This window comes from Quercus lobata, chromosome 5, assembly GCF_001633185.2.
Source record: "Quercus lobata isolate SW786 chromosome 5, ValleyOak3.0 Primary Assembly, whole genome shotgun sequence".
NCBI classification, from domain to species: Eukaryota; Viridiplantae; Streptophyta; class Magnoliopsida; order Fagales; family Fagaceae; genus Quercus; species Quercus lobata.
In genome coordinates, this window is record NC_044908.1 from 77390700 (window position 1) to 77501886 (window position 111187).

At 36.0% G+C, this 111187-nt stretch overlaps 1 protein-coding gene and 1 pseudogene across 1 annotated transcript; both read left to right on the forward strand.

The window, feature by feature from the left end:
• Positions 1 to 47185: 47185 nt before the first annotated feature.
• LOC115992733 ((3S,6E)-nerolidol synthase 1-like) lies at positions 47186 to 55681 on the forward strand. Its single transcript, XM_031116956.1, has 7 exons — positions 47186 to 47460; positions 48479 to 48749; positions 50594 to 50966; positions 51053 to 51271; positions 51485 to 51623; positions 51871 to 52119; positions 55250 to 55681. The coding sequence occupies exons 1-7, from the start codon at positions 47269 to 47271 to the stop codon at positions 55583 to 55585; spliced, it is 1779 nt and encodes a 592-aa protein (XP_030972816.1). The 5' UTR covers positions 47186 to 47268; the 3' UTR covers positions 55586 to 55681.
• Positions 55682 to 59095: 3414 nt separating this feature from the next.
• Positions 59096 to 95598, forward strand: LOC115991188 (annotated as a pseudogene).
• The last annotated feature ends 15589 nt before the right edge of the window (positions 95599 to 111187 follow it).

Here is a 111187-nt window from a genome sequence, read left to right on the forward strand (position 1 = left end):
AAAAATTAGAAGGAAAAAAAAACATTTTCTCTTTTTTATGTTTGAGGTAGTTCATAATATCTCACTCTATGTTTGGGAATTTAGAAAATATCCTAAATTTGTTACTTTTTTAGTTAAATCCAACAGAATCACAATAATTACAAATATAATCCAAGGAAACAACATTGTAATCCTCATTTTTATTCTCTTTCTTGTGGTGTATGACTAATAAATTCTTCAAAAGATTTCGTTGGATTTTACTGAAAAAATAATAAATTGGGGATATATGTTCATTTTCCAAACATGAAATTGGTTGGTTTTAAAAGGAAGGAATTGTGAACTACCCAAAACATAAAAGGGCGAAAGTTGAAGTGATTTGTAATTCATTTGGGAGAAGGAGGGAAGTTAGGGTTCTAAACCTACATGCTACAACTGGAGGTTACTTTATTTCGTTGCATCTAAAGAAAATGAAGAGAAAGGGAAACCAAAAGAAAAAGAAATTTTTTTTCTATGTGTGTCTACCCTGGATGTAAAAAAGATAAGAAATGAAAGAAAGGGAAAATGCTTTTACCTTCCTACATTTATTTATGTTTAGAGAAATTAAATTCTAGAGAATTTTTTTTTTCATAAATCTAGAAAGTAGAGAATTTCTACTAAAAAAATAATTAATCTCTTTTCTTTGGTGTCAACCAAATGAAGGAAATCCACCAACTAATTCCACTCCTCTTTCCTAATCTGTCCCCTTCTATCTCTTCCTCCCCAACCCCCCCCCCCCCTCCCAGCGCATCTAGATCCTTTCCATTTCAAAGTGGAATGGAGAGTGTCCATTTTATGGACAGGATTAATTTGAAATACATCTAGGGTCTAAGATGTGCCACATCAATTAAAATGTTAAAAACTTAACTCAACAAATTCAAACTTTGATTAAACCAAGGTTAACTCAGCATATTCTTTTCTCTCACCAGCCCATCTGAAATTTCAAACTCTCTTCTCCAAGGATTTTCTCTCTGCATCCCTTGGTCCTCACTGTTGCCGGTGCCACCAGTCATGGTGCCAAGCCACCATTGTTGCGTGGGCTATGTCTCACACCAACCTAGCATCATCAAAAAGTTCCACCCACCTGCAGGCATAGGCACTACCCAATAAGTTTTCTCTCTCTACTAGGTTTCTGAGAAAACGAAGGAAATTAAACTATTGATACTATAATTTTGTTGATTGATTTATTGGTTCTGAATATGGTTCTTTTTTTTGTGCTATATTTTTTCAGTGGTTGGTTTTGAGTTTACAGATTGAAATCAGCAGGTGGTGTTTCAGTTTTGTAAGATTTATGGGTTTCAATCTGAATTTGTTACTAAAATTATTTTAGTATTTGATTTTTTTTTTCTTTGCTTTGCCTAATTCCGAACTCTTGCTCCTCATCATTATGACAAATGTGGTCATTAACTTTTACCATTTTAGCTTATAAGCTGAATTAAACCTTTTACTTTCAAATTAACTTGTCATTGTCAACACTTTTAGGTTCTAATAGGAAGAAGTCAATATGGGGTCAAATGCTCTTTTGAGGTGTAACTCTTCTATGTTATAGAACTGCTTGGTGATATGTTCATTCCATTATCAAATTCTTCTATAAAAAAAATTCCACCCTTCCCATACTTTTATCAATTTTACCTCAAGAATGGTTGTTGCAGTTCTTGGCACTAATTCTAAATTTAAGAACTTGGTTAACAATAATGCTTGATGATTGGTTTAATGCAAAACATGGTTCTTTGAACTTCTTTGTGCATTTACAATACTTTTAAGTACCTTGCTGAAATTTATGTCCCTAACATTACTTGTTATCAGTAGTGCTTTGTAGAATTATCATTTAATTTTTTATCACATCAGTTTTGCATCTTGGCATGCTTGAATTTACTCCTACATTATATCATATGCTTTATGTATCATAGCTATTTATCATGGTTGAGTATGTGAATCACTTATAGTTTGTTATAGTGTATTTGCTATGTGTGTAGAACTTTCATTTGATGGTGTAAAGTTGTAATTTACAACTATGTTTTTGTTGGCTTTAATTCCATACCAAATTTGATTGTAATTATGTTCAATCTTTTGTACCCTGTATTTCATGTGGGTTTTATTTGTAAGGGTTGTGTGTGAGAGAGAGTGTGTGCGAAGACTCAAGGCATTTGAAGACTGAAGCTATTTTCGCGGGTATCTCGCGAGTAAGCTTCCCATGAAGTGAAGTGTGTGCCTTGGACATGACTGGAATGCGAAGAGTCAGGATATGATGGAGATAGCTGGTTTTCGTGAGTGTCTCATGGATAAGGCCTTCCTGCGAGATACCCACGAAACATTCTGTTTTGCTGAACTATTAATTCTGATACACTTTATCCTTACCCACACTATATATACTCCCATTACCCACACATGTTGATGAGTGCTTCTGAGAGAAAATCCTAGCCACAAACCTTGAGAGTTAAAGATTGTTATACCCACAATTCTTTACACAATTTCTTGTGGATTTTCCTCAACTCCTACCTCTCTATTTCTATACCATTGAGAGGTTGATAGCCCAAACACTTACCACACCCTTTCTGAGTGTTTAGTGAGGTTTTGGTGCTGTTGGGAAGCATTGGAAGAAGCCAGATTTTGGCGGATGCAATCAGGCGTATTGCGGGATCCAGAGAGCTAGACAAGACACGGTTCTGAGAAGCCTTGTTGGAGTAGGAGCTTGGAGGGCATAGGTGCATCGGGTATATTAGGCTTGGAGGGTCTCTTGCAAACCCATATATCCCAACTGATTGTTTAGTGGATCAATTACCGCTTGGAGGGCGACGGAGAGGTTTTACGTCGAGTACTTCGGTTTCTTCTTCGATAACACATCGGCGTGTTATCTTGTGTTTGCATTCTTCTTCCTTACTCTTTTAGCTTTTATATTACTGTTGTGTTATATTGAATATGGCTTGGAGAAGTTTATTTGTTTATCCGCTCACATTTACTCTATTTCGCACTTGGTATAAGTTAGAGTAAAATCTATTGAGCTGTAATTTTTTAATTTGGGGGTTTAAACAGCTCGTGTTTTAACACATTTTCGAGCTTTCAGATGGTATGTATTTTTGTCATAATGCATTTGATTTTTATTTTTATAAAAAATGAGTTGAAGCAGCTAGCAGCCATCTATTAAAAAGTCTAAAGAGAAGGGTATCTGTACAAAAGTCTGTAGAGAAGGTTATAGTTGTTGTTCAAGAAGTCAAGTGCAAGATATATGCAAAGCTTCATGTACCAAATTTTACACACTTGTTATCAAGAAAAGGTTTTGAAGTATTCCATGACTGACTGAAGACAACGTATTTTGAAGCTAGCAAGGCTAATTTTCAGTTTTAGTAAATATTTAAATTTGATATATTCTTAGCTTGTAAGACAACTTGTACAAGTGTTTGCATCATTTGTACTTTGTAGTAGCATTTGGATAGTTTTCATAGTTGGCTTATGAAGGTACTCATATATGTTGGTTTATTATATGTAAATGTTTAAGTAGTTTTTAGTCAATCATTGTTCATAAATGTGACAAGTTATTTTCCCTTGAAGCATTGCAACTATGTATGTACTTGTGCATGACAAATTTTCCCATTTATGCGTTGTTTTATAGAAACCATAAACCAATGGAACTTGCACCACATACATGACTACAAAGTCATAGAGTATCATAAAAGATAGAGCAATTGCTTCAAATTGATCAATTTTGATGTTGCATGAAATTTGATCCAACAAAGTAGACAAGAAAGGAATATAATAAAAAATGAACAAATTTTATTAAAATGTACACTTTGGTCACATAACAAGAATTCCATTGAAATATACACTTTAATTACATGCTTATAATAACATGAAACTTCTACAATTGGTGTGCCTATTGCTTGACTACACATTCCACCTCTTGCTTCTTGACTATAGATTCCATCCAAAGTCCATGACTTTCAATCTTAGCTTGATCACTTTGACTTGCCTCATGTTAAACAACTTGCCCATCTCTTGATATGAATGTATGACGTCTCTTTGTTAGGTAAGTTCTTTTGGTATCAAAGCTTTGGGATGTATCATAGCTTTGAAATCCTAGGTTTCACTACATGAAATGTAGTTGCCTAGAGTATTTGGCACTCCAAAAGCCCTTCCAAGCTATTGATGATTAGGACTGATGAAACCTACAAGCAATATTAACAAATCCCAATCCTTCAGAATTCTAGAGAATCCAATAACAGAAATTGTCCAAAAAACAATACAGACTTTCCAAATAGATAACCAAAAAGCTTATATCTCAAAATACAAGAACCAATCTACGCAAAGAGAGGCACAATAAACTGTCAGAAAATTCAATTATTCTTCCTATAAGAGCTTCAAATACCAACCACAAAAGGGTTCTAAATAGTTTAGATTTTTTAAAATAAAAAATTCATCTGCCTCACCCTAAAAGCTAGTGTATTACAACAGCCAGCAGCTAGTAAACAAAAATCTAGACATAGGTTGAATGTTTTCTGTTACAGTTCATCATCAAAATACAATTATGTGCATTCCATTCCTACGAAGGACAATTTACACACACCCAATTCTGCAATCAGTGGCATGATAGGGAAAACAAAGAGACATTCACAATACATTCCCTAAAACCTTTTATAATAGAGTGAACAATTAAAAATAAAATCAAAATCCATGCAAAAGCACAAACATTTACATAACAGTGAGACCAAAAAATATACCCACAAACCAAAAAAATGGAACCAAGCATTCTAATAACCACAACATAAAACACATACAGAGATAATTTATATATATATATATATATATATTAAGAGAGACCCTAATAAAAAATTTCAGCATATAAACTGATCCCAATTCAAAAGTAAATCAAAAACCCCAAGAAAGTACTATGACAAAGCAAAACACAGCAACAAAAGGCATACAAACATAGATAGATTAGTTGATATTTTTCTGGCAGATGAAGTTGGAGAAAATCTTCAGCTTATAGTGTTTTGTAAAAGCTTGGAGCATAAAAGCTTGATCAAATCATAGCCTTGGTGTAGGTGGTAGTGGTTGCACCATGACAGCAGAGCGAGAGAGAAAGTCAAACCTTAGAGAAGAGAGAGAGAGAAAGAGAGTTTGAAACTTTGAAATATTCAGATGAGTTTGGTGAGAGAGAAAATGTTGAGTTAACTGTGGTTTGAATTTGTTTACCAGAGTTTTACATTTTAATTGACATGGCACGTTTTGGATCCTCATCCTCCCCTCCTCGTCCAAAAAAAAATAAAAAATAAAAAATACATGCAAATGGTGTGTACGTAGTTGGGTTAACACTTGACTTAACACTGTCAATTTTATTGTGACTAAAAAAATTTAAAAATCAGTTTATTTATTTTAATATTATTTTTAATTAATAGAAAAGAATAATTTCTATTGAGATAAAAAAAATAAAGAAGGAACATATAATAACTTTGAAAAAATCCCTCGAACCCTATAATCAAACTTCCATCTTATTGGGTGTTGTACATATATACGTGGCTTGATTTTTATCATAAGGCACCAATTTTCCCACATGAAATTGAGATTTATATTACTTATCAGCTGGCTGGAATATAGTTTGATTTTTCACAACTTAATGAAAAAATGATGATGGGAGTGTAACTGTTGGCTGCTTGCAATTGTTCGGTTTTGGGCCTTATGGCTTGTAGACTTGTAGTGCTTGACAGCTTTAGAATGACTTGAAAATATGTTCGTTCAATATCGAATTTTCATCGTAACTGGAACTGCTCATTGCACCTCCATATTTGCATTATTGGACTCGATGATGAATGAAAATTTATGGAATTTCTTGTTAGATTGAAAATTTATAGAGAAAAGATGAAATAAATGATGGTGCGTCTAAATTAAAACCAAATACAAAAAAGTAAAAACAAGCATTTAAAAAAATGTTTTATTGACTCAATATATGACTTGTGTGCATTTTTTTTTTTTTGGGATGATTTATTAACACAAAAACATGCGGTGGCCGTATGGATGCTTTTGATCTGGTTGCGCTACCTCCAAAACAGGAGGCACATAGTCATAGACGGAGCTATGTTTGGACCAAGGGAAAAAGAAAGGTCATAAAATATTCAAACTTGGGCTTGCACATAATCTTGACTAACTTAAAACCAAGAAATAGCAAAAATAACAACACAAAATTAGCTCAGAGCCTTGAAAATTAAACCCCCCCACACCCCCCCAAAAAAAAAAAAAAAAAATTTGTTCTATGCCTGAGTTAAAGAGAGACAGAACATCATTGTTGCTTTAGTGGTGACACCAACAACAATAACAACAAACCATAGAGTCCAATAGTTGAGGAATTTACAAATATAGATCTTCTTGTTATTTACTACTACAATTTATTTGGTCTTCCATCCTCATCTCTTTCTTTGCAAGTTTGGGGTTTTGAAGGTTCTGTCACACACCCATACATCTATTTTTGCTCAATACCTCTATGCTTTTCACAAAAAGTACACTATAATTATTCAAATTTTTATTAAAGTTTGATTCTTTTTGTTGGTTTTTGTTAGGGTTCTAAAAGAGTTATGAATTTTATCTAATTTATTTCAAAGCATTATCATAAGATAATTGCAGCTTAAGTGTTTGATGAAGTTCCCCAAAGAAGCTTGGGATAAAAACACACACACACACACTATGAGGGTTTAGGCTATAATGAATTTTTTAAGCATTGGGGTTTAAGTGTATCCCCCCCTCCCTTACTTGAAGCTCTGGTTTTGTCTCTACACACAGTGAGTTCAAAACCTTTCAAGAGGCACATGCAACTAAATAATGTGATATTGGTTTGGTCTACCCAAACACAAGAATAGCACCAAAGCCAAGAGAAGAGTCTATATATGGACGAAATTGGCCATGGCGTTTTGTGGGAAAAGAATTATCTTCAAATTTAGAAAGAACTTAATCATTGGCCAAAATGACCAAATACCATCTTTGGCTAAAATAATTAGTAATCTACCACTGTTTGGGAAATATTTAGTAATTTACCACTTTTTTAAAAATTGAGTTTGTAAAACTCGAGTTTGACAAGCGCCTACTAACTTGAAATTTTTTAATTAAAAAACTCCACGTAGAAAAAACTCAAGCTAGGTAAATAAAACTCAAGCTTTAAAAGCTCAAGTTATGTAAAAAAATTTATGCATGCAAGTGGTAGATCAAACTCATTGCAGGAGAGTACCAATGCCAGTGTGACTAGTTGTAAAGAGCAGTACGTGTTTCTGACAATTCAGAGGCAGTGGCTGAGAGGTCACAGACTTCTAGTTTTTTGAAAAGCATTAACTAATGCTATACAACTTGGTTTTTTATTTTTTATTTTTTATTTTATGGCTCTCCTTCTCTCTTTCACTGTATGTTAGAGAATTCTTTGTATGTAACAGTTCAGTGCTTTATAGCTATTAGAGCATCCACATAAGTGGATGCAAATTTCTCGTCTATTTTATACGAAAAAAGCTACTTTTCCTATTTTACACATCCACTTTTACAAACCACACACATCAATATATTTATTTTACACATTTATTCAATAAAATATTCATTTTTTTACAATTTTTTATTATTCTCTCCCTCACCGCCCCTCTCTCTCATAGACCCATCACTTCCAACGATCCCTCCACACCCAGCCACCATCATCACCACCCAACTAGCACCATCAAGAAAAACCAACTCACTCAATCCGAAACCCAATTAATCCCAAATCCATTCAATCCCAAACCCATTCATCACCCACCAAACCTGAAACCTAGTCAAGCCATCATCACCCACCCAACCCAAAACCCACTAACGATTTGATGATTTGATCAGCGTGGTTTGATGATCGGAGAGGCCTTCGTTTGATGATTTGATCGGCGTGGTTGGTGATCGGCATGGTTTGATGATCAACGTGGTTCGATGATAGGCGACAATGGATGATCGGCGTGGTTTGATGATCGACGATCGCATGGCTTAATGATTTATCGGCAGCAAGTAAAAGATGATTGGCGGCAATGGAGGATGATTTGATTAGATGAAGAAAGGGAGAGTGAGGTGAGAATCGTGAGATGCGTATGACCCAGAGACAATGAGAGAGAATAAATTATTAAAATAATAAATATAAGAGTACAGTAACCGTGTAAATATACATGGTTACTATAGCAAGTGAATAATTATACACATTTTTACACATTTATAAAATAACTGATGTGGAGCATTTTTGAGATAAAATGTGCAAAAATGGGGTCTTTTTCTATTATACAAGATTATACATCCACTGATGTGGATGCTCTTAAAAGATGTGGCTTAAATGAATAGATGCTCTATAGTTGTTTATTATTTTACTTAGGGAAATGCTAATGAGTGCCCTTAGGGCACTAGTTAAGAATCCGGTTAAAGAAAGTTTTTATGGGAAAAGAAAATAAAACAATTAATGTTTTAACAGTTTTTTTCATTTACCATAAAAGTGATGTCGAAACTTTCCTAAAATGGATTGTTAACAAGAGCCTTAAGGGCACTCTTTAGCATGACCCTTTTACTTATTATAATATATAAAATAGTTTTGTTATCTCTCTCTCTCTCTCTCTCTATATATATATAATTGAAATCTTTGAAACTCTCACAATTTTCCATGTCAGTACAATATTTAAATAAAATTATCATTTGATTTAAATAAAATTTTTTTTTTTTTTAGTCCAAACTTAATAAGGAGTGAAACTCTATCTCTCTAACAAGTCCAACTTAAACTCAAACTCATCATTATCATTTAAAATATATATATATATATATATATATATTTTGTTTAATCCAAACTTAACAAGGAGTGAAATTCTATCTCTCTAACAAGTCCAACTTAAACTCAAACTCAAACAATGATAATTTATCTCAAAATTTTCAAGGTTAATCATAAACACTATAAAAGCAAAGCAAACCCCAATATATTTTTTTAAAGTCAAGTAGAGATATGAGCTCTTCTTATGTTATTTTCTTCTCCTCTACTTTGTTAATATATATATATATATATATATGAATTTTTTAAAAAGTAATTTTCTTACATGAACCAGCAAACTCTCTTTAGCCCTTTTTTACAAGATAAAAAAGTTTGCAATAATTGAAATTATTATTTCGAATGTAACCCATCTTTCTCTTTTATTTCTCTATTGTTTAGTCATATATATTTTGTTTTGTTTCAATAATTTCTAAGAAGTAAATCATCTAATTCTTTAATATTTTTTGGTGTTTAAGATGTTTTAATAGCTGAATTTTTGAATTATTTTTTTGCAGTATCTGAAACTGTCTAACAAATTTTTTATAAGCCATTGCACGTTCAAGCAATGGCTTCATCATCAAATTGTAACATAAATTGAAGTCATACAAGAGCAAATCATGCAATGATGTAGTTTCTAAAATTTTTTATAAAATTATTTTAGTCTACCTCACAAATAGGTAGGTTCCTGTGCATAGCATGGGTTAGCGACTAGTTATATGTAAAAGTGTTGTGTTTAGCCCTTTTAGGAGAAGTGTCTACTTTGATTTGAATTAAGTGTCGTACTTTGATTTGAATTGGGAAGGCTAGAACCTTTGTAGTTGATGAAAATGTTCACTTCTATAATTTATGAAAGCAAGAGAGACTAGTAGAAGAAAGAAGAGTACTTTTTAATTAAAAAATGCTAGATCAGTGGGTGACATGGAGGCATATTTGTAAGGAACTAGATTTTTTGGAACTCGAGTTATGTGCAAAATTTGAGTTTCTTGAACTCAAGTTACAAAACAGTAGTACATTGCTAAATATTTTGCGAACAGTGGTAGATTGTTAATATTTTGACCAAAAGTGATATTTGGCCATTTTGGTCCACAGTCTTTATTCTAAACTCGCATAATAACCACATAATCGGTTTATGAGATTTTCAAGGTATCTTGTGGGCATAGAGTGAAATAATCTAGTTAAAGACTGGAGCACTACTTTTTATATCTCTTGCATAGTAACATGTTCCAGACCTCTGGCATTAACAATGACTTTAGTCCAATTACTAGCACTGTGACATGTTTGAGTTCATGCCATGAACTATGTCCTTATCACAATTACTGAACTTGAATTTTTTTTTTTTTTTGGTGATGATTAACTTAACTCAACTTGAATTTTAAATCTTGCATATGGTCTCCAACAAAGTTGTAAGTTAATTCTAGTGTAATTTTAAGTAATGCTACAATACTTAAATAATTTTTTTATTGAAATAATGTTTTGATATTTCCAGAATTAGATTATATGTTCTCTATTTTTTTGACATGCATGTCATTTTTCGTATCAGTCGGATGTCATTTATTAATCACGAAACTACACTATTAGTCCCTTAAGTGTACCTTATGAGCGTAATTGGTCCCTCAAGTTTCAAATTTTAATGGAATTAGTCCCTCATGTTTTTAAGATGAGCGGTATTAGTCATTCTATTAACTACTATTAATGATATTGCTTACGTGGCTAACTTAATAGTGACAAGGCATTTTTTTTTTTTTTTAATGTTGTAGCATTTTTTAATAAAAAAAATTTACATAAATTAAAATTTACAAAAATTATTATATAAGTTAGAAGCAAATTCATCCAATTCCAAAATCAAATCCTAATCCTACTTGGTTCCAAATCAAAACCCCGCTGGGCCATCCCCATTTGATTCTAAAATGAGAGAGAGAGAGAGAGAGAGAGAGAGAATCCTTCAAATGGCCTAGCAGTAGAAATCGGATCTCCTGGTTCTCGATGTTGACTGACTCAATTTGGGATTGGGGATATGATCTTTGTCTTTAGTCTTTACAATGTAGTAATTCTAATCAATGTTTTAAATTCCGTTTTGTTCTGGCTAGAATATTCTATTTTGGTGCTTAATCCAATGCACTAACCCATTTGTTCCATTTCGGTCTAAATTCCAGTTTGTTCCGGACTATTCCGGTGTTTTGAACGATTTTTCGTTATTCCGGAATCTAAATTCTGGCCTATTCCAGGATATTCTAGATTGTGTTGGATTTTTTAAAACTTTGATGCCCAAAATTCATGATTTGACTCATTTTATTCCCATATCATATTTAAAATTTTTTTGGGTTAATTTGATATAATGAAATATAAAGTTATAAAGATATAAATCACGTAAATGTGTGTATATATATTTAGTGTGTAATCCCGAAACGGTGCACCAAAACACATTGGTACTGGAATATTTTGTTCCAATTACCAATCCGGAATAGTCTCCAAAACAGAATTCAAAACTTTGATTCTAGATAATCCCAATAAATAGAAAAAACAAAGAAAAAGTTTGGCTTGCAATTCAATTACAATGAACGTGAAAGAAAACAACGAATATGCATTATGAATTTCTGTCTTTTAGTCTTTATAGGGCAATTCTCAATGGCATTAGTTAGAGGAGCAAGGAGAAAGTAGTGCACTACCAGATAACGATGGAGCCCACCAAATGACTTCTTCTTCTTCTTGGATTAATTGAGGTGAAAAGAGGGCTTTGCTGTCGGATTAAGATTTGAATTTGATTGAGGTGAAAAGAGGACTTTGTTGTAGGATTAAGATTTGAATTTGATTGAGGTGAAGAGGGATTCCCTCTTCTCTCTCTTGTGTTTCAGAATCAAATGGGGAATGGCCGAGTTGGGCTTTGATTAAGAACCAGGTCAATTGCTTATTCCGTGGAAACTAATTTTCATAAATTTTCTCATTAAAAAAAGGCCACATCCTTTAAAAAAATGCCAAATCGGTATTTCGTTAGCCACGCAAAGAATATTACTAATGGCCATTAATAGAATGACTAATACTAATCACTTTTAAACTTCAGGGACCAGTATCTCAAACTTAAAACTTAAGGGATCAATTGTGTTTATATGATAAACTTTAGGGACCAAAAGTATAGTTTCATATTTACTATTTGATCTAAAAACTTATTTTTTTTACACATAAATTTAAAATAAAAAACTTAAAATTAAATTTTTTTTATAGATAAGATAATTATTGATGAAACAACAATCCCCTCCCTTAAGGTTTATGAATGAGTGAACATTCTCATCCTTATAAATTAATAAATATTTTTAAAAAAAGAAATATTTCATTATTGAAAAACTAAGTTTATGTTTGGTAACCATTTTATTTTCTATTTTCAAAAACTTGTTTTGGGGAATATAAAGAAAAAACAATTTTCTTGTATTTTTGAAATAAAAAATATGATGGGTTAGTTGAAATTAAAAAGATAGGAATTTGAAGAAAAAAATAGAAAATACTAAAATATGTTGTTCCTAGGATTTGAATTCTAATACTAACTCATTAAATGAAACAGAGTCATTAAATTAAATGCATGCTTTCATGGACTTTTAAAAATTAGAAACTGAAAATAGTCTTTTGCATATTTTTTGTTTCCTTCACAAATTGAGTTTTGAGAACAATTTTTGTTTTCTAATCATTTTGGATTGCCAAATAAGTTTTTTAGTCTCAAAAATAAAAAATTATTTTTGGATACAGGAAATAAAGGAAAAAAATAGTTATCAAACATACCCTAAGTTTTGCATTTATACAAAATTGAAGGGAAATGTCATTCATGAAACTCATTTTGTAAAATCTCACGTGAGGTAAATGTAATTTATCTTCTTTTTTGGCAAGTGTAAATAGGGAATATCGGAACCCAAATATTAACTTCTTTATCAAGAGGGCAGCGCATCAATAGATGGGCCATTGGCATGTTTCACGTGTAAAGTATGATATCTATTAGTTTAATTTTCTTAACATTAAATCCATATCTCATGGAAAAAGTCAAAGCTCCAAAAACCAAAAAATAAAATAAAATGTCCTTATCATTTAATATATATATTTTTTGGTGAAAAGGATATTCCATTAAACATTAACTAGCCAAAATGGCCAAAGTAGCAGTGGTAAGTCTGCTATAATACAAACTTAGTATCCGATATTACAATAAAGTTTATATCATGAGATGGAGGGGTTTCAAAAACCACAAAATCCTCATCTTGAGCCAGTCCCCTCCTAGCCAAGGCATCAACACAGAAATTAGCATCTCTAAACACATTACACATGTCGCACCCTGATCTGATGGAAGCTACTTAATAGTGACATGCAATCATTGAGAAGGGGAGGGAAGGGTCTGTTAGATACTGTCTCAGCTTGCAAAAGATCAACAATGATTTTTGCATCAAGTTCAACTTCTCTCTATATATATATATATATATATATATATATAATAAGGACTCCAAAAAGAAAAGCCCAAGCCCACTTAGAATAGTGGTGTCTCGTCCTTCAAATCTTGCCCCAAACAATAAATTTTTATGAGAGTGAGTCTTCAACTCAAGTGTAATATAAAGATAGGTCCAAGGCTAAGACTATTGAATCCAGCTATCAGAGCATCTCGTGACTTAGTTCGCAAGTTGGCCAAGTCATGAGCTACTCACAAAATGCCTCTGACACTTGAGTCATTTGAACTTCCAACATGTGACATTTTACAGGTTGCAGCAGCTGCGAGTCATTCGCAAAATCCTTTTGTAGATGACTAAATTTCTAGTTTGAAATAAATCAAACAAGTAAAATAGTTTCACAAATGCAAATTGTTATTGATGAATATGTGGTACAATTCTCTTTGATTACAAAAGAGTGATCCGCTGACTTGATCTCCTTGCAAGACTTATTGATTGGAATTGTGGCAATGTGATTTTGATTCGAACACAAAATATCCTTCAATTTGACTGAGGAATGGATCGAAGATCTTTGATAAGGAATTACAATGAATCTTTGGCTATGAGCTTGTTAGAAATTCTTTGTTCTTCACATTCTTCGTGTTCTTCAAGTGTTCTTCAGGTTCTTCGTGCGTTCTTCTTCTTTTAAGGTTTGTGGTGGAAGTTCTTTGTTGTTTTAGAGGCTTGAATCAGTAGAGCTTCATTGATTTATGATTTGTTAAGGTTTTTGGAGGCTTTTGAGCTTGATTCTAGCAAACTTTAGGATCTAGGCAGATAGTTTGGATGATTCTACTTCGAATGTTCTTCGATTTTAAGGTTGAAGTTCATGAAGGCTTTGAGGCTTGATTCTTGCAGAGCTTCTATACTTCTGAGTGCTTCTGAATCTTCTCTAATGCTGCTTGTGCTCTAGATGGCTTGGTCTCTTGAAATGCCTTAGGAAGGCTTCTATTTATAGGAGTTTGGGGATAGGTAAGCAACATGTGGCAGAGTCTGATTGGTGACACATGTCACAGCCTGATTGGTTCACTTATGTCATCGCTTACATGCGCTGGATTGCATATGTCATCGCTGATAGCTTGGATTTGTGTTAAAAACACAAGAGCTATTTAGACCCCCAAATTAAAATATTATGGTTTGGTTTATTTTACTCTAACTTAAACTAAGTGTGGAATAGAGTAAATGTGAGCGGATAAATAATAAAACTACTCTAAGCAATATTCATTAAAACACAGTAGTAAAATGAAAGTTAAAAGAGTAAGGAAGAAGAATGCAAATACAAGATAACAAGTCGATGTGTTATTGAAGAGGAAACTAAAAAACTCGGCGAAAAACCTCTCCACCGCCCTCCAAGCAGTAAATCGATTCACTAGAAAATAAGTTGGGATACACGAATAGCAAGAGACCCTCCAAGCCTAATCTACCCAATGCACCTAAGCCTTCCAAGCTCCTACTCCAACAAGGCTTCTCCGAACTGTGTCTTGTCTAGCTTTCCGAATCCTGTAATTCACCCGATTGCATTCGCCAAAGCTTGGCTTCTTCCAATGCTTCCTAACAGCACCAAAACCTCACTTGAAATTCAGAATGGGTGTGGTAAGTGTTTGGGCTATCAACCTCTTAAGGATTTGAAAATGGAGAGGTAGGAGTTGAGAAAAACCATAATGGATTGTATAGAGGATTGAGGGTATAACAATATCTAACTCTCAAAGTTTATGGCTAGGGTTTTCTCTCTAAAAAACACTCCTCAACATATGTGGGTAATGGGGGTATATGTAGTGTAGGTAGAGATAGTGTGTATCAGATGTGAAAAAATAGGAAAACAGAATGTTTCGCGGGTATCTCGCGGGAAGGCCTTACTCGTAAGACACTCGCAAAAACCAGCTGTCACCATCCTCTCATGACTCTTCGTATTCTAGTCATGTGCTAGGCACATGCTTCGCTTCGTGGGAAGACTTCTCGCGAGCTACCCGCAAAAATTTCTTTGATCTTCAATTGCCTTGAGTCTTCACACTCTTTCTCACACACAACCCTTACAATGAAATCCCACATAAAATACAGGGTACAAAAGATTGAAAATAATTACAGTCAAATTTGGCACGAAATTAAAGCCAACACAAAATAGTTGTAAATCACAACTTTACAATCTCCCTCTTTGGCTATTCTGTGAAAAAACCCCTAAAACAGACTCTAGACCTAAACGTGAGTTTGGGAACAGTGGTAAAACTCACTCACACCTAATCTAGAAGTTGTGAAGCACTTGCATGTATATAACTGTAACCTAAAACACTTGCATACAAACAAAACTTTCATTAAGCATATGACGAGTTGAATACATGGTACATATATAAGCAAGTAAAGTGCGATCAAGGTAATAAACATTATGTAAACAGTTAAGCATGTCTTGATCAAACAGGACCAGTCATTAAAGAATGGCTACAATGAACATTTAGCTAGTAAATGATCATCCGGACACGTAATGCAAAAATCAATTGCTTGTCCAACACACAACCAATGTGAAATACAGAAAGTATTTGCATCAAGGATACAAGATACAACAAGGGCACAAGTGTGTGGTACTCAAGATAATGCAACAAAATCTAAAAGTACTTAAAAAATGCTACAAAGCAAGAATATAAAAGACAGTACTGAATATAAACTGAAAGTTTTAAACCAAAGTACTTAGAGCTTTAAAGGAAAGTAATATAAATAACCAAGAGTTATAAAGACTATAAAAGTAAACATGAAATATAAACACTAGACCACCAAAATGAACCAATAATATCTATGATGTGCTACACTATGCTCTCCCTCAAAATGTGCAACTCTCCCTCAAAACATTATCCCCTTTTTTGATGAAATAGCCAAAGGAGCTAGAATTGCTCAGATTTTGAGTCGAATCCTTATGCCATCATCATGTCTTTAATCTGTGATGATAATGCAGTAATTTGTCCTTGGATATACACAAACTGATCCACGGTGTGCTGCACGTGGGATTCGAACATGCCATACATCTACTCTATCCTAGCAACAAGGTGATCAAGGTGATCGAGCCCCCATGCTTGTGCTGGGGAAGTTGGCTGTGTAGAACCCTCCAGGGCTAAGGTGAATCTCCCAATTTCTTCCTCCATGTCTCCACCTTCTTCCTCTTTATTATCCCTTGGGATTTGAGAAATGCCGGTTTTTGATCCAGTGATGTGGGCTTTGCTTCAGGTCACTGTGTTAGCACCAATGGGATAGTCTTTTGGCATGATGGTAAGACCGCTTGGAATCTTTAGTCTTGTCTTTGCAATGAGACCCATGATGAGACTAGGGAATGGCATGATTGTCCTTGAGTTCCTTTTGGTGATGCTTTTGGTCAAGAGGTGGTATATGTGTCCATATATGTCGATCTCTTTATGTTTGTAGAGATCATATAGGAAAATTTTTCTTGGTCTGGACAATGTTGTCAAATTCGTTATCGAGTAAAGGTTGTGAATCATGACATAGGCCAGTGTCCTTATCTCCGCATTGAAAGGGATGGTGTTCATTGACTTCTTCTTGAGAGAGCCACCAAGGAGCTCCGCCATAGGCTTAAGAGAGTCCAATCTGTGATCATAGTGTATAGAAATTGGCTGAGAAGGTAGACGAACTTCTAGGAACTCTTGAATGGAATCCCTTGTGATAATGAATTCCTTTTGACACACCCAACCATTGATGTGGTCTCCTTCCACAGTGGCATTGGCGAAGAACTCCCTTATGAGTTCAGCATACACATTTCCACTTGGACTCAGCAACTTTGTTCAAGTTCTCTTCTTGAATATCTTAGAAATGGCAGTGTTTTCAAGGGTTTCCATTCTTACCACCCTTTCCATGATGATTGTTGCCTTTTTGTAAAAGTCATTGTAGGCCATGTTAGCCTCAATGGTTCTAAAGTTTTCTGAGTCTGTGCATGGACGCTTTGAGGACTTCTTGGAAGCAGAATGCGTAGTGGTAGACATCTGCACAAACAGACACACAACAGAGAAACAAGTGCACAAACACAAAACAACGAACACAAACTTGATTAGATCCAAGTTAGTCCATAAATAAGCATAAAGTCCTAAAAAGAACATAATCAAAGTCACAAAATCATGTAATATCAATGATGTGCAAAATAATTGATAATTGTGCAAGTGTGTGAATCAAGGGTGCATGAGGTGTGCATATGTGATGCATGATCAAGGCATGACAAATCACATTTGGGTCAAAGTGTGTAAAAAATACAACCAAAGATCAAAACATGATAAACATGTATATTCATGGTAGTCCCCAAAATTTGGTACTCATTGGAGTCCAAAACAACACAAAAATGCCATTTGAGCATTTTGTCAAACAGTTGATATGCACCTATAGAGCTAACATGTAGGCAATGCATGAACATGAATGAATCTTGCCTAAATACATGTTAAAATGCCACAAGGCGCCAACACAAACACAAACAAATCAAATGGGACTGAGCCCAATCAAGAAATTGAAAAAAAATTTGCAAAAATTAGAGTTCCCAACCCTTAAAAAAAAAAAAAAAAAAAACCCCAATTCAACTAAAACCTAGTAATTTTCTTCATAATCTAAGGAAATAAAGATAAAAGATGTTAAAAACATACCTTAGAGAAGTTTTTGAGATGATTATACTTGAAAATTGTGAGTGAAAAATAGTTTTGGGTTGGAAAGAGGCTTAAAGGAGGTGAATTGAGGGAAAATAGGACGTGTTTGAAAATTTGTCACATCAACCCTCTAAAACTGAAAACACACATTTTTTTCGGGATACCTTCCCGCCAAGTTACACGCGAAAAATGCATCCGAAGCACAAACTGTTTTGCAAGAAGACTTTACTCGTGAAACAGTCACGAGATAGTTGCAAAAGTCTCTGTCTGAATTTTGTGTTTTCATGTTTTGCCTTAACACATTTTCGCAGGAAGAGCTTAGTCGTGAGCTTCTCGCGAAAATGCCTTTGAAAAAGTTTTTGATGAAAAACATGAGAAAAAGAAATTTAGTTTTAACACAAAAACTCAAAACACGAAAGCATAAAAACACTTTAAAAAACATATAAAATACTCAAAAATATTTTTGGGTTTGATTGACAAGCATTTGAGTATACACATCACATTTGATCATATAAAATCAAACAAACGAAATAAGCATTCATTTAATCAAAAGTCTTGTGTGTTGTGTGTGAGTATCAAATATGGAATAGTCCTTAGTTCAAAGTGAAACTTCAATAATCAATTCAATCAAGTCATACACAACTGGTCTTAGGTCAAGAGGTCTATCTCAATTATAGAAATGAACATATATGATCTCCTACAAAACCGATTACATATCTTTGAAGCTTTTCATTTGGCTTCTTTACAAATCATAACATTTGATCATTTTTTGAATAATACATCTTATTGTGAGATCGGTGCCTGCAATTTTTGATATTTCAATTTTGAGCATAAGCCTTTCGTTTTTTGGGCACCATACATTTCAATACAAGTTACTTTCCCTTTTGCCTAGTTAAATTCTAGAATGTGTGATGACTTTTGCAACTCATTATCTCTTTTTATTTTGAGATTTACATTGGTTGAGCTCTTTAAGCAAAAAGAAAAAAAAAATGTGGGAAGATATATAAGCACAAGTCTATGCATGTAACAAAACCATCAAGACTATTGATCAATCATTCATGACAAGCTTGAAGATCGATCTACAAAAATCACACATAGAATACAAGATTTTTCCCACAAAGATAGATGTGCATGCAAAACAAGCTAAGCTCGTAAAAGTACTATGCCATTAGTACATAGGTACTAGGCCAAACTCACATGTGATATACACAACACAAGCGATCAAACCTTTTAGAGATTTTTCAATTTTTATGGGTTTTTGAATTTTTCAACACACTCAAAAATAGAACATGTAAAGTAAGATCAACAAAAACAACAAGTACCAAACAAACTTGTAAAAGAAACATGCTATAAACTAGAAGCAATGACACAAGAGGATTATGTATGTCATGATGCATGAACCTATGACCCTAAACATCGGAAGTTTTAATGCATGGGCATAGAGAGTGATCATGCATAAGTACCCTTCTTCACCCACACTTTACGAGTGTTTTGGGTGAGAGCCTTAGGTGGAGGGGTATGATCAACATAACTTTCAAATCTTGAAGTGAAGCTAGCAAGGTATAATGATATGTTCTTCAACATTTCCATAACGTCTCCAATGAGATGTCCCTCACTATCTCCATGTGCTCCTTTTGGTCTTCTCTTGGAACTTTCTTAGCCACACATAGAGTCAGCCTGCTTAAGTGCATGAAACTTGAAACAATTCGGCCTTGTGTGCCCTTGTATGCCACAATGATGACACACATGCTTCACTTGAGGCCCCCTTTGATTTTTGGGTAATGACTTCCTTTTTTCCTTTGGTTTTACACCAATGGTTCTTTTTACAATAGTAGGGGTCTCAATCTCAGGCTTCACTTCTTTGAGTTTCTCTTCATTCTTGGCTGATACAAACCTTACTTCTTTCTTGGGTTCGCTGCTAGAGTTTCCTTCTCCGGCATAGCCCAAACTGGTCTTATCATGTGAAGATTTTTGTAAGGACAGCATGTTGTCAAGTTTCTTGGTGGAGATATGCTCAACCTTGACATTAGCTTGGATAATTTCAAGTTCAAGAAACTTGATCTTCAAATAAGCTTCAACCAATTCTCCCTTGAGTCCTTCTACTTCACACTTCACTTCCTTGAGTTACACGAGTATACACCTATGCTTTTCTTCAATCTTTTTCATAGCAAGGTTCACAACCTTGGCATATTTGCCACAATCTTCCAGCAATGAGTCATATGCTTCTTGAAGGTTGTTCTCGCCTTCATTTTGGCATATGTCTTCATCTTCTGAGTCTTCAACTTCCTCACCCTCGGAATGATAACCAAATTCATCAACCAAATTGCTCAAATAATCCTTTGAATCAATGGAGGTTATTGCCATGAAGGCCCTATAATTTCCTTCACTATCACATTCTCCTTTCAGGTTTGAATTTGAGCTTTCAGAATCACTAAGGGTAGTGGCAAACACTTTACCCTTCCCTCTCAAATAGTTGGGACACTCCTTCTTGAGATGTCCATGACCGTTGCATTCGTAGCACACAATTCCTTGAGGGGATTGAGAATCTTTCCCATCTTTCTTCTTGAACTCCTTCCTATCACTTGTGGGGGATGAAAACTTTCATTTGCTGAACGACTTCCCACTATTTTTCATATTCAAAAATTTCCGAAAGTTCTTTGCAAGGAATGCTACTTCCTTCTCCACATCATCTTCTTCGAAGGATTCATCCATTCTCTCGTTGATGGTTTTGAGAGTAAGTGTTTTGCTTGACTTGTGGGAAGGTAGTCCAAGCTTATATGTTTGGAGAGATCCAATGAGTTCTTAGATCTTAATCTCATCCAAATCTTACTCTCTTCTATAGCTATGACCTTTGCACAGAATCTCTCCAGTAAGGACCTCAAAATCTTTCTCACCACCTTAGCATCCTCAATCTTCTCTCCAAGATTGAGCTTGGCAATTTAGATTTCATTGAGCTTCCCATAGAATGAATCAAATGACTTATCGTTACCCATCTTGAGCTTTTCAAATCGGGTGGTAAGCATTTGGAGTTTTGTGTCCTTGACTTTCTTGGTACCTTTATAGGTAGTCTCAAGAATCGTCCAAGCTTCCTTTGCAGTCTCCATATGCGATATCCTATGAAATTCATCAATAGACACATCATAAAAAATAGCGTTAATTACTTTACTATTGGCATTTGCCAAAGCAAGAGCTGCCTTGTCCCATTCGAACTTAGGTGTTGTGGGTCTAACATACACATTCTCAATAGAGTCCCATACTGACTCATCTATAGCACAAAGGAATGCCCTCATACAGACTTTCCAAAATGCATAGTTGCTCACATCAAAGAATGGTGGAGCATTGAGTGATTGAGATCGATCCATCACAAAAGGGGTCTAGGACCACACTTAGGTAATGAAACCTCAACAAGTGTACCCGTTCTGATACTAATTGAAAGCTTGGATTTGGGTTAAAAACACAAGAGCTGTTTAGACCTCCAAATTAAAAGATTCCGGCTTGGTTGATTTTACTTTAACTTAAACTAAGTTGGGAATAGAGTAAATGCGAGCGAATAAACAATAAAACTACTCTAAGCAATATTCATTAAAACACAACAGTAAAATGAAAGCTAAAAGATTGGGGAGGAAGAATGCAAACACAAGATAACACGCCGATGTGTTATCAAAGAGGAAACCGAAGAACTTGGTGAAAAACCTTTCCGCCGCCCTCCAAACGATAAATCGGTCCACTAGATAATAAGTTGGGATACATGAATAGCAAGTAGGGATGACAATTTTTGCCCAACTCGAGGATACCCGACTCGATCTGACCCTAATGGGTCGGGTTTTACCCGGTCAGATAAAGAATAGGGTCAGGTTTGGGTTTTAAAAAAATACCTGAAGCGGGTCCGGGTTGGGTCGGGTCCAGGTTTTGGTAAAAACCCGGCCTAAACCTGGACTCGGCCTGACCCGATTATATCCTAATTACTAAAACACCCTCATATATATATAGATAAACTTATTCAATACCCTAACCCTATCTCATTCTCTCATTCTCATCACACAGTCGCCATCTAGTGAGCCCACTCTCTCTCAAATCTCCAGGCGAGTCCACAACCACGGCCACAGCCTCGCTGCCACCGCCCTCAACTCCTCAAGTCATCACTTTCATCGATCGGCACAGCCACACTCACGGCCTCACTACCTTACCGCTGCCCCCCTTAATCGCTCCCATTCTCCCTCCTCCCTGTGCCTAATATGTTCTTCTCTCTCTCTTTTTTTGCCATTCTTGTTTGGGTTCGTTAGGATTTGGGACCTTTGGGATCGATAGGGTTTGGGTTCCTTTTTTTATTTTATTTTAAGTATCTGGTTTGGGTTCCTGTTAGGGTTTGGGTTCGTTGCCATTCCTATTTCTCAATGATATGTTCTTCACTATTTTTTTTTTGTGATTTCTTTGTTTGTGTTTGTGATTTTGAAAGGGGAAAGTATAAATCTAAAATTTTTGTGTTTGGGTTTGTGTTAGGATTTATGTTTGTGTTTGTGATTTTGAAAGGGAAAATAAAAAATCTGAAATTTTTGTGTTTGTGTTTGGGGTTTTGGTGGCTACTTTGGTCCGATTGAAGAACATGATCTTAGGGTTTTTGTTTTTAGGTTTTTGATCTAGGTTGATGAACATGATTTTGGGGTTTTTGTTTTTGGGTTTTTGATCTAGATTGATGAACATGATCTTGGCATCTTGGGGTTTATTTTTTGGGTTTCTGATCTAGGTCCGTTTGTGGAGGTTTAGGGCTTCAGGAAATTTTTTATTTTTTATTTGATTGGGCCACGGATTGGGCCCTAAAGTGGCATGGGTTAGGCGGGGCTCGTGGGACCCAGCGAGGTGGCTCTAGGCCCTGCAAAAAAAACCCATTTATTAAATAGGCTGGGTTTGAGTTTTGGGAGTAGACCCACGGGTTGGGTTTGGATATGGAAAAACCCGGCTTGAACCCGACTCGTTGCCATTCCTAATAGCAAGAGACCCTCCAAGCCTTATCTACCCAATGCACCTAAGCCTTCCAAGCTCCTATTCCAACAAGTCTTCTTGAAATCGTGTCTTGTCTAGCTTTCTAGATCCTGCAATACTCATGATTGCATCCTCCAAAACTTGGCTTCTTCCAATGCTTCCTAGCAGCACCAAAACCTCAATTGACACTCAGAATAGGTGTGGTAAGTGTTTGAGTTATCAACCTCTTAGGGATTTGGAAATGGAGAGGTAGAAGTTGAGGAAAACCACACTGGATTGTATAGAGGATTATGGGTATAACAATCTTTAACTCTCAAGGGTTGTGGCGAGGGTTTTCTCTTTGAAAAACACTCAACATATGTGGTTAATGGGGGTATATATAGTGTGGGTAGAGATAGGGTGTATTAGATATCACAAAATAGCAAAACAGAATGTTTCACGGGTATCTCACGGGAAGGCCTTACCCTCGAGACACTCGTGAAAACCAACTGTCACCATCCTATCATGACTCTTCGCATTCTAGTCATGTGTTGGGCACATGCTTCACTTCGCGATAAGGCTCCTCATGAGCTACCCGCGAAAACTTCTTTGGTATTCAATTGCCTTGAGTCTTCACACTCTCTTTCACACATAACCCTTACAATGAAATCCCACATAAAATACAGGTTACAAAAGGTTGAACATAACTACAATTAAATTTGGCATGGAATTAAAGCCAACACAAAATAGTTGTAAATCACAACTTTACAATCGCTTACACGTGCTAGACTGCTTATGTCATCACTTACACACGCTAATGTGTGATTGGTTTTTACATGCATTTTATGCCTCTATTTCAATGACACTTGGCAAATTTTTGTTGGTTTCTAAGTAGTGATCCTGGTTAAGTTGTGATTCTAACAAAGTCTTTTCGATCTCAACAAAGTCTTTTGTATGGAGTTAACTTGTGATCCTGGTTTTAGAAACCAGCCAAGTTGCTGTTTGTTTCGAACTGCAGCTTCTGCTGGAAGACCAAGCAATTGGAGAGAGACTATAGGGTCTTCAAAGCAATTAGGAGGCCTCTTGAGCTTAGAAACAGGTGTCTCTATTGGACTTAGACTTCTTGGCCATCCAAGTCTGAGGATGCATGGAACAAAGTACCAACCTTGTTATGAGTAATTTTTTAGACAAATGAGGTCGTTAAGTGGGGAAACAAAATTTTTTTAGATCTTAAAACAATAATGATGTTGTGAGAAAAGTTTCTACTAAACCATGAGAAGGTTGATTTCAAACTGATTATGAAGCAATATTGGTTGCTAGGTGTTGAGAATGAAGAGCCTATGGCAAGAAATGTTTGTGAGAAGGAGGATTTGAGATTTTGAAAGAAGCAAATCTTCATTTCATGATTCGATATGTTTTTATCGATGAGCTTCAATGAATCCAAACCTTCTATTTATAACAGAGAGACAGAGAATGGTAGATGGGTATGTTAGATGAGAATGACGGATGAGAATTTTTGGTGAGAATGGTAGACACCGAACGAGAATGGTAGGTGGGAGACTTTTAGGCACCAAACAGGAATGGTAGGCTGAAGTAGTGACCCAATGTAATTTCAAGTTTAAGACACACTTGTGAGAGTTAATTTGTTCTTTAAAAGGGAAGCCTTGATGAAGTCTAGAGGATAACCCTGAGGGGATCCAAACTAAATGGATGAATCTCAAATTTTGATCTTGGGAGCTTAAGTTTTGGACATCGTTAGTACTTCGGAGATGTGGGTTAGATTGGAGATTTCCAAGTTGCGAAAAACTGAGCAAGACAAGTCTGGCTTGAAAATTTTGAATTTGGGTCGATTTCAACACAAAAGTCAACTATCTTGGAATTAAGCCATTTGTGCAATTTTTGAGTCTCAAATGACAGAACGGACTCCAAAATTGGAATGTACGCAAAAAATTGAACAAGATAGGTCCTTAAAAATTTTGACTTTTGGTCAAGATTTATGAAAAAGTCAACTTTCTAGAAATCGGACATTTGTGTAATTTCCAAGTTTTGAATGAAGAAACAGATCCTAAAATCGGAATTTACTCGAAAAACCGAGTGGAACAAGTCCATTTTGAAAATTGACTTTTTAGTCAAAGTCAAAGGTCCAACTTGGTCAAAGCATTTTCTCTCTCTCTCTCTCTCTTTTTTTTTTTTTTTTTAAATTATAGGTAGTTTGGATCCGAGTCAAATTTCCGAGTTGGTTTGGGTCAAACCACTTAGTGAAGGATGACGTCATAAGGGCATGTGTGAGCACTTAAGGCATTATAGAGATGCGTGGGAGTAATGGCACATGGGAGCACGTGCAACTGGAGCTATGAACGCTTGATCTTTTGGTGGCATGTGATAGCATGTGACTGATCTTTTGGACCTGAAATTTTCAGGTTCTATAGGTCAGGGCCTACTGGATCGAGTGGTAATGCTACTTTCATAAGGTGAGGTCTAGATTGGTACGAATGTGAAGTGTAGAGAAATTATGCATTTTCACTTATTTATTTATTTATTTTTTTTTACATGCTTTATTTGTACTAATCTTTTTTTTTTTTTTTTAGCAGCTGTCATGATGCTCTTTTTCAAGGATTTGAACATTGGTCAAGAACCGGCCTTGTTCATTTGTAAGGAGAAAGATGACAAGGATACAAAGGCTACAACTTTGATTGTTTTTCCGCCTATAATTGGAAGATTTCCAGAGAGATGAGGCCATAACTCTTATCCTCTTAATTTGCTGAAATGGTCATAGGTCATTCACTCTAATGGCGGCTCTAACTTGGAGACAATTATCCTTTTTGCTTTGCAACACAAAAATGTTGCTAAATCAAAGATGTACAATACTCTGGGATGAGAGACAATTGCAAAACGTGCTAATTGGGATTCTTCCTTCAATGTGAAAGGAGGGTTTTCCTACTTTTCCCTTTATTGGGATAGGCTAGAAGATGCGCTTGGTTAGTGTAAACACCTCCTTGATGCGACCCACCTTTACAGTGCTGTCTTTACCTCCTTGTTCACATATGATTATGATGAGAATCTCATGAAAGCATTTTATGAGTGTTGGAGTTTGTCGACCAATACCCTCCATACCTTAGTTGGGGAAATTTCCATCACACCATGGGATCTTTCCATTCTTGATGGACTTCCTTGCACAAGTGCATTTTATGATGAAGTGGTACCCAATGCGCAAGAGCTAGATGGAAACAACGACCAAGGACAGCTGTATCTATTGTATAGCTATCACTTCCTTTTCATGGCGTACCATCTCCTTCAAAACCAGTTGAAGAGACAAGGGAAAGTGAGTGTTCATAACTGGATTAATTTTTGTTATAGAGGAAATGGTAGGTATCCGGCTCCTAGAAAACCAGCAAGACAGACAACCATTACCAAGTGTAGTCAGAATCCCTTTGGCATGATAAATGAGCATGGACCATGGTCTGATAAAAAACTCAGGGTCTTTGTAGATCTTCAAGTTGAGGGTGACCTAAAGGAGGAGACTTACTTATCGACACTTCTTTCTTGTTGGTTATGCATATTTGTCTTTCCTATCAAGGATCTAAATAGCATCCATCTAGGCATTTTCAAGATCACTAGTTCCATGGCCAATGGTTGTTCATTTGGCCTTGCTACACCAGTATTGGCTAGCATTTATTGTGGACTTAAACACCATTTCTTCCTCTCCTACTCTAAGCAAGTCTGGAGCTAGTTTTGCCATTCATTACGTTTATGCCTAGGTATGTCATTTTTTCAGAAGCAATCGCATCACCAATGACAAACTATCTGATCCTTTGATGACTAAATATTCTGGTGTAGGCTATGCCTCTCCATTCAGCGAATTCTCTGCACAAAAGCATATACGAACATCCACTAACTTCCTTTGGCATGAGATTGCTTTCATGAAAAGCTACAACTAGAAATTCATTGACAACGATCATTTATCCATTATGAGCCTTCGCTCGAGGTACTTGTCACTTCAATGTGAAGACCAACACACTATAGAAGCATATAGGCCTCACAGATTCAATCGGCTCTTAGGATTTGATCAAGATATTCCAAGTGATTTGAAGGAAGAAATTCATACAAGCTCTTTAAAAGATCTACACCAATTCTACCAATCTTTCACTCACTGCAACATAGACTCCAAGGTACTCATTTTGGCTTTTGCCACAGACTTTGGAAGTCAGGTCAGACATAGCTAAAAATAATGGTGGGAAGGAGTTTGTGTAAATGATTTTACCAAAGGCACAAATTTTCTAGCTAAAATTTCCTCTTTCCATGTTAAGTCATTAACATCCAACAAATCTCAGAAGGGAAAGAGGGAACTACAAGACTCATACATTCCATAATCCTTGTCAGAGTTTGCACAACATCCTTTTAAAGATGATCATCCTTCAAAAGACTCATCTTGACATATCGGAGTTGCTCGAAGTCAAGGCATCAAAGGTTCGCTTGTTGTACCAGTTAGGGATGCCATTAAAATTTTTGAAGAGGAGGTGTGTAATGACCTGGACTACAATTGGAAACATTTTGAAGAGTCCAATGAAGGGTGTTGATGCAGAGACCTCTATTGATCATGCGCATCTTCTTACAAATAGTGAGTCTTCTATCTCGAAGCCATTTGCAAAGAGTTCGGATCTCAAGAGGAGTAAGTTTGCTGATGTTGGTACGTCATCCAAATTTCCAACCGAGATAGGAAGGACATTTCTCTCATCCCTGAAACCGATTAACCCTTCATAAGTCTCTACGTTTCAAGCCATGGCGCATGTTTCTTCAGTGCGTAGGAAAGGGGCTTCTATGTTTGGAGATGTTCTTTTAAACAAGCTTTCAAATCTTTCTGTGGACAACATCCTCCCACAAGTTGAAATAAATGAAATCTATAGCGAGATTGAAAGTCTTGGAGTGGACCCTCGACACTTGCGTGAACATGTTGACAAATATTGCGAGGGGGTTGCAGACTATTTGAGGATGAAAGAATCTCTAAATAAACTACCAAGTCCTGTCAACTTAATTTGACATAAGGCTGAAATTGAACTCCTCCTTTTTGAAGCATCGCATAAGAAAGCATTTTTGATGACCGAGCTCAATACCATTAGATTGAGGATGGCTGACCTGTGAATCGAGCTTGTCCAATTAGAGCAATCACTATCTCAAATTGAATCTCATCAAGTTGAACAAGATGATGTTGTGCAAGCCTTAGAAGAACAATTTGAAGAAGTCAAATCCACTCCCGTTCTTGAAGACTAGGATATGGAGGCTTTAGAGAAGATACGAGCCCTTCTAGAAGAGAATTGTTATAGCTTGAAAGACTTGAAATGGATTTCATAATCTTTTTATTTAATTCCCTTCATGCGTGTCCTCATGCTTTCCTCCTGTACTATTTTCCTTTTGTCAATCAATAAAGACAACTTTATTTTCTACTCCCTTTTCTTTAGTCACAATTTGATTAAATTTTTTTTTAGCGTGTGATTGAACTTAGTAAAAGATACTAAGTTGCCTTCGTACCCTTAAGAGGGATCAAGTCATCATGTAGTTCAAAAGATTTTTTATTTATTTTTATTTTTTGTAAAAAGGAAGGAGGGCTCACGTGTGTAATCCTCGCCCCACACCCCACGACACTTCATGGGTACTAATTGCGCAATAGTGGGTATCACTATTAATTGAACTTGAGATCTCGGCCTCAAGGGCGACAAAGGCATCCAACCATTACGCTACACTCATAAATGGTGACATAGAGTGGGATTAATTTCTCCTTATCGGCATGGTTTCAAAGGTAATGGGAAGACATCATGTACCCTTGTAGTGCTACAGTATGTAATTTAAATTCTTACCAATGAGCAATCCTCAACTTTCAAGCATAGAAGTGTTTGAGGAACTTCCCATTGATGGGGCTAATCCTTACAACATCATTAGCAATCAACTTGTAAGCTCCATTGGCGTAGAATTCTTGCACAACATAAGGTCCATCCCATTTTGAAGTGAACTTATTGCTTGTATGATGAGTTGTGATGATAGGTCTTCGAATGGCGAGGACTAAGTCACTAACTTGGAATGATCGTGGTTTAACTCTTTTATTGAATGCGCTTGAAAGACGAGCTTGAGAGCACTCAAGACGTTGTTGGGCCATGAGCCTTTTCTCATTAAGTGCCTCTAATTCTTGCAATCTAAGTTTGGCATTTTCTTCTTCAGTCAATCCTTCTTGAATGGCAATTCGTAATGATGAGATTTGGCATTCTAAGGGAAGGACGACTTCCACCCCATAAACAAGAGAATATGGCGTCGCTTAAGTAGGTGTTCGAAATGTTGTTCAATATGCCCTATAATGCTTCTCCGATTCTTTCGTGCCAGTCTCGCTTTGTCTTTGATATCACCTTCTTCAACAAACTACCAAGCGTTTTGTTAAATGCTTCAACTAGACCATTTGCCGGGGCATTGTACATGGAGGAGTTGTATTGTTTAAATCCAAACTTCTTGCATAGCTCTGTCATTAGCCTAGTGTAGAACAGTTTGCCATTATTAGTTATGATATAACGAGGGACACCATACCAATAAATCAAATGAGTTCGAATGAAATTAACCATTGTTTCTTTCTTCATCTCCCTAAAAGGCACATCTTCCACCTATTTCGAGAAATGATCAGTTGCAGCCAAGATGTACAAATGGCCATTGGATGATTTTGGTAATGGCCCTATTACGTCAAGCTGCCATGCATCAAAAGTCCAAGAAGCTATAGTTGGGTGTAGAGGTTCTGGCAGCTGGTGGATGAAGTTTGCATGATATTGACAAGCTTCGCACTTCTTAGCATACACCATGGAATCTTGCACCTTAGTAGGCCAATAGTAACCCATTCGTTTGATCCTATACTGTAGCCTAAGACCGGATTGGTGTGCGCTGCATATTCCAGAATGAGCCTCCTCTAAGGCTTGTTTAGCTTCTCCCTCTCCTAAGCAATGGAGAAATAAACCATCAAATGAATAGCAGAAGAGATTGTCCTTATAATAAATGAATCGAGAAGCCCTTCCCCAAACTTTGGTCTTGTGGCGTATATCATCTGGAAGTCTTCCATGTTGAAGGTACTCAATGATCGCTTGTCGCCAATCTTCTTTTTCAACAAGGCATATAGAAATGATGTTAGCTTGCTCTTCTTTTTCTTCTTCTTCAACCATGAGAGGTACCACCCATCTTTGGGAAATAGCAACTTTGGCTGTTTCTTCCTAGGATAATGCTAAGGTAGTAGCCAAATTAGCTAAAGCATCAGCCTGCCTATTCTCCTTCCTTGGTATATGCTCCAATGTGATGGCCTCCAAATTTGCTAGCAACTTCTTCGCATATTTGCAATAAGGGATAAGGTCTTCTTTCTTGACATCATAATGCTCCAAGATTTGGTTGATAATTAATTTGGAATCCCCAAAGATCTCAAGTTGCAATATGCCCATCTTAATGGCCATTTGTAGACCAATAATCAATGCTTGATATTCAGCTACATTGTCAGAGCAAAGTTCGCTTAATGACGACGAGCATAGGAGTATTTTTCATTATGGAGAAACAAACACTACACCTGCTCTCGCTCCTTCTCGACGTGTAGCCCCATCGAAAAACATCTTCCATGGTGGCATTACTTCAATGTAAAACACGTCTTCATCCGGGAAATCATCGGTGAACTCTCAATCAGATGGAACTGGGTGATCAGCTAAAACGTCTACCAATGCTTGTCCTTTGACAGCTTTTTGTGGAACGTATGCAAGGTCATATTGTTGCAGCAAGACTGCCCATTGAGCCATACTTGCATGTAGTGCTCCAGTTTGTCCATGGCAAAGAAAAGAGCGAGACACATCTTTTTGATAGGAGAATAATGTAATTCAGCGCCATTGAGAGTTTGACTTAGGGTCCATTTGGATACAGCTGAAAACTGAAACTGAAAACTGAAAAACACTGTAGCGAAATAATTTTTAAATGTATAAATAATACCGTGGGATCCATTTGTAATAAAAAAGTTGCTGAAAAGTGAAATTTGTGAGTCCGTGAACAGTACACAATGTGCACTGATTGGTCCAAAAAAGTTTGAAAAGTCAAAGTTTGCGGCTACTGTTCATTGAACAGTACATGAACAGTAGCCGCAATCTGAAAAATGCGTGAAAAAAAAAAAAAAAACAAACAAACAAAACGCAGATGCAAATGCAATTAGCCCAATCCAAACGCAGCTTTAGATAATAAAGGGCTCTTTCCTTCCCCTCTTTATTTTCTTGCGCCTTAAGAGCACCTAAAGACTTTTCTTGTGCCACGATGTACAGCACCAAAGGCTTTCCTAGGATAAGAGTACCTAAAACTGGAGGATTAAGCAAGTATCTTTTGATGCACACAAAAGCATTGCTACAAGCCTCATCCCATTCAAAGTACACATCCTTCTTCATCAATCTATTGAAAGGTTGACATCGACTAGCCAAGTTTGAGATAAATCATCGTATGTAGGCTAGTTTTCCCTGCAAGCCTCTGAGTTCTTGCAAATTCTTGGGCTCTGGCATTTTCTGGATAGCTTCAATTTTGGACTGATCGATTTCAATATCGTAGTGCCTCACAATGAAACCAAGAAATTTCCCAGATGTTACGCTAAAAGCGCATTTGCGGGGGGTTCATTTTAAGCTGATACTTTCTTAGGCAGTTGAACATGGATCACAGATCTGCCAAATGGTCTTCCCTCCTTTTTGTTTTAACCACTAGATCATTGACATAACACTCCATGTATTTATGAAGTACATTATCAAAGATCTTTTGCATGGCTCGTTGATAAGTAGCACCAGCGTTCTTTAGTCTGAAAGGCATTACCTTGTAACAGTAAATGCCTTAAGGAGTATGAAAAGATATAAGCTTTTCATCCTTAGGATTCATTCAAATTTGGTTGTAACCTAAAGAGCCATCCATGAAAGATAAAGCTTCATCACCAGTAGTGGTGTCAACCATGACCTTAGTGATGGGTAATGGAAAATCATCCTTGGGACATGCATTATTCAAATCATAGAAGTTAAAGCACACTCGGATTTGTCCATTCTTCTTTTTGATAGGGATGATATTAGTGATCCATTCTAGGTATTGTACTTCACGAATGAAGCCCGCCTCAATTAGCTTATTAACCTCGATTTCTATTTGAGGGATAAGCACCGACTGAAAGTGTCTTTGGGCTTGTTTAACGGGGCTTACATTTTTCTTTACTGCTAAATGGTGTAGAGCAATACTTGGATTGAGCCCAGGCATTTCTTTGTAGGTCCAAGCAAACACATCTTTATATTCTACCAAGAGCTTGAGGTATCATTCTTCTTCTTTAGGAGTGAGAAGCGCACTGATGAAAATTGGCCGGCGTTCTTTAGTAGTTCCTAAATTGATCCCTTTAAGTTCATCAACTATAGCTTGTCCTCCATCTTCCAAGGCTGGGGGGGCTTCCTTGACCTCTTCATTGGTTGCTTCAGCATCTGACAGTGTATCCTCTTCTACTGTAATATGAAACGAGGATGATACCTCTTCAATTTGCTCATTGTGGACGAGTGACTGACTTGTGTGTACAATCGTTCCCCTTTTGACTTTGAGTGATCCTTCAGTGCTAATATTTAGGGTAGAGTTACGTTTCATGCATGAAGAAATGCTACTGCAGATCTCATCATTAGCTTTCTCCTCCTTTTGAACCTAAAAGTTTATTGAGTTTTGAGAGCAACTATCAATGGGCCTTTTCGTTGCCCCCAATCAATCAAAGACTGATCCACATGCATAAGTGTCTTGATTTTGTGTTAAACAAGCCATATTTAACCTATCAAACATTGTGATTCGTGACAATGAAGCCTCGATGCGATCGAACACCGAGGCGCGTGATAAAGGTTGTTCTTTTCTTTGATTCAAACTTTCACCGACCTCCACTGTTATGTATTGGGAACTTGAAGTATTGCTTCTTTTCTTGATCTATACTTGAGTTGGTTGTTCTAGAGTATAACCTAATCCGGTCTTTGGGATAGGAATTTCATGACCTTTAAGTAGCACTTTCCTTTGTGTTTTGCCAAGGCCATGCACCTTCTCTCCAGTGACTTATGGAATTAGTTTCCCTAGGTCCCTTTGTTTTGAGAAATTAAAGCCTGCTATGGCTAACAACGTATATGCCTTTGGGTCGAACCATTCTTTCGTCCGTTCACTTGGTAGAATACCATGCTTTGTCAGACTTTGTGAAGAACTCACGAATGCATTTAATGGCTTTGAGGGCAAAGGATTTGTGGATGAAGTTAAAGGCATGGCATGATTTTCTTTCAATATGGCTCCATCCTTCATCGTGAGATTTGTAGGAGGCCTTCCCATGTCTATTGTAGATTGAAGGCATTTCGTGAATGGTGATTGTCCTTTCTTGCGGTGTGATAATGGTACATAAGGGAGGAATGGAGGATTTTTGGAAGGCGTTGAAATTTCCGCTCTTATTGAATTACTGGTAGATTCACTAGAATGATTGTTTCCACATTTTGGACCTTCTTTTGGGGAAGGAATATCCTTTCCAGTGATGAATCTAACATGCTTCTTTTCACCGTGCTTGCTTTTCATGGATGGGATCTCAACTGGGAGAACTTCATTAGGAACGTCATCTTCCATATAAAACTTTGCGTTAGCAAAGTGAGGTTCGGTCTCAGTAAAAGGTTTCAAGTCGGCATTGACCTTTTTTATTCCACTTTGAAGGTACTTGAAACATTGATGCAAAGTAGATGGTACTATTTCGTTTCCATGGATCCATGGACGTCCTAACAACATGATGTAGGTTGCCTTGGCATCAATGACATGGAACAAAATGTTGCTTGTCAATTCTCCAATAATTAATTCCAAGTGTATCGTGCCGATCTCATGTCCTCCTTGGTTAAAACCTTGAATGACCAAATGACTATGGGATAATTCCTCCATAGTAAGACCAAGTTGTCTCATTGTCATTTTTGGTAGTATATTAACAGCTGAACCTCCGTCAATGACAATATGATCGATCTTTTGTTCACGAGCATAACCAGAGACATAAAGTGGACGATTGTGGGGCTTAGAGCCTAACAACAGATCCTCGTCAGTGAAAGTTAAATTTGGATAGCACGTATAACATTCCTACGTTTGTTGAAGCGTGTTGGTATAAGGGGTGTACATCTCTGGCTCTTCAAGAGTTTGGGTGAGCACTTCTTTTGGTGAGGTGGAGGATTGCAAGGGTTTAACTTCATCAACTTGAGATTGAAGTTCCTTCAAAGATGACAAAGTCTCATCTGGACCACCATGGTGAACATCCTCCTTTTCGTTATGAATTTCGTAATGAGAGACCGTGTGAACAGCCTCTGCTGAGTCATTTTGAAAGAATTTTTTGGGGAAGAATTCATCCAATGTGATGAGATTTGGAAGTTTTTGGGTTTATGCTGAATCATTGTACATTTTTTGTTCCTAGTCTTTCTTTCCTTTTATCATCCCTCCTCTTGACTGAGGCTGAATATGGTTTTATGCTTTTCTAGACTCTTGGGTGATTAAATGAAGAGGGAATGTTCGTCTCTTCTTCCATCTCCTATGAGTAACCATCGTCCAACCCTCTTCCTCATCCATCGTTGACTTTTTATCATCATTTGAGTTATAATCAGATACTTCTTGAGAGAGCTGAACTTGAACAGGTTTCAGAGAACTAAACTGGACGATCATGGTATTTGCCCCCTGCTTAGTAGTTGGAGACATGCAACTAGGTAACCCACAAGCAAGTGTTGCAAGGTTTGACTCGGCAACATCCTCAAAATCCAAGTCAATTTTCCTTTCCTTGGCTAGCTTCATGATGAGTTCTTTAAGAACAAAGCATTTTTGGATTGGATGGCTTATGAAGCGATGATACTTACAATAGTATGGGTCATCAATTTTTCCTATCTCTTTCGGTCATTTGCATTCTGGCAATTCAATTAATTTCAACTTGACCAGTTGTTCTAGCATTTCAGGCATATTGGCATATGGGAAAGTATATACCTTTTGTTCCCATTCCTTAAGTGATGAGCGACGTATCTCACGCCGTTGGCCTCTCTCAGGCCTCTTCTCATTAGCCTTCACAATTCTTGTCAAAATTTTGATTGGGGTAGAGTTGACATTCATTGAGTCTTTGATGTTGCTTTTCACATTCCTGTCATTATTACTTGTTTCCCTTCTTTCTTTCTTTTCCTTAAGTACGAGAGGTCTTGTATTTCCATGGCTAGAGATACTCAGCTCCATGTCATGCGCACGAGTTGCTAACTCTTCAAATGTTCAAGGTTTTATCCCTTGAAGGATGTAAAGAAGTCCCCAATGAATGCCTTGGATGCACATCTCCACAGCCAAGATTTTAGAAAGTCTGTCTTTACAATCTAAACTCAAAGAATGCCATCAAGTGATATAATCAACAACAGGCTCATCCTTCCATTGCTTGGTATTAGTAAGTTCCATCATGCTTACTGTGCGACGTGTGCTATAAAATCGATTGAGAAACTCCCTTTCAAGTCATTCCCAATTGTCGATTGATTCAAGTTCCAAATTAGTGTACCAATCAAACGCATTTCCTTCGAGTGAACGGACAAATTGTTTTACAAGGAGGCTTCCTTGAGTTCCTACATTCTCACAAGTCTCTATGAAGTGAGCAATATGTTGTTTTGGATTGCCCTTCCCGTCAAATTGTAGGAACTTAGGAGGTTGGTACCCATTTGGCATTCTCATGTTGCCGATGTGCTTTGTGTAAGGTTTTGAATATATGAGGGAACTAGTGGAAGAACCCCCATACTATGCTCAAATGTTATTTGTTATCATGTCTTGCAGTTGTTGGACAGATATCGAGGCCATTGAGGTGGAATGTCTGTGTTGAGAAGCGCCTTCACCTTTATCAACCCTAGCGTTTTCTCCTTTTAAGGTAAAGCCAGGTGGGTGCTCAGGGTTAAGACTTGATTCACCCAAATCTTATACCTCCAGTTTGTTCATCAGGGTTGCAATTTTGACGTCCTTATCTTCAACTACTTTTGTGAGAAGGATGACCCTTTGTTCCATTTCAGCCATCTTTTCTTCCATAGTAGAGGTGTTAGTCATCATCACTGGCATGACCTCTAGATATGATGGAGAAAATGATGAAATAAGATAAGTCAAAGGTACTTCATTCCTTAAGTTTCTTATCACGAGTGAAGAGTTGATAGAAAAGTTCTTTGTTGGGGATGATTCATTGTCAATCTCCAAATCTTTCGAGACAGATGAATCCTTAGTAGTAGCTTTCCTATTTGCAAGAAAGTCCAGAGAGATGATAGTATAAAGCTTGCTTTCTTTGGTTGGTTGGGGTTGAAGTCGATTGAGAGCTTTGGATCAACTGCAAGTGACTGGGCTGACATAATCATCAACAATGGAAGCATCAACCATTGATTTTCAGACATTCTTGCTAGAGGCCATTGAAGCTGGTAGCAAAATGATGTCTAATTTCTTTTCTTTTGAAGGAGAAAGAGATGAGAGGCAGAGAGGTCCCACTGGGTGCCAAAATTTGTAGATGACTAAATTTCTAGTTTGAAATAAATCAAACAAGTAAAATAGTTTCGCAAATGCAAGTTTGTATTGATGAATATATGGTACAATTCTCTGTGATTACAAAAGAGTGATTTTTTGATTCGATCTCCTTGCAAGACTTATTGATTGGAATTGTGGTAATGTGATTTTGATTCGAATACAAAATATCCTTCAATTTGGCTGAGGAATGGATCGAAGATCTTTGAAAAGGAATTACAATGAATCTTTGGCTATGAGTTTGTTAGAAATTCTTTGTTCTTCACGTTCTTCTTGTTCTTTATGTGTTCTTCGGGTTCTTCGTGCGTTCTTCTTCTTTGAAGGTTTGTGGTGGAAGTTATTCGGTGTTTTAGAGCTTGAATCTGTAGAGCTTCGTTGATTTATGGTTTGTTAAAGTTTTAGAGGCTTTTGAGCTTTATTCTAGCAAACTTTAGGATCTAGACAAATAGTTTGGATGATTCTACTTCGAATGTTCTTCAATTTTGAGGTTGAAGTTCTTGAAGGCTTTGAGGCTTGATTCTTGTAGAGCTTCTGTACTTCTGAGTGCTTCTAAATCTTCTTTGATGCTGCTTGTGCTCTAGATGGCTTGGTCTCTTGAAATGCCTTAGGAAGGCTTCTATTTATAGAAGTTTGGGGGTGGGTGAGCGACACGTGGCGGAGTCTGATTGGTAACACATGTCACAGCTTGATTGGTCTGCCTATGTCATCGCTTACACTCGTTGGATTGCATATGTCATCGCTTACATGTGCTGGACTGCTTATGTCATCACTTACACGCGCTGATGTGTGATTGGTTTTTGCATGCATTTTATGCCTTTATTTCAATGACACTTGGCAAATTTTTGTTAGTTTTTGAGTAGTGATATCAAAACCTAGCAGCAGTACGTGGTGCTTTGTAATTGGCTGTATTTTGTGGACTTGGTAGTATGATGTGTCAGCTTGTGATAGGTCGGGAATTTTCCCTCTCTACACCTTTGTTCTCATAAATCTTCACCAAATTGAACATTATACCCATTACATGTAATCCAACAAAAATACAAGTAAATGATTGAATGCATTACAATTAAATTTGATACGGAATTTAAGCCAATAAACATGAACTCATGAAAATCACAACTTTACAGTACTTATTTGTATTTACTGTCAAATGCCTTTGTGTGTATTCATGAAATTACAAGTTAGTAGTTATGATTCATGAACGCTTGTACAATGCTATCTAAAACCTTCTATATATAGTGAGTCCATAATAACATAATAATTTTCAATGTTCAAATGGCCCAATGTTGGTGAAGTGGTTATCTCCCCTTATTATGAGAGCTTGGGAGTTTTCCTTGGGCTTGCTAGTTTGAGCCCCAGAGGGTGGGTTTTGGGGTGGAGTTTTGGTAATTAGGTAAGAATAGACAATAATGTAGTATTGAGACTGGAAAAAAAGAAACTTTCAATGTCAATTGTTGTATAAAATAAATGAGAAAAAAAATTAAAAAGCGAGAATAAAAAAAATAAAAAAATTTACGAGAGATATGGAGTAAATATTGCACCGGATTCAAATCCCAACTGTGTACAACAAGTGGAAGGCGTTTCTTTGATTTCATTTCGGAGGCAAAGTACGTTGCTACAATAAATGAAATTACATTATTAACATAATATTAAATACTACAACAAATGGGCGTGTAATTGACCCCAACCCAACGCCTACCAAACTAACAAAATAAAAGCAATATGGTACAAACTACAAAGTAATTGCTGTGCTGATGCCTTAGCCAAGTTAGGAGCTAATATATATTCTGTTTGTAATCGTTTTAATTCCCCTCCCCCTGTTGTAATCCCCTTTTTGTTAGCTGATTCATTGGGGACAGCTCGGACCAGGATGATCCCTTTTAGTTCTTGTAATAGCACTTCATAATTAATATTACTTTCCCGGTTTACCAAAAAAAAAAAAAAAAAAAAAAAACTACAAATTTATTCCCACCACTGAAAGCAACATATATGGAGTCCACAAGATTATTGGACAAAGTATTAGTCATGTCGCTTATCAAAAAAGTATTAGTCATGTCCTGCTTTTGTTTTTTTTTTTGAGGGGATAGTCATGTCTTCTCAACTGTAGTCTGTACCACACAATAAGCTAGATAGGTATAAAAAATGAAAGCCACATACGTAAAGTTAGGTGATAGAAAAACCAGGAAATGAGCAGTACATTTTAAGTTTGTTTTGTTAGGACACTCGTATTAACGTGTGTATAATAGAAAAATGTGTAAAATTCATGCATCTAAATTAAAAAATTATCCTTTTAAAAAAAAAGTTAAAAAATTATCCACGTCAATAAATTTATAAATGTGTATATCTTTATAAGTTAGTCTAAAGTTATAAATCCATTAATAATTTAAGCCATTAGAAGAATTATTTTTCTTGTATGCAGGGATGGAACCATTCATTGGCTCGGGAGGAAAGGCCCCCCCTAAATTTTGAAAAAAATTCAATAATATATATAGCTATCTAATTTTTAGCAATTTGACTCAATAAAATTAAACTTCCCCTTTAAACCAAAGAAAAGGCTCATAAAAAAAGAAAAGAAAAGGCCCATAAAAATATTACTAATCTAAAATTCAAAAAACAAATTAGAAAGCCCAAAAATATTAACTCAACAACAAAATCAATAATAAAAAGCTAAAGAAAACTTAGCCCAATCAACAAATTTTACCAAAAAATTAGCCCAGCCCTTAAAAGTATCTGAAACAAAATCAATGTGAATCTTACATACCAAATCATTCCATCAAATTCCAAAAAAAAAAAAAAAAAAAACAAAAAACCCTAAACTAAACTAAACGTGAGAGACAGAGAGAGTGAAAGATGTAGTAGCTGTAAGCTTGAGTGTTGAGACTTGAGCTCTTGGCAATGAGTTTCGAACTTGTTGGGTTGCAGTGTATGGATGCAACAACGGTGAGCTTCTTAGATCCAACAGTTAAGGGAGTAAGAAAATTTTTTAATTGTGATTTGATTTATAACTGAGATAGCATGTGATAAGCTTTGAAAAGGTTGTGTAAAAAATAATTTTCTTCTAAAACCAAGATAATGGGTAATGGCTGTAACCCACTAACTTTCAATGACATGTTTTTTAACTTGAAAATATTTTTTGTTTGTTAACCTTTTTTTATTAAGAAATATTTGTTTACTTTAAACTTTATTTACATTTTTTGTTTTGGTTCGTGGGGCATATTTATTTGGTTTTTTTGGTTAGGGATTAATTTCTAATAAAGTATATTTGGAAGATATGAAAATAATGAAGCATCTTAAAAAAAATAAATAATAGTTTTACTTCAATGAAATTAGTATTACTTCATTGTAACATAATGAATATAATGAAAGTGGATGAGCTTATATTAAGCTTGCCCTCCAAAATTCGATTTTTAGCTCCGTCCCTACTTGTATAATAATAATAATAATAATAATTGAAACGTTTGACTTGTTGTCCTTGCCTCATTGCACCGCATGGCAGCATAAATTGAACAATTGTGACTTTTACATTTGGTGTTCAGTTGTATCGCTCTTGGGCAGTAGTTACAGGATTAAATAAAAAAAAATAAAAAAAAAAACTTTTTAAAAATCGTGGTAAATTACTGTCGTGGACTAATGGAACTAAATATATAATCACGTTGTGTACAATCTAAAACAACCAATGTTTTGTTTTTTTCCCAAGCATCAAGACTTGTAAAATCATTTAAGTAATCTTACCTTCATTTGGGAGCACTGGAGGGCCACTCTGTTTTTAGTCTTTCAGGTTTGGACGATATTTGTAATATTTTTCTATCAAGTCACAATTTATATGAAAATTAATAAATATTAGGGATAAACTATCACTTATCCAATTTTTTTTAATTAATTGATTAAGTGAATTTTTTAATACTTCTTCTCATTGGGACTTGTCATCATTTTTTATATATAAATTAATTAATCATTATTCCCAAAAGCTTAAGGTTCTAAGGAATGCTAACTTTAATGTCATATATCATTGGTATGATAGTTCTTCCATAAATACAAAGTTTTTGTGAGGGTATGAGGGGTAAGGATTGGGGTTTAAATTTCTAAAAAAGAGTTTTACACATATATACACTTAAAGTGGACATTTAAGCTAGAATATAATTTTTATCTTTTATATATATATATATATATAATCCTAACTTTAACAACTTAGCATCCGTATGTAGATACATAAATTAGCTTGATAAAAAAAAAAAAAAAATCAATTTATAAACTTAAACAAACATACCCTCTATCTTTATTCTGATTATTACAACACTTTTTTTTTTTTTTTTTTTTTTTTTTTTTTTTTTTTTTTTGTGTCTAGCTATAAACTAAGAGATCATCATTAATTAATCTTATTTTCAGTTTAAGTGAAATTGTATTGGTCATGAAACAACTACTTTGTCACCAGGGGCAACCCAACAAATTTGGAGGCCTTAGGCAATATATTTAAATGAGGCTTTTTTGTTATCACTTAAATAATATTTAACTAGTGTTTAATATCATTATTTTTTTTATAACAAAACTATATTCTTTTTATTTTTTTTGGAAAAATGCTAAAACTATAACAAATTTTACTAAAAAAACACTTAGAAATGATATAGTAATGAATATGATTAGTGACACTTCAAGAAGATAATAAACAAGTATTTGAATGAATGATGTTAAGAATATTATAAATTTTACAATATGAGGCTTACAAAGACGTATCACCAATCATAAAAAGTATTTCAAAAATGCATTTAATAAGTTGTTGATGTCCACAAATCATATTAATTATCACATCAATTTGTAAAGGTTTTTGAAGTAAAACTTATAGTACATATTTCTTGCATTTTCCTATCTAAATTATTTCTTGTGATTAATGACATATATATTTGTAGGATTTACATATTTAAAGTTGTATTATCTCTAATATTACTTAATTATTTGAGACTTCTTAAAAGTACAAAAAAAATCTATCTCCAAAAATGTATTTTTTTTAAAAAAATATATTAATTTTTATCTGAAAATTTGGGAACCTTTCTCTAGTAGGGCCTAGGCGATGGCCTAAGGGGCCTAGGCCAAGGGCCGACCTTGTCTGTCACTTTCACTTTTGAAAGTCTTCCACTACCATGCATTAATTGAATCAGAAGACTTTGTAGTTTGCATGCCTCACGTGGATGATCATTATCTCGTACATTGTTTGAGAGATCCCATTTCCAGATTTTCCAATGTAGCGTTATCTCTCCAAGATGGAATTCAAATACTAATTTATTATCTTATTGATTTTACTTTATTTTATCTCTAACATTGATCTTATGCATTTGCATCAATTATTATTGGGTTTTCCACTTTTCTAAAGTGGAAAAAATCAGGCTAGGGATTACCTTTTTAGTTTTTTTTGTTGGGCTGCTTAGTTTGTAAGCGATAATAGTGTTTTTAAAGCCTTTAAACACTTAAAAAATTATTAAAAACCAAAAGAAAAAAGGTACTCTCCATTCTCTTTATATCTGAGGTAGTTCACAATTTATTTTTTTATGTTTGGAATTTAGCATATATCTCAAATTTGTTACTTTTTCAATTAAATTCAATGGAATCACAATAATTATAAATGCAATCCAAGAAAACAACATTGCAATTCTCAATTCTTTATTTTTCTTATAATAGTGTACGACTAATTAATAATTTATTCAAAATAATTGATTTAACTAAGAAAATAACAAATTGAGAGAGTATTTTTATCCGAAAATTTGGGAACCTTTCTCTAGTAGGGCCTAGGCGATGGCCTAAGGGGCCTAGGCCAAGGGCCGACCCTGTCTGTCACTTTCACTTTTGAAAGTCTTCCACTACCATGCATTAATTGAATCAGAAGAATTTGTAGTTTGCATGCCTCACGTGGATGATCATTATCTCGTACATTGTTTGAGAGATCCCATCTCCAGATTTTCCAATGTAGCGTTATCTCTCCAAGATGGAATTCAAATACTGATTTATTATCTTATTGATTTTACTTTATTTTATCTCTAACATTGATCTTATGCATTTGCATCAATTATTATTGGGTTTTCCACTTTTCTAAAGTGGAAAAAATCAGGCTAGGGATTACCTTTTTAGTTTTTTTGTTGGGCTGCTTAGTTTGTAAGCGATAATAGTGTTTTTAAAGCCTTTAAACACTTAAAAAATTATTAAAAACCAAAAGAAAAAAGGTACTCTCCATTCTCTTTATATCTGAGGTAGTTCACAATTTATTTTTTTATGTTTGGAATTTAGCATATATCTCAAATTTGTTACTTTTTCAATTAAATTCAATGGAATCACAATAATTATCAATGCAATCCAAGAAAACAACATTGCAATTCTCAATTCTTTATTTTTCTTATAATAGTGTACGACTAATTAATAATTTATTCAAAATAATTGATTTAACTAAGAAAATAACAAATTGAGAGAGTATTTGCTCATTTTCCAAACATAGAAGGGGAAATTGATTAGATTCAAAAATAAGGAATGAATTGTTAATTATCCCAAACATAAAGGAGGAAAAGTGCTTCCCCCAAAGAAAGAAAAAAAGAAAAAGAAAAAATAGAAGAATATCTCTTTTGGACTAGAATCCTCTCAACTTTAGTCAAATTAAAAAGTTGAAGTGATTTGTAATCTATTTGGGAGGAGGAGGAGGGAAGTTAGGGTTCTAAACCCTATTATGATTGGCTGTATCTTCAGAAAAAAGGAAGGAAAAGGAAAATAACTGAGAAATAGAAACCATAAGAGAAAGAAATTTTAAAATGTTTTTTTTTTTTTTTTTGAGTGTTTGGATGTAAAAAAGATAGTGAAACAAAAGAAAGAAATAGTTATCTTCCTTGTTTGGTTCCCAAAGAAAATGGAAAGGAAACAGATGTTTTACTTTTCATTCCCTTTTTTATGTTTAGAGAAATTAAATACTACAGTAGAAAATATTTTTTGATAAATCTAGAAAGGAGAGAATTTCTACTAAAACAAAATAATGGAGAATTTAAGGCTATATGAGTAATTTTATACTATAAAAAACTTTCAAATTACTTTAACATCCAAGTGTGGGTTTCACTAGTGTGACAAAAAAATTTAAAAAATCAGTAGATTTATGTATTTATTTTATTATTATTTTTAGTTAATAGAAAATCATAATTTTTATTGAGATTAATAAATTAAAGAAGGAACACATAACTTTGAAAAAAAGCCTCGAACCCTATAATCAAGCTTCCATCTTATTGGGTGTTGTATACGTGGCTTGATTTTTTTATCATAAGGCATCAATTTTCCCACAGGAAATTGAGATTTATATTACTTATCAGCTGGGTGGAATATAGTTCTATTTTTCACAACTTAATGAGAAAATGATGATGGGAATGTAAGTGTTGGCTGCTAGCAATTGTTCGGTTTTGGGCCTTATGGCTTGTGGTGCTTGACAGCTTGAGAATGACTTGGAAATATGTTCATTCAATATTGAATTTTTGTCGCAAGTGGAAATACTCTTTGTATCCATATTTGCAAGTGGAAATTTATGGAATTTATTGTCAGATTGAAAATTAATAGAGAAACGACGAATAAAATATGGGGCGTCGAGATTATAACACAATACACACACAGGAGTTGGGTGCACGCATTTTTGTTTTTTGGGGGGAGGGGTGTGAATGCTCTAGATCTGGTGGCGCACTCTGAATTCAAACTTCAAAACAGCAGGCACAATGTGAGTTCAAACTTCAAAACCTTTCTACAACAAGAGGCCCACGCAGCTAAATAATGTGATTTGGTTTTGTCTATGGACGAAATCAGCTGTGGCGTTTAGTGGGGTTATTATTGTTAGAGAGACAAGGACGAATGGAGAAAGCGAATGAAGAATTGACAGTGGTTTATAGTGCACGTTTGAATATACGTTTTTTCCTCCACGTTTGCGTCTGGTGCGTTTTGTGGGTCCCTAATACCATTTATGGGACTCACAAGTAATTTTTTTAGCAAAAACAATTTTAAAATTGAGTCCCACGGTACTATTCACACATTTAAAAATTATTTTGCTACAGTATTTTCAGTTTCAATTTTCAGTAATAAACGGTATCTAAACAGACCCTAATGACTCATGTTCATGAGACAAAAGGAGTGACTACATTTTTGTTACTTTGAATTATGTATTACAATACAGCTGTGACCGCTTTAGAAATTTTTTTGAGGGTGGTCATTAAGAAACATAAATTATACAAAATTTAATAAAAAGAGAACTTCATCTATTGATGACAAAAAAAAAAAAAAAAAAAGCGCGCGCGCACACACACACACACACAAAGTCTTACAATTTCCTTCTACGAGTTTTCTTATTTTGAAATCGTTATATGATAGTCTTATTATCAATGTTGCAAGCTACATCTCTTTTAAAATTATAGTTAAATAAAATTTTTCTTAAACTTTTTTTTACGTAAGGATCTAATATATTGTTAAGAGGATTAAAGTTTAAGGACAAAATTTGGCTACAAACTAAATTGTAGCACAAGGCTACAACTCTCAGTAAACAAATTAACATTACTACATATTTTGTAAATCTAATTGTTGAATTGTATGTTCTCTTGTTCTTAAAACACATGTCAAGTTTCTTGTCAATCGAATGTTATTTACTATTCGATCCGTAAACTTAGTTTTTATGTATAATTTTAGGTTACAAAAACTTGAAATTTAAACATTTGATTGATGACATAGCTATTGATCTTTGATCTTTTTGAAATTTTGCAAGTATAGAGGATATAAGAAGAAAATGTAATTAAATAATATATTTGTTAAAATTAACAACCAATAAAAAAAAAAATATATATATATATATATATATTTATATATATATTGAATGAAGTTGTAGTCTTAGCTTACAACCAAGTTTATTGTCAAATTTTGTCCAAAGTTTAGTTAAGTTGGGCCTAAAAAAATTTAGGGTTATCACAAAGTTTAGTTTGTTGCCAAATCATAAATTTTTAAAATTTATACATGATAATAATTTTTTCTAGTACAGGGTGGTCACAGCTGCCAGTGAATACAACCATTGGAAGGACTTAACCAGTTAACCCTAAGCTAATCATTGAGTAACCCTAAAGTATAGTATAAGTCAAGATGCGAAATACAAGTAATTACATGACTACATGTAACATGACAATATTATAAATTGCATGGGCAGTGATGTACCTAGGATTTCAAACTAGAGAGACCGGAGTATAAGCCAAAAAAAAAAAAAAAAAAAAAACACCCCAAATAGGCACCCATGATTCCATATATTATTAATAAACTATTAAACATAAGAGATCTAGGGTTCAATTCCCGCTTATACTAAATACTTATTGATGTCTTGGTCTGGTAATAAAAAAATACAATCATCAGAAATGAAAGCCATAGGTTGTGAAGCTCTATCCAAAAAAAAAAAAAAAATATCAACCAAAACAAATACATAAAATCATTGTTTCTTAACACATTAAGATGAAATCATCTACCAACAAAAACAAAAAAGAAAACACAAAATAATATTGTTTTTTAATACTAGGCTGGCTAGGATTTTTAAATTTTTTTAAAGTTTTATTTTTGTTAAGTTTTTGGGTTGAGTAGTTGCTAGTTAGGCTAATTGGAGGGGAGTGGCCTAAGGTTTTGAAAGAGGAGACCAACAACAAAAATGAAAAAAATATAACTAATAAAATTTTTTTTTTTCTTAGGACCAAGGGTGCTCGGGCTCCCTTAGGCCCTCCTCTAGGTTTCCCTGTGTATGGGTACAATGAACTTAGACTGAAATCTCTTACATCCATCCTCAAACTTAAGGTGGAAGTTTGAGAACATCTTGATAGGATTGGGTCCTATATAAAATGGTCCGAGCATAACTTAAAGTGAAACAAGTAAGATGGTTCTTGCCTATAGTGATCAATGACAATTAACAATGCTTAAAGGTTGGAAGATGGCTAATACAACCTAAAGATGAATGTTTTTGTGACCAGGTTGAAGGATGGTTGTACGGTGCTCAAGTATGGCAAATGGAAGATAGATGTTAGCAATTATGGTGATTAATGCTGAACGGTGGTCAGAAAATAATTTATTTCTGACACTTTCTAATGTTTTTAACGGAAATATACATAATTAAAATTTCTCATTTCTTAACTATCAAATTAATAATAATAATAATAATAGTAGTAGTAGGACAAAGACAAGTGCACGGTATCAAATTGAATACGTGCATTTTCAAGAATGGTCCTACGGTCTGAAACATCCTATATCCTACAATACCTATCAACGCATTGAATTCAGAAAATTGGATAAAGAATTCCACGGTATCAAATTGAATACGTGCATCTTGAAGCATGATAAACATGGTCCCACGGAATTTAATGTGTCTGAAACATCCTAATACTTATCAACGCAATGAATCCTATAAATTGGATCAAGAAATCTCCGAAGCATTAAACTCTCCACAAGAAAATTTTTCCTATATTCATAATTTAAATTTCTCATTTCTTAACTATCAAATTATTAATAATAATAATAATAATAATAATAGTAGTAGTAGTAGTAGTAGGACAAAGACAAGTGCACGGTATCAAATTGAATACGTGCATTTTCAAGAATGGTCCTACGGTCTGAAACATCCTATATCCTACTATACCTATCAACGCATTGAATTCAGAAAATTGGATAAAGAATTCCACGGTATCAAATTGAATACGTGCATCTTGAAGCATGATGAACATGGTCCCACGGAATTTAATGTGTCTGAAACATCCTAATACTTATCAACGCAATGAATCCTATAAATTGGATCAAGAAATCTCCGAAGCATTAAACTCTCCACAAGAAAATTTTTCCTCCCACTTCTCTCTCCCATTTACTTTACTTGTGATACACTTTCTCTATGGCTTTGTCTATTAAGCCCCTCTTTGCTTCCTACAATCCTCCAAATGCTCCTAAGAGGATTCCAAAAGCTACCAATTCAGACCACTTCAGCCAGAATCCTTTGCCTAGTGCTCGCAAATTGAACATTGCCCATGATCACACATTGCCTCTCCCTTTAAAACATCACAACTACAGAAGCAAACATGATGCTGTAAGTTTGTGTCCTTTCTTAAAGCCACCAATACAATTGACTACCATCGAGAAAGTATCCGTTAAAACCATCTCATGAGGTTCGTCATATTTGACGAGCCTCACACATTTGTGGGATTCACATGTTTTGAGAGGGCGCTTCATGAAACCCTCTCATAAGTCAATGTTTACATTGTTATAGTCACTAAACTAACCACTATTCCCTTGAGAGTAAAAATTATATTTCCATTTTCTTAGGAGTTTCACTTAATGTTCTACCAAGTGTTGTATACTATGTGTTTAAATTTTTTATTTTTCATTTTGTTTATGATAAAACCACTTTTGTTAGGTTGCGATCAGGAGCCATGAGGTCACTATGCAAAATTTTCATCACTGCCACTTGTTCTCGTTGAGTTTTTGTTTTGTTTTGTTTTTTTTTTTTTTTGTTTTTTGTTTTTTGTTTTTTTTTTTTTTGTTTTACCTTGTAATATTTTAATATCTTCCATTCTTAACAAAAAAAGGAAGTAAAAATATGATAATCTTTCTTAAACTTTATGCTAGAGGTGATACAACCTTTAACAAAATAACTGTATTTAGTTCCTCCCCCCAAAAAATTAAAGTAATATAAAAACGAATTTTCATTGATATATTATTATTTACCCCATAACTTATCATGTTATCAAAGTAATTGGTCTTGATTTTTTTCGTTTTATTTATTGAAACAAACACATATACACACAAATGAGGGAAAACGCGGTTCTAAATTTTAACACAAAAGCATATTACAAACTTTACTCAAAAACCATAATTAATCAGTCTTGAATTTAAACCTTGACTTTTCTCACCTTAGCTTCTATCTACTCGAAGCATTATATAGTTTGTTTCTGAATATAATACACTATAATGATTTAATTGAATACATTAAAGATGTCAACTGGCATTTAGTTACACACTTTTTTTTGCTTCTGGTTTTCATTGTGCCCGATATTTTATTTTATTTTTAGTTTTAGCTTTTAACAGATTGCTTCCTTCCCTTCCAGGATAAAATTCACAGCCAACATGCACAAAAGTTGAAAGAAGTTAAGGACGTGCTGAACAAAGCCGGAGAAGATCCATTGGAAGGTTTATATATGATTGATGCGATTCAACGCCTTGGCATTGACTACCACTTCCAAGAAGAGATTGAAACAATTCTACAGAGGCAAAATATGATATCTAGTGCTTGTGGTTATAATGAAATCAACAATCAACCTTACGAAACTGCTCTACGCTTTCGATTATTGAGACAAGATGGTTACTACGTTTCTTCAGGTCGGCATTTTCTTTTCTATAATTTATATATAAAGCCAATGGCATTGCTCATGGCTATAAAGTCATCATCAAGGGTGAGGGAGGGGTTTGGGATTTAGATTCCCACAAAGATCCATTAGCCGAGGGCCCAAATATCGAGAAATTATTGTAGTGTACTTAGTAATCTAAGTACTCCTCTTACATAAATGTGAGTATGTAAGAGAAAGGTATAGTCCATCAAGGGTGAGGGCTGAGGGGTTTGGGATTTATATTCTCACAAAGATCTGATAGCCAATGGCCCAAATGTCGATAAAATATTATAGTGTACTTAGTAAGCTACATACTCCACTTACATAAATATGAGTATGCAAGAGAATAGAATAGTCCATTAAGAGTGAGGGCCGAGGGGTCTGGCATTTAGATTTTCACAAAGATCCAAATTAATGGCCAAAAGCCAAAATGTTGAAAAATTATTGTAGTGTACTTAGTAAGCTATATATTCCTCTTACATAAATATGAGTATGTAAGAGAAGGGCATAGTTCATCAGGTGCACTAAATAATTTTACTTAAACACCCCTACCCCTCCTGCTCCCCTTGTTAAATTGGTTTAATGGGGGAATTTGTCCAATATTATGACCCAACCGAACCAAACTGATTACACCTTTAACTAAAAGCCACTTGAAAATTTTATGTAAGAAAATATTTTAGAAATATTATCAAAACTGTATGCCACTTGATGCACCTACAATATGCATTTTGCAAGTTTTAGTACACCAAAATACAAAATTGTGATTAATTACTAATTGTTAAATTTTTTTTTAATAAATTTCTTGAATTTTTTGTTATAGAATTTTAGTTGGAATAAAATTTTTAATTTCTTGAAAAATTAGGTACTATAGTTTTAACTAAATTAAACTATCATTACAATTAGTAAGATAAATTATTTTAATAATTATTGAGAGTGTAGCTACTTGTTACCAAGAGAAAATACTCATTTGGTGGAACCATGATTTATAGGACTTGACTTTTATTTTATAGTATATGATTTATGATATATATATGTTGTGGGCTCCAACCTTTTTATAAAATTAAAAAAAAGACCCCATTAATAATTCAACAAACGTTTTACACTTCTGCAATACAGTTCTGTCATTTGTCATGAAATTATAGTTCTATAATTTTTTTTTCTGCTTTCTTATTTCATTTTATAAATTCCTTTTACAATACTGTAACATCCTTTTATGGTTTTCTACTATCCACAAATTTTCAATAATTTGAAATTAAAGTTATGATAGAAGAAATATATTGAACACTATAAGTACATTAAAAAAAAAAAAAAAAAACTAAGTCACGTATAGAGCTTCTTGTATATTTATTGATACATTTTCAAACTTTTATACTTGTACAATGATTTTCTTATTTATTATTCTTAAGTAATTAATTAAATTATCATTCTTGAATATTTTTTATAAAAATAACTGGATTATTCTTTTAGACAGATCTACTGATGAATATATATATATAAATATATATATTATTTTTTAATATCTTTTACTAGACACTATGCATGAAAAAGAAATTGATTTGATAACTGTTATATTTATATGACAATTAAATAATTTAATTTCTTACTGGTTAGCTATGACTTTTATTTTCAACATCGATTTTGCTTTCAACTTTGTCTTTTAATCTTTGTTATCCCAACTTAAAGCCTAATCCCACCACTAATTAGTCAAAGCAATAAGGATACAAAAACTAAAACTAAGGGGAAAACAATTTTGTTCCTATTTGTAATCCTTTACTATTTGATTTTAGAACAAAGCTATATACTCGCTAAATGAATATTGTATATACACTTGTACAGCGTTGTTTAACAACTTCAAGGACAAGGAGAGGAAGTTCAAATCAAGTCTAGTCGGAGATATAAAGGGATTGATTGGCTTATATGAAGCTTCTCAGTTAAGTATTGAAGGAGAAGATATACTGGATGAAGCTGGAGAGTTTAGTCGCCAATATCTTACCGAATGGGCGACCCATCTTGATCATCAACAAGCCATTCTTATCACGGATACACTGAAGAATCCTCATCACAAGAGCCAGGCAAGGTTCACGACTAAAAACATTCAAACTAACATTCAAGGGACAAATGAATGGATCAATGTTGTGCAAGAACTAGCTCAAATAGATTCCAACATGGTTCATGAAATACACCAAAAGGAAATTCATCAAATTTTGAAGTAAGTTGAGCAATGATGTTGAGGATTTAGTTTGCATTTTATAGTATATTATTAACGATTTACTTAAATCTTTTTATTTGTTTTAGATGGTGGAAAGACCTAGGCTTGGCCAATGAGTTGAAATTTGCTAGAGACCAGCCACTTAAATGGTACATGTGGCCCATGGCATGCCTCACAGATCCAATCTTGTCGGAGCAAAGGGTTGAGCTCACAAAACCCTTGGCACTACTCTACATAATAGATGACATATTTGATGTTCGTGGAACCCTCGATGAACTTAAACACTTCACAGAAGTTGTCAATAGGTATGGATCAGTAGTAGAATAATATAAGAAAAATGTTAAAACTATAACAAATTTTACTATGAATTGATGTAACTATAAATATGATTTATGTCACTTCAACATAACATATAATAATAAAAAAATATCTTAATTAGTACTTTGTGATTAGTTAATGTAGTAAAACTTGTTATAACCCCATATTTATTTGAAAAATAAAAATAAAATTGCATGCAGATGGGAACTTGATGCTGCTGAGCAACTACCAGACTACATGAAGATATGCTTCAAGGCTCTTTATGACATTACCAACGAAATCTGCTACAAGGTCTACAAAAAGCATGGATGGAACCCCTTGGAAAGCCTTAAAAAAACGGTATAAAATAATGTAACCCGGAACCTAGCAAGAATTTATTAATTGAGTATGGATTTAGGAAAGTTTAGGGCCCGTTTGGTACGTGTGTTTAAACAACAATATTAAGTTTTTTTGGAAATATGTGTGGATGAAAAAGTGTGTGAAAATACTTATAATGTTGTTTAAAAAATGAAAACATGTGTTTGAACTCACGTACTAATAGAGGTCTTAATGAGCTGTGTTTGAGAATTTATATTAATATTTATAGTGGGCGAGATTGTGCAACGCATTCTTAATAGAAGCACAATGGTTGGCTCATGGGATCTTTCCAAAGACGGAAGAGTACCTGAAGAATGCCCTTATCAGCACAGGAGTGCATATGGTGCTTGTTCATACTTTCTTTTTCTTGGGTCAAGGCATAACCAATGAAACTGTAGATCTTCTAGATGATGTTCCGGGCATTATATCTTCTACTGCGAAAATTCTTCGTCTTTGGGATGACTTGGGAAGTGCCAAGGTAACATATAATTTAGTGATGAACCTTTTCCTTTCTTAACAAAGAGATTTTTATTCCCTATTGTGACCTTTTAGGTGGGTTAAATACAAGAAAGAAAAGAAAACTTAGATTACTTTGACAGAATCCAGCATCCTAACAAAACAAGTGTCGGAGTTTTTAGTTAAGAGCACAGACTTGAAGGAACTGTACTTGCCTTCTTTTACATGCTTGACCAAGGAACAAAATTATAAAATAGAGATCACTAGCATCACTATGAGTCTATGGCACTACATTGTTCTTAGTCCTAAGAAATAGAAACTGATAATGGAACAAGCAATCAATTGGGACTCAGCTATTTGCTAAAACCTAGGACTACCAGATAAACTTAATATTTTCAAAACAACTTTAGTAAGCAGATGAACAAAGTTTATCTTTAAATTAGTTTAGAAAGAAACTCTACAAACTTCTCATATATCTTCTTTTTGCGTGTAAATTTTGAAAATCTAACATTTAAATTTCATATTTCTTATGTTCTTAACATGCATATAAAATTTTGTTTAGATTGGATGATATTTATTATTCGATCAATAAACTTATTTTTTATATATAATTTTAGATCACAAAAAGTTGAAATTTTAACATTTATTTGTTGACATAGTAGTTGATTTTTGATCTTTTTGAAATTTTGCAAACACGAAAGATATGATAAGAACATGCAATCTAACGGTTAGATTTTCAAAATTTACACTCAATATAAAAATATATAAGGAATTTGTAGGGTTTCTCTCCAAACTAATTTGGAGAAAAACTTTGTTCCAAGTACATGCTTTCTATGAAGTTAAACTAATTAACTTAAAGATCATTATTAAAAAATTTCAGATAAAATAATACACCTAACAAACACAATAACAATCATCTCCATGAGGCATTCCCGAATGGAGATGGTCTAGCTTATGTTTACGTAGTTATTACCAATCCCATGCATGGTGAAGATTAAAAGAAAAAAATTGACTTCAAACAGATTTAGAATCATCTTTTCCAATCCATTAGTGATGAATTATAATGCTATTCATTTGTATTATTTAAACAAATTATATAACTTCAAAAAATTATATAACTAAAACTACATATAAATAATCTTTTTAATTATTACATATTAAGTTTGCGTCAAACATTTTTCAAGACCAAATATTTATATTATATTGTTATTCTTAATTAGAATGAAATTTAGAGGGTCTATTTCACAATTATAAAGACAAGACCTATGACTATATACGCATAATAGGTCTATTAGTACAATATTATAGTAACAGTACATTGATGGGACAATTGAACTTGACAAATAATTTCATAAAAGATGAAATGAAAACACGTATAAATGATATAAATTAAAAATGGAATAAAGTTAAATTACCTATAAAAATAACTAATTGGGCAAAGTGCAAAATATTTTTTTTATATAAGATAAATATTTTATTTTAACTTAATCTAAATGTATATGTGTATGAAACTCTTTCCTAAAGACTTGAACCTCAATTTTTGCTCTCATATCTCACAAGCATTTACAATTGTAGAGTGAAATATTACTTGCTAAAAGTTAGTAAAATTATAATTATATTAAAAAAATTAAGGTTTCAAAACATTTTATATATATGTGTGTGTGATTTTTTGTATATGTAAATAAAATAACAATTATGAAAAAGAAGGAATAGTTGATTAAAAAAAAGGGTAGAGTGTTTTTTATCAAATAACTTCCTTTGCTAGGTAAGATGTGTTTTCAAGGGTCACAGGTTTAGCTAACCAAGAGTTTTTAGGGTCATCCAAAATTTTGCGGGCACCCCTAAACTACAACGTGGATCGATCCACCCCTTGATAAATAAAGTCGTGTGCTATTCATAACATTTATCGTCTTAAGTGGTTAGTTACCAATAAAAATTACAGAGAAATGAGAGAGAAAGCTATGGACAGAAGTTATTTTGTGAAACACAAAACTATAAGATTAGTATGTTTTGCTGCTATTATCAAATTTTGCAGAGCAAAACTATAGCTTATTGTGAACGAAATGGAAGAAAGAACTACTCATTTGTTTTACTGGGGGTCCGTGGCATAAAGGAGAGAAGAGTGGCTATAGATATATGGCTTTCCTTTATTCAAAGAGGACATGTTTAATTTAAGACAAAGTACTCCATTGATGTCCATAAAGTTTATGGCATGCTGCTCCACCCCACGGTTGGCAGGTTACTTCTTGCAATAATTCTCAGGGATCTGGGTGTATAGAAGGGGAAATAACAAAGGTTCTGTTGCTCCGGATAGTTGGTGTATGTATGAGTGGCTAGTATCATTCTAGCCTTTTGGGCTGGCTAGCAGTATTAGACATTTGGACCTACATTTGCCAATCATTACCTGAAGCTTCCAGGTAGTGCTATGGCACACCAATTAATGCGAAGACCCACATATTGTTGGCTAGGGCAATAATATGTTCTTATCAATAGTAACGTAGTAAGGGGAATAATTTTCCTCGAAATCAGTTTGAATGTAAACACAAAGCACAAAGTTTTTCTCTTTAGGTGAATCTCCTTTGAAATATGTGTAACAACCATTTATGTGTATTATTTAAATAAATCACATAACTTTTTATACAGGTCATGCAATCAATCACCACATAGAAAAGAGAATTAGAGAAATTTTTCTTAAGACTAGTTTGAAGATAAATTTGTATTTGTTTTGGTCTTGGTGAACTTGGTCAATAATATCACGCTTGGTTTCAGTTTTAGTCCATTTGTTGATTGGATCCTCACTGGATCCATACAAACCTAGGCCCAGTTACACTTATTATTAGTAAAGTTTTAAATATTGTTTCAATTGAAATGAACCCTGTACAAAGTGATGTTAGATCAATTACAACTTGTCACGATTTTATAGCTGAGTGGTATTGACTAAATTTTTATAAGGAAAAATAGAATTCAAATCCTCATCCCATTATTGTAAAAAAAAAAAAAAAAAAAGGAAAAAAAACTCACAAGCTCTACAAATTACCAAATAATGTCACTAGTACAGCACTAGTCGATCTAGGGTGCCAGAAATTGGCTTTTAATTCATGTTTGAAACTTGCTCTTTCTAGTCACTGAAATAAGCCTGGTTTTAACTGCAGGACGAGAATCAAGATGGGCGTGATGGATCTTATTTAAAGTGCTACATGAAAGAACATTGTGGCTCTTCAATCAAAGACACAAGAGAACATATAATATCTATGATTTCAGACGAATGGAAGTGCCTCAACAAGGAATGCCTCTATTCTTATCCATTCCCTGCATCTTTTAAGAATGTTTCTCTCAATGCTGCAAGGATGGTTCCTTTGATGTACAATTACGATGACAATCATCGCCTTCCAAGTTTAGAGGAGCATATGAAGTCGCTGCTAATTGGTGGTGTTGTTACACAACAAAATGAACTAACTATTGTATCACAGATGAAGGCTGAAGGATAAGGAAGCCAGATCAGAATCAGAAGTGAGCAAAGATATAGGGAATGAAGAAAGACCAGGCTAAACAACATGTATTGTTTATGTTACTAGTGTTGGTTAAACTATATGTAGTTTAGGGTCCGTTTGGATACAGCTGAAAACTGAAAACTAAAACTGAAAACTGAAAAACACTGTAGCGAAATAATTTTTAAATGTGTAAATAGTACCGTGGGATCCATCTGTAATAAAAAAGTTACTGAAAAGTGAAATTTGTGGGTCCATGAACAGTACACGATGTGCACTGATTGGTCCAAAAAAGTTTGAAAAGTCAAAGTTTGCGGCTACTGTTCATTGAACAGTGCATGAGCAGTAGCCGCAATCTGAAAAAATGCGTGAAAAAAAAAAAAAAAAAGCAAACAAAACGCAGACACAGACGTATCAGCCCAATCCAAACGCAACTTTAGTCTAGTCTAGTAATGGGCATGTGATGTGCACATGTGTGATTAGTTGTAATCTTTTTGTTTGTTAGAAATCTGTTATAGTTGTTAAGTTAGTTAGTTAGTTAGCTTCTCTGTTGTATATAAACTATAGCATCAGTGTATCATTATTCAAGTTAATGAGAATTTACTCTTAACAAATCTCATTGGTATCAGAGCCTAAATTGAAAGCTCACTAGTATAAATACTTGAGTTAGTTTAGAACCCTAATTTTTAAATTACAGCTAGATTTCTTTTAATCTGCTCTAGATAAAGTAGAACAAGAGTAATAAATACATAATCAACCAGGACTACTAACTAGTGTAGGGACATACATAATTGAAAACTAAGTAAAAAGTACAAGTAGTAAAGGAAGAGAGAAGTAAAAACAAGATAACACCGTGATGTATTATCGAAGAGGAAAACTGAAAAAACCGGCTAAAAAACCTCTCTGCAGCCTTACAAGCCGAATCGATCTACTAGTAAATTAGTTTGAGTACAAGGATAACAATTAGACCCTCCAAGCCTAGGCTACCCTCTATACTTGAGCCATCCGAACCCCAACTACCAATGGGCTTCACCAAGCCTTGTCTTCACTAGCTTTCTAGGTCTCATAACTATCCCCAATTGCTCCCACCAAAGATTGGCATGACCCAATGCTTTCCAATTGCTCCAAATCAACTCATAACACTTTGAATGGATGTGGGTTGTTTTTGGGCTAAGAACTTTTCAAAGGATATGGAATTAGAGAGGGAAGAGAGTGAAGAAAACTAAGAGAAATGTGTAGATGATTGTTGGTTTGTAATCTCTAACTTTCCAATGGATTTCTAGGGTTTTCTCTCTGAAACTCTTCTTACAATTTCGTGGGTAATTTTGGCTTTTATAGTGTGAGTAAAGGTATAAGGGAAACACACAGAATTCCAGCTGTCAGTGCATCTTGCGACTTAGTTCGAAAGTTGGCCAAGTCACGACCTACTTGCAAAATACCTCTGACACTTGAGTCATTTGAACTTCCAACATGTGCTCCTCATGTGGCCTTTCGCGGGTTGTAGCAGTTAAGAACCAGTCGAGAGTAATTCGCGAAATCCTTTGTTCTTCATAGATCTTCACCAAATTGAACGCTATACCCATTACATGTATTCCCAAAAAAATACTGCTAAATGATTGAATGAATTACAATCAAATTTGACATGAAATTTAAGCCAATAAACATAAACTGAAAATCACAACTTTACTATACTTATTTGTATTAACTATCAAATGCCTTTGTGTGTATTCTGATAGGCCAAAAACGTATTGACCCCCTTGTGATAAATTAATTGATTAATTAGCCAAGTTTATTAATTAATCAAATTAACATGCAATGTACGTGGTAGCACAAACAAATCACCAATTAAACTAAGTATGCAGTGGAAATTAAATTGACACGGTGATTTGTTTACGAACGGGGAAAACCTACATGACAAAAACCCCATCGGGTGATTTTAAGGTCATTACTCCCGAGAATCCACTATTATCAAAACAAGCGATTACAAGTAAAGGAATCTCAATACCTTATATCAACCTACAGTTGAACCCTTACCCCAATACCTAATTGGACTTGTTTTATAGTAACAATCTCTCCTTTTCAATGCACGGCTCCCAGTATGTGACTAACCAATTGCGTGGATCCTAGTACGCGACTTCTATCACCAACTAGAGAAGGTTGTTGGCTGTAAAGTTCTTCAGTTCATCACACAATGAAGATAATGAAGTTGCTTGTTCACAAAACCCTACGGTGTACAAACACAGCAGCTTCTTCACAAGAAAGATGAATTAGGACAAATTTTGTCTCTGATCACAATTTGCTTAAACAAACTTTGCTCAACACTTGTGCAACTTGTGTCATCTTTGACGGCCTTTAAAATAATCCTTATATATGTCTAAGGTTGTGAGAAAAGAAAGCCCAAACATATAATCACGGATTTGATGAAAAACAGACTCAAAAATCTGAGTTTCATAAACCTCGATAGATACCCTATCTGTCGAGTTGCTGTTGAGCCATCGAATTCAGACAGCTCTAAATCTCGATAGATTGCTAGCTATGGAGCTTTAATGAACAACACTTTTCACACTTGATTCTTGGACAGACTTGCATGGTTTTAACACTTGAACTTGAAACCTTGTTTCTTGAAACATTAAATACATCTTAGATCTACCCAATTACAAGTAAAGTGCATTTTGTTAAAGGATTAGCCAATTACATAAAATAGTGACATATGTTCCTAACATGTATAACACATATGTCCTAACAATCTCCCCTTTTGGCAATCCGTGACAAAGCCACAACAAACAAATGAGATATGAGAGAAGCCATAAATCACTCAACTCATATTCACTTGTTGAATACAATAAAATCTATCCTAACAAAAACTCTTGAAAAACTTTGCAAGAAGAGAGTTTATGACAAGTAGACTTTGACAACCTGTATTTCTGAAACACTTTAAAAAAAACTCATCAAGACATCTTAGTGTAAAATAGAAATAATAGATTGCATACAAGTTATAAGAAGCATGTGCATTAAGAGAGAAAAGAAACAATACATGAAAGGGTAGGTGAAAAACATACATCAATATGTAAAGAATATAAGTACAATATATGTCAAAATGGTCACAAAACCCATGTACAAGAGATAAATGTATCTAAAGTAGACAAAAAAGAAAAAGATACATAATATCCTCACTACATCCCTCAAAATCAACACTCCCCCTAACAAAAATCTCCTAAACTAACTCTCCCCTTAATTATGACTACTCTCAAAACCAAAGTGTAAGAGTGTCAAGAAGACATCTCGTTAGCACTGGAAGAGCTATCATCTCCATCATCCTCATCATCAGAAGCAGTGGCATCATCATCATCATCCTCATTCTCAGGAGCCTCTGGAGTGGGTGGAGGAGAAGTAATGAAGCCACCCATGACCGCCTGGCATCGTGCAATACGACCAACTCAGGTGTTCACCTGACGCAACTCATCATTGAGAATGTTAAGGCGAGCATCCATGCGCTGAAGCTATGCCATGATGTCCCCGAGAGTCACACCGCTCGTAGAAGAAGAGGGAGCGGATGTGGATGGAGCCAAAGGAATGGGAGGAGTTGCTAACCTGGACCGCCTTGACCGAAACTGTGCCTTGCTTCGTTTAAGGGTAGCGGCATCTATAGCACCTGACAGTTTTTAGACCCCTTAAACAATTGATTAAACCTAGGTAATTAGCCAAGTTGTTACTTAGTCCAATTAAACAAGTCTAGGTTATCACAATAATAAAGATCAAATCATGCAAAGCAGCGAAAAATAAATAACATAAGATATGATCACCCAGGAAACCAAACCGGTAAAAACCTGGGGAGGATTTGACCTAGTTATCCTCAAGGTAAACTTGAATCCACTATCTTGAAAGAATCGAAGTTCATACAAAAGGACTTACAAGCACCCCCGCTTGACTTCCTAATGCTACCAACTAGTAGAACTTACTGACACGACCACGTGCAAACTCCGAATCCACGGACTCCTTCTTTCTTGGATTCCCACCAGCTACAAGCACCCGCTTGTGTATTCTTTAAGTTTTAATGGCAGCAACTGAATTGATCATCAAGGTGTAGAAAATATCTCCTCCTTGAAATCCTTAAGTTTGTGTAAAGGAAAGCTCTTCTAAATCTCACAAGAGATTTACACAAACCGCAATATGAGCAACACTAAAACGTGGCTAGGGTTTGCCTTTTATACTTAGGACAAATAAGAAACCCTAAAAATGTTTTAAAACAAATAGGGCTGAGTTGGACGAATCTGCAGAAAAGTGATCTGCCCGAGCTTTGATCGGTCGAGCCTAACCTTCGATCGATCGAGCCAGGCCGAAAGCCACAGTGCTTCCTGCTTTAAACTCAATTCCAACTTTACATTGACATACAACTTTGAGCTAGCTTTAAACACTTCTAAACACATTGTTTTGATCATGGTTTGCCAACAATACAAATTAGAGTTCTAAATACATAAAATCCTAAACTTTAGAACCTAACAAACTCCCCCTTTGACAATCCGTGACAAAACACAACTTAGAAGCTCAAAGTTTACAAAATGAAAAGCCCTTTACAAAATAATGCTCATAAACCAAATTCAATCCTAACTACTATCCATCAGTTGCAAGTGTAGACAGCAACTCAATTGAATCAACCTGTATATTTCCTGAAACACTAAACAAAATGCATAACCGCATGTGTGGAAATAATACAAGTAAACAAAATAACTTCTTGATTTCAAACAACACACAAATAAAGACATATATCAATGAATACCTCATAAATATAAAATCAATAAGCAGTTTGAAACAAGAAACAAAAATAAAGTACTAACAAAAACATAAAACTCCCCCTAACATGAATATCCCATCAAAAACAAATAATCTCCCCCTGAAAACAAAAAACCTACAAGTACTCCCCATTTTTGTGACGGAATGCCAAAGGACAAACAAGATATCCATCATCAAAAGGGAGGTGGTCTAAACTGCGCCAACTCCGCACGCAAGGTACGGATCTCATCAAGTACATCCACCAAAATCTGTCCTTGAGCCGCCTGAACGGTCAAGACATGATCCAACGTGCGACGAATGTCTGAATCATCTGAAGCAGTCGGTGGAGGAACAACAGCATCAGCATCAGCAACAGCACCTGAAGTCTCAGCAGCAGCTGTACCTGTAGAGGAGGGAGGAGGGGGAACACTACTAGATGATGCACCTCTAGGACGAGGAGGAGCAACTCTCAACTGAGCAGCCCTCTGACGAAGAAAGGTGGCATCTATGGGAACTATCACATGAACAGGCTCACCCGACGGAAAACCATCTAGACCTAAGTAGAGCAAAATCCTATGAATGAAAATAGGATGAATCAGCGCATGCCCTACGGCAGAACTCCTATGAACCTCGTTCAAAGAACGAAGGAACAAGTGAGGAAAACTGATGGACGCTCCAGAAGCAAAGGCGTACAAAAACACACATCGCTTTAAAGGAATGACACGCAATCCTAAAGAAGAGATAGGCCATCTCAGTAAGCTCAGCAAACGTGATCCGAGGATCAGTACCCCACTAGATAGATGACCCAGTGATGTAAGACATGACAACGTCTAAAGATGGAGACTCATCATAGGGATAGTCAGCATCCCGAACAACCGGCACCCTAAGAGCCTCAGCCACTACCCGAGGGGTAATGGTGAACTCTACACCTCGTATCCAACTCCTAACTAGGGTGTTGGAATCATAGACGTGACAAGAGAGGTTTGAGTAGAACTCTCTAATCAGGGCGGTTGGGGGTGGATGATCTATCTCTAAGAGAGGCAACCAACCTCGAGACTCAAAATTGGCCCTAATGGCCGGAACAAGCTGATCTAAAACAACTGCTCGCTCAGACCAGATCTTACGCTTACAGTTTAAAGAGTCATAGGCTTCTCTACACTTATCATTCTTAAACAGCTCAACCCTAGGTGGAGACTCAGAGGAAGTGGAAGTGGTCCTATGAGCTCTAGTTTTCCTAGGCATGGTGCTAAGATAAGGATCAAAACACAGAGCGAAAGAACAAAAACCACAAACCAAAACCAAGGGCAGACTGCAAGTTAGCACAAAAACAAAATATAGAAACAAAATCTATATGATGCATGAACAAGTTTAAATGTCATGATGCATGTTCTAATGCAGTGAATTAAGTCCAAAAGGTTCAAATTACAAAATTGGCTTGCACATTAAGGTTTTTAACAAAAAAAAACCCCAAAATATAGAAACCACTTGATCAATTTAAAAAAATTGACAAATTGATCATTACACATGATATAATAACAACAATAATGACCAATTACATCAATTGGATAAGCCAATTTCATCAATTTGAGCCAATTTGACAAAATCCCCAATTCGGATCAAATTCAAAACCCTAGAATTTTCAATTTTTCAAAAACCACAAAATTGATCAAATTAAACTATAGGGAACATCAATATAATATCATGGCACAAAAACCCATTGATCAATTGCACAAGAATAGGTTTGAATCATCAAAAACCCCAATAAGTGTGAAGATGCCGAAAATAGCCATGAGAATGCATGAAAAATGCATGAAAAAGAGAACAAAACTTGAAAAAGAAGGGCAAAAAGGACTTACCGGCTTCCAAGGACAAAAACCTTGCAAAAAATTTGAAGGAAAACGACAAAAACTTGAATGGTGGAGCCTTGAGCCAACGCGGAGAGAGAGAAAAGCAAGAAAAAGTTTGAATAGTGACTCTGAAAAAGTCCAATTTAGCTTTTTAAAAAACCTGATATACGAGTTTCGATCGGTCGAAAATCAGCCTCGACCTGTCGAAACAGACAGAGACTCCCTCTCACAAATTTTATAAATTTTAAAAATTTCGATCGGTCGAAAAACAGACTGGACCGATCGAATCAGACAGAGGCTCACCATATTTTTGAAAAAACACAAGTTTTGAAAAAAACGAGATGATTTGACTCAAAGCATTTAATTTTAAGAAAAAAAATGCATGAGTATGAGATGGTATGTTTTTCAAATCAAGAATTTTAAGCCCAAAATTCCCAAAAACAAAATTTTGCATTCTCCACAAATTTTTCAAGTAACAAATTTAGTTTGCACATAATTCAAAGTAATTGCAAAAACGTGGTTGATCAGACCATAAACACACACAATAACATGTACAAAGTTTAGCAAAGAGTAACTCGTGTAGTGTGTGCGACTAGCAAAAACTTGAGATACATGTGAGGTGATATGTGAATAGCAATCAATCACAAAGTCTACAAAATTCATCACAAAGAATTTAAAAGAGACTATCACCTAAAGAGTTACATCATATAACTCCCACATCTCCTAGATCATAAGCTTGCAATCATGTAAGTTTCTTGTATTTATGCCTCATAATATACATTCCAATTTTAAGTTTATGTGAGTTTGGCATCAAGCCTAATAGTACACACCAATTAGATTTTAAGAATTAAGCACTTTTACCGAGACTTCATCTTATGTTCTTTTTGTGCATGTGCTACACTTTCTCGAGCACAAAATCTTATGATATGCACTAAGGTGTTCATGATTGGCTAGTGAACAGTGGTGAGATGGTTATTTATGCCTTTCTCTAAAAGTTCAAGTCCAACATTTAAAAAACAAGTGACTTCAAGATTAAGACATAGTAATCAAAAACCATACACATCTTTCCCACACAACATGTACTACAAATCTTCAACTAGTAGAGTACAATAAATAAGCTCATCAAAGCTAAACAAGGTACAAAAAACATGTTATGTGAAAATAAATTGACCAACCTTGTTCTTAAAAACCAAGAAGAATAGTGCAAAAACAAAATGTGCTTCCTTTTTCCCTTTTTTTTTATTTTTTATTTTATTAAAAATAAAAACACCTAGAATGAAATGCATGAATGTTATGCTATGCAAATCCTAGAGACAAAAAAAACAAAACCAAAGAACAATAGTCACAAAGGGTAGAACAATGAAGCACAAGGACCATGTCAGAAAGACTCACTTAGGTCGAGTCTTTTGCATCCAAAACTTTTTAGATGCACCACGAGCATTGGAGTTCTTATTCACTTGAGAATGATTACCAACTTCAAGATTGAAATAAAGGTTTAAAGCCTTTACCAAATCACCAATAAGTACCATAGGATCAAGTGCTTGAGGCACAGGTACTTTTGGTTTGTTTGCTCTCTTTGCAGCTTACAGCTTGTAGCAATTTGGACGTATGTGTCCAGTCTTTCCACAAAAATGACAAACCCATGCAGGTTTATCATGTGTCTTGTCCTTAGATAGGGTAGGCTTCTTAGGCTTAGATTCTTTCAGATCAACCCTAATCTTCCTAGATGATGAACCTTCTAAGGGTTTAGTAACCTCACTCACTGGGGGTTTGACAGTTTCACTCACTATCTCACTCACTGAAGGTTCAGAAGAAGAAGATGAAGGAACAAACTTAGTGGAATGGGGAGCGGACACACAGATGCTATCAACATAACCTAAACCAGTTTTGTCAGAAGATGACTTTTGAACACTCAGCATTTGATCAAGTTTAGAACTAGCAGATCTAGCAACAGATAAATCAAGTTCCAAAGATTTAACTTTATCAAGTAAAAGCATGTTTTCAGTTTTCACATTGTTCAAAAGATCATTAGCATCAAACAATTTAACAAGCAAATTTTTCTTTTCAAGCTCAAGAGATTCAATTTTCTTTAGGCCAAGTTCAACATTCATAGCATCCTTTGCAGCAACTTTGCAAAGTTTGTTATAGGCCTCTTGAAGATCTGCATCTTCAGAGAGTTCCCCATCAGAAGGGTTCTCTTCAACAGATATGCTCTCATCAACTACAGCAGTAGCAGTGAAAGTAATGAAGTTTCCATCCTCATCACAATCAGAATCATGATCAGAAACTTCACCATCACTAAGGGTTACAGCCATAGCCTTACCCATAGACTTCAAATAGGTTGGACATTCAGATTTCAAGTGTCCATACCCTTGACATCCAAAACATTGAGAGCCCAAAGAATTATTGGAAGATTGACCTACTCTTTCTCTAGGTTTATCATTGTTATTAACCTTAGTGGGATCATACTTCCTAAAATTTCTAGGTTCAGTAGTGTTTGTGCCTCTTGCCTTTCTATTGTTATTCCTGAAAAAGTTTCTAAAGTTCTTGGCAAGATAGGCAATCTCTGTAGCAGAGAGCTCATCATCAAATCCACCACTATCAACATCATCAACTGACTTAAGAGCCATTGATTTGGATTTGGAAGTTTTGGGTAGATCCAACTCATAGGATTGAAGAGATCCTACAAGCTCATCAACAGGGATGGAGTCCACATCCTTGCTTTCAGTAATGATAGTCACTTTGGGTCTAAAGTCTTCAGTCAAAGATCTAAGAATCTTCCTAACAATTTTAGGTTGATCATAGATTTCACCCAAGTTAAAAGTAGAATTAACAATATCATTCAGTTTAGCATAGAATTCATCAAAAGATTCATCATCAGACATCCTAATGCTTTCAAATTTAGAAGTCAATTGCTGCAATTTATTTATTTTGACAGCCTTTGTGCCTTCATGCACAGTCTGGAGGATATTCCAAGCAGTATGAGCGATCTCAACATTCGAGATTCTCTTAAATTCCTCCATAGAAACAGCGTTAAAAATCGCATTCATAGCCTTGCTATTAAACGAAGCTGCTTCTTTCTGAGAAGTTTCCCACTCACTAACAGGAGTAGTGGGCTTCTCCCATCCGTATTCAACGGAGTTCCACACCCTCTCATCAATGGATTTCAGGAAAGTTTTCATCCTTACTTTCCAGTATGCATAATTATTCTCATCAAAGTGAGGAGGAATAACTAGAGAGTGTCCGTGTTCCATGACAACAGGGGTCAATGATCAGCTCAGAGATCAAAGGATCAACAACAAAAGAGCTACCCGCTCTAATAACACTTGACAGTTTTTAGACCCCTTAAACAATTGATTAAACCAAGGTAATTAGCCAAGTTGTTACTTAGTCAGATTAAACAAGTCTAAGTTATCACAATAATAAAGATCAAATCATGCAAAGCAGCGGAAAATAAATAACACAAGATATGATCACCCAGGAAACCAAACCGGTAAAAACCTGGGGAGGATTTGACCTAGCTATCCTCAAGGTAAACTTGAATCCACTATCTTGAAAGAATCGAAGTTCATACAAAAGGACTTACAAGCACCCCTGCTTGACTTCCTAATGCTACCAACCAGTAGAACTTACTGACACGACCACGTGCAAGCTCCGAATCCACGGACTCCTTCTTTCTTGGATTCCCACCAGCTACAAGCACCCCCGTTTGTGTATTCTTTAAGTTTTAATGGCAGCAACTGAATTGATCATCAAGGTGTAGAAAATATCTCCTCCTTGAAATCCCTAAGTTTGTGTAAAGGAAAGCTCCTCTAGATCTCACAAGAGATTTACACAAACCGCAATATGAGCAACACTAAAACGTGGCTAGGGTTTTCCTTTTATACTTAGGACAAATAAGAAACCCTGAAAACGTTTTAAAACAAATAGGGCTGAGTTGGACGAATCTGCAGAAAAGCGATCTACTCGAGCTTCGATTGGTCGAGCCTAAGCTTCGATCGATCGAGCCAGGCCGAAAGCCACAGTGCTTCCTGCTTTAAACTCGATTCCAACTTTACATTGACATACAACTTTGAGCTAGATTTAAACACTTCTAAACACATTGTTTTGATCATGGTTTGCCAACAATACAAATTAGAGTTCTAAATACATAAAATCCTAAACTTTAGAACCTAACAGCACCCATAATAGAGAAGTGGTCGGACAAGGGAAAAGGAACAGAAAAATGACATAAAATCCTCGTGATAGCTGAAGGGAAGATGAGCTTATCACAGGTCGCCGAATCCCTATACACATCTATGATAGAAAGAATGAAATGAAAGGGAAAATCTATACTAAGATGCTCTAAAAGTGAAAGAAAAAACCGAGCATAGGGCTTTGTAATGGAGTTATAATGAGATAAGGGATGTAAAATAAAAGTCATGACTATGTTAAGAAAACGAGGGCCTTTTGCAAAGCCCGAATAGTAAGTGAACTGACGCACACCTCAATTAGAAGGGCGCTCACAAAAAGAAGAGATAAGCTCGTCTTTAGACATGGTCTTAAGACGATCACAACCAGGGTAGTCAAGATGCTCTACCCTAGGGACACGGAGCACATCGGATACAATATCCGGTGTGACAACAATGTGCGTACCTCGACGCGAGTAACAAAATAAGGTACTGAAAAATCAAATCCATGCATGTTGGAGTAGAACTCCTGGATCAGCACGGATGGACAGGTGACTGGGACGTCACACAATGACTCTCATTCCCTACTGTGGATGACAGTGGGAAGGTCAGTGTCAGAGAAGTCCGACAAGATGACTTAGCGTTCAGAATGAATGCCTCGTTAGGAAAATTTCTCAAAGAAGTCCCATTTGGCCTTCTCATCATGAAACCGGATGTGTGAGGGAGTAGGATCAGAAGAAGTGGATGCCCCGGAACAAAGAAGGTTTCGGGATGGAGTAGATTTGTGTTTGGGTGCCATAGAAGCAGACTAACGCAAACAAAAGAGAGAGAGAGGGAGAAAGAAACAATTAGAAAAGTACCAAGCAACAAGAATATATCAAAATATATTGATTAGAAAGTACGTATGCATAAGAATGCATAAACATGTGACATGCAAAGGTAATTGCATCATGGGCTCAGCCCAATCTAATTCTACCAGTACACAATCAGTTGCACATATATAACACACATCTAAATGCATGAAAATATAGTTGTAATGCATATGAGATGCAATGCATGAAGTTTTAAGATCACATAAGCATAACCCAACCCAAAAATTTCACCAAAACTTCATCAATTTCGAAAAAACCCAAATTTTAAAGAAAATCCCAAAATCTAGGTTAGAATGCATGAACATGATTGATGAAAGTCAAGAAAAGAGATCATACCTATGAAAATGCAAGCAAATGATCAAGGAAAGAGTAGGGAAGAATGAAGTGGTTGTGTTGAGAGTGTTTGGGAGTGAGAGAGATGAGAAATTGTCGAGAGAGATCAAAGAAATGAGATCAGAAATCGCGACGCGCATATATATAGAAACCTCATAAAGCTCGATCGATCGAGATGTATCGAGGAGCTATCGAGCTTTAAAACACGTCTTCTAGCTGTTGAGCTAGCTATTGAGGATTTGTCGAGGATCAAACAACATAATTCTTCACAAAGAAGCTCAATGGATCAAGGTAGCTGTTAAGGAGCTATCGAGGGGACAGAAAGTTTCTCGATCGATCCACCTAGCTATCGAGAGGTGTCGAGATTGCGATAAAAAACAACTGAAGAGCTCGATAGATAAGCTATGTGTCAAGAGGTGTCGAGGAGCTATCGAGATTGCTTAAAAAAATAGTTTTTCAAAGAAGAGAAAAACACAGATATGAATGCAATCAAACATGCAACTCAACCAAGGATCCAAACAACATTTTGAACTCTCAAAATCATCTCTCAGGAATAAAATGTTAAGCATAACGATCTCAAAACACACACACACACACACACACACACACACACACACACACACTAAACAGTCTAACTGATTTTATTTTTCAAAAACAAGTTAAGACAGTTTAGTGATCATACATTAACATATGTAAACCTTGTGATGGCCAAATCACATTGTACCTGCACATGTATCAAAAGTAGTAAAGAATATTGCGTGTTGTGTGTGAAAAACATTGCAAGATTGCATAAGCGTCTACATGTTATGACGATTTGAGATATGAGAAAATCACTTTAACTCACACACAATCATAACTTTTTGATGGAGACTATCACCTTCGAGGTACATCCTATAACTCTCACATCTCCTAGAATACACACTTGTAATCATATATAAAGCTTTTTTATTCTTTTTGCTTTTTATTTTCTTTGGATATTTTTCTTTTTGAGTAAATCATGCATGGGCATATAAAAGAGAAAAAAGAGATACCCAATTATGTTAAGCATTTCGACATTCCACTTTTACTATGCTGAGCATACAAATGTCATTTCATGATTGGTGGGCAACAGTGGTGAGATGGTTATTTATGCCTTTCTCTTAGGATTGTCTAGTCCTTCCCGACAAAAAGAGTGATACGAGTGTTAAATACAAGAGATAACTTAATCTTACTTATTACAAACACGAGCCACAAAACTCACTTGCTTAGTTATGCATAGAGATGCTCATCTAAGCTACAAAAGATACAAAGTTTAGAAAACTTTGTTTCAATGGCCACCCAAGGTACACAAATACCAATGTACACAAACACATACTATTTTTGTATTTTTCAATTTTTTATTTATTTTTATATGTAAAAAAAAAAAAAAAAAACCAAAACTGAAAAGAAAACAAACAAAAATAAATTAAACAAAATAATGCATAAAATTAGACTGACTCAAGACAATAAAGCAAAACACACAAGCAATGCAAAAAAAAAAAAAAAATACGAAGGGGAAAGAGAAGAAGTGACAAAATCACTTGGAGCCCTTTTCCTTCCACACCTTGGAAGAGCCTTTCCTTTGAGTGAATCCTTGAACTGGAGGTGAGGGACAAGAATTAAAACCGTTCAAGTTCGAAAGGAACATAAGGGTTTTGAGAAGATCTCTAAGGGGAGTAAAAGGGGATGGAAACTGATTCTGGTTTCCCGATGCGATCATGTCGTTGCTCTATTGAGTGGCTAACCACTTATAGCAATTAGGTCGAGTATGACCAGCTACTCCACAGTGATGACAGAGATGCTGCTTCTTCTGTTTAGGCTTTTGAGAGTTTACCTTCTTAGCCTTAGGGTTTTTAACTTCTTTCTTATCCTGCTTAGGGAGTGCTCCTAAGATAGATTTACCTTTGCCTATGTTCTCACTAGCTAAGTCAGTTTTGACATTAGTGTTCTCAATTTCAATATTATTAGCAGGAGGAACAAAAACAGTAGTACTAGTAGAAGCAATACTAAGAGAAGAAAAATCATACCCTCAACCGGTTCGATCAGAAGCAGATTTCTTAAGACTTAGCATCTCATCGAGCTTAGCGCTTGAAGTTCTTTCCAACTGAGCTCTGACTTGGAAGAATTCTACCTCAAGCTTCTTGGTCTTCTCAACCAAGAAGTTATTCTCAAACCTCAGTGCTCCAATAGTATGATTTGCTTCATCAAACTTTGTAGAGATTTCTTCTCGCTCAAGCTCCACATCACTAAGCTTTTTAGTGGCCAACCTATACATCTTCTCATACTTTCCTGAAAGCTTGTATAACTTTGCATAGGCTATGTGGATGTCATCTTGTTCATCCATCTTCTCAAACTTGGACTCCACCAATTCCTCTTCTTCATCCACATCTTCAAAAAATCCCCTTAGTAGGATTGATAGTGGCAGTGAAGGCATTCAGGATTCCGTCATCCTCATTGTCGAGTTCATCCTCAGGCTTGGTGTCACTCAATGTAGTAGCAAGTTCCTTACTTTTCCCAATGGTCTTGAGATATGTGGAGCATTCTTGTTTCATGTGACCGAAACTGTGACACCCAAAGAATTTTGGTCCTGAGGGAACAGTGTACTAACCACCATCCCTAGCATCCTTCTTCCCTTTGTCCTGGCTTTTGAACTGTGAGTAACTAGATTGCCTACAGTCCTTGTCGAAGCCCTTCCCATTTGCATTCTTCATGAATTGCCTGGAGAAATAGGACTTCATCTTAGAATCTTCATTGTTTGAAGACTCATTCGTGTCATTGCTCTTGAGCTTCAGTGCCATGCTTTTGCTCTTGCTTAATTTCCTAATTCTAGACAAACCCAACTCATAGGTCTGTAGATTTCCAACCAGCTCTGTCAAAGGAATTTTGTCAATATCCTTCGATTCCTCAATCGCGGTGATCTTGGCATGAAATCTCTCGGGTAGAGATTTGAGCACCTTTCTCACAATCTTGGGTTTAGGAATGGTTTCCCCGAGATTAAAAACTGAGTTTACTATGTCCTTGAGCTTGGCATAGAACTCATCAAACGATTCATCCTCCTCCATCTTGATTTCTTCAAAGCTTGTAGTGAGCCTCTGAAGTTTTGAATTTTTGACGGCCTTGGTTCCTTTGTAGGTTGTCTGGAAAATGGTCTATACTTCCTTTGCAGTTTCGGTGGAGGATATCTTCTTGAACTCCTCATTTGTGACTGTACTGAATAAGGCATTCAATGCCCTGCTGTTGAAGTTTGCCGCCTTGATCTTAGCATCATCCGAATCAGTTGGTGCTTCCTTCGGCTTGGTCCAGCCTATCTCCACAGTTTGCCACACTTTCTCATCTAAAGACTGCAAGAAAGCTCTCATGCGTACTTTCCAGTATGCATAGTTAGTGCCATCAAATAAAGGAGGTATGATAAGAGACTGTCCTCTATCCATGACAAACAGGGGTTAATGGATCACACAACAAAGATTAACCCTAATCAGAGTATGCCTGCTCTAATACCACTTGATAGGCCACAAACATATTGATCCCTTGTGATAAATTAATTGTTTAATTAGCCAAGTTTATTAATTAATCAAATTAACATGCAATGTACGTGGTAGCACAAAAAAATCACCAATTAAACTAAGTATGCAGCAGAAATTAAATTGACACGGTGATTTGTTCCTACACGGCAAAAACCCCACCAGGTGATTTTAAGGTCACTAATCCCGAGAATCCACTATTATCAAAACAAGTGGTTACAAGTAAAGGAATCTCAGTACCTTATACCAATCTACAGTTGAACCCTTACCCCAATACCCAATTGGACTTGTTCTGTAGTGACAATATCTCATTTTTAATGCACGACTCCTAGTACGTGACTACCCAATTACGTGGATCCCAGTATGCGACTTCTATCACCAACAAGAGAAGGTTGTTGGTTGCAAATTTCTTCAGTTCATCACACGATGAAGATCATGAAGTTGCTTGGTCACAAAACCCTATGGTGTATAAAAACATCAGCTTCTTCACAAGAAAGATGAACTAGGAAAAATTCTGTCTCCGGTCACAATTTGCTTGAACAAAACTTTGCTCAACATTTGTGCAACTTGTATCACCTTTGACGGCCTTTAAAATAATCCTTATATATGTCTAGGGTTGTGAGAAAAGAAAGCCCAAACATATAATCACGGATTGGATGAAAAATAGACTCGAAAATCTGAGTTTCATAAACCTCGATAGATACCCTTTCTGTCGAGCTGTTGTCAAGCCACGGGATTCAGACAGCTCTAAGTCTCGATAGATTGCTAGCTATCGAGTTTTAATGAACAACACTTTTCACACTTGATTCTTGGATAGACTTGCATGACTTTAACACTTGAACTTGAAACCTTGTCTCTTGAAACATTAAACACCTCCTAGATCTACCCAATTACAAGTAAAATGCGTTTTGTCAAAGGATTAGCCAATTGCATAAAATAGTGACATATGTTCCTAACATGTGTAACACATATGTCCTAACATATTCATGAAATATCAAGTCAGTAGTAATGATTCATGAACCCTTGTACAATTCTATCTAAAATCTTCTATACACAGTGAGCCCTTAATAACAAAATAATTTTCAAGGTTCAAATGGCCCAATGTTGGCAAAGTGATACTGCCTCATTATGAGGTAGGGGTGTGCATGGGTCGGGTTGAGGGGATTTTTTGACCCAACCCACATGGATTGGGTTGGTTTAGGTTGGGTTGGAAATTTTTTATTATTATTACTATAATTATTAAATTGTGCAAAAAAATATATCTTATTTGCCACCTGAGTTGATAAACAAAATATACATGAATTGTATTCCAACTCAATTATAAACAAATAAGACCGGGGGGGGGGGGTGAGAGTGGGAGGCGATAGTGAGAGAAATAAGATTGTTAGGGTTTGCAAGGTAATTGAGTTATATATAGGAAAAGTTAAATAGGGGAAAAAATTAAATAAAAAAAATTATTATTTATATAATATAGTTTTTAATATATATTAAATATATACAATTTAAATTTTAAATATATAGGTGGGTCGAGTTGGGTTAGGTGGATCGTGATTGTTATGACCCAAACCTAACCCAACCCACTTTTAAAAAAATTCCATAACCCAACCCAACCCAACCACCCCTAAAAACCAACTCAACCCGGCGGGTTGGGTTAGGTTGGGTCAGTTTTGGTGGATTGGCTGCACACCTCTATATGAGGGCTTGGGGGCTTTCATTGGGCTCATTAGTTTGAGCCTGAAAGGGTGGGTTTGGGGTGGTGTTTTGGTAATTAGGTAAGAAGGGACAATAATGTAGGATTGAGACTTGAAAAAAGAAACTTTTAATATCAATTATTGTATAAAATAAATGAGAAAAAGTTAAAAAGTGAGAACGAAAAAAAAAAAAAAAATTGTGAGAGATATGGGGTAAACTAGAAATCAAAAGGTTTCGGTGTATTTTGGTTTAAGTCGGTTTCGGTCGGTTTTCGATTTTCCAAAGAGAGGGTTATAGAGAAAGAAAGATTTTTTTTTTTTTTTTTTTTTTTTTTTTGCATCAAACAGAGATATTATTAAAAGACAAACATAGTAAAAACACAGACCCTGTTTTCAACACAAAATACAGAGCATCACAGTAAAAACACAGACCCAATTTTCAATACAAAATACAGAGCAACACATTAAAAACCATAAAACACAAACTAAGATTAGCAGCTACAAAGTTTCTTTAAAACAAACATCACGGGATGACATAAAACCCATGGAATCCCTGCACAAGCATGGGTGATTTGGGATGAGAGAAACAAAATCAAGAAGAAGACATACCATAGCAAGAAACGAGGAGACCAAATCGGTGCTGGAAGAAATCAGAAAATTAATAAGATGTATGTGGATATCAAAAAAAAAAAAAAAGATACAGGGTATGTGTTTGCAAGAGGGAGAGAAAATAGGGTGAGGGACTGAGGGGCATGTTTTTGTGAGAGGGAGAGAAAATTGGGTGAGGGGCGGCTAGGGTTATAAGTTTATATATAAGATGCAAGGGTTTAAATTTTTTTTTTAAAAAAAAAGCTCAAAATGAAGAGGCGAATGCTTGAACTAGTGAACAAGTGGCTGATGCACCCACGATTTTCACTAAGCTACTTACTTTGATATGTTTTAAACTAACATAAATATATATATATATATATATATATATATATTGGTTGGTTCGGTCGGTTTTGGGGTGAAAAAATCCAGCACCAAAACCGAAACCGAAATATTTTGGTTTCAGAAAATTCAAACCGAAACCAAATTGCACTGAAACCAAACCCAAAAATTGAACTCGATTCGGCCAGTTTTGGCTGGTTTTTTCAGTTTATCAATTTCTTGCACACCCTTAGGGTAAATATTGCACCAGATTCAAATCCCACCAGTGTACAACATGTGGAAGGAGTTTCTTTGATTACATTTTGGAGGCAAAGTACATTGCAACAATAGATGAAATTACATGCGATTGACCCCAACCCAACACCTACCAAACTAACAAAATGAAAGCAATATGGAACAAACTACAAAGTAATACCCACCACAAAAAGCAACATATATGGAGGCCATAAGATTATTGGGAATTCTAGCCTTTTACCCCTATTTTTCAAAATATTTGGCAATATGCCCCTGTTTCCAAACTATTTAGGTCCATGCCCCTGTTTTGATACTCAATTTCCTCAAAATCAAGTTTCAATGAAGAGCTCGATTAGTTTAAAATCGAGTTATGCCCGATCAAACTTATAAAAAAAAATTAAAAAATAAAATTGCATGGAACTCGAGTTCATGAAGCTCGAGTTCCCTTTAAAACGCCACTATAGCACGATCTGAACGCAGCTATAGGTTTTGGGCTGATTAAACTTAGAATAAAAAAAAAAAAAAAAATTGCATGGAATTTGAGTTCCATTTAAAACACCGCTATAGGTGTTCTTGAACGCAGCTATAGGTTTGGGCTGATCAAACTAAAAAAAAAAAAGTGCATGGAACTTGAGTTCCATGCAAATTTTTTATTTATTTTTTTTATTTTTAATATATTTTACCTATAGCTGTGTTTCATGGAGACCTATAGTGGCGTTTTTAATACCTATAGTGGCATTTTTATGGAACTCGAGCTCCATGAACACGAGTTCCATGCAATTTATTTATTTATTTATTTATTTTTTTTTTAAGTTTCATCGCCCCATACTCGATTTTCTGCCAATTGAGTTTTTTGATTCAAACTCGATTTTAATAAAATCGAGTTTCGAAATAGGGGCACGGATCTAAATAGTTTGGAAACAGGGGCATATTGCCAAATATTTTGAAAAATAGGGTAAAAGGCTAGAATTCCCTAAGATTATTGGACAAAGTTTTAGTCATGTATGTGTTATCAAAAAAAAAAAAAAAAAAAAAAAAAAGTACTAGTCATGTACGTCTTCTTATCTGTACCACACAATAAGCTAAATAGGTATGAAAGCCACAAACGTAAAGTTAAGTGATGAAAAATCAAGAAATGAGTAGTACTTTAAGTTTTTTTTGTTAGGACGCTCATATTAATGTGTGTATAATAGAGAAATGCGTAAAATTTATGCATTTAAATCCAAAAATACATTGCAACAATAGATGAAATTACATGCGATTGACCCCAACCCAACACCTACCAAAATAACAAAATGAAAGCAATATGGAACAAACTACAAAGTAATACCCACCACAAAAAAGCAACATATATGGAGACCATAAGATTATTGGGAATTCTAGCCATTTACCCGTATTTTTCAAAATATTTGGCAATATGCCCCTGTTTTGAAACTATTTAGGTCCGTGCCCCTGTTTTGAAACTCGATTTCCTCAAAATCGAGTTTCAATGAAGAACTCGATTAGTTTAAAATCGAGTTATGCCCGATCAAACTTATAAAAAAAAAAAAAAAAAAAAATTGCATGGAACTCGAGTTCATGAAGCTCAAGTTCCCTTTAAAACGCCACTATAGCATGATTTGAACGCAGCTATAGGTTTTGGGCTGATTAAAATTAAAAAAAAAAAAAAAAAATTTGCATGGAATTCGAGTTCCATTTAAAACACCGCTATAGGTGTTCTTGAACGCAGCTATAGGTTTGGGCTGATCAAACTAAAAAAAAAAAAAAAGTGCATGGAACTGAGTTCCATGCAAATTTTTTATTTATTTATTTTTTTAAATATATTTTACCTATAGCTGTGTTTCATGGAGACCTATAGTGGCGTTTTTATGGAACCCGAGCTCCATGAACTCGAGTTCCATGCAATTTTTTTATTTTTTTATTTATTTTTTAAGTTTCATCGCCCCATACACGATTTTCTACCAATTGAGTTTTTTGATTCAAACTCGATTTTAATAAAATCGAGTTTCGAAACAGGGGTATGGATCTAAATAGTTTGGAAATAGGGGCATATTGCCAAATATTTTGAAAAATAGTGGTAAAAGGCTAGAATTCCCTAAGATTATTGGAAAAAGTTTTAGTCATGTATGTGTTATCAAAAAAAAAAAAAAAAAAAAAAAAAAAAAAAACAAAAACAAAAGTACTAGTCATGTACGTCTTCTTATCTGTACCGCACAATAAGCTAAATAGGTATGAAAGCCACAAACGTAAAGTTAAGTGATGAAAAATCAAGAAATGAGCAGTACTTTAAGTTTGTTTTGTTAGGACGCTCATATTAATGTGTGTATAATAGAGAAATGCGTAAAATTTATGCATTTAAATCCAAAAATTACCCACATCAATCAATCTATAAATGTGTATATTTACTTTATAAGCTGGTATAAAGTTATAAATCCATTAATAATTTAAGCCATCAGAAGAATTATTATGCATATATGTATAAAATTATAAAGAACTTGTTGTGGACTAATGGAGCTAAATATATAAACCTTGTATACAATCTAAAACAACCAATGTTTTGTTTTTTTTTCCCAAGCATCAAGACTTGTAAAATCATGTAAGTAATGTTGCCTTCATTTGGGAGCACTGGAGGGCCACTCTGTTTGTAGTCTTTTAGGTATGGACGATATTTGTAATATTTTTCTAACAAGTCACAATTTATATGAAAATTAATAAATATGAGGGATAAACTATCACTTATCCAATTTTTTTAATTAATTGTTTAAGTGAATTTGTACGGCACCGAGATCCCAGGCCCATACAGGCCCTGGGCCTAGTCCCATACCGGCCTTGGGCGCAGGCCCAGTAGAAAGGTCCAGTCATCCTGCGCCCTTCTTGAGGCTTCCTTAATGAACAGACGAGTGTAGGGCCTTAAGTTCCAAGAGGTGATCGGTCAAACGTTCCCGTTCAAGTATATGAACCGTTCCCGGTAAAATGTGGTATGCACGGGAAACTGAGTTGCCGAACATGATTGGTCAAGATGAAACCAAGTTCGAAGATCATAAATGCAGCACCGCCCTCTCACCTAAACATCCACTTTAATCAAATAATACTGGACCTTCAGTAGCATTAACGGTGGCTGTAATCATAACCTCCCCACTAACCTTGGCAATAAATAGAAGAAAATTGGGAGAGAAAAGGGTTCAGAAAATTTGAGAGAAAACAGTCAAGAGAGTGAATATCAACTGGGCGTTGCTTTGAGTCTCTCTGCCGAGAACGACCCATAGTAGGAAATCCTCAAGCCCACTACAAATAAATTGTGAGCCCAAGTGGTCTAAGGCCCAGAAGTCTTATACTTGGTTCTTACAATTGCAATTGTAAGAACCAAGTATAAGACTTGGTTAGGTTACGATCAGAAGCCATGAGGTCACTATGCAAAATTTTCATCACTACCGCTTGTTCTCCTTGAGTCTTTGTTTTTTTACCTTGTAATATATTAATATCTTCCATTCTTAACAAAAAAAAGGAAGTAAAAATATGATATCCTTTCTTAAACTTTACGCTAGAGATGATACAACCTTTAACAAAATAACTTTATTTACTTCCCCCCCCCCCCCCCCCCCCAAAAAAAAAAAGTGATATAAAAATGAATTTTCATTGATAAATTATTATTTACCCCAAAACTTATCATGTTATTAATGTAATTGGTCTTATTATTATTATTATTATTTTTTTTTTGAAACAAACACATACATACATAAAGGAGAGAAAATGCGGTTCTAAGTTCTAACCCAAAAATATACCACAAACTTTATTCAAAAACTATGATTAATAAGTCTTGAATTTAAACCTTGACTTTGCTCACGTTAGCTAGCTTCTATCTACTCGAAGCACTATATAGTTTGTATCTGAATATAATACACTATAATGTTTAATTGAATACATAAAAGATGTCAATTGGCATTTAGTTACACACTTTTTTTTTGCGTCTGGTTCTCATTGTGCCCGATATTTTATTTTATTTTTAGTTTTAGTTTTTAACAGATTTCTCCCTTCCCTTCCAGGATAAAATTCAAAGCCAACATGCACAAAAGTTGAAAGAAGTTAAGCACGTGCTGAACAAAGCTGGAGAAGATCCATTGGAAGGTTGATTGATGCGATTCAACGCCTTGGCATTGACTACCACTTCCAAGAAGAGATTGAAATAATTCTACAGAGGCAAAATATGATATCTAGTGCTTGTGGTTATAATTATATCAACAATCAACCTTACGAAACTGCTCTACGCTTTCGTTTATTGAGACGAGATGGTTACTACGTTTCTTCAGGTTGGCATTTTCTTTTCTATAATTCATGTATAATGCCAATGGCATTGCTCATGGCTATAAAGTCATCATCAAGGGTGAGGGAGGGATTTGGGATTTAGATTCTTACAAAGATCCAATAGCCGAGGGCCCAAATATCAAGAAATTATTGTAGTGTACTTAGTAAGCTACATACTCTTACATAAATATGAGAATGTAAGAGAAAGGTATAATCCATCATAGGCGAGGGCTGAGGGGTCTGGGATTCATATTCTCACAAAGATCCAATAGCCAAGGGCCCAAATGTTGAGAAATTATTGTAGTGTACTTATTAAGCTACATACTACACTTACATAAATATGAGTATCCAAGAGAATGGAATATTCCATTTTGGGTGAGGGCTGAGGGGTCTGGCATTTAGATTCTCACAAAGATCCAAATGGCTAAAAGCCAAAATGTCAAAAAATTATTGTAGTGTACTTAGTAAGTTGCATACTCCTTTTATGTAAACATGAGCATGTAAGAGAAGGGCATACCCCAACTCCCTCCCGCCCCCCTTGTTAATTTGGTTCAATGGGGGAATTTGTCCAATATTATGATCAACCGAACCAAACCAATTTCACCTTTAACTAAAAGCCATTTGAAAATTTTATGTAAGAAAATATTTTAGAAATATTATCCAAAGTATGTATGCCACTTGAATGCACCTACAATATGCATTTTGCAAGTTTAATTACATCAAAATACAAAATTAAGATTAATTACTAATTGTTAAATTTTATTATAAATATCTTGAATTTTTTGTAATACAATTTTAGTATGAATACAATTTTTAATTTCTTGAAAAATTAGGTGCTATATTTTTAACTAAATTAAACTATCATTACAATTAATAAGATAAATTATTTTAATAATTATTGGGATGTAGCTACTTGTTACCAAGAGAAAATAATCATTTGGTAGAACCATGGCTTATAGGACTTGACTTTTATTTTATAGTATATGATTTATGATATATATGTTGTGGGATCTGCTTTCTTATTTCTTTTTATAAATTTCATTTACAATACTATAACATCCTTTTATGGTTTTCTACTATCCACAAATTTTAAATAATTTGAAACTAAAGTTATGATAGAAGAAATATATTGAACACTATGCGTACATTAAAAAAAAAAAAAAAAAAAAAAACTAAGTCACATTTAGAGCTTCTTGTAAATTTATTGATACATTTTCAAAATTTTATACTTGTACATTGATTTTCTTATTTATTATTATTAAGTAATTAATTAAATTATCATTCTTGAATTTTTTTTATAAAAATATTTGGAATATTCTTTTAGGCAGATCTACTGATGAATATATATTATTTTTTTAATATCTTTTACTAGACACTATGCATGAAAAATAAATTGATTTTATAACTGTTATATTTTATATGACAATTAACTAATTTAATTTCTTACTAGCTAGCTATGACCTTTTTTTCAACGTCAATTTTGCTGTCAACTTTGACTTTCAATCTTTGTTATCCCAACTTACAGCCTAATCCCACCACTAATTATTCAAATCAATAAGGATACAAAAACTAAAACTAACGGGAAAACAATTTTGTTCCTATTTGTAATCCTTTACTATTTGCTTTAGAACAAAGCTATACACTCGCTAAATGAATATTGTATATACACTTTTACGGAGTTGTTTAACAACTTGAAGGACAAGGAGAGGAAGTTCAAATCAAGTCTAGGTGGAGATATAAAGGGATTGAAGGGCTTATATGAAGCTTCTCAGTTAAGTATTGAAGGAGAAGATATACTTGACGAAGCCGGAGAGTTTAGTCGCCAATATTTACCGAATGGGCAACCCATCTTGATCATCAACAAGTCATTCTTATCACTGATACACTGAAGAATCCCCATCACAAGAGCCTGGCAAGGTTCACGACTAAAAACATTCAAAGGACAAATAAGTGGATCAATGTTGTGCAAGAACTAGCTCAAATAGGTTCCAACATGGTTCATGAAATACACCAAAAGGAAATTCATCAAATTTTGAAGTAAGTTGAGCAATGATGTCGAGGATTTAGTTTGCATTTTATAGTTTATTATTAACGATTTACTTAAATCTTTTTATTTGCTTTAGATGGTGGAAAGCCCTAGGCTTGGCCAATGAGTTGAAATTTGCTAGAGACCAGCCACTTAAATGGTACCAGTGGCCCATGGCAAGCCTCACAGATCCAATCTTGTCGGAGCAAAGGGTTGAGCTCACAAAACCCTTGGCACTACTCTACATAATAGATGACATATTTGATGTACGTGGAACCCTCGATGAACTTAAACACATCACAGAAGTTGTCAATTGGTATGGATCAGTAGTTGAATAATATAAGAAAAATGTTAAAACTATAACAAATTTTACTACTAAAAAATTACAAATTGACGTAACAATAAATATAATTGATGTCGTTTCAACATAATATATAATAACAAAAAAAATATCTTAATTAGTATTTTGTGATTAGTGATACATCATTATGTAAAATTAATGCAGTAAAATTTGTTACACCCCCATATTTATTTGAAAAATAAAAATAAAGTTGCATGCAGATGGGAACTTGATGCTGCTGAGCAACTACCAGACTACATGAAGATATGCTTCAAGGCTCTTTATGACATTACCAAAGAAATATGCTACAAGGTCTACAAAAAGCATGGATGGAACCCCATGGAAAGCCTTAAAAAAAGGGTATAAAATAATGTAACACTGAACCTAGCAAGAATTTATTAGGTATAAAAGGGATCTTTCCAATGACAGAAGAGTACTTGAAGAATGCCCTTATCAGCACAGGAGTGCATATGGTGCTTGTTCATACTTTCTTTTTCTTGGGTCAAGGCATAACCAATGAAACTGTAGATCTTCCAGATGATGTTCCGGGCATTATATCTTCTACTGCGAAAATTCTTCGTCTTTGGGATGACTTGGGAAGTGCCAAGGTAACATATAATTTAGTGATGAACCTTTTCCTTTTTTAACAAAGAGATTTTCATTCCCTAATGTGACCTAACAAAACAAGTGTTGGAGTTTTAAGTTAAGAGCACAGACTTGAAGGAACTGTACTCCCATTCTTTTACAGGCTAGACTAAGGAACAAAATTTGAAAATAGAGATCACTAGCACCACTATGAGTCTATGGCACTACATTCTTCTTAGTCCTAAGAAATAGAAACTGATAATGGAACAAGCAATCAGTTGGGACTCAACTATTTGCTAAAACCTTGGACTACCAGATAAGCTGAATATTTTCAAAACAACTTTAACAAGCACATGCTTCCTATAAATTTGAACTAACTAACTAAAAAGATCATTATTAAGATTTTTCAGATGAAATAATACACCCATGAGGCATTCCTGAATGGAGATGCTCTAGCTTATGTTTACTTAGTTATTACCAATCTCATGCATGGAAAAGATTAAAGGACAAAATTTGATTCCAAATAGGTTTAGAATCATCTTTTCAAACCCATTAGTGATGAATTATAAGTCCATTCATTTATATTATTTAAACAAGTTATATGACTCATTAAAAGAGTCATGTGACTAAAACTACACGTGAATAATCTCTTCAATTGTCACATATTTAGTTTACACCATACATTCCGAATATATAATATTGTAGTTCTTAATTTGAATGAAATTAAGAGGGTCTATTTCGCAATTATGAAGATGAGACCTTTCATACATATGTTGACTTAATATAGAACCACATAATTGGCCTAATGACTTTATACAGACACATAATAGGTCTAATAGTACAATAGAATAGTAATAGTACATGGATGAGACAATTGAACTTTAACAAATAATTCCACAAAATATGAAATGAAAACACGAAAAAGTGTGATACATTAAACATGGAATAAGTTAAATTACCCATAAAATTAACTAAGTGTGCATTTGGATAATCGTTTTGCAAAAGTACAAAACATTATTTGTTGAAAGTTGGTAAAAATATAATTAATTTAAAAAAAATATGGTTTCAAAACACATATATATATATATATATATATATATATGACTTTTTGTGTACCTAAATAAGGTAATAATTACGAGAAAAGGAATAGTTAAAGAAAGAGAGGGTAGATTGTTTTTTATCAAATAACTTTCTTTGTTGAGGCCCTTGAAGGGGCTACCTAGCTAGGTAAGATGTGTTTTCAAGGGTCATCCAAAATTTTGGGGGCACCCCTAAGCTACAACGTGGTTCGATCCACCCCTTGATGAGTCGTGTGCTATTCATGACATTTATCGTCTTAAGTGGTTAATTGAGCGCCAATAAAAATGAGAGAGAACTATGTACAGAAGTTATTCATATGTACAGAAGTTAATTGAGTGGTTAAGTGCTATTCATTCGTTTTACTGGTGGCCCATGACAACAAAGAGAGAAGAGTGGGAAGAGAAAGAGATAGATGGCTTTCCTTTACTCAAAGAGGACATGTTTAATTTAAGACAGAGTACTCCATTGATGCCCTTTAAGTTTATGGCATGCTGCCCCACACCATGGTTGGCAGGGTACTTCTTGCAATAATGCTCAGGAAGTAAACAAAGGTTCTGTTGTTTCAGAATAGTGATAGTGTATGTATGAGTGGCTAGTATCATTCTAGCTTTTCAGGCTGGCTAGCAGTATAAGACACACATATTGTTGGCCTTCACAATAATATGATCTTATCAATAGTCACTAGTATGGCGGAAATTTTTTTTCCAAGCCAGTTTGATTCTAAAACACAAATCACAATTTTTTTCTCTTTGGGTGAATCTCCTCCAAGTTACATGTGAACATATAAAATCATTCATATAAAATCATTCATGTGTATAATCAATCACCACATAATACTGATAATAGAGGGGTTAGAGAAATTTTCTTAAAATCAGTTTGAAGGTAAACTTTTATTTGTTTTGGTCTTGGTGGACTTATGGTTTATTTGGATACCGCTTATTTTGCTGAAAGTACTGTAAATAGAGGTAAAAGTTAGTTGAAATAGTACAGCAGAGCCCATAAATAGTACCAAAAAGTGCAGTGGGGCCATGAATAGTAGCAAAAATAAGCTAAATAGTAAAATAATTTTAATTTTTCATTGTTATCCAAACACACATTTAATTGGTCAATAACATTACGCTTGGTTTTGGCTTTAGTCTTTTAATTAAGAAATTTAAGTCCATTTGTTGATTGGATCCTCACTGGATCCATACAAACCTAGGCCCAATTTTAATGCTTATTACTAGTAACGTTTTAAATACTGTTTAAGCTGATATAAACCTTTTGTAAAAGACTAAAAGTAATTGTTGATCAATCACAACCTGTTGTCAAGATTTGATTAAAAAAGAAAAAAACTTCTTGTCAAGATTTTATAGTTTAGTGGTATTGACTGGATTTTTACAAGGAAAACTAGAATTCAAATTCTCCTCCTCTTATTGTAACTGAAAGTTCAATTAATATGTAAAACACTAACGAATATTTAGACTCCCAATTACAAAAATATTAACACAAGCTTATATTCAAACAATATATGTGCGGAATATGAAATATAAGCAATATCCAATTTGGAAAACTACTTTAACACATAATTAATCACAAGCACAACAGTAATTAATGGTTGTAAGGACCGGATTTGAATTCCCAACCCACTATGTGGATGGACTTAGGCCCAAAAAGTCCAAAAACAATGAATTTGTAGAAAGTGGGTTGGAAAATTGGGTTTTAGTTAATCAAACGAACACCGGGAAGGATTCAGATGATAAGAGAATGAAAAGAAAAAGGGTTGTGTTGAAAAAATCGTCCTCAGCAAAGTCCGAGGAGGTCTGTTCTTTTATATTACTCACAAGTCCGATTACAAGTTTGATTCTGGAATGCTTTTTTGTTTCTCTCTTTCTTTTCTCCTTTTTTCGATCCCCCAATCTCATTTCCTCCTTCTTTTATACTCTCCCTCCTTTTCATCTCCACCTTCCACCTGTATACAAGATGTTTAGTGCTGATACTTGTCCCATCAACACTTCCCATAAGTCCTCATGTAGTAGTTGTAAGGCTGAAATACATTGTTCAGGTATCACTTCTACATTAATGCAGCTAGAGAGTTAGCTGCAGTGCATTTAATGCAGAGGTAGCAGCTTTCTCCCCAGATATTTTAGGGCTTTTCCTTATCTGATATCTTTGCAATGCTTGGCCGCCCCAACTGAATTTCCGGGGTTGTCATCTTTACTGTCAAACCATCTTCCAGGACCTCGGCCTAGTCTGGCCGAGGACGTTTTCATCCTTGGCACACTCTCCAGAGCTATTATGACCAAATCCCACCTTTCTATTTTTCAACACAGTCTCTTCTAACGAAGGCCTCTCCTCCTTGGGCGGGTCCTTGTCCTCGGCTTGGGCCACAGGCCCAATATACGGGTAGATAATGAACCTCAGGGCCCAAGAGCCTTACAATGGTTAAAGAGTAAGGGAAGAGAGATGTAAACACAAAGATAACACCAGCACATGTTATTGAAGAGGAAACCGAAGAATTTGGCGAAAAACCTCTCTGCCGCCCTCCAAGTTGGGATACATGAATAGCAGAAGACTCTTCAACCCTAATCTACCCAATACACCTAAGCCCTCCAAGCTTCTTGCTCCAACAGGGTTACGCCTAACTTTGTCTTCTTTAACTTTCGGGATCCTGCAATAAACCCATTGCATCAACCAAATAAATTGGTCATCTCCGAACTGCTTTTCGAGTACCAAAATACCTCCTCATTGATAAGGGTATGGTGAGATAAGGATTTGGCAAAATGTACCTCTCAAGGATATGTCAATGGAGAGGGTGAGAGTAGAGGAATTTGAAAAATCAAATGATAAAGATTGTGGATGACTTAATCTTGTTTTTTCTAGGGTTTCTCTCTCAAAATTCTCTCTGGAAACTCTTTACATTTCATGTGTATAAGGGTATTTATAGTAATGTATGTGAGGAATGTGAAAAGTTAGTTTTCATCCAAATAGGGCATTCTGGCGACTTAGCCTTGCGAGTGGAAGGAGTCGCGAGCTAACTGCTTGGCCAGACTGTACATTTTGTCCTGTAGTGTTCTAGCTGTCATGACCCTTCAATTCCTTGCATGCTTCACACGTGTGCCACTTTGTCGACTTGCCAGTTGCGAGTCAGTCGCGAAATCCAATCGCAAGACTCCTTTGATTGCACACATCTTGAATTTTCTTCACACTCTCTTACACATAACCCTTACATAAATCCCACCTAAATACAGGGCATCTAATTACTAAAATACAAGTGAATTTGGCATGGAATAAAGCCAACACTTGATTGAATAAATTCAACCTTACAGTAACAACTTAGACAAATTAAAAAAAAAAATTAAAAATTAAAAAAAAAATTGGAATCTCTACAAGTTATCAAATAATGTTCACTAGTAAACCACTAGTCGATCTAGGGTACTAGAAATTGGCTTTTAATTGTGGTTTGTGATGATGCCGAAAAATCAACAGTAAGTCAAAAATGTCTAGGGGAGCGATTAATGAGCTGTCGTCAGTTTGTGAAGGAGCGGGCTATGATGAAGTCTACCAAATAGGACAGGAGCCCGAGGAAGGCCATTCCTAGTCATTAGAAGGAGAGACATCAGCCCATTCTCTTGACAAGGACGGGGAAAATTATATAGGAAAGGAAGATGAGGAAGAGATAGACGAGGGAGAAGTTGATGGTGTGGGAGAAGTTGATAGTGAGGGAGAGGTTGAAGATGATGGGGTAAAGGAGGGTGACGAGGACGAAAATGATGTGGATGATAGGACCCTCGAGGTTGGGAGTTTGGGAGACCCTGGATGTGGGCACATTCATCCATTCATTCTTCCTCAAATGTGGAACGTCAATGACTTCCTACCAAAGATGACGTCCAACATTTTTAAGAACTTGAGAGACCATTTCCAAATCCCTAATCACATACCAATCCGTCTTCCTAGGAAGTTCGAGAAGTGCTTCTTTGGAGAGACGGCGGATACTAGTATGTATAACGCCACGCTAGCTGCGGGATTGAGGCTGCCACTGACGGCGTTACACCGTCAGCTGGCTAACTTCCTTGGTATGTTTGTCAGCCAGATCACTCCTAATGACTAGAAGATCTTCATAGGGGCAGAGATCTTGTGGAGTCGTCTAAGTGGAGGGAACCGTCAGCTTACGCTAGACAAGTTCTTCTGGTGCTATCGACCCTAACACATCGTCTCGTCACAAGGGATTTATCACTTTGCTGCTCGGAAAAAAGTGCTGAGGCTTGTATCAGACATGCCCGACTCCAATAGGAATTGGAAGGGTAAATACTTTTTTGTCAAAGGGACGGATTGGGTATGCCGTTCGGAGGAGTGGGACATAATGCCCCACGGCTTTGATAACACTTGGGGCATAGTTAAGGATTCAGATTTAATGCTGTCATCTATTTTTTCTAACCTTTTATTTTTCTTGCAAGTGTTCTAATGTCGTCGTCATTTTTCTATTTCAGCTAGTGTCCGCCCATCCAATACTAGTGAGCAAGAGGCCCTCATCCAACGGTTTCTTGAAATTCCATTCGAGAAGCGCAAGTGCAAGGATTTGATTACCTTTGACAAACTACACGCGTACTGTGGTGGTCCAAAGCCAACCCCGGCAGCTCGCAGGCTAAATTCTTACTCTCGCTGTCGTGAGTATTTCTTATTTTCCTCTGTTGCTTTATTCTTCTTTTTCTTACTTCTTAGGCGCCACTTAGTTTATGCCCATCACATATCCTTTGCAGAAATGGAGATTGCTAGGCTGAGGGTGTAGGTTCACGCGTCCGCTGCTCAGCAGAAGAAGAAAGAAGAAAATAAGGCAAAGGGAGATGGGGCGTCCTCATCAGCTCCAAAAGCCGTTGGGAAGGGTGCGCACAAGAGAAAAGCCGACGAGAAGGAAGATCGTCCACCCAAGAAGCCTTCTGTTACTGTTGGGGATAAATCCCTAAAAAAGCCGACGCCTCCCAAGACTGGCCATGGCGTAGGTAAGGGTTTAATGACGTCATTAGGCCCTGTTGCTCAGGGACCGGACTGTCACCATCTCACGCACAAAGACTATGCCAACGAGATGATGGGATCCATCATCAGAGATAAAGATGTAGACTTTTCTGCTAAGCAAGGGACTGACAAGTTAGGGGCATCAAGCCTCTTTGATCTTGCTCGGGTACGTTTTCCTTTGCGTTCAACTTTCTTACTCATTTGTCTAGTAGCTGACGGCTTTTATGCCTTGTAGGCGTTGGTGCATATGAAAGCTTTGCAAGATAGAGGCGTCACCAAAGAAAGAGTAATTGCCCACTTGCATAAGCGCATAAAGCTCTTAACGGACGAGGAAGAACAATACAAGGGTGCCATTCGTTCTCTTAATGATGAGGTAAAAAATATGAATGGTAAGCTGAAGGAGGAGCGTCGTCAGAGAAAGAGTGAGCAAGAAGCGAAGGAAAAAGTAGAGAAAGAGCTGACGGCTCTCCTTGAGCAGGTGGAGACGGCCAGAGCTGACGCTGTAAATGAATACAAGGCCTCTCAGCCGTTCATAGATTTTTGTGGTGGATATTATGTGAGGGGTTTGAGGACTGCCTTAAGCAAGTTAAGTCCCTCTACTCTCACCTGGATTTTTCCACGGTTACTATGGACGAGCCCCTGCCGTCAACTCCTGCTGGTGACACCATCCATGAGGAGACTGATGACTTCACTGAGTCTAATCCAAAAGATGGTAATGTCGTCCTCACCTAGCCAGCCACAGATGCCCCTGTTACCTCTCTGGTCCCGTCCACTAAGCCCGTGAACATCGAGGACCCTGTTACCGAGGAGAAGATTGACAGGAACTCTCCAATCCCTCCAGCCTCATAGTTTTATGTATTTTTCCTTTTGATTTGCTCTGTTTTGAAGACTGTAAAACGCCCTGCTGTTTCTTTTGGGCTTGATTTGTAAACGTCATCTTACTCATGGTATTTTATGTATCTGTTGCTTTTAGCATGTATGGGTTGCCTTTTCATCTATATGCACATTTCTTATGTTTGTATTATATGTTTTCATGAGTGAAAGACGAAATCGTCTGACTTACATAATAGGCTCGTCCATTTTGTTAAATGATGGCAATTTTATGAAGCCATCAGCTTCAATGACCTTGTTTACTTTATGGAGTAATGGATTTGTCCATTTTATGGACAAATGAATCCGTCCACTTTATGAACTTTAGTTTGCCATTTTTTGTAGACTTATTATTGAACTCGTCTACTTTATGGACATAATAAAGTCATCCTCTTGGTGAACTTGATATTACTTCATCCTTTTGGGATGAAGTCGTCCATTTTATGGATTTTAATAAACTCGTCCACTTTATGGACAATAATATTAAGCTCATCCACTTTGTAAACTTCAATATTTCATCCTTGTGGGATGAAGTCGTCCACTTTGTGGACTTTGATGAACTCGTCCACTTTATGGACAATAATATTAAGCTCGTCCACTTTGTGGACTTCAATATTTCATCCTTCTGGGATGAAGTCGTCCACTTTGTGGATTTTGATGAACTCGTCCATTTTATGGACAATAATATTAAGCTTGTCCACTTTGTGAACTTCAATATTTCATCCTTCTAGGATGAAGTCGTCCACTTTGTGGATTTTGATGAACTCGTCCACTTTATGGACAATAATATTAAGCTCGTCCACTTTGTGGACTTCAATATTTCATCCTTCTGGGATGAAGTTGTCCACTTTGTGGACTTTGATGAACTCATCCACCTTATGGACAATAATATTAAGCTCGTCCACTTTGTGGACTACTATTTTATCCTCCTGGGATGAAGTCGTCCACTTTTTGGACAATTTTCTGTAGACGAACACTTTAGCCATATTTGAATAAACTCCTCTTATTATGATAAACCATGCATTCATAGAAAAAGTAGTTCTTAAAAGAAGAAGACCTGCCCTTTGGGCTTAAAAAGAGTTATTGTAGCAAAATCTAAAGTAAAAATTGAAACACTGAGGTGTAGCTAAATTTAACTAAGGTATACTAAAAATAAAGGGGTGTTGCTCTTCATGCCATCCTCTTTATTGGTAGTACTTCTGCAGGTGCTTGGCATTCCATGGGTGGTATAGCTTCCATCTATCTATCGTCTCTAGGTGGTAAGTGCCCTTCCTCTGCCATGACATGACTCGGTAAGGTCCTTCCCTATTGGGGTCGAGCTTTCCTTGGGTAGGGTCTCTAGCAGCGCCTATGACCTTTCTCAAAACGAGATCTCCGACTTGAAAGTCTCTGTGTCGAACCCAGGAGTTGTAGTGCTTAACCATGCGGTCCTAGTACTGTGCGAGCCTTTGTTCTATTGTCGCCCTGACTTCATCAACTAGATCAAGCTGTAGACGCATAGCCTCGTCATTTTTTCTTTCATCATGGTTATCCACCCTGTAGCTTGTGAGTTCAACCTTGGCTGGAATGACTGCTTCGCTTCCGTACGTTAGCCAAAATGGTGTTTCTCCTGTGGGCGTCCTTGCCATTGTCCTATACGCCCATAGTATGCTTGGCAACTCTTCAGGCCATATACCCTTTGCCCCTTCGAGCCGAGTCTTAATAATTTTATGCAAGGATCAGTTCGTAATTTCAACCTGTCCGTTTGCTTGAGGGTAGGTGGGGGAGGAGTAGTGATTTCTGATCCCTAATTGCGAGCGAAAATCCCGGAAAGAGTCGTTGTCGAATTGTTTCCCATTATCTGAGACTAAGACTCTAAGGATTCCAAACCTGCATATGATGGACCTTCAGATGAAGCTTCTCACATTCTTCTCCGTAATGGTGGCTAAGGCTTTAGCTTCCACCCATTTCGTGAAGTAGTCTATGCCCACTATCAGGAACTTCAATTGTCGCACCGCTATTGGGAACGGCCCCATGATGTCTAATCCCCACTGAGTGAATGGCCATGGGGCTATCATAGGGGTTAACTCTTCGGACGGCTATTTGATGATATTGCTTAATCTTTGGCATTTGTCGCAAGCTTTGACATAAGTCTGAGCGTCTTTTTGCATGGTGGGCCAGTAGTACCCTGCTTGAATCAGCTTGTGTGCCAACGATCGTGACCCTGAGTGGTTTCTGCAGATCCTTTTGTGGACTTCTCTCATGACATAGTCCGCTTCCTCGGGACCCAAACACCTTAGGTATGGGTGGGAGAAGCCTCTGTTATATAAGACGTCCTCATCAAAATGAACCACGTCGCTTGGACCTTCAGCTTTCTTGCGACCTCCCTTCCATCTGGTAAGACGCCATTTTTCAAGTAAGAGACTAATGGCGTGGTCCAATTGCTTTCGGAACCTACAACTTGCACATCGACGAAATCTATTAGTGGAGAAAGCTGAACAAAAGAGAGTACATTATCAAGGGTAGTCATATGTTCGGCTGAAGCGGCTTTGGCAAGGCGATCGGCTTGCTCGTTCTCTCCTCTGGGGATTTGGATAATTTTGGCCTTCAACTCGTCTACCCTTCTCCTTACTTGGTCCAAATTTCTCTTCATTCTTTTGCCTTTGCACTCATAATCCCCGTTTACTTGGTTAGTGTTGACCTGAGAGTCGCAGTAAAGAACCACTCTTGCGACTCCTGCTGCTGTGGCGAGATCAAGTCCTACCACTAAAGCTTGGTACTCTACTTCATTGTTGGCGGTAGGGAAATCGAGGCGGACCATACATTCGATCTAGTCTCCTTCAGGAGAGAGAAGCACAGCACCTACACCCCCAGCTTGCCTATTGGACAACTCATCTGTATGTATACTCCACTGCGGACATTCTTCTGCCCCTTTGTCTTCCCCGTTGGTGAACTCTGCTATAAAGTCAGCGACGACCTGCCCTTTGATAGCGGTGAGCGGGCGGTACTGAATGTCAAACTCACTCAACTCTATCACCTATAGTGCCAATCGACTAGCAGCTTCGGGGCTGCTCATTGCCCGCCATAAGGGCTTGTCAGTTAGGACAATTACCGTGTGGGCTTAGTAGTACGGCTTGAGTTTGCGAGCTGCCGTAACTAAGGCAAAGGCAAGCTTTTCCAGGGGTGGATACCTTTCCTCTGCACCACGAAATCCCCGGCTGGCGTAGTATACGGGCTTTTGAACCTTGTCTTCTTCTCTAACCAAGGCCGCGCTGACGACTGCCAGGGAGACAGCCAAATATAGGAAGAACTCTTCCCCCGGTTACGAAGGACTTAACAGTAGTGGGGAAGAGAGGTAGGCCTTTAGCTCATTGAATGCTTGCTAACACTTGGCAGTCCATTCAAAAGATTTCTTCAGTGTGTAAAAGAAGGGTAAACATTTATCCGTCGCTCTTGATATGAACCTGTTCTGGGCGGCTACTTTACCGTTTAAACTCTACATTTCTTTCATATTCTTCGGGGGGGCCATCTCTACTATGGCTTTGATCTTGTCTGGGTTGGCCTCGATACCTCTTTAAGACACCATAAAGCCTAGGAATTTTCCCGCTGTCACTCCGAATGCACACTTACTTGGATTAAGCTTCATGTTGTAGGAACGAAGGGTGCCGAACATTTCCTTGAGATCATTCAAATGGTCTTCTTCTCTTTGGCTTTTTACTAACATGTCGTCGACGTAGACCTAAACATTCCTTCTGATTTAGTTTGCAAACATCTTATTCATGAGCATTTGATACGTCACGCCCGCATTTGGGCATTTTATTCTTAAGGCCGAATGACATTACTTTGTAACAAAAAAGACCTTGGCTGGTAACAAATGAAGTCTTCTCCTGATGCGCTTCATCCATCCGAATCTGATTATACCCTGAAAAGGCGTCCATGAAGCTCAGTAGCTAGTGTTAAGCTATAGAGTCTACTAGTACGTCGACTCGAGGGAAAGGGTAGCTATCCTTGGGGCATGCTTTGTTCAGATCCGTAAAATCTACGCACATCTTCCATTTCTCGTTGGCTTTCTTGACCATCACTACGTTTGCTAGCCAATCGAGATAATATACTTCCCTGATGAAGCCTGCCTCTTGTAACTTGCTGACTTCTTCTGCTATTGCTTTGTCTTGTTCTTGAGCAAACACTCGCTTCTTCTGTCGGACGGGTGGAGAAGAAGGCGACACATTCAGCCTATGTACCATGACTGACGGGTCGATTCCTGGCATGTCTTTATGACTCCAGGCAAACATGTCATGATTCTCCTTGAGGAAGGCTACGAGCGCTAGGCAAACCGTTGAGCTGGCGAGAGTGCCGATCCTCGTGGTTCTGTCTAATCTGGAGCTATCGAGGGGTATCTCCTGGAGCCTCTCTATGGGTTCCGCCCCCGTCCGTTGTTCGTCTATGCTCATGGTCTGTAGATGGTCGTCCATCTTTAGCATTGCAATATAGCATTCGCACGCAGCTACCTGATCTCCTCTCAATTCCCCTACTCCATACTCGGTGGGGAATTTAATCATCAGATGGTAGGTTGAAGTTATAGCCTTCCATGAGTTAAGGGTTGGTTGTCCTATGATGGCATTGTAGGCGGAGGAGCAATCAACAACAAGGAATGTAACATCCCTAGTGATTTGCTAAGGATAGTCCCCAATTGTTACAGGTAATGTGACCGCGCCAAGGGGGTATACTTTTGTTCCTCCAAACCCAACGAGTGGAGCGTTAGTTGGAACTAGATGTTCTGTGTCGATCCACATCTATTGGAACACTGGGTAGTAGAGAATGTCTGCAGAACTTCCGTTGTCAACCAAGACCCGGTATATGTTATAGTCTCCTACTAGGATGCTAACGACGAGCGCATCGTCATGCGGGTGGTGAAGACGTCGAGCATCTTCTTCCGAGAAACCAATAATTGGGTAATCGATCCGTGGCATCTTCGGGACAACGCTTGTTAGCTGAACGTTTTGAACCATTCTGAGGTAAGTCTTTCGGGCCTTTTTGGACGAGCCGGTGGTCGCCGTGCCTCCCACAATTATCCTTATGTCTCATAGGGGTGGTTTGGGACACTCGTTGTCCCATCAAAGGGCTTGCTCTTGAGAAGGCAGATCTGCTCTCTCCCTGCTGATGAACTTTTGTAGCGTCCCTTGCTTGATAAGGGCTTCGATCTACTATTTTAAGTCATAGTAGTCGGTCTTGTCATGACCATGATCATGATGGAAACGGTAGTATCTGTCTCTAGACCATTTGTTGGGATCTCCCTTCAGCTTTCCGGGGAAGGTTAAAGCTCCTTCGTCCTTGATTTGCATTAGGACTTAGTCGATTGGGGCAGTCAGTGGGGTGAAGCTCGTGAACCTCCCTGCAGGGGGCTTAGAGCGCCTGTCAGCCCTTCGCTCTCTAGTTCTTGCCATATTCCACCCTCTATCCTGTTGCTGTCTTCTTGCCTCTCTCTTTTCTTAGGTTCTTCCTCTCGAGCCTGTAGCGTATCTTCGGCATTCATGTACTTGGTGGCCCTGTAAAGTACATCCAACATGGTTTTCGGGTCATTCTTGTATAAAGAAAACAGAAACTTACCATTCCGCAACCCGTTTGTGAAGGCTGCTACAAGTATTTTGTCGTCAGCTTCATCAATCAAGAGCGCTTCCTTGTTAAAGCGGGCTATGTAAGATCTTAGCATCTCACCCTCTCGCTACTTGATACTCATCAAGCACGCAATAGACTTCTTATACCTATGCCCTCCAATAAAGTGCGAAATGAACTGGGCACTTAGCTCCTTGAAAGTACTAATGGAGTTAGGCATCAGCCAGATGAACTAAATTCTCGCAGGACCCTTCAACGTTGTAGGGAAGGCCCTACACATGATCTCGTTTGCTACTCCTTGAAGGTGCATCAAGGTCTTGAAAGTCTCTAGGTGATCAAGAGGGTCTTTGGCTCTGTCGTAGCTTTCTATTTGCGGCATGCGAAACTTCTGTGGTAGGGGGAAGGAGTTGATGGATGTGGTGAAAAGCGAATCGGTTCGGTGGACCAAATCATCGAGGTTGCTGGACACCCGTCCTTTGGGGGCATTCATCATAAGGTCCATCTGTTCCTTCATCATCTGCATCTCTGCGACAATTTGAGGGGGAGCCATGTCTGTGATGGAAGGACGGCTTATGTCTTGTCGCTCCGGTCTGCTTGGGGCGTTTCTACCTTCCGGCCCCTCTCGATCTCTTCTCTCAGCACTAGTACCTTCTTGGTCTTTCTCTTGGGTACCTATAGCGGTGTTCTTCTGTCGTAGCTGTTCTTCAAGGTCCTGATTCTATTTGGTGAGACGTTCCACTGCTGCTGTGAGGGTTTGGACTTGCCTCTCCAAGGTAGTGGGTCGCAGCTCGTCTCCCTAAACGTTGTTGGTGGTTGCCATCAAGCGAGTAAGTACCATGCAACTCTTTGTCCGGGAAGCGATAATATGGCTTACAAATCGCAGTGTTCCCACAGACAGTGCCAACTGATGATGCCGAAAAATCAACAGTAAGTCACATGGTCCTTACATACTCGAAGAAATACTTACACAACACAAAAAGAGAAGACCTCACAGAGAGCACCAATGTGGTGGCGGCCAAGTACCCTTCAAAGGTCAAGTTAGAACTTCTCACAACTCTAGAGCACTAGAGCAGGGTAAATTATGCGTACCTTGGTTCGTGGGGGTATTGGGACTTTCATAGTAGAAAAATGTTGACATCTCTTTCCTTGGTTTAGAAGTCTTTTCCTTATAGGAGTCCTCATAAGCGTATTTTTCGGGATTCTTTCCTTGTAGGAGTCTTCTTGATCAACATTGGGCGTGGGGCACAAGAAATTTCCTTATACGTATGTGTGGAGGCCAAGTCAAGATTATGTCAGAACCGTCAATCTTGCTCATCCCTTCATCATTGGCGGCGTCAGCTTTCAATCTCCGTCTTAAGTTAATTTCGTCAGCTTTGTAGACTTACTGTTTGTCATGTGTTGATAGACGCAAGGCTGATGGGTTGGTTTAGGACGTCGCTCTACGCCTTACCATGGGTAAGTTCTAATATTACAAAATTATCCTTATCAGTTTGAATCTTGCTCTTTTTAGTCACTAAAATAAGCTTGGTTTTAACTGCAGGACGAGAATCAAGATGGGCGTGATGGATCTTATTTAAAGTGCTACATGAAAGAACATCAAAGATACAAGAGAGCATATAATATCTATGATTGCATTCGAATGGAAGTGCCTCAACAAGGAATGCCTCTCTTCATATCCATTCCCTGCATCTTTTAAGAATGTTTCTCTCAATGCTGCAAGGATGGTTCCTTTGATGTACAATTACGATGACAATCACCGCCTTCCAAGTTTAGAGGAGCATATTAAGTCTCTGCTAATTGGCAGTGTTGTTACACAACAAAATGAACCGACTATTACTTGACTTGCATAAATCTTATTGGTTTTAAGAGGGGGAAAAAGTGAGGATCCATGTAAGCTTGTGACAATAAGTACAGCCACTTACTTAGGAGGCTCGGAGCTCTACTTGCTAGATATATATGGTGTGATCATAATTAACATGGGAGATGATAAAGCTTCTCACCGCAAAGTGATTCTTAGTGATATATATTTTCCTTTTTGTTACTGTACTAAGTCTCCAATATCCGACTGTGCTCGATTTTGCTTTACTAAGTCTCTAATATCCAATTGTTCCAGTAATTAAAAGAATCACTTTGCTCTATTGTAGAGCGCATTCAATAATTAAATTTTACTTGCTAAGTCTCTAAAACCAATTGTTCCTTAATGTCAGCAAATTCTTGTGTTAAAACATGTATTAAAGAGGATTGTCATCGTTGCAAATTAGTTAGGAAAATAATTTAGTTGCTGATTGAAGACTTGCTCGAGGGATCATTGGAATCGAGCAGAAAGTTCGTTTGGCCCTTGCTTGAATAAGATTTTTGGATATTGTAAATTAACTTTGCTTGACCACTTTTAAAGTTTTTATTTAGACCCTAAAGTTAATTATGCAGTGGACTGCACTCAAAAAATATATTATGCAACGGACTATTCATAAAAAAAAAAATTATAATAATTATGCAGCGGGCTAAACTATTAAGCGAATTAACCAATTATGTACTCAATAGACTCAAGGGTTAATTACCACAAGCATGCTAATCAACATATGTAAAGTAGTAAACTGTGAAATAATAAACAAAACATACAGTGACAAAGTGGAAAACCGACAGACATATCCAAAGGAAAAACTATTACCGCGATTCCATAACCTTAAAAAGGAGTTCACTATTTTTTTTTTTTTACATTCAAGGGAGAACATTAGTTACAAAAAGCTGGATTAAACCAGGTAGTGTTCACGGGCAGAACAGTTGCCTTCTTAGCTACATACCTGATAGCATTAACCACTAAAGGATGCACACAAAACACATTACAGTTTAGACCTTGAAGCTTAAGGGAATTCAGATTAGCCAATCTGATGGAATCAAGCCAGTCAGTTACCTTTTCCTTCTTAAAGACCTGAACTACATTCCTACTATCAGTCAAAAACAAAAGATGAAATCCACGATCTCTAGCTGTGATACCAGCAGCAACCATAGCTTCAAACAGGGCCCCCGTGGATGATTTTGCCAACGTACTAGCTGCACCAGAAAAGACACATACTCCCTCTATATTACTGGCATTATAGGCAAGAGCTCTTCTTTGATTTCTTCGACCCTTGGCACCAACAATCTTGATGATTAGGTCCCATGGTCCTGCTGGACATTGCTGATGGTCTGCTGCTGTCCGTGACACTGAGGGTGTTGTTGCTGCAGCACTGAGGTCCTGGGCAGAATTGGAGAAAGTGCTTCTGTACCTGCTGTAAAGGAGTTCACTATAAGTCTATAATAGAATTGTAGTTTATAATCGATAAACCCTTATTCCTATATAAATTGTGGAAAACTTACTAATATGACCCCAAAATCAGCTGTAACTTCTACTCTGAAATCCTTCTACGAACCACTTCCATGACCCTAAAGACAACACTGAAGATTTGATTTCCGCAGAAACATTGGGATGGCTCTGAACTAACGGGTTTGATTTGCTCTATGGCAGCAACAACACTGTCTTGATTGTTTTCATGATGCTTTAAACTAAAAGGTAAATGCTATTAGTTTAGATTTTTTCATTGAACTATAAAGTACAAGCTCTCTAAACCTTAGAATAAGTCATGCATAATAGGCCATTATATAGTTTTTCATGTAAGTATCACAAATTGATTCAACAACCAACTTATTTAACATACATTATGTTAGGTTCTAAAGACTTAGGATCTTATGTATTTAGAACTGTAATGTGTATTATTGGCAAATCATGATCAAAACAAAGTGTTTAGCCGTGTTTAGACTTGCTTAAAGTTGGTTCATTTATGTAAAGTTGGATTTAAGTTGATGCAGATTTAATAAAGCATTTCGGCTTGGTTCGATCGATCGAAGCTTAGGCTTGATCAATCGAAATTCGCGCAGAATGCATTTTCTGAAGAATTCCAACTCAACCCTAGTTTATTTAAAACGTTTAGGGTTTTGTGTTTTTGCCCTAAGTATATAAGGCAAACCCTAGCCACGTTTTAGTGTTGCTCATATTGCTGTTTGTATAAATCTCTTATGAGATCTGAGAGGAGCTTTCCTTTACACAAGCTTAGGATTATCAAGAAGGAGATTTCTTCAAGAGCTTGATGATCATTCAGTTGCTGCCATAAGAACTTAAAGAAACACAAGCGGGTGTGCTTGTACTTGCTGGAGAATCCAAGAAAGAAGGAGTCTGTGGTTTCGGAGCTTGCACATGGTCGTGTCAGTAAGTTTCTACTGGTGGGTAGCAATAAGATGTTAGTGGTCTAAGTCCTATTGAACAACTTCGATTCTTTCATAGTGGATTCAAGTTTACCTTGAGGATAGCTAGGTTAAATTCTTCCCAGGTTTTTACCAGTTTGGTTTCCTGGGTGATCATATCATTGTGTTATTTATCTTTCCGCTGCTTTGCATGATATGATTGTTTGATTGTGATAACCTAGATTTGGAATTTGAACTAAGTAACAACTTGGCTAATTACCTAGGTTAATCCAATTGTGTTTTTAAGGGGTCTAAAAACTATCAAGTGGTATCAGAGCGGGTTGTTCTCTTGTTGTTGATCTTTTGATCATTGAGCTGATCCTTGACCCCTGTTGTTATGGATTCTTGGAAAATATTTTTGCTTATTTATCAACTTGCTTACTTGTTGTATTTGTCTCTTGTTGCTTTTGTTAAATCTTTCCTTGAATTTCTTGGTCTTATCACATGTGATAATAATTACTTGTGTTATACTGCCTTAATCATCTTAAAGGCACGTGATTCTTGTCTTTGGTATTTGGATAGTGGTTGTTCCAGGCATATGACAGGAAACAAAGGATTATTCAAGACTGTCTTTGAAGGAAAGATTGGGACAGTCACTTTTGGAGATGGAAGCAAATCTGTGATCAGAGGCATTGGAACTGTGGACATTCCAGGGTTGCCGGTCTTTGAAGATGTTTGGTATGTTGATGGATTGAAGGTAAATTTACTTTGCATCAATTAGATTTGCGAAAATGGACTGAATGTTCTCTTCACTAAGTATGAATGTGAGATACTTCATGAAGGAGGTGACTGTATATGTGTTGGTGTAAGGACAGCTGGCAATTGTTATGGTTTAACACAAGTATAAGCAACAAGTGCTTTAGTGCAAAGATTGATCAAGTTGATTTGTGGCATCAACGGTTGGGGCATGCAAGTCATAAGCAGTTAGAGAACATTTCCAAATGTGATGCAGTTGTTGGTTTACCTAAGTTTGAGAAGATAGATAAGTGCATATGTGGACCATGTCAGATTGGTAAATAGATAAAATCTAAACATCCGTCTGTAGCGAGTGTTCAAACTTCAAGACCTCTAGAGTTACTACACATTGATCTTATGGGTCCTGCTAGAGTTCAGAGTTTAGGAGGAAAGAAATATATTCTAGTGGTTGTGGATGACCTTACTAGATATATTTAGGTTGTGCTTTTGAAAGATAAAGCTGAGGCTCTTGAGAAGATGATACATCTGTGCAAGAAATTGCAGGTTGAGAAAGATACTATGATAGCCAGAATCAGAAGTGACCATGGAAGAGAATTTGAGAATACCAAGCTGGCTACTTTCTGCAATGATCAAGGCACACATCAAGAGTTCTCTTCACCCAAGACACCCCAACAGAATGGAATAGTGGAACGGAAAAATAGGGTTGTTTAGGAGATGGCGCGTGTCATGCTACACAATAAAAAGTTGCCCAAATCCTTCTGGGGAGAAGCAGTTAACACTGCTTGTCATACACTCAACCGGGTGTATTTTAGACCTGATTCCAAGAAGACTCCTTATGAACTCTGGAGAGGAAAGAAGCCGGTTGTTAAGTATTTCAGGATATTTGGTAGTGATTGTTACATTCTGCGTGATAGAGAGAACCTAGAAAAATTTGATGCAAAAAGTGACAAGGGATATTTTCTAGGGTACTCCTCTACTAGTAGAGCATATAAAGTGCATAATTTGAGAATCAAAACAGTCATGGAATTTTCAAATGTTGTGATCAATGATGAAGTATGTCCAAAAGCACATTCAGAAAATACTACTCCGGTTCAAGATAAGCCTATGGAGGTTGATGACTCACTTCCTGTTGATTATGTTGGGAAGCATAGTAATGAAGAGTTGATGGTGCTGAATGATGCAATTTCTGTGCCATCAAGTCCGGAACCATCCACACCGGTTCATGATACTCAACAAGCACAACATGATTTTAGTCCTTCATCATAACAGAAAGGTACCTCCACATCTCTAGTCAAAGGTCCTTCCTCTAGAGTAAGGCTTAATCATCCCTCCACAAACATATTGGGAAGTTTGAATGATAACATGAGATTAAGATCAAAAGTCTTAAGTGTAATTACACACTCATGCTATCTGTCCCAATTTGAACCGAAAAAGGTAGATGAAGCACTTCAAGATGCTGATTGGGTAAACTCTATGCATGAAGAACTTCATCAATTTGTTCGGAATGATGTGTGGGAATTAGTTCCTAGACCAAAGGGTGTAAATGTAATTGGAACTAAATAGATCTTTAAGAACAAGTCAGATGAACATGGCACTGTTATCAGAAATAAATCAAGACTTGTTGTTCAAGGTTACACTCAAGTGGAAGGGATTGACTTCGATGAGACCTTTGCATCGGTAGCAAGATTGGAATCCATTAGGATACTTTTGGCTATAGCTAGTCATCTAAATTTCAAGCTATATCAAATGGATGTCAAAAGTGCTTTCTTGAATGAAATGTTGCAAGAAGTGGTAAATGTTGAACAACCGAAAGGTTTTGTTGATCCTCACAAACCGGATGATGTGTATAAATTGAAGAGAGCCCTGTATGGTTTGAAACAAGCTCCACGGGCTTGGTATGATAGATTGACTGCATATCTCACTGAGCATGGATTCAAAAGGGGATTTGTAGATACTACTATCTTCATAAGAAATGATAAGAATAGTTTTGTTGTAGCTCAAATTTATGTTGATGATATTGTTTTTGGTGCTACTAACGACTCTCTTGCTCATTCTTTTGCAGATGAAATGAAGGTTATGTTCGAAATCAGTATGGTTGGTGAACTAACTTATTTCTTGGGATTACAGGTAAAGCAAACGGACTCAGGAATCTACATCAACCAATGCTACACATGCTAGAACACCAATGGCTGCCAATGCAAAATTAACAAATGATCCATCAGGTGAGTCTGTTGATGTTACATTATACAGAAGTATAATTGGATGCCTTTTGTATTTGTGCTAGTCGGCCTGATATTGCCTTTAGTGTTAGTGTTTGTTCTTGATTTCAATCTAATCCTAGAGTTTCACACTTGAATGCTGTCAAAAGAATCATTAAATATGTTGGTGGAACTTGTGATTATGAATTATTTTATAGTAAAGAGTCTAATCTATCTCTTGCTGGTTTTTCTGATTTTGATTAGGCTGGTAATGCTGATGATAGAAAAAGCACGACTGGTGGGTGTTTTTATGTAGGAGCCAATCTTGTTGCTTGGATGAGTAAAAAGCAAAATTCTGTGTCTTTGTCTATTGCAGAGACAGAATATATTGCTGCTGGAAGTTGTTGCTCACTGCTTCTTTGGATGAAAAAGGTTTTAACTGATTATGAGATATCCCAAGATACCATGGTTGTTTACTGTGATAACTCTAGTGCTATTGATATATCTAAGAACCATGTTCAACATTCTAAGACTAAGCACATAGAGATTAGATATCACTTCATTAGGGATTTTGTTGAAAGAAAGATTTTGTGTCTTGAGAATATCCCTACTAAATGACAGAATGCCGATATCTTCACCAAACCTCTTGCTAGAAGTTTGAGACACTTTGTCAAGTAATTGGTGTGATTTTGTGTCCCTAATCTGTCTTGGCTTTCTTGGTCCTTGTGCTTCATTGCTATTCTTTGTGACCATTATTTTTTGGTTTTTGTTTTCTCTGTTTCTAGGATTTGCGTTGCATAACATTCTTTTTTTTTTTTGGTAAACGACGCTTGAATTTAAGATTAAGCAACAATAAGTCTGTTACAATAAGCAGTTCCGGCTTTTTCTATAGCCAGTAAATCAACCACCACATCCGATGGGTTATACAAAAGATAAACATCAAAATCATGGTTAAGAGTTGCTCCCATGCGGGTAAGGCAGTCAGCACAACCATTAGCCTCTCTGAACACATGTGTCACTGTGTGATTAGGAAAGGTCGTTATCAGGTTCCTGCAGTCAGCTAAAAGAGGTTCAAGCATTAAATTGACTACTGAGGAATTAGAAACAAGGTGTACAATAAATTCAGCATCCATTTCAATACAAATATTATCAATCCCCAGCTGCTTGGCCATATTCAGTCCATCCTTCAAGGCCCATAGTTCAGCAATAGTGCTTGACATGTTTCCAAGTTTTCGCGTGAAGCCAACCATCCATTCACCATTACTGCACCTCAGTAAGCCACCACCACCAGCCTTTATTGGGTTACTAAGCACGGACCCGTCTATGTTGAGCTTTGTCCAACTCGGGGGGGGGGGGGGGGGGAGTTTAAGCCATCTCACTTGGACTTGTGTTCTTCTTGGTTTGTTCGGGCCATTGGGGACAATGGCATAGAACTCCACACCTTTCTTAATGCAGCAAGTACTTGTGCCCTCCTCAATTTTCCCAGTTTGGAAAATAGCCTTATTTCTATGCAGCCATAACATCCATTCCGTTTGACGGAAAAGAATTTTCCAAGGCACACGGGGTCTTGGATACATGCTAGTCATTCCACAGTTGTTTTTCAGCCAAGCATCCAGATTCAGCCCAAAGAACTCCAGATTACCTTCCTTAATTCCCAAATCTTTCCACACAGATTTTGCCACCTTACAATCTTTGAGAGTGTGAAGGATGGATTAGGGAAAAATTGTGTTTTGTACTATTTTCTTGGTTTTTGAAAACAAGGTTGGTCAATTTATTTTCACATAACATATCTTTTGTACCTTGTTTAGCTTTAATGAGCTTACTTATTGCACTTTACTAGTTGAAGCTTTGTAGTGCATGTCGTGTGGGAAAGATGTTTATGGTTTTGATCACTGTGTCTTGATCTTGAAGTCACATGTCTTTGACTATCGAACTTGAACCTTTTGAGAAAGGCATAAATAACCATCTCACCACTGTTCACTAGCCAATCATGAACACCTTAGTGCATATCGTAAGATTTTGTGCTCAAGAAAGTGTAGCACATGCACAAAAAGATCATAAGGTGTAGCCTCGATTTAAATGCTAAAATTGGTGTGTACATTATTGGACTTAAAGCTAAATCAAATAGTTGCTAAAATTGGTGTGTACATTATCCCGGCTATTTTAATAAGTTTCTGAATAATGAAAATTTGTGTGTGCAATATGAGGCAAAATTAAGAAACTTACATGATTGCAAGCTTATGATCTAGGAGATGTGGGAGTTATATGATGTAACTCTTTTGGTAATAGTCTCTAAAATTCTATGTAATGAATTTTGTAGACTTTGTGTTTAATTGCTATACTCATATCACCTCACATGTATCTCAAGCTTTTGCTAATTGCACACACTACACAAGTTACTCTTTGCTAAACATTGTACATGTTATTGTGTGTGTCCTTGGTCTGACCAACCAAGTTTGCAAATACTTTGAGTTTTTATGCAAAACAATTTTGATGCTTGAAAATCTTATGGAAAATGCTTGAAAATCTTAATTTTGGGAAAACTGGGCTTAAAACTTTGTTTTTGAAAAATATTACATCACATACCCATGCATTTTGTTCATCAATTTCAATGCTTTGAGGTGTTTCTAAAATGTGTCTTTGTTATTTTCAAAAACTGTGTTTTTTCTCAAAAATTTTGTGAGCCTTTGTCTAATTCGATTGATCCAATTTGTTTTTCGATCAATCGAAATTGTTTTACAAGTCTTAAGGAAGCCTCTATCTGCTTCGATTGATCCAATCTGTTTTTCGATCAATCGAAATTGTTTTAAAATTTTTAAAGAAGCCTCTGTCTTTTTCGATCAATCGAAAGTCGTGAATCAGGTTTTTTTAAAAGGCAGGTTTGACTTGTTCAGACTTACTTTTCAAAAGTTCTTTTCAAACTTTTCTCTCTCTCCGAATTGGACAAAGCTCACCTACCATTTTTTGTCGTTTTCCTCTCGATTGTTTGCAAGGTTTTCCTCTCTCTAAGTCGGTAAGTCTGTTTTGACCTTCCTTTTGCATTTTAGTTCAAGTTTTCATGCATTTTTACATGAATTTCATGGGTATTTTCGAAACTTTTCAAATTGGAATTTTTGTTGATTCAAGCTTCATTTTCTGAAATTGATCATTGGGTTTTGTTCCTATAATGTTATAATCATGATCTATGATGATTAATTTGATCAATTTGGTGTTTTGTGAGAAATTGAAAATTCTAGGGCTTGTTTTTATCCGAATTTAGGGATTTTGTTCAAATTGATTTCAATTGATTTCAATTGGCTTGTTAAATTGATGTAATTGATCATTATTTTATGTAATCTAACTTGTGTAATGATCAATTGGTCAAATTTTTTACAAAATGAACAAGTGGTTTTTCAATTTTTGGGGTTTTTATTAGAAACTCTATGCTCAAGCCAATTTTGTGAACTTGATTTAAATTTGAACTTAATTGCACTGTATTAGAGCATGCATCATGACATTTAAACTGTTCATGCATCATATAGATTTTTGTTCTATATTTTTTTATGCTAACTTGCAGTCTGCTCTTGGTTTTTGTTTTTTTTTCTTTGTGTCTTGGTCCTTATCCTAGCACCATGCCTAGGAAGACTAGCACCCATAGGACCCCCTCTACTTCCTCTGAGTCTCCCTCTAGGAGTGAGTTGTTTAGTAATGACAAAAGCAGAGAGGTCTATGAGAAATTGAACTATAAGCGTAAGATTTGGGCTGAGCGTTCTGTTGTGTTAGATGAGGTAGATCCTACCATTAGGGCAAACCTTGAGAGTAGAGGTTGGTTGCCTTTGTTAGAGGTAGATCATCCACCCCCGATCGCCCTAATTTGAGAGTTCTTCTCGAATCTCTCTTGCCACGTCTATGATTCCAACACCCTTGTTAGGAGTTGGATACGAGGTGTTGAGTTCACCATTACCCCTCGGATAGTGGCTGAAGCTCTTGGGGTTCCGGTCTTTAGAGAGCCTATCTATCCCTATGAGGATTCTCTACCCCTAGATGACGTTATGTCATATATCACTAGGTCTTCTATCCAGTGGGGTTCTGATCCTCGGATCACGTCTGCTGAGCTTACTAAGACTGCCTATCTTTTCTTTAGGATAACGTGTCATTCTTTGTGGCCTATTTCTCATCTCCACACCATCCCTCTTGAGCGATGTGTGTTTTTGTACGCTTTTGTTTCTGGTGCGTCTATCAGCTTTCCTCATTTGTTTCTTCGTTCTTTGAACGAAGTTCATAGGTGTTCTGCCGTAGTGCATGCTTTTATCCATCCTATTTTCATTCATAGGATTTTGTTGTTTCTTGGTCTAATTGATTTCCCTGCCAGTGACGCCGTTCATGTCATAGCTCCCATAAGTGCCACCTTCCTTAAGCAGAGGGCTGCTCACTTAAGAGTTGGTCCTACGCGTCCTAGAGGTGCGTCATCTGGTGTTGTTCCCCCTCCTCCCTCTACAGGTACTGATACAGCTGAGGCGTCTGGTGCTGCTGCTGTTGATGTTGATGTTCCTCCATCGACTACTTCGGATGATTCAGACATTCGACGTACGTTGGATCATGTCTTGACCGTTCAGGCGGCTCATGGACAGATTTTGGTGGCCGTGCTCAATGAGATTCGTGCTTTACGCGCAGAGTTGGCACAGTTTCGACGATCCTCACCACCACCTCCTTTTAATGATGGATTTTGATTGCCCTTTGGCATTCCATCACAAAAAAAGGGGAGTACATATTTAAGCACTTGTAGAGTTTTTGTTTTCAAGGGGAGAGCATTTTTTGTTGGTTGGAGCTTGTGGAGTTCAGATTGTATCTAGGTGCTTCACATTGTATTTACCTTTTTAGCTCGTTTTTGTTTTGTTTGGGCTATTCATGTTAGGGGGAGACACTTTTATTATTTTATATGTTTCTTGTTTCAACTGCTTATTGATTTATATTTATGAGTTATTCATTGATATATGTCTTTATTGTGTGTTGGTTGAAATCAAGAATTTATTTTATTTACTTGTATTTTCCACACATGCGGTTATGCATTTTATTTACTGTTTCAGGAAATATACAGGTTGATTCAATTGAACTGCTGTCTATACTTGCAATTGATGGATAGTAGTTAGGATTGGATTTGTTTTTATGAGCATTTTTATGTAAAGGGCTTTTCTTTGTAAACTTTGAGCTTTTAGTTGTGTTTTGTCACGGATTGCCAAAGGGGGAGTTTGTTAAGTTCTAAAGACTTAGGATCTTATGTATTTAGAACTCTAATGTGTATTATTGGCAAACCATGATCAAAGCAAAGTGTTTAGTCGTGTTTAGACTTGCTTAAAATTGGTTCATTTATGTAAAGTTGGATTTAAGTTGATGCAAATTTAATAAAGCATTTCGGCCTAGTTCGATCGATCGAAGCTTAGGCTCGATCAATCGAAATTCAGGCAGAATGTGTTTTCTGCAGAATTCCAACTCAGCCCTAGTTTATTTAAAACGTTTAGGGTTTTGTGTTTTTGCCCTAGGTATATAAGGCAAACCCTAGCCACGTTTTAGTGTTGCTCATATTGCTGTTTATTTAAATCTCTTGTGAGATCTGAGAGGAGCTTTCCTTTACACAAGCTTAGGATAATCAAGAAGGAGATTTCTTCAAGAGCTTGATGATCATTCAGCTGCTGCCATAAGAACTTAAAGAAACACAAGCAGGTGTGCTTGTACTTGCTAGAGAATTTAAGAAAGAAGGAGTCCATGGTTTCGGAGCTTGCACGTGGTCATGTCAGTAAGTTTCTACTGGTGGGTAGCAATAGGATGTTAGTGGTCTAAGTCCTGTTGAACAACTTCGATTCTTTCATAGTGGATTCAGGTTTACCTTGAGGATAGTTAGGTTAAATCCTCCCCAGGTTTTTACCAATTTGGTTTCCTAGATGATCATATCATTGTGTTATTTTATCTTGCCGCTGCTTTGCATGATATGATTGTTTGATTGTGATAACCTAGATTTGGAATTTGAACTAAGTAAAAACTTGGCTAATTACCTAGGTTAATCCAATTGTGTTTTTAAGGGGTCTAAAAACTATCAAATTAAATACAAGTTTCTCAATTCTCACTTGAGCAAGACACTATCGAGAAGTGTCGAGACTGAGCAAGACACTATCGAAAGGTGTCGAGACCCCTATTTTTGATTGAGCAACATGTGATTGAAATTCTAATGAATCCAAGGCTTTGATTGATTGAGACTTGATGAAAGGGAAATCAAAATTACAAAATTCTTCTTTCTTTAAGCCACTTCTTAGGCATTGATATTGAAATTATGATGATATAGCACAAACTCAATAAATTTACAATGTCATAGAATTTGCCAACCTAAATGTCTAACAAGCTTGTTTAACATAGCTTCTTCCTATAAAAAAGAAATGGCCAATGTTGCACAATTTGAAGGGAAAGACATGAAGATGAACCAAAACCTTAGTCTGAGTCCCAAATTCCTTTAGCCTAAACTTTAGAAATACTCCCAAATCTATTCCTTTTAGTGAGTTTTTTATTCAAACCAGAGAGAGTAAAGAACCTTTTACCAATGGGCTTATTGGAGAACAGAAGCTTTGGTTGATGCGGATGAGTTCATTTGAGTGTTGGGTCCCAAATTATATTATCACCAAATTTAATAATTCAAAATTGCAATCACACACAAGAACACAAATATTTAAATAAAAAACCATTTCTTTTTGAAGGGAAAAACCATGGGACAAATTCCGAATCAATTTACTATTATCAAATCAATTATAATAATTCTCAAGTTTATGCCTAACTTAAGATTCCCAAAATATAATAACAAATTCTCTTGTGTATGTCTTATCTAAAGAAAATCTTCTTTTTTTCTTTGCTCTCACACACACTAATTATTTCTCTTAAAGGTGGCAATACTTTGCTCACTCCTCTCTATTTTCTTCTCCATGTACAGCTCTCACTCTTGGCTGTCTTTTATCTATGCAGCTCCTTCTTGGCTGCTCTCTCTTTTTTTTTGTGTGGCACCCTTTTTCTCTGTTTTCTATTCTAAGCGGCACACCCTAATTGTAAAACCACATAAAACTTATTTAAATACCCTCACCGACTTTGGTACTTCAACAAACACACGGATTCAACTTTAATTAGAACTCTCACGTGGTCTCCTTCTAATAGGAACTAGGAACTAGGATCTAGCAAAGCATCCGCGCAATGTGCGGATAATGCTTTAAACTATCATGTGAAAAGATTATAAAGAATGTTCAAAATATGTTAAAATAATAACATAAAGTAATGTCACGATAAAATAAAGAGGTTTTTATTGAATTAAATTAGTACAAAATTAAGGGGATAGATAAAATTTTATTTTATTTTATTTTAATCTCAAGAGGACAATGAATTTAGACTATAGCATAATAGTCATAGAAATTAGTTAAAGTAACAAATTCATAGTTGAAAAGTGAAAATTTAAAATTTAAAATTGCACACACATTACACTTTTTTCACTTAAAGTAAAGAGCCATTAAATTATAAAAGAACAACGTAGGAATATTGTAGTTTAAATAATGATAAAAGCATCTATTCAATATATTAATGTTTATTATGCGGTGTAATAAGTTATTTGTTTGCTTAATCATGGTTTTTGTTTCTTTTGTTTGTTTTTAGACCCCTTAAACACAACTAGATTAACCTAGTTATTTAGCCAAGTGATTAACTTAGGTAAATTATGCAAATCTAGGTTAACACAAATATATCATATCATTGTAAAGTGCGAAAAATAAAGAACACAACGATATGATAACCCAGAAAAATCAAACTGGTAAAAAACCTGGGGAGGATTTAACCTAGCTATCTTCAAGGTAAATCAAATCCATTATGAAAGAATTGAAGTTTACACAATAGTGACTTAGACCACTAACATCCTATTGCTACCTTGAGTAGGAAACTTACTACCACGACCACGTGATACCTCCGAGTCCACGAACTACTTCTTTCTTGGATTCCCAGCAAGTACAAGCACACCCGCTTGTATATAATCAATCACCAAGCTCTTGATATAATCTTGAATCTTGGAAACCCTAAGTATGTGTGAAGGCAACCACCTCTTGATCTTAGAAAAGATTCACACACACAGCATAAGGAGCAACTAAGTCCTTAAAGAGGTTTTGGGTACAAAACCCTAGATCTATAAAAGAGGTACACGATGCACTCTAATCTCTCTAAAAACTAAAAAGTGCTTAGGGTTTCCTTTATATACTTGGAGAAGTAGATCTGTAACCCTAATCCTTAATGGGCTTAAACTGCTGTTTGGGTCGACTTAAAATTCTGCAGTTACGATTCTCGATCGGTTGAGCCTGTTCTTCAATCAATCAAACTAGACAGATTATGAAATCTTCTTCCTACAGCTTGTATGTTCTTGAATCTTGACTTGAATCACCTTGAGCATTGTCTAATAATACCTATAGACTCTAAGATCTATATCTAGACAAGTTTGTGTTCACGATTTTCTAATTGTTCTAAACATTTAGAACCTAACATCTTTAATACATTAGAGTTAGCATAAGATGTTTATGATATCATATTAATTTTTAGGTAGCTTATGAAAATATTATAGAATTTTGATGATATCATGTTTATGTTATTAGAGTATAATAGTAGTAGGTTAAATGAAATATCATTCTAACAAATTTTTAATATGAAATTTACATATATTTCCATGAAATATAGATATTTTATTGTTCATGTATATTTTGAAATATTAAAATATTCTTATTAAAAAAAAAATATTAGTTCTCAACTTGGGGTCGTATTGCAAAGTATGTTGAAAACATCCAATGTTTTCAAAGACAACTTGAAAAAACAAAAATAATTAATTTTTAAAGTTAAATGGGTTTTGACTTTAAGAGGGACAATCTTTCACCAAAGATAATTTAAATAAGACTAACATAACCTTAACATTTTTTTTTTTTAATATGGAAAAAAGTGCAAAAAATGTGAGATGGAAGGCTAAATAAAAAATTAATGTAGCAAAGTGTTACGTGACAGAACCCCATGGTCTCCCACATTAGATTTTTGCTTTCTTATATAAAAAATAATAAAATAAACTATATAATTAGTACACACCTATAACAAAACCTCATCGTCTCCTACGTTAAAATTTTTTTTTCTTTCTTATATAAAAAAAAAAAAAATCAAATAAAGTATACATTCTCTCTACTTATATACTCAAAACAAAAACTATCCAGCCAAATCACCCAAACCTAAATCATAGTTAAAACCCCTAATTTAAAAAGAAAAAATAATGATAAAAAAAATTACTCGTAGGGTTTTTAGCAGTTTGATGGTGGTGGAGGCTAGCATGACAGTCGTGGCAGAGATTCCTCTCTTCTTCTCTCTTATAAATGTTTTTTCAATCTCAGGTCTTTTATTTTGGTAATAGTAAACTAGTGCTTTTCATTGAACATTCTACAACATTTTCGTGTCACTCTATCTCTACCCATGGCTTTATCTGGTTAGTTATTAATCCTTAATTTTATATTTTATATTTTTGGCTTTTTTTTTTAATACTAAAATGGTGGGTATGCTAAAAGATATTGAATGCTCGAAAATGTGTGAAAACACAAGAGCTATTTAGACCCCCAAATTAAAGTTACGGCTTGATTGATTTTACTCTAACTTAATACTAAGTGCGGAATAGAGTAAATGCGAGTCGATAAACAAACAACAATAAAATGAAAGGTAAAAGAGTAGGGAAGAAGAATGCAAACACAAGATAACACGCTGATGTGTTATCAAAGAGGAAACCGAAGAACTCGGCGAAAAACCTCTCCGCCACCCTCAAAGAGGTAATCAATCCACCAGATAATCAGTTGGGATACATGGGTTAGCAAGAGACCCTCCAAGCCTAATCTACCTGATGTACGTAAGCCCTCCAAGCTCCTACTTCAACAAGGCTTCTTGGAACTGTGTCTTGTCTAGCTCTCCGGATCCCGCAACAAGCACCATGTTGTATCTGCCATCCTTGGCTTCTTCCAATACTTCCCAACAACACCAAAACCTCATTTGACACTCTGAATGGATGTGATAAGTGTTTGGGCTATCAACCTCTCAATGATATGGAAATGGAGAGGTAGGAGTTGAGGAAAATCTACAAGCAATTGTGTAGAGGATTATGAGTATAACAATCTCTAACTCTCAAGGTTTGTGGCTAGGGTTTTCTCTCTGAAGCACTCCTTAACTTTTGTGGGTAATGTGGGTATATATA

Coding starts and splice junctions, on each gene's coding strand:
- LOC115992733 (XM_031116956.1), top strand. CDS start 47,269: ATGGCTTTGTCTATTAAGCCCCTCTTTGCTTCCTACAATCCTCCAAAT. Junction 51,272..51,484: donor TTCACAGAAGTTGTCAATAG/GTATGGATCAGT, acceptor AATTGCATGCAG/ATGGGAACTTGATGCTGCTG. Junction 52,120..55,249: donor ATGACTTGGGAAGTGCCAAG/GTAACATATAAT, acceptor TTTTAACTGCAG/GACGAGAATCAAGATGGGCG.